The 144,179-nt window shown below is 42.7% G+C and overlaps 1 protein-coding gene across 1 annotated transcript; it reads left to right on the top strand.

The window, feature by feature from the left end:
* Positions 1–41,424: 41,424 nt before the first annotated feature.
* Positions 41,425–98,641, top strand: LOC126132938 (gamma-aminobutyric acid receptor subunit delta-like). The gene is made up of 4 exons (XM_049915183.1): positions 41,425–41,638; positions 61,177–61,459; positions 69,183–69,390; positions 98,351–98,641. Exons 1-4 carry the CDS (start codon positions 41,425–41,427, stop codon positions 98,639–98,641), a joined length of 996 nt encoding a protein of 331 aa, XP_049771140.1.
* Positions 98,642–144,179: the final 45,538 nt, after the last annotated feature.

The raw sequence follows: 144,179 nt of genomic DNA on the forward strand, positions 1-144,179 counted from the left end.
CCAAATCTTTAGCCGGGAGAAAAATTATTTAGTAATTACTCAATATAATAAAATAAGATTATCATTTTCATTTACAAATTAGTTAAATACCAAACCACTGAATAAAACAGCGAACGCTACACTTCCCGATTATATCCCATCAGTGTTCGATAACATTCACGTCAAGTGATCTGCGTGGCCAAATCGTTCGTCGAATTGTCCAAAATGTTTTTCAAACCAATCGCGAACAATTGTGATCCTGTGACATGACATCGTCGTTTGCGAAGATGAAGTCCATGAATGGCTACGAATAGTCTCCAAGTAGCCGAACATAACCATATGCAGTCAATGCTCGGCTCATCTCGACCAGAGGCTTTTGCTCCATGTAAAGACAGCCCACACCATTATGGAACCACCATCAGCTCGCACATTGCCCTGTTGACTACTTCGGTCCATAGCCTCAGGGGGCCTGCGCCACACTCGAACCTTACCATCAGTTCTTACAACTGAAATCGGGACTCATCTGACCAGGCCACGGTTTTCCAGTCGTCTAAGGCCCAACCGATATGGTCACAGGCCCAGGAGAGGCGCTGCAGGCGATGTAGTGCTGTTAGCAAAGGAACACACGTTCGTCGTCTGCTGCCATAGCCCAAATTTCGCCACGCTCTTCTAATGGACACGTTCGTGGTACGCCTCACATTGAGTTCTGCGATCATTTCACGCAGTGTTGCTTTTCTTGTAGCACTGACAACTCTACGCAAACGTCGGTATTGTCGGTGGCTAAGTGAAGGTCGTCGGCATCGCGTTGTCCATCGTCAGAGGTAATGTCTGAAATGTGATATTCTCTACACGCTCTTGACACTGTGGATCTCGGAATATTGAATTCCCAAACGAGAATGGAATGTCCCATGAGTCTGTTTCCAACTGCAGTCCCAATTTCAAAGTCTGTAAAATCCCGTCGTGCGGTCGTAATCACATGAATGGCTTGAGTATAAATGACAGCGCCGCCAATTTAGTGGCCTTTTACACCTTTTGTACACGATACTATCGCCACATATACATGTGCACATCGCTATGCCATGACTATCGTCAGCAGTGTACGAGCGTAATCTGTCTCCGCGAGCTCGACTCCTTCCACCACCAGCAGTGGAAGGTGGCGTTTTGACAATGCCAGCCACTCGTGCTGACGAAGTGTCAGAAAATTAGCAAACAAACGTCGGCCAAAGAACCCGAGACAGAGGCCAACAGGCAATTTGTCAACTTTTGCTATTCCGGTCAAAAAATAAAAGTCCTGAAAGTAATGATATAAATACATAACGTAATCAGCTGCAATGTTCTGTAAGCAACAAACGGCACCATAATTGCATAAACCTTTTGTAAATTTTATTGCCTCTTCCTCCACATTGATGAGTATCAATGTCACATCTTTATTGTTTATTTTTATTGGCATCCAGCAGAATTTTCTCAGACGTGCTGACATTTCTCTATTTCAGATTTTTAATTTCCAGTTTTAACATTATATATATATATATATATATATATTATAGCTTAATTTCAAAACTCGTTGTATATCTTTGATTCAGTCGTATGAGGATGAAATTTCGTTGAGTCAAAAAGATGACATCCATATTCATATTAAATAACACAAAAATCTTTACTTTCCATAAACTATTAAAATTTGTTTACGACTTTAGTAGAAATGTAATTTACCTTAAAAATATAAATAAATGACTGTAAGGAACAGTCAAACGAAAACTAGACACACGGGCAAAAAGTTAGTAAATTATTTATTATTTCAGAGGAATCACCATAAGTATGTCACTGTGAGACAAGACTGTGCCTTTCTGGAAAAATGTTTACCGTTGCCTGCAGAACCATGATTGTACTACCCAGGCCTGCACCTCTTTGTCCGAAGCAAATCGGTAGCCACAAATGTCTTTCCTCAGGACTGCAAAAATATGAAAATAGCATGGAGAGAACTCGGGTCTGTATAAAGTCTTTGCAAGGAAATTTCTGCGCCGTAGTCGAAACAATCTTGGCAACATGTCTGGTCTCCTGACCGTATCGCGTTAGACATCTACGTTCGATGCGTATACCTGTCTGCTCTGCAGTGGGCATCGAGGTCCAAAACTAATACCTTTCTACCCACTGGGCCTTATTCTGTTGGACATAGAGGTCCAATGTTTATTCTTAAGCGCTCATTGGCTGCCAGTGTATAGTGAATCCACCTACCTGCTTTCCTGACGCTATTCCATTGTCCATCATAGTCCATTGCCAATGCCTTATCTCAAGACATTCCACTGAGCGTCGAGATCCACTGCACACATTACTTGCTCTCCTCAGCTTATCCCATTGATCACTGAGATGCATTACTTACGCCTACTTGCTCTTGTGATCTTCTTCTATTAGATTCATCGTTATGGGGCACTTAGACACTGTGGTGCATGCTACTATGATTAATGAGATAAAAAGACTGGCTGGTATTCTGCATCGTTTTCAACAGTTTGGCAGGGCTCAGACATAAAACTATTGCAAACTGTTAAGATCAGCAAGAGTTGTCGTATGATTAATTTGTTGAGTTTACACCACAGACTCCTAACTTTATTATTCAATGAGACACACTGCCCAACTGCAAGCATTTTACAAACAGCGCATTCAGCTACACTGACAAAGATAATAGAGTATGAGCGTGGGGACCACAGTAATCTGTCCAGTGGCAGCTGACAGATAGGACACAGACATGTGTTATTCACATACGGTCCCCTCTAGCACGATTCCATCGGGTGAGTGCTAAGTTGGGATCAGTTCAGTACTCGAGAGCATGTAGTTGTTTTGTAAGGTGCAACTGCAAACTTGGGAAGTAGTGTTCAAATGATGTCTTCAGCCACAGTATCTTCCAACAGTGTTTGCTTTCCCGTGCTTCTGGCTGGTGCCCCCCTGGCAGCATTGCTGGAGGATGAGTATTACCTATTGTGTTCCAGGACCTCAGCGTGGACATGGTGCTGTACCGGCGCTGGCTGGAGCCCCGCTTGAGCCTCCAGCAGCCTCTGGAGCCGGGCCGCTACTATGCCCTGGAGCCGCGCGACTCTGCCCTCCTGTGGACGCCGGACCTTTACGTGATGGGCGTGCGGCACTTCTCCAGCAGGGACGACGAGATGGCGGTCCGTCACCTGCGCCTGCTGTACGGCGGGTACCTGGAACACATCATTAGGTACTCGTCTATATCTTAGTTTCGTCAGAAAGTCCACAGCGTGAAACTGCTCCCTGTTTCTTACTTCTTAGCACATCGCCTATCTTAACACAGGGGCCACATGCTTGACTGCATTTGCTAAATTTCCAGTTCCAAACCCAGTGCCCCATCTTGCACGTAACGGAGGCGGGGGTGGAAAGGGGGTGGGGAGACAGAAGTGTCACCCTCGTACAAAACCCTGTGCCCACAAGGCTCTAATGGTAGCAGTGAGGGACCTGTCTTGGGTTACAGATGAAGCCTGACAACAGTGGGGGACCTATATTGAGTTACAGATAAAGCCTGGCCAGTAGATCTCGAAGATGGAATAGGAACCGGCATTTCCAACAGCAGAGAGAGCAGAAGAGCCTAGTGATTCATCGAAATAAACAGGCCACATTTGTTGCTTTTGCTGTGGTCTTCAGTCCGCAGACTGGTTTGATGCAGTTACCCATGCTTCTCTATCCTATGGAAGCCTCTTAATCTCGAAATAACAACTGAAAAGTACATCCATTTGAACCTGCGTATCTGTTCATCTTTTGGTCTCCCCCTCTACAGTTTTGACCCCGCCCCCACACTTCCCTCCAGTACTAAATTCACGATTCCTTGATGTCCCAGAATGAGCCCTATCAACTACTCCCTTCTTTTAGTCATGTTGTGACAAACTTCCTTTCTCCCTAATTCCGTTCAGTGCCTCTTCATAAGTTACGCGATCAATATTAGAAACAAGTGTAACATTACACCAGCTGAGGCGGCTGCTTTACGTTTACTCAGAATGAATCCTGATATTGTTATTTTACCTGCGGACAAGGGAAATGCTACGGTTTTATTGAACAAGCACGATTACATTCAAAAGATACAGTGTCTACTTCGGCGTATCGCAAAATCGGTGCTGACCCTGCTAAGAGTGTTGAGAGAAAGATTAATCACCTCCTGAAGAAAAGTTCTTTGTCACGGGAGACTATCAAGAGTCTTAATTCTTAATGTGCTGTACCATCTAGATTATATGGCCTCCCTAAGGTCCATAAAGAGGCTATCCCGTTGAGGCCTATTGGTGCTCCGACATATCGTGTAGCTAAACATCTTGCTAGTTTGTCGAGCCCACTAGTAGGTAGGTGTGAACACCACATTAAGAACTCTGCAGATTACTTACGTCGATTGAAGGGATTGCGTTTGAATGACTCTGATATTTTAGTCAGTTTTGATGTGGTTTCTCTTTTCACTCGCGTTCCTCTCTCTGATTCGTTGCAGCTAATTGAGGCTAAGTTTGGAGTCGAGTTAACAAATTTGTTTCGACATGTGCTGACTTCCATTTACTTTTTATTCAGTGGTCAGTACTATGAACAGACTGATGGAGTTGCAGTGGGAAGCCCGTTGTCACCTATCGTGGCCAGTTTGTTTATGGAGGACTTTGAGGAATGTGCGTTGGAGTCAGCGATCTTGAAACCTGCGTGTTTTTTCAGATATATAGACGATAGGGGCCTACTTTTGTTGTTTGGCCTCATGGTAGTGAGAATTTAAACCGGTTTTGGAACACCTGAATTCAATCTACCCGAATATTCAGTTCACTATAGAGGTGGAAAAGAATGGATGCCTTCCCTTCCTTGATGTGTTGGTCAGAAGGAAGACTGATGGTACGTTGGGACATTCTGTTTATAGGAAGTCTACTCACAGTGTCTTGTATTTGGGAGCTGATAGTTGACACCATCCAGCTCAGCGTGAAGGAGTACTTCGTACCTTGGTTCACAGGGCCCACGTTATCTCAGACCCTGAAAGTTTTGGCAGTTGAGCTATCACATCTCAAAGTCACCTTTCGTCAGAATGGTTATAGTGAGAGGCAGATCAAACGCGCGTTGCGTTACAGCCTTCTGTGCAACGGGTGAGTGACGATAGCAGCGAAGTGGCACCTACGTCTACGGACTTTTTGCCTTACGCAGGAAACATTTCCAACAGGATTGGCCTTATGTTGCGGAAATATGATGTGAAATGTGTTTTTCGACCAGCTTCTAAGATTAAGGACCTGTTGGCGTCCGTAAAAGATTATCTTGGTTTGCGTAAGGCTGGTGTCTATCGTATTCCTTGCAGTTGTGGCATGTCATATATTGGTCAGACAATCAGGACTGTGGAAGACCGGTGTATTGAACATAAGCGTCACACACGCTTACAACAGCCGAGAAAATCCGCTATTGCAGAACATTGCCTTGACACCGGTCATCCTATGGAATACAACACGGAGATTCTGGCTTGCACGTCCAGCTATTGGGATAGTGTTATTAAGGAAGCTGTTGAAATCAAAATATCAGGCAACCTTATAAACAGAGATGGTGGTTTTTGTTTAAATGCTGCTTGGAATCCGGCTCTGTCTCTCATCAAAAAACAGAGGGACAGAATTAGTGCTACCTCACCCGTTGATTAATAGTCACTATCGATATTTCTGATGTTGGTTATCTTTGGTTGTGTGTTGACTCTGCGGTTACTTGTTCTGTGTGTGGTATCTTCCTCGTTTCTCCTCTGTGAACCGAGGTATTAAATTCCGCTGCACATTGCTTCCTCCTTGCAGCTGTGCCTTGAGAATGGCAGGGTGTGCTCCTGTCGAAATATCGGCGGTGGTCGATGAAGTCACCCGGCAGCAAACCCGTAAGTTATTTGGACTATCACACGTATTTTCCAGACGACAATTGCTTTTGTGTTCTTTAAGGCTGGTGGTATTGCTTCTTTTCGTTGTTTATATATACACTGCACAGTTTCCAATTTATTTAGCATTTATGTTAGCCAATGACGCCGTTGCGCTCCCAAATTCAAGCAGCCTGTAAAAGTGTCGCCAAACGTGTTCTTCGTTTGGTTTCTTAAGTTCCAAGAAAGGCACATATAACTGGTAATGAGCATTTGAACTAGTTGTAACTCAAGGACCCACTGATAATAAACGTTTGTACTAGTGGTAACTCGAGGACCCACAGACGTCTGTGCTTTACCGGATCTTAGTACGCGCAAATGCTTGATTATTCGCGCTTGACTAACGTAAATGCTAAATGACTAGGAAACGGTGCAGCGTATCAATTTCTTTTGTTAACAACATCCTTACAAGCATTTCAGACTGTTTCTCTCTTCCCTGTATGCTCTTACTGTCGCGAGTGGGGAGTGTCGGTCCTATACGGTGTCTAAATGTTCACGCACGTTTGTCAGTTTAAAAACTGTGTCGGCACTTGTCTTCGTAGTACTCTGCTGATGCTATCTGCGGCCATTTTTACGAGTGGCAGGAAAACTTTCCCTTTGGTTGGTTCTTTTTCACTAGGATATCCACATAGACCCTATTCGTCTCTTTTTGGAGAGAAGCCATTTCTTATGAGAGTACAAGGATGATTCTTAAGCGATGGAGCTCTTCCTCTAAGTACCGTGGTTCGCTGATTCCTTTAGTTCGATGCGCCAGTGGTCAACTTGCTGAGCTTGTATAAGATTGATAGTTGCTATCTGCTTCATTGTAGGCTCTGATGATGTCCCCAACATTAGGAGGTGAAGCGTTAGGCGCAGAAATAAGCCTTGGTTACAGCCTAATAACAATGTAACAAAACTCACTAAGGACGCAAGTACCGAGCGTGAAAGCCTGTATTGTGCATTAAATCCATGTTATTAATCATAAAACTCAGGACGCCATCTTATGTACTAGTTGTTATGCGAAAAGAGAAATGCGAATTGATTGTCTCCGTGCTCTTAGTTTTAATGCAGAGGATGTTGTGGCAGCCCGGGAATATCTTGATGTGCCGAGTCAGGTCGATGGTCTGTGCGCACGCAATGTTTTATGTGTTTCCATTTATCCCAGAGTCTGAAAATAACTCGGAAAAATATTTCCTGACGTTGTTTGTGTCAGAGCTCAAACCACGGTGACATTCTCTGGTCTTTTCTGCCCTATCTATTGATTTCTGTAAAGCTGAGATAAATACCGTGCGCCTACAGAAACGTGAATTTTGTCCCAGACTGCTGCACTACTACAGTTTCTCTAATGGATTTACGTGGTAGTAGTCCCACTGATTTCAACGTCGACCTTTCCAATTAGCACAGATCTGGCCACTTTAGTCCAAACAGAAAAGACCATTATGATCTGCACACAAACTACGCATGCAATAACTCTGCAACACGATTTATCTATTTTTCTTTCCCCATTTTCATATTAAATGTCTTGTAAATAATATGACTTCTCGCTAATACAAAATCCTAATAAGTCTCTGATTCATTATAACAGCAAGGTGCTAACAGTAAAACCTCCTATTTCACTTATATCTGGAAGCCACTGTACAGTGGATGACGGAGAGAACATCGTACCAGTATTAGAGATTTTGCGTAGGTTCTGCACCACAGTTCATAAATGTCCGGAAAACATCGTACTTCAGAACCGCCGAGAGCTGTTCATCAATTATTTATTAAGTACAGATCACAGGTGACTAAAAATTATGTACAACATTCTTATTGTACCGTCAAGTAAATAAATACCATCCTCCTTCACGACCGTAAACAGTAACATATGTTATACAGTCAACAATAGCGCGTACAAACGCCGGCAATCAATCTTAGCTTACTGTCATAATCAAGTTCCCTCTTTTCATTGGTGTGTAGTCTGCATATCACCTGTGATTGTAGCGTGCTGTTTCCTTATCACATTCAGGAATTACCGTATTTCAAATTTCAATTAAAGATCAGATCTGATATAGGCTTCCACGCAAGACTATCACGTGCGTGGCTCTTCATCTACGAATAACTACTGCAACCAGCATTCAGTTGAACCTGCTTACTCTATTCATCTTTTGGTCTCCACGCGTCCTTCCATTACCAAATTTACAATTAATTCCCTGATGCTATAAAACGTGTCATATCAAGCGATCCCCTCTTTTAGTCAAGTTGTGCCATAAAATTCTTTCTTCCTCACTTCTACTTCGTACCTTTTCATTAGATACGTGATCTACTCTCATAATCATCAGCATTTCTGTAGCACCACATTTCAAAAACTTCTGTTCTCTTCTTGGCTGAACGGGTTATTGTCCACGTTTCACTTCCGTACAAGGCGTTAATACAGAAAAATATCTTCAGAAAAGACTTCCCAGCATTTAATTTTACGTCAAATGTTAGCAAATTTATCAATTCCGGAAACGGTTTTTTTTATACGGCCAGTCTGCATTTTATATTCCTGATTTAACTGATTACATTCCATTACCAATGTTTTACTTTTGTTGATGCTTATCTCATAACAGCTTTTCAAGATACTGTCTATTGCGTCACACAAATATACAGGAAAGGAAATAGAAGCGCCGGCCGTGGTGGCCGAGCGGTTCTAGGCGCTACAGTCTGGAACCGCGCGACTGCTACGGTCGCAGGTCGGGCATGGATGTGTGTGATGTCCTTAGGTTAGTTAGGTTTAAGTAGTTCTAAGTTCTAGGGGACTGATGACCTCAGCAGTTAAGTCCCATAGTGCTCAGAGCCATTTGAACCATTTTCGAAATAGAAGCAATCTGCTGCATTAGAGACCCATATCACTAGCATCAATTTGCAGTAGTATTTTGATACATATGCTACGTTCTAACATTACGAAATACCTCAAAGAAAATGATATGCCACATAATCAACTTGGATTCAGAAAATGTCATTCTCGTGAAACACAAGCGGCTCTTTATTTACACGAAGTAAAGAGTGCTGTCAACTGGGAATATCTAATTGATTCCATATTTCTAGATTTTCAGAAACCTTTTGACACCATCCCTCACAAGCAGCATTTCATAGAATTGCGTGTCTGTGGAGTATCGTCTCAGTTGTGCTACTGGATTTGTGACGTCCTGTCAGAAAGATCACAGTTCGTAATAACTGATGGGAAATCACTGCGTGATGATGTGATCTTCTCCCCATGGAAGTGTTATATGCCCTCTACTGTTTATAATCTACACAAAGATTTACAAGACAATCTGAGCAACCCTCTAAGATTGTTTGCAGATATTGCTGTCATTTAAGGTCTATAAATTCATCAGAAAATCAAAACGGATTGTAAAATTATTTAGATGTCTGCAGGGTGCGAGAGAAACCCCCCCCCCACCCCCCGGATAGCCTCGCACGTTAGCACACCGATTGCAGGTTTCAGGGAGGCGCGCCGACACCGCAACAATACACTGCGTCCCAAGGCATGTGTGTGTGTGTGGGGGGGGGGGGGGCAACAAGAAGGGCTTCCGACCAGCCTCTACCCCTATCGTTGCTAAAGCCAATAAATAAAACGCCGAGCTCGTGAAGATACAAGATAAAGCATAAGAAAAAGTAGAAGAAAGAAGTTCTGCACGGTGCAAAAAGTGGCAATTGACTTCAAACAAAAAACGTATGAGTTGCTCCACACGAGCATTAAAAAAGATTGTTAAATTTATGTTACAAGATAATCTAGTGTACTGCCGCGCGGTGTGGGGTCCTTACCAGATAGAAGTGAAAGAGGATATCGAGAAAGTTCAAAGAAGCAAGGAAGGATAGTCACTGATACGACTCGCGCTTTGGAGTGACAATCATTAAAACAAAGACGTTTTCCGGTGCAACGAGTTGTTTTCGCGAATTTTTCCCTCCGTATGCTAAAATACTTTTCGACTCCTAGCCACATAAGGAGAAATAACCATCGTGAAAAAATAAGACAAATCAGAGCTTGCACGGAAATATCTGTGTGTTCATTTTACCCACATGTCATCTGGGAGTGGAACAGTCGAGAAATAGTTATATCAACCCTCTGACAGGCAATTAAATGTGAATTGCGAACTAGCGATGAAGATGCAGGTGTAGCTCCGACAGGGCAGAAGAAATGCAAAGAAGAGTAGGGAGATTCTTCAAGGGGTTATTTAGTCGTCATGATGGTGTCTTATAAATTTTGAACGAATTGTGTTGGTAGACGCTAAAACATTTCTGAGAGTATTTCCCCAAAAATTTAGTCAGATATTGGCTGGTATACCTCATGTCCCGCGCCTGTGTTTACATCATCAACGTTAGCAACTAACTATACTTTAGAAACAAAAGTAATTTTCTCTGAACATTTTTGCTTTAAAAAGGACGAATGATATATAATATTCAGTTATGCAGGTGTTTCATTAAACGGAACTCTAATGAGGAAACGCGAGAATTGTCACTGTTTATTTAAAACAACTTTCTTACAGAATGATGAAGTGATTCTCAGTGGATCGCAAGTGCTACCTACTCATCTCAGGAAAGGGAGCTGTCTATGCACGTGGTGGGTAGACACTTGTTACAGAACTTGCTTTCTCTGCACCTTTCCTGTCCGTAGTGGCGCTTGCTTCACCGTACCATGCACTCTCATTTAAAATCAACCAAGTTAAAATGCGTGCACTACATTAACTGTTTGTAAATCACTTGACTGCTGGGGTCCTTGTTTGTAAACTGACAAAAATTGGAAAATTTTAGGCTGCCAATGTTTTGTGTCTGACCAATGCCATTAACAATGTTGTTGTTGTGGTCTTCAGTCCTGAGACTGGTTTGATGCAGCTCTCCATGCTACTCTATCCTGTGCAAGCTTCATCTCCCAGTACCTACTGCATCCTACATCCTTCTGAATCTGCTTAGTGTATTCATCTCTTGGTCTCCCCCTACGATTTTTACCCTCCACGCTACCCTCCAATACTAAATTGGTGATCCCTTGATGCCTCAGAACATGTCCTACCAACCGATCCCTTCTTCTGGTCAAGTTGTGCCACAAACTTCTCTTCTCCCCAATCCTATTCAATACTTCCTCATTAGTTACGTGATCTACCCATCTAATCTTCAGCATTCTTCTGTAGCACCACATTTCGAAAGCTTCTATTCTCTTCTTGTCCAAACTATTTACCGTCCATGTTTCGCTTCCATACATGGCTACACTCCATACAAATACTTTCAGAAATGACTTCCTGACACTTAAATATATACTCGATGTTAACAAATTTCTCTTCTTCAGAAACGCTTTCCTTGCCATTGCCAGTCTACATTTTATATCCTCTCTACTTCGACCCTCATCAGTTATTTTGCTCCCCAAATAGCAAACCTCCTTTACTACTTTAAGTGTCTCATTTCCTAATCTAATACCCTCAACATCACCCGACTTAATTCGACTACATTCCGTTATCCTCGTTTTGCTTTTGTTGATGTTCATCTTATATCCTCCTTTCAAGACACTGTCCATTCCGTTCAACTGCTCTTCCAAGTCCTTTGCTGTCTCTGACAGAATTACAATGTCATCGGCGAACCTCAAAGATTTTATTTCTTCTCCATGGATTTTAATACCTACTCCGAATTTTTCTTTTGTTTCCTTTACTGCTTGCTCAATATACAGATTGAATAACATCGGGGAGAGGCTACAACCCTGTCTTACTCCCTTCCCAACCACTGCTTCCCTTTCATGTCCCTCGACTCTTATAACTGCCATCTGGTTTCTGTACAAATTGTAAATAACCTTTCGCTCCCTGTATTTTACCCCTGCCACCTTTAGAATTTGAAAGAGAGTATTCCAGTCAACATTATCAAAAGCTTTCTCTAAGTCTGCAAATGCTAGAAACGTAGGTTTGCCTTTTCTTAATCTTTCTTCTAAGATAAGTCGTAAGGTCAGTATTGCCTCACGTGTTCCAACATTTCTACGGAATCCAAACTGATCTTCCCCGAGGTCGGCTTCTACTAGTTTTTCCATTCGTCTCTAAAGAATTCGTGTTAGTATTTTGCAGCTGTGGCTTATTAAACTGATTGTTCGGTAATTTTCACATCTGTCAACACCTGCTTTCTTTGGGATTGGAATTATTATATTCTTCTTGAAGTCTGAGGGTATTGCGCCTGTCTCATACATCTTGCTCACCAGATGGTAGAGTTTTGTCAGGACTGGCTCTCCCAAGGCCGTCAGTAGTTTCAATGGAATGTTGTCTACTCCAGGGGCCTTGTTTCGACTCTGGTCTTTCAGTGCTCTGTCAAACTCTTCACGCAGTATCGTATCTCCCATTTCATCTTCATCTACATCCTCTTCCATTTCCATAATATTGTTCTCAAGTACATCGCCCTTGTATAGACCCTCTATATACTCCTTCCACCTTTCTACCTTCCCTTCTTTGCTTAGAACTGGGTTTACATCTGAGCTCTTGATGTTCATACAAGTGGTTCTCTTATCTCCAAAGGTCTCTTTAATTTTCCTGTAGGCAGTATCTATCTTACCCCTATTGAGATAAGCCTCTACATCCTTGCATTTGTCCTCTAGCCATCCCTGCTTAGCCATTTTGCACTTCCTGTCAATCTCATTTTTGAGATGTTTATATTCCTTTTTGCCTGCTTCATTTACTGCATTTTTATATTTTCTCCTTTCATCAATTAAATTCAATATTTCTTCTGTTACCCAAGGATTTCTACTAGCCCTCGTCTTTTTACCTACTTGATCCTCTGCTGCCTTCACTACTTCATCCCTCAAAGCTACCCATTCTTCTTCTACTGTATTTCTTTCCCCCATGCCTGTCAATTGTTCCCTTATGCTCTCCCTGAAACTCTGTACAACCTCTGGTTCTTTCAGTTTATCCAGGTCCCATCTCCTTAAATTCCCACCTTTTTGCAGTTTCTTCAGTTTTAATCTACAGGTCATAACCAATAGATTGTGGTAAGAGTCCACATCTGCCACTGGAAATGTCTTACAATTTAAAACCTGGTTCCTAAATCTCTGTCTTACCATTATATAATCTATCTGATACCTTTTAGTATCTCCAGGGTTCTTCCATGTATACAACCTTCTATCGTGATTCTTAAACCAAGTGTTAGCTATGATTAAGTTGTGCTCTGTGCAAAATTCTACCAGGCGGCTTCCTCTTTCATTTCTTAGCCCCAATCCATATTCACCTACTGCGTTTCCTTCTCTCCCTTTTCCTACACTCGAATTCCAGTCACCCATGACTATTAAATTTTCGTCTCCCTTCACTATCTGAATAATTCCTTTTATTTCATCATACATTTCTTCAATTTCTTCGTCATCTGCAGAGCTAGTTGGCATATAAACTTGTACTACTGTAGTAGGTGTGGGCTGCGTATCTATCTTGGCCACAATAATGCGTTCACTATGCTGTTTGTAGTAGCTTACCCGCATTCCTATTTTCCTATTCATTATTAAACCTACTCCTGCATTCCCCCTATTTGACTTTGTGTTTATAACCCTGTAGTCACCTGACCAGAAGTCTTGTTCCTCCTGCCACCGAACTTCACTAATTCCCACTATATCTAACTTTAACCTATCCATTTCCCTTTTTAAATTTTCTAACCTGCCTGCCCGATTAAGTGATCTGACATTCCACGCTCCGATCCGTAGAACGCCAGTTTTCTTTCTCCTGATAACGACGTCCTCTTGAGTAGTCCCCGCCCGGAGATCCGAATGGGGGACTATTTTACCTCCGGAATATTTTACCCAAGAGGACGCCATCATCATTTATCATACAGTAAAGCTGCATGCCCTCGGGAAAAATTACGGCCGTAGTTTCCCCTTGCTTTCAGCCGTTCGCAGTACCAGCACAGCAAGGCCGTTTTGGTTATTGTTACAAGGCCAGATCAGTCAATCATCCAGACTGTTGCCCTTGCAACTACTGAAAAGGCTGCTGCCCCTCTTCAGGAACCACATGTTTGTCTGGCCTCTCAACAGATACCCCTCCGTTGTGGTTGTACCTACGGTACGGCTATCTGTATCGCTGAGGCACGCAAGCCTCCCCACCAACGGCAAGGTCCATGGTTCAATAATAATAATAATAATAATAATAATAATAATACCGAATAGGTGGAAAAAGACTAACAAAACAAATACTACTGTATTTCTGGAAGAAGAAATCGACAGTAGACTGGATTACAGAAGTAAGAAAGGATCTTGAAAGAAACAACATCAAAGAATCAGAAATAGCAGAAAGAAACCGTTTTAAAAACAAAATACTAAATTTGGAAGGCTTTCAATGCAGAAGAAATAAAAAATAGGGAACAACATGGACAGAAGAAAGGAAGAGACTTCATGGGGAGAAAATAAAGGAATACTGGAAAAATAGGAAACAACAACAAAGGAAGAAGAGGAACTGAAGTTGTTAACGTGATCCTAGTTGGTCAATACGATTGTAAATAATAATAATAATAATAATAATAATAATAATAGCAATAATTGAGTGTGTAGGCCCTAGAAAGGTGTAGTAGTCATTACATAGTGACTGTTCTGCAAGTTAGTTAGTTTATCTGTTGCAAAGTGAATAATGGAGCAATTTTTGGTCCATTGCGAAAATTACCTACAACTTGGAGAAGGCATTTTTGTAAGATACTTAAGCAAATGCGATATTCATATACCATATTTTACTGTCGTAGATGCGTAGTACAAAGTATGTCTGTAGTTGATGGACCACGGGAGGAAGATGATGTTCATATGTTGGTTTCACGTGCTGTACCCTCCATCACATTGTGCCATGCGTTAATGTTAGTATATGGAAAAGCTATGCATTTATTGGTAACTCGTGTAATCAGTATTAAAGGTTCTGTAATACTGATAATAGTAACGATAATATATAAATTATTTTGTTTCGTAACTGAAACAAAATCTACCTCTTCTGTTTTTACCCCTCAGAAAATTTCATTTTACTCCTCAGGGGGAGATTACTTCTACGTTGGGAACAAATGCGCTAAATGTATGCGTCATGCATCACGGAGGGCCATACTCACGTAAATGCAACAGCCCACGATCCAAAACGCATCATGAGAGACCCTGCTTCCTACAACGTGCATTTCATGTAACGACTACGACGCAAAAGCTAAAGAAAATCGGGCCATGCAGAAGCGTGACTGAGTGTCTGTCTCCTCCCGTATTTTCTTGAATGGAGTAGGGAGGGGGGTGAAGTGAGACTGCCTTCCGCCTCACACCATATAGTGGCTTGTGAAGTGCAGATGCGGATGTGCACGCCATGGTTTAAAACCAATCTTGGATGTACGTGTTATTCCATTTCAAATATTAATACTACATTAATGAGTCACAACTGGAATCAGTTAACTCGTACGACTACTTGAAAGTAATAATTTGTAAGGGTCTGAAATGTAGTGGTCACATAGGCTCAACCGAAGGTAAAGCAGGTTTCATTCATTGGTAAAATACCTGGAAAATGCAGTCTACAAAAGAGTGTGCTTACAAAACTCCTGTGTGTCCAATCTTAGAATATTGCCCAAGTGTGTGGCAGTCATACCAAACTTGTTCAAAGAAGGGCAGCACGAACGGTCACAGTGTGATATCACACTCTAAGGGCGGCAAACTATTCTTGCCACATCTGGATTAGATTGATTACAGCCTCTGGGGCTATCAAAGATATTTCTGCGTAAAGTATTAAATACTGACTGTAACTTATTTTTGGTTTATATGTGTTGCGAAGGCGGACGAGAGATACCAAACAGGCAGTGATGATGCCACAGAAGAGGAGTTTTGTCCATAAACTTTGATGGTCGTGATTGCTATTAATTCAGAGGCTGGTTATTTTCATTAAGTTCGTCTTTTTCGTTGGAATGGAGCTTTTTATGGGTAGTCTGGACGGTGCTCCGCATAAAGATACGCCAGACGGGTAGTATAGAAACGGCCCTGACTGTTAGAGCACGGCAGCCTCACTTAACTTTGAAGCCAGTGCAAATGAGTTCTGTTAGGTTGGTTACGAAAAGTACAGCCTCCCGCTCAGTCAGCCGTTTTCTGGGAAACTCGAGGTGTTAAATAACCCCCACAGAAAGAGCTCGGCGTCATTCAGATCTAACTTTTCCAGCAGTCTAGACGCGTTTCCGTGGCTGGTACAAGTAGTCTACTGATCACATGACCCTACTGTTTTGGTGCGATGGGGAAGATATTTCAGATGGTTCAGTCACCCTGTGGTCGATCTAATATTACCGATTAGTCAGAAACACGGTCTTGCCTCCTGCTGGTTGCGAAAATCTAACCATCTGGAATTACTATGTCCATTTGTAATTACGATCGCTATCGGGCAACTAATGCCTCCATGGCGCCGCTAAGGTAATCTGCCTCAATCTGTTGCCATGTGGAGTGATTAGACAACTTCTCTCGCTTACTATCACTTTCAAAGTGTTGCATTTGTTCCCTTTGTAAGTGTTCTCTAATAATTCATGTGTTGTCTCCCAGTCCTATAATCATTATTTTATATCTAGGCAACTTTGTCACCGATTTCAATGGTCTAGTGTGAATTTCTGTATAGATGTAATTGCGTTTTTTTTTTCTTTAGTCTGAAGTCGACTATTATTTCAGTGGATTTGTGCTACTCCCTCCTGCCCCTTATCTGTCATCACGATGTGTCTACTCCCCTCTGGTCATGTAGAAGAGGTCGAGTGACACCTGTACTAAGAAATGAATGCAATAATTTAGGCCCAGTCAGGACAGAGAGGAGGTAGTAGGTGCTTGCTTCCAAGCTGCACAGCTGGAAATGAGGAACATGTTTTCACAACAAATTTGTTTGAAATGACGAAAAATCTGAATAGACACGCACTTGATGATGAATGGCAATTACCCTATGAAAGCGTACCTACATTGCAAGACTACATTGGTCTTGCAGTATGATTTGAAAGGCTACAGGTGACTATGAGTTTACGGCCTGACAGCGATCACTTTAACTAGTAAGCCATCCACTTGGCCCAAGCATCTGCTAAATTGATTATAACCTTTGACAGTGGTTGTTTTGTTAGTCGGCATTAGAGATTATAATTTTTTACAGAATTTAAATAAAATTGAATGATTTAATGAAATGGCGGCCCTGTCATTATTGTACTCAGTTACTGATGGGTCGTTAATACAACAACACAGAATTAATTTCTTTTAAAAAAGGCCAATGGCAAAAGTTAATTGATCACAAAATAGGACAAACAACACAAGTTACGGGAAATAACTAATAAATCATGAACTGTTGGTAGCACAGACAGGTGCAAACAGATAGTCGACACTCTACTGGGTGGTGACTGGTTGGCAAAGACTAATGTTTGTCTGATCAAACTATTTTCTCTCACTCAAAACATGGATAATACAATCTGAAATTACCTAACGCTGAGTAGAATTTGATGGATTTATTCTACACAGAAGCTGGTGCAGCTGAGAACAAGTGGCGAGACTGTGATTCTGTTTGCACTAACAAGTTGGAGCAGCAATACTGTGCCACTTTCTCGATGTTTAGCACTGTCTCAGGTGACGGCCGTGGGGCAAGCGTTGCAGATTACTGATGCGCGCCGCTTTTAATTCGTTATCGTGAGCACGAAATGTGCAAAGTCCGGCTGGCGATCTGTTAGACGGATTTCAGTTACTCTCTAATGGGGACCTGAAATCTCGTCAAATTCCGACGTGTGACACTCCCTCTAACCGATCATACCGTGGACGAATCTGTCTCACTTGTACGTCAATGCGCACATGGAGATAAAACGTCAAGACAATAGACCTGACACAAATAAGATTGCCCTCAGCAAAGCGAATTGTCTGAGGTGATTGAGGTCTAAACTGTCCGTACAGCTAAGTCCTCAGCACAGACTCCCCAGTCAAGACGAATGCCAATGCAAAGTCACGCTCAGGACGATTGTCCTAAGATCAACCCACGCATAACAAGAGTCAAGACCAGAATCTCTCCAGGTGGGTGTCTGAACTAGGAGACCCAGTTTCTCCACGCCTCCCTTTCCATCAAACCTTCGTTAACTCTCCAAAAGGATCCACGTAATTGCCCCCCTCCCCTCCTCTAACTTGTCTCCTCTACCCATCGGTAATCCCAATAAAAGTTAATAATACTCTTCTCTTTACTGGAGAAGCAGCAAATCCCTGACTCATTAATTCCCGTGCAGAGAGAGAAGGCATTGTGCTCCTGACTTGTTTTCTTCCCACAACCACCGACCGCTGTGGCCGAGCTGTTCTAGGCGCTTCAGTCCGGAACCACGCTGCTTCTACGGTCACAGGTTCGAGTCCTGCCTCGGAGATGAATGTGTGTGATGTCCTTAGGTTAGTTAGGTTTAAGTTGTTCTAAGTCTAGGAAACTGATGACCTCAGATGTTAAGTCCCATAGTGCTTAGAGCCATTTGAACCATTTTCTTCCCACAACCACTTTAGGCAGTGTGTTTTGAATTTAGTTTAGGCCTAAAGTGAACAACACATTTATCATAGAGATCATTATCTGTATGGGCCGAAAGTTACAGTGTGTCCGCAAAGGGGCCTCAGCTAAACTAAGTGAAGTGATTTTGTGTTCCAACATATACCATTCAGAGCTGCCATAAATGTTGCATTTTATTCTAAAATTCTCTCTAAGGCCTGAGGCTCTCCAAAAAACACAGCAAGCAGAGGGATGACACCAGCTGATGGCTTCCTCGATAGTATCCGGTCCACAGTGAACATGGAAACTCGCGAATATTTACGGTCACCATTCCTGTTCACAAAGTGCGTTCACGACTTTTTCGAAACACCTTGGCTAGGAGACTTTCATTTGTCTTACGTCCCTGCCCCTACCGTAGCTAGAGGCGCCTAACAGGTAGAGCCAGGTAGGCAGTTTTTACGTCTGTTTGACCGAAAGCATTGTCTGCACCAACTGCACGTGGTTTCGAAGCCCCAAACGTCAACTGCGAGATTTACTGTTAAATGACCAAACTGCCCGCTTGTTCTCAACTCCAGAAAATACTATTCGAAGGAGAGGCGCCATAAATATCCCACAAGCATTAACTATACACTGTGAAGAGGACTTGTCTCATCTCATTCACAGATCTCCCTCTTACTTCGTGAGTGTCGCCAGCCACGTTACTTTAGTGACAGTAGGCTATAAACATCAATTTTTTTCATTTCATCTTTCTCAGTCTCATGGGTTATAGGATGATCTGCCAGCAGTACATACTACAGACTCTCTTCTGTCCATTGGTTTCATATAAAACGTAACAGCAGTTGTCATAAATATTCAAAAATGGTTAAAATATAGGCGTTTTCAAAAACTTCGAATACTGATCACTTACACGAGGTGTGTGAGAAAAGTAATAATACTGATAACACTGCGAGCGATCTGCCAACGTTGTTCTACTTGTGCAGACCAGTGTGTTCCTCCCTGCCAGATCATCAGTCCAGGTTTCAGCTCCGTACAGCCATCACGTGATTTTTGAGAGCCCCATCAGTGAAGTTGCGTTTTTGTTGTGTATTGCGAAAATGGAACAGCAGAATTTAGAGCAACGTTAGGCCGTCAGGTTTTGTGTTAAACTTGGGGAATCCGCGAGGGTGACCTTTGCAAAGTTGAAGCAGGTTTATGGGGAACATTCCTTATAAAGAGCACTAGTTTTTCGCCGATAAAAATCGTATTTGGGACACCGAGGACAAGGTGAAGAAGAACCTCGTTCAGGAAGACCTTCAACATAAAAAACCGACGGAAACCTGGAACGTGTGCGTGCTCTTGTAAGATCAGACCGACGTTTAACAATAATGATGATGTGTGACCTGTTAAACTTAAACACTTTCTCCGTACAAAAAATTTTGACCGAAGTTTTGCACATATAAAAGATTAGTGCCAAAATGGTGTCGAAAAAACTCATAACTAAGCAGAAAGACTATTGAAGAAAGGTGTGCGTTGATGTTCTTCAGCGGAATGCCAGTGACCAAGAATGGTTCAGTGAGACAAAGCGGTAAAAGTGAGGAGTGGCACACTGGGACGTCTCCTCGGCCGAAAAAAGGTCGATTGAGGAAATCAAAGATCAAAACAATGCTAATTGGCTTTTTTGATAATAGGGTTACCGTGCAAAACGAATTTCTTCCTCCAGGACAAACGGTCAACCAAGTGTTTTACGAAGATGTCCTTGAAAGGCTCCTAATCGGAGTCCTTGTGACTTTTTTTCTTTTCCAGAAATTGAAAAATGTCTTAAAAGAACGTCATTCTGGGACTCTGGAGAACGTGATCGACATGTTAAAGGCCTTACCAGTTGAAGCTTTCGGCGCTGCTATCAAGACTGGAAACAACGACTACGCCGTTGTATAGCTGAAGAAGGGAGCTACTTTGAAGGGGACAACATTGTTGTTTGAAACAAAAAATAAAAAAATAAACACTTTGGCACTCTCGTTACTTTTATCACACACTTCTTATTTTTCCTTCAAAAGTTAATGAGCTGATTTGGCTGGTGTTACGAAATGGCGGTATTGAAGCATTTATATTGTTGTGGATAATGGAATTTAGGGTGTAAATGATAACTGTTTACAATGTCCCACAGTGGTGTTGGGGGAGTAGAGACGAAAAATTTGATACAGGGCACTTGCGATCTATCAAGCCGGTTAAGTCGCCTAAGCTTCAGCGCATGCGCGGCACGAGGTTTTCAGTACCCTCTCGTCCTCTTACGGCCCCAGTTTTATTGGGTATTTCGTTAATATTATTAATTTAAACTTTGCCGTGGCGGTAATGAAAGGAAGAAGACCTCTGTAAACGATATGCAACAACTAATTACGTTTACAGTACCATCTAAACGTAACGCATACAAGCATAATACACTCCTGGAAATGGAAAAAAGAACACATTGACACCGGTGTGTCAGACCCACCATACTTGCTCCGGACACTGCGAGAGGGCTGTACAAGCAATGATCACACGCACGGCACAGCGGACACACCAGGAACCGCGGTGTTGGCCGTCGAATGGCGCTAGCTGCGCAGCATTTGTGCACCGCCGCCGTCAGTGTCAGCCAGTTTACCGTGGCATACGGAGCTCCATCGCAGTCTTTAACACTGGTAGCATGTCGCGACAGCGTGGACGTGAACCGTATGTGCATTTGACGGACTTTGAGCGAGGGCGTATAGTGGGCATGCGGGAGGCCGGGTGGACGTACCGCCGAATTGCTCAACACGTGGGGCGTGAGGTCTCCACAGTACATCAATGTTGTCGCCAGTGGTCGGCAGAAGGTGCACGTGCCCGTCGACCTGGGACCGGACCGCAGCGACGCACGGATGCACGCCAAGACCGTAGGATTCTACGCAGTGCCGTAGGGGACCGCACCGCCACTTCCCAGCAAATTAGGGACACTGTTGCTCCTGGGGTATCGGCGAGGACCATTCGCAACCGTCTCCATGAAGCTGGGCTACGGTCCCGCACACCGTTAGGCCGTCTTCCGCTCACGCCCCAACATCGTGCAGCCCGCCTCCAGTGGTGTCGCGACAGGCGTGAATGGAGGGACGAATGGAGACGTGTCGTCTTCAGCGATGAGAGTCGCTTCTGCCTTGGTGCCAATGACGGTCGTATGCGTGTTTGGCGCCGTGCAGGTGAGCGCCTCAATCAGGACTGCATACGACCGAGGCACACAGGGCCAACACCCGGCATCATGGTGTGGGGAGCGATCTCCTACACTGGCCGTACACCACTGGTGATCGTCGAGGGGACACTGAATAGTGCACGGTACATCCAAACCGTCATCGAACCCATCGTTCTACCATTCCTAGACCGGCAAGGGAACTTGCTGTTCCAACAGGACAATGCACGTCCGCATGTATCCCGTGCCACCCAACGTGCTCTAGAAGGTGTAAGTCAACTACCCTGGCCAGCAAGATCTCCGGATCTGTCCCCCATTGAGCATGTTTGGGACTGGATGAAGCGTCGTCTCACGCGGTCTGCACGTCCAGCACGAACGCTGGTCCAACTGAGGCGCCAGGTGGAAATGGCATGGCAAGCCGTTCCACAGGACTACATCCAGCATCTCTACGATCGTCTCCATGGGAGAATAGCAGCCTGCATTGCTGCGAAAGTTGGATATACACTGTACTAGTGCCGACATTGTGCATGCTCTGTTGCCTGTGTCTATGTGCCTGTGGTTCTGTCAGTGTGATCATGTGATGTATCTGACCCCAGGAATGTGTCAATAAAGTTTCCCCTTCCTGGGACAATGAATTCACGGTGTTCTTATTTCAATTTCCAGGAATTCATTGTCCCAGGAAGGGGAAACTTTATTGACACATTCCTGGGGTCAGATACATCACATGATCACACTGACAGAACCACAGGCACATAGACACAGGCAACAGAGCATGCACAATGTCGGCACTAGTACAGTGTATATCCACCTTTCGCAGCAATGCAGTCTGCTATTCTCCCATGGAGACGATCGTAGAGATGCTTGATGTAGTCCTGTGGAACGGCTTGCCATGCCATTTCCACCTGGCGCCTCAGTTGGACCAGCGTTCGTGCTGGACGTGCAGACCGCGTGGGACGACGCTTCATCCAGTCCCAAACATGCTCAATGGGGGACAGATCCGGAGATCTTGCTGGCCAGGGTAGTTGACTTACACCTTCTAGAGCACGTTGGGTGGCACGGGATACATGCGGACGTGCATTGTCCTGTTGGAACAGCAAGTTCCCTTGCCGGTCTAGGAATGGTAGAACGATGGGTTCGATGACGGTTTGGATGTACCGTGCACTATTCAGTGTCCCCTCGACGATCACCAGTGGTGTACGGCCAGTGTAGGAGATCGCTCCCCACACCATGATGCCGGATGTTGGCCCTGTGTGCCTCGGTCGTATGCAGTCCTGATTGTGGCGCTCACCTGCACGGCGCCAAACACGCATACGACCATCATTGGCACCAAGGCAGAAGCGACTCTCATCGCTGAAGACGACACGTCTCCATTCGTCCCTCCATTCACGCCTGTCGCGACACCACTGGAGGCGGGCTGCACGATGTTGGGGCGTGAGCGGAAGACGGCCTAATGGTGTGCGGGACCGTAGCCCAGCTTCATGGAGACGGTTGCGAATGGTCCTCGCCGATACCCCAGGAGCAACAGTGTCCCTAATTTGCTGGGAAGCGGCGGTGCGGTCCCCTACGGCACTGCGTAGGATCCTACGGTCTTGGCGTGCATCCGTGCGTCGCTGCGGTCCGGTCCCAGGTCGACGGGCACGTGCACCTTCCGCCGACCACTGGCGACAACATCGATGTACTGTGGAGACCTCACGCCCCACGTGTTGAGCAATTCGGCGGTACGTCTACCCGGCCTCCCGCATGCCCACTATACGCCCTCGCTCAAAGTCCGTCAACTGCACATACGGTTCACGTCCACGCTGTCGCGGCATGCTACCAGTGTTAAAGACTGCGATGGAGCTCCGTATGCCACGGCAAACTGGCTGACACTGACGGCGGCGGTGCACAAATGCTGCGCAGCTAGCGCCATTCGACGGCCAACACCGCGGTTCCTGGTGTGTCCGCTGTGCCGTGCGTGTGATCATTGCTTGTACAGCTCTCTCGCAGTGTCCGGAGCAAGTATGGTGGGTCTGACACACCGGTGTCAATGTGTTCTTTTTTCCATTTCCAGGAGTGTATTATAGTAGAACTGACATGTGATTACATTTTCACGCAATTTGGGAGCATAGATCCTGAGAAATCAGTACGCAAAACAACCACCTCTGGCCGTAATAACGGCCTTGATACGCCTGGGCATTGAGTGAAACAGAGCTTGGATGACGTATACAGGTACAGATGCCCATGCAGCTTCAACACGATACCACAGTTCATCAAGAGTAGTGACTGGCGTATTGTGACGAGCAAGTTGCTCGGCCACTATTGACCAGACGTTTTCAATTAGTGAGAGTTCTGGAGAATGTGCTGGCCAGGGCAGAAGTCGAACATTTTCTGTATCCAGAAACGCCCGCAACATGCGATCGTGCATTATCCTGCTGAAATGTAGGGTTTCACAGGGATCGAATGAAGGGTAGAGCCACTGGTCGTAACACATCTGAAATGTGACGTCCACTGTTCAGAGTGCCATTACTGCGAACAAGAGGTGACCGAGACGTGTAACCAATGGCACCCCATACCATCACGCCGGGTGATGCACCAGTATGGCGATGACGAATATATCCTTCCAATGTGCGTTCACCGCGATGTCGTCAAACACAGATGCGACCATCACGATGCTGTAAACAGAACCTGGATTCATCCGAAAAACTGACGTTTTGCCATTCGTGCACCCAGGTTCGCGGGTGAGTACACCATCGCAGGCGCTCCTGTCTGTGATGCAGCGTCAAGGGTAACCGCAGTCATGGTCTTCGAGCTGATAGTGCGTGCTGCTGCAAATGTCCTCGAAAAGTTGGTGCAGATGGTCGTTTTCTTGCAAAACGACCCCATCTGTTGACTCAGGGATCGAGACGTGGCTGCACGATCCGTTACAGCCATGCGGATAAGATGCCTGTCATCTCTACTGCTAGTGATACGAGGCCGTTGGGATCCAGCACGGCGTTCAGTATTACCCTCCTGAACCCACTGATCCCATATTCTGCTAACAGTAATTGGATCTCGACCAACGCGAGCAGCAATGTCGCGACACGATAAACCACAATCGCGATATGCTACAATCCGATCTTTATCAAAGTCGGAAACGTGATGGTACGCATTTCTCCTCCGTACACGAGGCATCACAACAACGTTTCACCAGGTAACGCCGGTCCACTGCTGTTTGTGTATGGGAAATCGGTTGGAAAGTTTCCTCATGTCAGCACGTTGTAAGTATCGCCACCGGCGCCAACTTTGTGTGAATGCTCTGAAAAGCTAATCATTTGCATATCACAGGATCTTCTTCCTGTCGGTTAAATTTCGCGTCTGTAGCACGTCATCCTCGTGGTGTAGCAATTTTAATGGCCAGTAGTGTAGATTGAGTACAACAACAAGCCACAAGCACGATGTAAAAAGTTCACATTTAGTCATTGCGGGTTTTTGATATTTAAAAATCCATCGGTTGATGGCTCTTTCGAGGATTCATGCTGGTGCCACAGGAACATACATCACGTAACTTATCATCAAATTATTAGTTAATCAGGATTAAGACCATTTCCTGCATGATTTTTCAAATTAAAAATCTGCCCCATATGTTTATTGAATTTTAAACGAAAAGTTGAGGCACCAAATAATTAACGAGCACAAAGCGAGATTCGACATGAAAGCACGTGTAAGATCCGTCTCTCGATGTATTTAAAAAAATCATGACTATTAATGGGGAAATGTGAAAAAACCTTTTATGCTGTACGCGTGGCTATTTTCTGTATTCAGGCGACAGAGATAATAAGTACATTGTGAAAGTAATACCACATCATGTGCCTAACAACAGAAGACAGAAATGACATAAAGAACTACAGACCCACCAGCCTCCTCTCAGAAATATACAAAATATTCTAAAATCATCACTAACCGCTTGTAAGAAGCGCTAGATTTTAATCAGATAGAGAAAAAGTCAACTTTAGAAGTAGATACAGTACAATGGGCGATCTGCAAGTTGTGAACGATTCCGCAGAATAGGACACTGAATATGAAATATGTTACCCTCGCATTCTTAGGTTTTCCGGATGCATTTTGCGTGCTTTGCAAAAAGTGGCTTCTCTATTGGTTACTTCAAGATCTTGACAGAGGGCCAAAAATAATCGGTTTCAATATCAGGCAATATCGTCCCGCGTGGCATATTTGTCCCATATGACGCTAATGGAAAAGTATTTTTCGTGAAAGTGGAAACGATATCTTGGATCAGGAGGCTTGTTTGACATTTCCAGTTTTCTTACCTGTTAGCCTTTTTTGGAAAGTGTTGGTATGAGAGTAAGGTCCATGATTGATAAGACAAAGTCACATCGTTTAATAGTAAGAGTTTATTCAGGTGTTTTGGATATATTAGAGGACGGTGGGATTAAACATTCTTTTCATTCGTCTTTATTGAAAACTTAGTGCATCATTCACAGTGAGTTCATTACAGATACAGTACCGATTTCGTTTTGTTAGTTAGTTAGTTGTGGGTGTAAGAGTTTGCTTAGGTATTTTTGGATGTATTAGAAGATTATGTAATTAAACTTTCTTTTCCTTCGTCTTTCTTGAAGACTTAGAATATCATTTACAGTGAGTTCATTAGAGGTATTGCATCGACTTCGTTTTTTTAGCTAGTCAATTGTTTATTTATCCATAGATCATTTACAGACTGGTAATAGACATGTCACGTGAACTGAAAAAGGAAGCAGTCCTTTAAAAAATTAACTAGTTCATGCATACAGTAATCATATTTTGCCAAAAAACTTACAGTACTCATCTGCGTCACATCGTCGGTCACTGTCCACACTGCACACATTACATTTGCACTTTTGCAAAATGGAAGTTTCTTTATTATGGCTAAGACGGGCCAATGAAGAGTGACAATGACTTTTTTTCTAATTTAATTGAGTATCAAAGTGACTTCGTCTTCATCTCTGAGAATGGCGGAACACATAGTATACGAAAAGAGCATTAATGAAAAACTTTGGATTTATTGACATCCATTAAATGTGTTGGCAATGTAACAATCGCATACAACTGCTTGGAGTGAGTGTGAATTCCTGGGTGAGTTTACAGATGTCTGATGACGGGCCTTCCGGAATTGGCAGACAGGTTGATCAAACTGCAGACGAGAGGGACAACAGGGGTAAAGAAACTATCGTTTTGGAGAAATATCAAGCAACGAAAGTAACTGTAGCGCTAAAAAGAGTGATTTTTCTAATAGTAATGTGAAAGCCAGGTTTCCGGGAAAAGCTTTCTTCGTGTGAGTTCGGTTCGTCGTGTTTTTTAAATGGATGACAAACTTATCACCAGCACACTAATGCATACTAAGCTAATGATAAAACAGGCGTGACTAACGTTTGTAGAGCACGGCTTCGATCGATGCTTTTAATTTTATCTTTGAGCCGCGTAACAGCTGCCACATGTGTCAAGATCGCATGACACTACATTATAAAATTCTTTTGTTACAGTGTCTCCACGTGCCCACAACAGGATCACGCCATCGGATGTGAAGACAATGGCAGCGCAATAGGCCTAATCATCGCTAAGTCCCAAAAGGCAGAACTAATGACAAGGTTCTGTAAGAGCCCAAATAAAGACAAAACACATTTCAGATAACTACAATAAATAGTGAAATATGAATAGCATATGGGTGTTTGGATACAGTTTCAAGATCTCAAGGCCAGTGATAGAACCAGTTCTCCAACGGGGGGAGGGGGGGGGAGGGTTAATGAGCAACGTTATCAAAACAGTGCCCCATACTAGACGTTGACCTGTTTTCGCTAGTAATATCATGGGGAAATAGGTCTTAAACGGTCAAAACGAACTCTAGGATTGCATTATTAAGTTATAGTGTAGCTACAGATTAAATTACAAATGTAATTCTGTAAATGGCTGCCGCGTAGCCGTACTTTCAGTGAGAGTATGAATAGTGTTTGAAAGCTTACTAGCGCTTGCCACATCGAAGCGATTTTACGAAAGTGTGATCCACTGAGCCTGCAAATAGGCAAAGACCAAACCAAAATAGAAAAATGGTCTTCGAGCGTTGGATTGACAGGTACTCAAAAAGCAGCCGATGATTGCTTCATAGACTAAGAAATTGTTTCTTATGGTTTAAAAGCCCATCTGCATGCAATCCCAATTTTTTAGAGGATGTCCTACTTACCGCCACATGACTACGCAAAAGATTTGATTTTCGCGATTTTCCCATTATTGAACAGAACTTAACATACCTTGTGCCTTTGAAATCAAGAAAGAGAACATTTCCAGAGAACCACGTAAAACACTCGCTTTTAAGCAGTAGTTACCGTATTATCAAACTACTAAGCTTGATATTGTATAAAATGAGTAAAAAGTAAAAGCACAATGCCATCCAAGTTAAATCACCAATGTGGGAAAACTGTAATGTAATGAGATTTAAACCTACCAAAGAGACGGCCGCTGGGCAATAGTCACCCTCTTAAGTAACAAGTGTACAATCAAGAACAATGAATGATATCAGTTTGCAAGTATAATATTCAGTGATCTTCTGTATTAATATGTAATGATCATTACTCCCTCAGTATAAACTTAGAGTCTGATGTTGAGGAGTGCAATTGTGCAGCTGCGTCTAAAATCTGTACCGTCTGCCTATAGTGTAAATATCTGCTGTTTTGCAGGGCTACCATCGTCATGAAATGCAGTTTTGATTTCCGGCCCTACCCATTCGACGTGCAGGAGTGCAAAATGGATTTCATGTCCCGTAAGTAAATGTTTCATAAAATGTGTTTTTGGGTGACTTACGTCAGTGGTGAGTAGTTTACACGTTTGAACATAATAGTAACACTTCGCTCTTGTGTGGATGGAGAAATTGCATCCAGAGAAATACTCCGCAAGGCATATTTCGTTGTGTGGCACTTCCAATAGCGCTGTGATTTACCCCCTTTCCCGTTCCAATGCGGAATTGTGTTTCGGAAGAATGATGTGCCAAATTGCCTTTGAATGAGCTCGGATTTCTGTGACTTTCGTTGCATTCTCCTTTAACGTGTTGTAGTGAAGACGAAGCAATGTGTTTTCTAACTCTTCTTGGGGCTTAACCTTTTAACAGAAACCACACAGCGATGCACGACGCCTCTCTTGCAGCGTCTGCCACTGGGGCTGGATGTGCACCTCCGTAATGCTCTCGCGTTTGTATAACGAAACCGTGAACGCAAAGAGCCGCTATTATTTCGATCTCCTCCGAATCCTTTATTAATATACGTCTACTGATGGAACGAGGGTTCTCTAAACGTCCTCTTTGTTGGATGATTACAGTTCCTTAAGATTCTTCCAACTAATACGAGCCTGGAATTTGCTTTCTCCAGCACTTTTCGACTATTCGATATACATCATCAGATGCGAAAAGCGCCACGGAATTTTCTGCGTTGATCACCACATCTTTCGTATGTATCGTGGACAATAACGATCCTACAACACTGCTCTGACGTACCCTGAGTTGTCAAGAACGACTTGTTGAATTCCATATGACAAGAAGTCCTACATTCAGTCGCAAAGGTAGTATCTCTTCAAGTAATGATTTGTCAGAGTTGTGCGGCTCATATCGTGTGTTCATTTATTTGTTCTTCACAATTACAGCCGACTATCTGGGAAGCTAACATAGGATATAAAACTCACATTTATGTGGATAATAAAAAGTGAGACAAAAAAGTGAAGTATTCAGGCGGTTAGGAGGAAACGAAATGAAACTTCGGAAGTGTTCATCGGAGGTGAGGGTATCATCTGGAGTGCCCCAGGGAAGTGTGGTAGGTCCGCTGTTGTTTTCCATCTACATAAATGATCTTTTGGATAGGGTGGATAGCAATGTGCGGCTGTTTGCTGATGATGCTGTGGTGTACGGGAAGGTGTCGCCGTTGAGTGACTGTAGAACGATAAAAGATGACTTTGACAGGATTTGTGATTGGTGTAAGAATGGCAGCTAACTCTAAGTATAGATAAATGTAAATTAATGCAGATGAATAGGAAAAAGAATCCTGTAATATTTGAATACTCCATTAGTAGTGTAGCGCTTGACACAGTCACGTCGATTAAATATTTGGGCTAACATTGCAGAACGATATGAAGTGGAACAAGCATGTAGTGGGAGTTGTGGGGAAGGCGGATAGTCGTCTTCGGTTCATTGGTAGAATTTTGGGAAGATGTGGTTCATCTGTAAAGGAGACCGCTTATAAAACACTAATACGACCTATTCTTGAGTACTGCTCGAGCGTTTGGGATCCCTATCAGGTCGGATTGAGGGAGGATATAGAAGCAATTCAGAGGCGGGCTGCTAGATTTGTTACTGGTAGGTTTGATCATCACGCGAGTGTTACGGAAATGCTTCAGGAACTCGGGTGGGAGTCTCTAGAGGAAAGGAGGCGTTCTTTTCGTGAATCGCTACTGAGGAAATTTAGAGAACCAGCATTTGAGGCTGACTGCGGTACAATTTTACTGCCGCCAACTTATATTTCGCGGAAAGACCACAAAGATAAGATAAGAGAGATTAGGGCTCGTACAAAGGCATATAGGCAGTCATTTTTCCCTCGTTCTGTTTGGGAGTGGAACAGGAAGAGAAGATGCTAGTTGTGGTACGAGGTACCCTCCGCCAAGCACCGTATATGGATTGCAGAGTATGTATGTAGATGTAGATGTAGAAGTTAAAATGTTATGTATTGTTACTTCAGTGTTTACAAAATGAAGTCAAATTTACAAAGCACTTGGCAGTATGAGCACACTTTTCAGTATGACGTTGCACACACTCTGGTCTGGTTACACGCACTGGTTCGGTTGGGAAAGGGTTCATAAAACCATTGAATCCTCTCCTGAGCCAAGATGGCCCACAACTGTTGTAATTTGTCCTTGATGTCCGAGATACTGACACTGGGACACAGTTACTGCAAGTCCGAGGTCGTCCCGCACAGGCGTAGATATGAAGGTGTTACGCTGTGCTCGGTGCTCAATATGGTGGTCGTGCTTTGCGGCGTTCGGACTTGATCGATTGGAATCATGACGACAAATACACTCTAAGACAAAGAAAGAAGAACCCCAAAGGAATTATCCGAATGGGGCGGAAATAGCCATATGTGATGTACATGAACAGACGAAGAAATGATTACAATTTCACAAAAGTTGGTTGATTTATTCAAGAGAGAGAGCTTCACAAACTGAACAAGTGAGTAACGAGTCAGTCCACCTCTGGCCCTGATGGAAGCAATTATTCGGCTTGGCACTCACTGATTTGTTGTATGTTCTCCTGAGGAATATCGTGCCAAATTCTGTCCAACTGGCTCGTTAGATCCTGAAAATCTCTAGGTGGTTGGAGGACCTTGCCCACAATGCTCCAATTGCAGAGATCCAGTGACTCTGTTGGCTGACGTAGCGTTTGGCAAGCACGAAGACAAGCAGTACAAACTCTTCCTGTGCGTGGGTGGGCATTATGTTACTGAAATGTAAGCGCAGGATGGTTTGCCATGAAGGGCAACAAAACTGGGTGCAGAATGTTGTCGACGTACTTCTGTGTTATAACAGCGCTGCGGATGACAAACAAAGGGTGCCTGCAATGACAAAAAATGGCAGCCCAGACCAAGACTCCTGGTTGTCGGGCCGTATGACGGATGACAGGTTGGTACTGCACTGCTGTCCAGGGCGTCTCCAGACACGTCTTCGCCGGTCATCAGGCCTCAGTTCCAAGTGGGTCTCATCACTGAAGATAGTTCTACTCCAGTCAATTCCAGGCCGAATATACCCGACACCGCTGCAAACAGGCTTGTTGGTTTACAGAGGTCAGTGGTAGTCCCTTTCTGTGAGCTGCCTATTAAAGGCGCTTGTCGTCACTGAACTATCAGTTGGATGTCGAACCGATGATAATGATGAATCCGGGGTTCTGCGTGCCTTTGTGACAAATACTCTGTCCATACGTCCCGTCCTCTCTCTAGGTCGACTGCTTCCTTCTTGACGTTGTTTTCGGCTCTGCTGCACCCAGTCCTTGACGACGAGTACGCCGGCCCATCCCCAGGCTCTAATGCAGTCCAGTATCAGGCCACTGTTACATAAGGATATTATATACTGTTACATACTTGATATTGCACGATAAGACCAGGTTGCCAAATGGAGACCTACAATGGGCCCTCTTCCAAATTCTGTAGAGCACTGGTAGAGCACTTGCCCGCGAAAGGCAAAGGTCCCGAGTTCGAGTCTCGGTCGGGCACACAGTTTTAATCTGCCAGGAAGTTTCATATCAGCGCACACTCCGCTGCAGAGTGAAAATCTCATTCTGGAAACATCCCCCAGGCTGTGGCTAAGCCATGTCTCCGCAATATCCTTTCTTTCAGGAGTGCTAGTTCTGCAAGTTTCGCAGGAGAGCTTCTGTAAAGTTTGGAAGGTAGGAGACGAGATACTGGCAGAAGTAAAGCTGTGAGTACCGGGCGTGAGTCGTGCTTCGGTAGCTCAGATGGTAGAGCACTTGCCCGCGAAAGGCAAAGGTCCCGAGTTCGAGTCTCGGTCGGGCACACAGTTTTAATCTGCCAGGAAGTTTCATATCAGCGCACACTCCGCTGCAGAGTGAAAATCTCATTCTGGAAACATCCCCCAGGCTGTGGCTAAGCCATGTCTCCGCAATATCCTTTCTTTCAGGAGTGCTAGTTCTGCAAGTTTCGCAGGAGAGCTTCTGTAAAGTTTGGAAGGTAGGAGACGAGATACTGGCAGAAGTAAAGCTGTGAGTACCGGGCGTGAGTCGTGCTTCGGTAGCTCAGATGGTAGAGCACTTGCCCGCGAAAGGCAAAGGTCCCGAGTTCGAGTCTCGGTCGGGCACACAGTTTTAATCTGCCAGGAAGTTTCATATCAGCGCACACTCCGCTGCAGAGTGAAAATCTCATTCTGTCACTTGCTGATAAAGCTGCCTCACACGAACTCACGGCCAGATTCCTTCACAGTGATCACTCAATATCTGACGCTGTTTAAGCCTCGTATATACCTTACTAGTCTTGGGAACAACTGTATCACAAACATCACTAATGCACTCTGGCGGCCGTCCTGTCTAACACAGAGAATAGTATTAATTACACTGCCAGAAAACGAAATTAGTACACCTTGAAAGACGAGACAGATTTTGATCCGATGACAGCATATCCCACCTAGGTGTTGTGATAATGGTTTCAACATCGTCCGCCAGCAGATAGCTTAGTGGCACAGCTAGCAGAGTCTAGCCATATGAGTCTACTCTCTAATAGGCAACGCTCACAGAGAGAAGGCTCAGTCCGATGCAGACGTGTGTAGCAAGCTGGCAACGATGCCACGGAGATTTAATCGTGCTTCCTACAGCCAACTGAGCGAGCTCGAAAGAGGTGACATTGTGGTCTCTCGAGTGGCTGGACTGCCCTTTTGGAGAATTCTCACACAAGTTGGACGTGCTGCGTCAGTTGTGCAACGATGCTGATTTCAGTGACACGTGAAAATTCTCTTATCCATAGACGTGGTTCTGGACGTTCATGCAGCACAGACGCCCGTCAGAATCGTCGCATTGTAAGGGCATCAGTGGCAGATCGTACAGCTATGACAGCACAGATAAGAGGAGTGAGCACAGAGCCGGCCGGTGTGGCCGTGCGGTTCTAGGCGCTTCAGTCTGAAACCGCATGACCGCTACGGTCGCAGGTTCGAATCCTGCCTCCGGCATGGATGTGTGTGATGTCCTTAGGTTAGTTAGGTTTAATTAGTTCCAAGCTCTAGGCGACTGATGACCTCAGAAGTTAAGTCGCATAGTGTTCAGTGCCATTTGAGCCAAGTGAGCACAGACGTGTCAACACGAACCGCCGCAATCCGTTATTAGCACTTCGATTACGCTCACTCACACCTCTAGCCCGTCTCTGAGTCACACCACAGCATCAACGTGCTCGGCTCGACTGGTGCCGTCAGAGAGCCCCGTGGTCTTCAACGGTGAATGCAGATTCTGCCTGCACACAGATGATGGTCGTTTGCGCATACGACACAGACCTGATCTCGCATAGTGCTTTCGTCCAAGGCCTCAGGTCTGGGATGCGGTAAGCTACAATTCTCGTTCACCTTTGGTGTTTTTGGATGGCATGCTAACCAGCGCTCAGTACGTGCAGAATGTTGTTCGACTCGGTCATTTGCCATTCCTGCAACATGAAGGCGATGTGTTGTTCCAATGGGATAAGCTCTCCCTCACACTGTCCGTGAAACTCAGCTGCTCTGCTAGACGTCCAGCAAATTCTGTGGCCAGCACCAGGGAAGACGAATGGAATATTCCAGAATTTGAAACACGAACAGCTGCTAGCATGAGTTTCATAGAAGTAGATACCTTAGGTGTTGCGAAGCAACTCAAATCGCTTGATACGGGCAAGCCTTCAGGTCCAGATTGTATACCGATTAGGTTCCTTTCAGATTACGCTGATACAATAGCTCCCTACTTAGCAAACATGTACAACCGCTCGCTCACCGATAGATCTGTACCTACAGATTGGAAAATTACGCAGGTCGCACCATTGTTTAAGAAGGGTAGTAGGAGTAATCCATCGAACTACAGACCTATATCATTGACGTCGGTTTGCAGTAGGGTTTTGGAGCATATACTGTATTCAAACATTATGAATCACCTCGAAGGGAACGATCTATTGATACGCAATCTGCATGGTTTCAGAAAACATCGTTCTTGTTAAACGCAGCTAGCTCTTTATTCGCACGAAGTAATGGCCGCTATCGGCAGGGAATCTCAAGTTGATTCCGTATTTCTAGATTTCCGGAAAGCTTTTGACACCGTTCCTCACAAGCGACTTCTAATCAAGCTGCGGGACTATGGGGTATCGTCTCAATTGTGCGACTAGATTCGTGATTTCCTGTCAGGAAGGTCGTAGTTCGTAGTAATAGACGGCAAATCATCGAGTAAAACTGAAGTGATATCAAGTGTTCCTCAGGGAAGCGTACTGGGACCTCTGCTGTTCCTGATTTATATAAATGACCTGGGTGACAATCTGAGCAGTTCTCTTAGGTTGTTCGCAGATGATGCTGTAATTTACCGTCTAGTAAGGTCATCCGAAGACCAGTATCAGTTGCAAAGCGATTTAGAAAAGATTGCTGAATGGTGTGGCAGGTGGCAGTTGACGCTAAATAACGAAAAGTGTGAGGTGATCCACATGAGTTCCAAAAGAAATCCGTTGGAATTTGATTACTCGATAAATAGTACAATTCTCGAGGCTGTCAATTCAACTAAATACCTTGGGTGTTAAAATTACGAACAACTTCAGTTGGAAAGACAACATAGATAATATTGTGGGGAAGGCGAGCCAAAGGTTGAGTTTCATTGGTAGGACACTTAGAAGATGCAACAAGTCCACTAAAGAGACAGCTTACACTACACTCGTTCGTCCTGTCTTAGAATATTGCTGCGCGGTGTGGGATCCTTACCAGGTGGGATTGACGGAGGACATCGAAAGGGTGCAAGAAAAGGGCAACTCGATTTGTATTATCACGTAATAGCGGAGAGAGTGTGACATATGATACGCGAGTTGGGATGGAAGTCATTAAAGCAAAGACGTTTTTCTTCGCGGCGAGATCTATTTACGAAGTTTCAGTCACCAACTTTCTCTTCCGAATGTGAAAATATTTTGTTGAGCCCAACTTACATAGGTAGGAATGATCATCAAAATAAAATAAGAGAAGTCAGAGCTCGAACAGAAAGGTTTAGGTGTTCGTTTTTCCCACGCGCTGTTCGGGAGTGGAATGGTAGAGAGATAGTATGATTGTGGTTCTATGAACCCTCTGCCAAGCACTTAAATGTGAATTGCAGAGTAATCATGTTGATGTAGATGCAGATGTAGATCTCCGATCGCACACATGTGGCATATGACTCGTGTGACTCGTCAACATACTGCTCTTAACAGAACTGTGTGAACAGGTCGAGCAGGCGTGGAATAACATATCCCAGGACAATATTCGCCATATGTGCGATAGACTGGATGCCAGAATCAGTGGCCGCATTGCCGCCCATGGAGCCTACACCACATAATAAAATGGGTCGTTCAGCACGGGTCGATAAATGGTGCCTCATAACCGCTTGTGATATTCATCTGTGAATGTAATCATTTTATGTACACCATACGCATTGTTGCAGCATTAAATATTGAGTGAATTGGAAACCTCTAAATGGGTATACAATTTTTTCCGGCAGTTATTTACGTTAATGTTAAAACTTCAACAATACTACAAAAATACCGGATATTACAACAAAAAAACAATAGAGGTAAAAGTTATCTTCTACCATTACGAAACTATAAAACCTTTAAGCAGCTATCTAGCCACTACTACAAGGGTCATTCGATAAGTAATGCAACACATTCTAAATCTTAAACATTTCTTAAATCTTAAACATTTCTTTCTGAAAGCAGGTTGGTTTTATTCAGGATTAAAAAAAAATTGGTTGAAATGGCTCTGAGTTCTATGGGACTTAACATCTGAGGTCATCAGTCCCCTAGACTTAGAACTAGTTAAACCTAACTAACCGAAGGACAGCAGACACAAACATGCCCGAGGCAGGATTCGAACTTGTGACCGTAGCAGCAGCGCGGTTCCGGACTGAAGCACCTAGAACCGCTCGGCCACAAAGGCCGGCTCAGGATTCCAGTACACCGTATTATTCTTCGTTGTTTCGGCTCCAAAACCCTATTTTTCAACATAATATCCGTTGAAAGTGATAGTCTTACGGTACCACATTGGGAGGGCCAGTATGCTCAAATGCTACCCCTCTACTGGTCGATGTCGGAACCAATGTCTTGCTACATCAGTGACCTCCACATCATCCACGTACTGCTCCCCGCAGAATGCATGCTTCATGGAAGTCCGAGGTTGCGAGATCCGGGCTGTGGGTAGATGAGGAAGAACACTCCAATGAAGTTTTGTGAGCTCCTCTCGTGTGCTGGCTTGTGAGCCTTTGGGTTGTCTTGGAGAAGAAATTCGTTTGCATTTTTGTGTCGACGAACACTCTGAAGTCCGCCCGCTACAACATTGCAGGAATCACAGCTGTGCGCGGCCGGCCGCCATGCGGGAAATCGCACTGGTATGCACGAGCTTTAACAGACGCCTCGCACAACGACTCGCTGTGCTTTTGTTCACTGCCAGGTCTCCGTAAACATTCTGCAAACGCCTGTGAATATCTGCGATGTTCTGGTTTTTCGACAATACAAACTCTATGACAGCCCTCTGCTTGGAACGCCCCTTACAGACGCCACTTTGAGATCTAAGTGTAGCGCCGCCACATTTCGGAACTTAATGAAACTATGGGGACTGAAGCGGAAATATTCCACAATGTCGCATAACAAATACCACATTTTTGAGCCGAAATTATCCGAGAAAAAGATGTGTTGCATTACCTACTGAACACCCCTCGTACTACATTACTGGCCGTTAAAAATGCTACACCAAGAAGAAATGCAGATGATAAACGAGTATTCATTGGACAAATATATTATACTAGAACTGACATGTGATTACATTTTCACGCAAATTGGGTGCATAGATCCTGAGAAATCTGTACCCAGAACAACCACCTCTGGCCGTAATAACAGCCTTGATACGCCTGGGCATTGAGTCAAACAGAACTTGGATGGCGTGTACAGGTACAGCTGCCCATGCACCTTCAACACGATACTACAGTTCATCAATAATAGTGACTGGCGTATTGTGACGAGCCAGTTGCTCGGCCACCATTGACAAGACATTTTCAGTTGGTGAGAGATCTGGAGAATGTGCTGGTTAGGACAGCAGTCGAACATTTTCTGTATCCAGAAACGCCCGCAACATGCGATCGTGCATTATCCTGCTGAAATATAGGGTTTCGCAGGGATCGAATGAAGGGTAGAGCCACTAGTCGTAACACATCGGAAATGTAACGTCCACTGTTCAGAGTGCCATCACTGCGAACAAGAGGTGACCGAGACGTGTAACCAATGGCACCCCATACCATCACGCCGGGTGATACACCAGTATGGCGATGACGAATACATCCTTCCAATGTGCGTTCACTACGATGTCGCCAAACACGGATGCGACCATCATGATGCTGTAAACAGAACCTGGATTCATCCGAAAAAATGACGTTTTGCCATTCGTGCACTCGGGTTCGTCGTTGAGTACACCATCGCAGGCGCTCCTGTCTGTGATGCAGCGTCGAGGGTAACCGCAGCCGTGGTCTCCGATCTGATAGTCCATGCTGCTGCAAACGTCGTCGAACTCTTCGTGCAGATGGATGTTGTCTTGCAAAGGTCCCCATCTGTTGACTCAGGGATCGAGACGTGGCTGCACGATCCGTTACAGCCACGCGGATAAGGTGCCTGTCATCTCGACTGTTAGTGGTACGAGGCCGTTGGGATCCAGCACGGCGTTCCGTATTACCCTCCTGAACCCACCGATTCCATATTCTGCTAACAGTCATTGGATCTCGACCAGCGCGAGCAGCAATGTCGCGATACGGTAAACCGCAATCGCGATAGGCTACAATCCGATCTTTATCAAAGTCGGAAACGTGATGGTACGCATTTCTCTCTCCTTACACGAGGCATCACAACAACGTTTCACCAGGCAACGCCGGTCAACTGCTGTTTGTGTATGAGAAATCGGTTGGAAACTTTCCTCATGTCAGGACGTTGTAGGTGACGCCACCGGCGCCAACATTGTGTGAATGCTCTGAAAAGCTAATCATTTGCATATCACAGCATCTTCTTCCTGTCGGTTAAATTTCGCGTCTGTAGCACGTCATCTTCGTGGTGTAGCAATTTTAATGCCCAGTAGTGTATGTTTGGTACTACAGATTCTATGAATAAAATCGCCACAGTTCTGTTAATGTTCATTTATTAGACTACATATTAGGTTGGTGCATAAATTCGTAGCGTTCTTGTTTCGTATATTGTTATTTCGGTTACTGAGGGTTTATGTATGGATTGTCATTTTTTATTTATAGTTCACTGTTACTGTTCGAATTTACATTTTGCCTTTTATCATTAGGAGATAGCGCGTGGAACTGCGGACGCTAGAAAATGATGGTCTAAGTGGAGAAATCGGAACATTTCCGAGTTCAATATAAGGGCGGCAGCAGCGGAGACCGCTAGAAACATTTGTGTCGTGTATGGAGACAATGCAATTGGACAGAGCACGGCAAGAAAATGGTTTTTCTTGTTTTAAGGAGGATCGTTTTGACGTTAGTGGCTCTCCAAATTCAAGAAGATTTTCAGTATTTGATGAATTCGTTTAAACGCATTAATCCACGATGATCCGCGTGAGTGTACTCGAGAAATGGCAAATGTCGTGAAGTGTGATCATTCCAACAGCGTACGACATTTGCATACAATGGGGAAGGTTCAAACATCGGGTGTATGGGTACAGCACGATCTAAGCCAACACCGCAAAAATCAGCTGGTGACACTGTTTGGTCGTTGATAATTGACTCTTGAACAACACCTGTATCGTTACTGGTGACGAGAAATGGTGTCTTTATGCTAATGTAAGGAAAAGAAAGGAATGGTTGAGACCAAACAAAGCAGCATCTGCCAGTACAAAACCCTGCGCGCATCCACAAAAGGATATGTTATACTCCTGTTGGAACAGCGACGGTGTGGTGAACTACGAATCGCTTCCCCGAGGTGTAACCATCACTGCTGAATATTATCGTCAACAACTGAGAGGTCTTGCAGCCACAATCCAAGAACAACCACCAGGGAGACTGCGTCGAGTGATGCTAGTCACTATAACTCCCGCCCGTATTCTGCTAGATTGACAAGGAACACTATACAGGAGTTGGGAGGGAAGACATCACCCACCCAACTTATTCAACTGATTTGCGCCCTCACCTTTTCACCTTCTCCGCTCTCTATCGAACAACCTTAAGGAACTTCCTTTCCGGGTGGACGTGAGCTCCGAACATGTCTCGAAGGGTACTTCGCCTGAGGGCCACGTTATTTGTACAGTCGCGGAATCGAAAAGTTTCCCCAGCGTTGGCAGACTGCTGTAAATAGTGAAAGAGAATATATTATTGACGACTGAAGTCTCTGTTATGATTATCTGTTGCGTTTACTCTACTTTTGAACGTATGCACCAACCCAGTATAAGCTCTAGATCGTTGTATCCGCTACTGGACCCGTCCTCGCACTACTTACACCTCTGTCAACTATCATTGCTGTATTCTTAGGGCATACTGCAGGTCGTCAGCTGCATTTCCGCTGTGACAGTCGATTCCGCGATTCACTGTAACGTCTTAGAATCCACGCTTCCGTAATCACTTGCGCTTACGCGATTGAAAGTCTTGGAAACCCTTTTATTCAGTAGTCACCAACCTCAGGCGCGTTCTCTCCATACCGAGCGCGGTAGCGCAGTAGTTAGCACACTGGAATCGCATTCGCTTCAAATCCGCGTCCGGCCATCCTGGTTTAGGTTTTCCGTGATTCCCATAAATCGCTTGAGCCAAATGCCGGGATGGTTCCTTTCAAAGGGTTCGGCCGATTGCCTTCTCCGTCTTTTCCTAATCTAAGTATGTGCTCCGTCTCCAATGACCTCGTTGTCACCGGGACGTTAAACACTAATATCCTCCTCTTTCTCTCCATCTGTACAGTACAGTACTGTCGTATGGTCTAATGCTTTCGTGAAGTCGCCCTTGGCTTTACTGGAGGCTGCAAGTGCAGTATAGCCCAAGACACACTTGGTCTAATTGTTGCACAGTGCTGCTTCTACACTGAAGTGCCAAAGAAACTGGTATAGGCATGCGTATTCAATACAGAGATGTGTAAACAGACAGAATACTACACTGCGGTTGGCAACGCCTACATAACACAACAAGTGTCTGACGTAGTTGTTAGATCGATTACTGCTGCTACAATAGCAGGTTATCAAGATTGAAGTGAGTTTGAACGTGGTGTTACAGTCGGCGCATGAGCGATGGGACACATGTCCAAGGTAGAAGTGGGGATTTCCAGTATGACCGTTTCACGAGTGTACTGTGAATATCAGGAACCCGGTAAAACATCAAATTTTCGACGTCGCTGCAGCCGAAGAAAGGTCCTGCAAGAACGGGACCAACGACGACTGAAGAGACTCGTTCAACGTGACATAAGTGAACCCTTCCGCAGATCGCTGCAGATTTCAATTCCGGGCCATCAACAAGTGCCAGCGTGCGAACCATTCAACGAAACATCATCGATATGGGCTTTCGGAGCCGAAGGGCACTTGCGTATCCTTGATGACTGCACGACACCAAGCTTTACGCCTCGCGTGGGCCCGTCAACACCGACATTGGACTGTTGATGACTGGAAAACTGTTGTCTGGTCGGACGTGTCTCATTTCAAATTGTATCGAGCAGATGGACGTGTACGGGTATGAAGACAACCTAATGAATCTATGGACCTTGCAGGTCAGCAAGGGCTGTTCAAGCTGGTGGAGGCTCTGTAATGGTGTGCGGCGTGTGTAGGTGGAGTGATATGGGACCCCTGATACGTCTAGATACGACTCTGACAGGTGACACGTACGTAAGCATCCTGTTTGACCACCTGCATCCATTCATGTCCACTGTGCATTCCGATGGACTTGGGCAATTCCAGCAGGACAATGCGAAACCTCAAACATCCAGAATTCAGGAACACTCTTCTGAGTTTAAATACTTCTGCTGGCCACCAAACGTACCAGACATGAACATTATCGATCATATCTGGGATGCCTTGCAACGTGCTGTTTGGAAGAGATGTCCACCCCTTCGCATTCTTACTGATCTATGGACAGCCCTGTAGGATTCATGGCGTCAGTTCCCTCCAGCACTACTCGAGACATTAGTCAAGTCCGTGCCACGCCGTGGTGCGGCACTTCTGCGTGCTTGCGGGGACCCTACACGTTATCAGGCAGGTGTACCAGTTTCGTTGGCTCTTCAGTCTATTATGTGTATGTAATGTGCCTGTACAGTCCACAGAGTGCTGCAGCTGGCTTCGCTGCTGCTGTGTCCGCAGCGCTGCAGACGACGGAGGAGCAGCGGTTCTCGTGGTACGACGAGGCGCGGCCGGTGGGCTTCTACGGCAGGCCGCAGGCCGCGTCGCAGCTGCTGCCGCAGTACGAGGTCGTGCTGACGCACTGCCCCGCCGCCTTCACCACCCCACACGTCTCCGGTACGTGCCCACTGTCACAGCCGCTCTACTAACTGTACCAAGTGACTGGTTATACAGGGTGTTCAAAAGGATTCACCCGATTTCGCAGGGCTACAATATCTTCCTTCATGAAGATAAAGACTTGAGGTAAATTTTATGTGACCCATAGGACTACAAAATTTCAAAAGCACTATCTGATTTTACACAGATATATCTATACACTCAAGCACATACAACCGAGGGGCGATTTTAAAATTTCCTTTGAGAATCAAAGATTCCATTCATCTTCCACAAATCTTTAATGTTCTGCACTGGACGTTTATTATGCATTAAGATGATTCTCAGACTCGTCTCATTCTTTTGCAGCATGTCCGGTATTACTGCAATCTTTCACAAAACCTCCAAAAAAAAAAAAAATACAAAAAAGCTGCATACCGACAGAACAGGTGACCTTGGAAGATTATTTTTTGCATGTCTATTCTTGTGATCGATGGCCATTGGTACTTCGGCTGTTCAATTACATAACAAAATAAATCACCTGCTGCTGTGGTGTTGATGTCATGTTATTATATGGCAACCAGTTTCAGTGACTCAGTACACCATTTTCAGGCCTAAACTCAAGCTGAGGGTGTAACCTCCCCCTCACTTATCGACCTTAATGACAGTGAAAAATTAAACCGCGTGCACCTAATGGAAATTTGGGAAAAGCAATCGTCACCGAAGTTAATCTGTCGGTAAAGAGGGAGGAAAGGGTTACATCTAAATGAAAGGAAAAATGCTAATGAAACAGGTGGAAATTAATTTTGAAAAGGGGTAAAGTTAATAAAGAAAGTAAATGTGCGGCCGTTACGTTAACAATTAACTAGCGGTAATTAGATATTTGAGATTTGGGGGAAATTACGGTCGCCAGTCCTAAAGACAATTACTATAGTAACTGAAAAAGAAAGGTTATTACACATATAATTAGCACTAGAAGCGTGGCAACTGAAGGTTGACACGTGCAGTGTGAAAACTGAAAGTTTGTCAGAAGTAATAAATTTCGCTACACCCTGACTTAATTTAGCAGAAGAATTAATAAAACCGGAAAATCGAAAGTTAATTTAGTGACTGAAGTTAATAGTGAGCTTTCTTTCTGAAGCACATCGAAATTCAGTAAAATACGGTTAGTCTTGGACTACCTCAACAATCATTTCAAAAGCTACTTGAATCTACGCAATTTAGAAATAAGGGATTTAACTTTGAACTTGAATTAAATGATTCTGAACAATTAACAGTAGTAAAATTTAGTACGTACCAAGCTTAGCTGCAGTCACAGGTAAGCTAAAATACGGTAACAAAACTCGCACTCTTAATTTGTGCTTGTGTAATCTGAATATTGTAGCCAGCTATGAATACCTTAACTGAACTTTGAAATTAAAGCAGTGAAATCGAATGATGCTGGCGTTTGAATTTCAACGACACTCGGGTTCATTTCGGAAAAGGAAGGGACCCTGCTTGGTAATGCAATTGGGACAATGAGCAACAAACGTTCATGCTAAGTTGCTGTAATTTTGTGATGCAACAATTTTAAAAGTTTGAAAAGCTGAGGTCTGCCATACAGTTCTAAAACTTTACGTGCTTCCAGTCTTCCTTGTTGGCTGATTGAAGGTTTGAAGCCGTCAATCGAGGAGGTGGCGACAGTCACTCATTGTCGGCCGTCGCTGTTGCTGAAGGTGGATGTTGGCGCGCCTTCTTCTCGACACGGTCACCAGACGAAACGGGCTCTTGATGTGCGCCAGCTATTGCTTCCCGTCCGCGACACCATGTCCGAAACTATCATCGCAAGTCGAGCGCAATTACATTCTGCCAAACCCCGAAAGCGCGGCAACTCGCGGGAGCTTCACACAACACACCTGCTCCACTGCACCACCCTAGCCAGATTCCACCTGCTCAGCCCGCGCTCCACGCGGCAGAGTTACCACTACCAAAGATCCTAAACACTTTCGTTCTCCACACGACCTATCGATGTATTCGTTCGCATAGTATAGTTTTCCCTAGGCCAAACCCAGTGTATAAATACAAATAATATTCACAAAACAAACCAATTATACAGCGACATAAATGCATATATATATATATATATATATATATATATATATACAAATAGTAAAACAATTACAATATACAAAGACACAGAAATGTTATATCTTCAGGTAACAAAATAAGGAAAAAATTTGCAGTGCAATAGATGGAAATAGGAGGATACGCATTTCCAGCGTTACAAGGGGATGAGCTACGATCATATATACGATCACATCAGTGGCCAACATTTATAAACTGTCCTCCTTAGAAGACTGTGACAGTGATGTTGGTCTGCTACCATCAACTACTCCGGTGGTAAGCAAGTGAGCGGGTAGCTGAGGCAGGGACGTACAAGCAGTCCAGATTTCCTTGCGTATTTGCAGGGGAGGCCCGTTTCCTGTACTTTTTATGTTAGTGGATTTCCTATTTATCGCGACAGGCAAGGGACAAGTTACCTCCAACCTTCTGTAGTTATTCAATCCAAAAATGTATTTATAAGAGGACGAGCAATCCGACCCGGCTTCGCAGCGGTAGCATTGTCTACGGCCAGACGACTTGACCGGCGTAGTGCGCCACGAAAAACGTTAAGCAGGTGAAAATCTTCTCTTTCGTGTAACTTAAGCGGTGTAAGTAGCGCACGCCAGGAAAGTTATTTGGAGGCATGAATGGTATGTGTTCCACAAAGAATTGGCGTTTGGAGTGACAACTCAGAGAAGTGATTGCAGCATATCGTGAGGTATGTAGTAAGTTTACAACCAATGCAAATATTATATGCGAATCATCGGTGGATGTGTGTGAGTGATTCAATATGTACCGAAATCTGACTGGCGTGGCACATATAAAAGAAAAAATAAGAAAAACCAGTCACGATCTACATGTTTGACTCATGTTACAGAAATCCTCTTGTGAAGCTTAGAGCGTATATGATAACTTGTTGAGTCTCATTGCCACACTTCGTTGTCGTGAACTCTTTGTGGCGGATTTCTTCGCCATGCCACTCTAAGAATAATCACGTCCACATGTGTGACTGAGAAAGCTGAAATCTGAGTCATCTGCTGCGCTGTTGAAAGAACGTATTGTGCGTAAACAAAACAAAGTTGCTGAAGTTATTCAGGTGCTGTTACACTAGTACTTTTCTTGAAGCACAAAAAATAAAACACGACATGTCTAGGATTAGCATGTTTTTTCGCTATGCAATTTTTCTCAAACGATTGCAGGGAAACTATTGGTTAAAAATATTTGATTATTTCAAATGTAAGTCTCACATCACAGCCTGATGATGTCGTTATTTTTCCGTTATTGGTCATATTGCAACGTGCGCGCGTAGCACACGATACTCATTAAAGCCTGTACTATGGTAAGTTGACGGGCTTCACCTTATGAGAAAGGATTTTCGTATAGATATTGACCGCGTCTACCTGAATGGAGGCAAATCAGACTTACACCCACTCTGTAATAACAATGATACGTCAAGTAAGTCCGAAATGCAACTACACGTTAGGATGGACAAAAAGCAGCACAGCAGATGCTACCAATTTGTTAATAATACGGTCGCCAGCCTAATTAGGCATTAACTGAGTTTCTTCCCTGTACAAGTTGATGTACGTTCATGCAAAACAACACGTAGTAACACTGCATAATATGGTAAATTTTAGAACCAGAAAATCTATTGAACTGATAATTTCACTTTCTGTACTGATATGGATGAACCATAAATACATAACACTACACTATAATGTTTACTACAAAACTTCGTACTGTCTATTAATCTGATTAAAATAGGGCATAGGTTACCCTAGAAATAGCACTTTCGAATCACACACACAATGTCAATTTTAATAAAGATAAAACACTGATAAATTTTGGTTTTTATATTGACTTTAACTTTGCTGGTCAAATTAATTTAGAACACTTCAGAATTCAAATGAATAAAAAAAAGGGGGGGACCCTGAAACTGTTATGATCACTGTATTAAAAAATTTGATTACTGAAATCATTATGTGCTCAAGATTTCCAATATATGAGTTACTACTCTTTTCATCTTATTTCCTGCTCATTTAAATATCTGTCACGAAATAATTAACTTCATTACTAAATCAATATCAAAATTATCTTCCAACTTTGTCAGACCTCCGTTATTCATTAACTAGTTCATTAACAAGACAGTTCTTTAAACATCATTCTAACATCTGCAGGTAATTATTATTAACACAAACTTTAATTATTCATCTCGGGACACTCGGATTGCACAACACGTGGAAGGGACCCTATTTAGGTTAGTTATGAGGATAATTAAATGATAGGACAGTTCTGGTAAAATTTAAGTTGTTATTAAACAGTATGGAACAAAAGTAACACTGGTCCACACGAATACAGTACGAAAAGTTTCAACCTGTTCGTATCGATGCGGCGGTTGGCGGGCGGTGAGATGGCGAGGCACAGATCACACATACAATCACAGCTATGGCTCTTGATGTATCGGCACTTTAATTCTTCTTAGCGTCGCAATGCTTTCCATTTAGTGCCTATGGAATTTTGCCATGCTGTATGGGCGTAGGAACGGCATATCCGAGGCTCAATGAAACTGCGTCTTCCAGGAGAAAAAATGGCTCTGAGCACTATGGGACTCAACATCTTAGATCATAAGTCCCCTAGAACTTAGAACTACTTAAACCTAACTAACCTGAGGACATCACACACACCCATGCCCGAGGCAAGAATCGAACCTGCGACCGTAGCAGTCCCGCGGTTCCGGACTGCAGCGCCAGAACCGCTAGACCACCGCGGCCGGCTTTCCAGGAGAGCCTCCTCGCTCCAGAACGTGTTGCTCAGACCAATGCCCAACTCCGACTACGACTGCTGAGCCCGTTGTGCCGTACAGCGCCCGTGTGCATTTTCCCGCGCTCGCATGCCATCCACCTTTTACCGCTCCCTTACAGACAGGGTATTCACCCGAGGTTTTGCATTCTACATATCCTAATACATTGCCTACGTACGGACCAGACGCACAGTTACAATTTTAAACATGTTACAACAGTTTCAACATTTGTTACACTTCAATTCTATTACAATATTGCTTGAAATTTGACATAAACATTAATATCCACATCGAAATTTTTTTACACTTTTCTTAACACAATGACATGAAACAAAAAAGAAATGAAATCAGAACATCGATTACACTAGTTTATCGAAAAATCAGAAAAAAATATTATATGTACAATAGTACAGCGTTGTTGTTGTTACAATATTTGTTACGATACTTCAAAGATGCAGATCGCACTGCCAGTTGTTCGAAGAATTTGCAGTGAATTAAGAATGCGAAATGGTGCAAAATACGACTAGTCAACTGGGTGAAGCAGAAAACTGATATTTCAAAATGCGTCCCTGAACCATCTGGAGAAGTATTTCGAAATCTTGTGTATTCATCCACTAGTAATTTCTAAATTGCAATGAAGAAGATCGTATTCATGTCTTTATGAAGTTTAAAAGGCCCAAATCTCGGCCGCGCGGGGTAGCCGTGCGGTTTTGGGCGCCTTGCCACGGCTCGCGCGGCTGCCTCCGTCGGAGGTTCGAGTCCTCCCTTGGGCATGGTTGTGTGTGTGTTGTCCTTAGTTTAAGTTAGATTAAGTAGTGTGTAAGCCTAGGGACCGATGACCTCAGCAGTTTGGTCCCATAATACTTACCACAAATTTCCAGTTTCCCAAATCTCTTTCTCGCCAGCGGAGATCCGTTTGCCAATCTTCTGTATAATCTGAAACTGTCCAAATACATAGTACGTAGCTTTTGCCCAACCACGTAGAGAATCGTGTTCGCATCTATGTTTGACTCAAGGAATGCAGGAAGCTTAAAGTTGAGTCATTTGCTACGCAGCTGGAAAAGTTTTTTGTATAATCGATATAAAGTTGTATCCCATCCCTGCGTTTTACTCTATGTATAACTAATTGAAAAGTACAGTTTTTAGACTCTCATGTTTTTTCGCTATGCCACTGTTTTAAAACGAGTGCAATCAACTGGATGTCACTAACACGGGACTTTCAGGCCCCTCTGCAATTATCAGGTAGGGAAAGACGAGCTACAGTGTAACTTGGAATCCGTTAAGTTTCCTTTCTGGCGAGTATACGCATCACTGAGAGATGAGTGTTAGTTTTAAAGTCAGAATGAAAAAAACTGACCCAGGCGGATATCAGAATGAAAAAAACTGACCCAGGCGGGATATTATCGTGCAACCATACGTTTTCTAGCCGTCACATAACGTCCCTTCAAGTTCATCGTTGAATACTTCACTCAGTTTACAGAGGAGAGCCAGCACTGTGACCGAACACGCTCAGCTACCCTGCCGGCTACCGCTAAACTCCTGATATGAATTATTTCACGCTTTCTGCAAACTCAAACCACTGCTGCCCTCTCGAATTAACGGCGGCTGTTCGGTATATATATATCGTCAATTGAAGAGGGTCGTAATGTGTGTTAGGCAGACATCTATCCAGCGCCATCACACAAGAATTCCAAAATGCATCAGGATCCAATGCAAGTATTATGACAGTTAGGCGGGAGGTGAGAAACCTTGGATGACATGGTCGAGCGGCTGCTCATAAGCCACACATCACACCGGTAAATGGCAAACGACACCTCGCTTGGACGATTTAACAGTGGAAAAACATTGTGTAGAGTGACGAATCACGGTACACAATATGGCAATCCAATGACAGGGTGTGCTTATGGCGAATGCCCGGTTAACGTCTTCCAGCGTGTGTAGTGCCAGCAGTCAAATTCGGAGGCGGTGGTGCTATGATGGGGTCGTGTTTTTCATGGAAGGGGCTTGCACCACCCTTTGTTGTTTTGCGTGGCACTATCACAACACAGGTCTACATTGATGTTTTAAGCACCTTCTTGCTTCCCACTGTTGAAGAGCAATTCGGGTATGGCGATTGCATCTTTCAACACGATCGAGCTCTTGTTCATAATGCACAGCCTGTGGCGGAGTAGTTACACGACAATGACTTCCCTGTAATGGACCGGCCTGCACAGAGTCCTGACCCCAATCCTACAGAACACCTTTGGGATGTTTTGGAACGCCGACTTCGTGCCAGGCCTCACCGATCGGCATCGATACCTCTCCCCAGTGAAGAATGGGCTGCCATTCGCCAAGAAACCTTCCAGCACCTGATTGAACGTATGCGTGCGAGAGTGGAAGCCGTCATCAAGGCAAAGGGTAGGCCGACACCAAATTGAATTCCAGCATTACCGATGGAGAGCGCCACGAACTTGTAAGTAATTTTTAGCCAGGTGTCCTTATACTTTTGATCGCATAGTATATATATATATATATATATATATATATATATATATATATATATATATGTGTGTGGGGGGGGGAGAGAGAGAGAGAGAGAGAGAGAGAGAGAGAGAGAGAGAGAGAGAGAGAGAGATGTATAATACTTAAGTGGAACATTACTCGTACATTGTAGCGCGCACACACACACACACACACACACACACACTCACACACACACACACATCTACACGAGACAGGTTCACGTCATAGAAAATCTGCTCACATGTTGGGGCGGTAGCGTCGGTCGAGAGCGACTTCTTAACGTATCTTTTAGCATCTTTTAACAACGAGACTCCGGCGACGTTACAGCTTCGCCGTTCAAATTTGTGCGTTGAGTGGTTCTCTCGTCATCTCGCTCAGGATACCAACTCAAGTGGTGGTGACCTGAAAGAACTACGCACGACTGTTGCCTTGCACAGGATTAGGGCAAGGATCTCAAATAGTTGGCGTTAGACACTGGACTCGCATTCGGGAGGACGACGGTTCAATCCCGCGTCCGGCCATCCTGATTTCGGCTTTCCGTGATTTTCCTAACTCGCTCCAGGCAAATGCTGGGATGGTTCCTTTCAAAGGGCACGGCCGACTTCCTTCCCCGTCCTTCCCTAATCCGATGAGACCGATGACCTCGCTGACTGGTCTCCTTCCCCGAACCAACCAACAATCAAATAGTTGGCAAGGTTTGGTGACATAATGCTGTTCTGTATTTTGTTCAAAGGCAAATTAATGACTGAACACGGTGCATGTTTGGTCATTTCGTTTCCCAACAATTCGTTGCTGACTTCGCTGTTCCAGCCGTTGAAAATTCTGAAAAGTGGTGAACAAATACGTATACATGTCAAAGTTCGAGATAAGGAAAATTATTCTTTCAATGATAATAATAAAGTAAATTACATACTGAACTTTAACCTTAATAAAAGGCCAGTGGAAAATTACATACACAACAGACACTTAACAGAGTATATCTAATCTGTAGCGCAGAAGATCGAAGTTTAGACAGAAGTGAGCTATTACTCAAAAAACAGTCGAAGTATGATCTCCTTTTTTGTTGTTGCCAACAAATACTTATGATACAGATAGTTGGTATCTTTGTCAGAATATCTGCGTTTTTGCAGTATCGATTTGAATGAACTTTATGTGAAAGAAAGGACGTCCACATAGACACCACAGCTACGCTCTGCTCTTGACAACAATAAGACAAAAAGTGTGTTGTCCACAGAAACATCTCAACATCCTTCCGCATTTCGTATTTTCCTAAGCGCAGTAAGGGGCCACAACCTAACCACGAGAAACACCCCCGTACCACTACAGTCTACACCAGGGGCGGGCAGGAATCCTGCACGTGTGCGGTCCACTTGCACGCGTGCAGTTAACGGGTGTTCTGCGTGCACACAGGGGCAAGCTGGCCACCCGCTTATCTCCCCTCCCCACCATACCCTCTGTCCGCTCCTTCCTCTGCAATGCGTTTTGTTTCCTAGCTTGCTTTATTGAATGTAGGAATAAGATTAGTAGTAGTAGTGCTTGAAAGATATCGTGGTTTGAAAGAGTACCTATTACCTACGATACGTTTCATTTAATTATCACAGGTGGAGTGGAACAAAATTTCTTCATACAGACAAACGCAAGCAGTTACTTAAATTTTCATCACTGATGTTTGCTCTTAACCGACACTTACTAATTCAGGAAATGGTTTTCCAGCTCTCGCTATATTAAGCTCGTACAGCTGGGCTATTATTGTTGTTGTCCTGAAAAATTGAAAACGGTGCTCCATAAAATGTTAAATCAGTTACATGAGAGACATGACGAAAGGAAGTCGCAGATCTCTCGTGACCACGGCAACTACGACAGATTCATCTAGTATCGTCAGATCGCTCTTCTTAAGCTCAGTCAATTTCTCCATCCGCTCAGAATCCGACAATAAATTGTACTCGTCCTTGTGAAATTTGTTATAATGGCCTTCAATACTAAACTTCCGCTGACCAGCGAGAATACTGCCACATATTAAACATTTCGAATTTTCACGTTTTTGCACAAAGAAAAAATGATTCTCCCATTACTTTTTAAAAGATAGCAAATCTCCACTTCTCCGTTTCCTTGTTTCACTCTGCATTTTCCGGTTCTTGAAATACAACGTTGACTACGTAGTGGTCGCTACGTATCAACGTCCGCAGCTTATCCTGTTACTACACTGCCTCAACCTGCCGGCTGTCGCCACTGCCCCAGTCGACGCCTGCACGCGAGCAGCACACGTGCAGCGCTGTGCGCTCACGAGCCGCGTGCAACGTTTGCCCGCCCCTGGTCTACACCAACTCCTCCGTACTTCACTCTTGGCACTACACATGATGGCAGGTAACGCTCTCCAGGCATTCGGCAAACCCTTCCATCGGATTGCCACAGGGTACAGCGTGATTCATCGCTCCAAATGACTCGTTCTCAGTCATTCTGTGTCCAGTGACGTTGCTTAGCACTGACTACAGAAATATGTGGCTTATAAGGGCCTGCTAGATTATTGTAATTCATTCCTTTTAACTCGCTATGCATAGTCATTGTGCTAGCTCGACTGATGATGACACTTTGGAACTCACGCGTTATTCCTTCCATTGATTTAAAGCGATTTTTCACAGTCACACTTCGCAATGCTCGATCGCCCCTGTCCGTATGTAAATGAGGTCTTACCGCTGTGGTTGTTCCTTCACTTTTCCAGTTGATAATCACACCACCAACAATAATGACCGAAGCAAACGAAATGAATTAAAATTCGTGCTGCGGCCGGGACTCTAACCCGGGTCTTCTTGCTTAGCAGAAATGCTACCAGTACACCTCAACATCACGATGGTCAACATTGCTGCACGAACTACCTAAGGTGAGTGCTCTCCCCAAGACAAACTTCAATTCATTTTTCCCTTACATATTGTCACTACTGCCGGGGCTCTCCGATATTGGCAAGCACCCCAGAATTGGACGTAGATAATAAAAAGAGACTTACATGTCTCAGGCAAACATTTAATTATAAGATCTGTAAGATCACCAATGGTACAAGGACGTCCCATTACGTCCAATTCTGGGGTGCTTGCCAATATCGGAGAGCCCTTGCAGTAGTGACAATGTGTAAGGGAAAAATGAATTGAAGTTTGAGTTGGGGAGGGCACTCAGCTTAGGTAGTTCGTGCAGCAATGTTGAGCATCCTGCTGTGGTCGTGTAATGGAGTATTTATGCCTAGCAAGCAAGAAGACGCGGGTTCGAGTCCCGGCCGCAGTACAAGTTTCTAATAAATTTCGTCTGCTTCGATCATTATCGAAGATAATAAAAAGAGACTTAAATGTCTCAGGGAAACATTTAATTATAACGTCACCAACAGCTGACTTGTGCAGCTGTAGGAGGGCTGAAATGTCCCTGATGGATTTGTGCCTCAGGTGACGTCCAACGACGAATCCACGTTCGAAATCACTGAGTTCTCCCGACCGAACCATTAGGCTGTTGCCGCTTCTCTACTGACAACACAGCACTCCCCGTCCCCATTTTTCTTGCGTGACATCCATTAATCACCTCTGCATTAAATAGGGACGTCCGGATACTTTTGATCAGATAGTGTATAAAGACGCTTTTTTATTTTTTGTTTTAAGTTGTGGGAATATCCTATGGGACCAAACTGTTGATGTCATCGGTCCCTAGGCTTACACACTGCTTAATCTAACTTAAAGCAACTTACGCCGAGGACAGCACCCACACCATACCCGAGGGAGGACTCGAACCTCTGACTAGGAGAGCCGCGCTAACCGTCGCAGGCCGCCTAAGACCAAGCGGCTACCTCGAGCGGCAGGCTTTTATAACGCCGTCTTTTCGCCTTGACAGACATATTCCCATGAGTAACTGGTTTAGAGACAGTATGCTGTCCTGTCTTCACAGTAAACGGAACAATTCAGCATGTCACATGACTGGGCTGTCGTCAGACCTCGTGCTGGTCACCGACGAGGCAGATCAGCGTGAGGAGGACAATATGTGCGAATTAGGCAGATGAAATTGCGGCCAAACAGTGTATGCATGATCTTCTGACACTTCACCTCCCAGGTCGTGAAGGCACTGAGCTTCTCAGGTACCACTGTGTGAACAGTCTATGAAGAGCACCAGGAATGCGGTGGAAATCATCACCGGCAGAGATGTCATTACTGTCGTACGAAATGTTACCATTATACGCAGACCGTTCTTCCCATAGGAGATGTAATACATATTGTCTTAAGACAAATGTCTCAGCCGGCCGCGGTGGCCGTGCGGTTCTAGGCGCTGCAGTCCGGAACCGCGGGACTGCTACGGTCGCAGGTTCGAATCCTGCCTCGGGCATGGATGTGTGTGATGTCCTTACGTTAGTTAGGTTTAAGTAGTTCTAAGTTCTATGGGACTGATGACCTAAGATGTTAAGTCCCATAGTGCTCAGAGCCATTTGAACCATTTTGAACAAATTTCTCAACAACGTAACACCTTCCAGGATCTGTACTTAATTCTACAGTAAGGTGCATTTTCTGTTGTATAGTTATTGGCAACACATAGATAAGACAAAGTAAGCTTCACTCCTTTATTGGCCTCTGGTTTTGGGCCATTGAAACGGAAGAGGAAACGGAATATCGGTGGGGCGTTGTTTGGGCCAGTTAGGAGCCTAGTCCCATGCGCACTCCTTGGCAGAGAGACCTAGTGGTAGAGCTCCAGGTATGGATTTGCAGAGTATGGATGTATATGTAGGTCCCTAAGATTGACTGAGTCACGTATGGTAGATTAAGTGGTCTCATTTTGTTCTGCACGCACTGTATACCAATAATAAAGTCTCAGCCCATCCCAGAATATGTCGTTACTGACAAATTACAAGTAGTAATTGAATGCAACAAATTCCATGCAATAGCTGCCAAAGGGCTCCTGAACCATACGATGAAAACACACAACAAACAGTCATCGTCATATTACACAGTACCATGGTGAGCACTGGGCTTAATGGTTTCATGTATGTTACAGAGCACTCCAACGATACCATAATCTTACAACAGCTGGGTATATTTTAAATTCTCCATAAAAACCCTCCATATACAACTAATACGGAGAGTAATGAATTATTTCTAATGATATTCAGTTCAAGCGGCTGTACCTAATGTTGTATAATAATCGCTATCCTTAACGATCCATACTTATGAAATAGTGTACTTCGCTTTGCACAGTACACTGAGGTGAGAAAATCATGGGACAGTGATATTCACATATACAGATGGGCGTGGTATCGCGGCACAAGGTATAAAAGAGCAGAGCATTGATGGAGCTGCGATTTGCACTCGGTGATTCACGTGAAAAGGTTTCTGATGTGAATATGGCCGCACAACGGGAATTAACAGACTTTGAAAGCAGAATGGTAGTTGGAGATAGACTCGGGGTACATTTCGTTTCATAAATCGTTCAGGAATTACAAATTCCGAGATCCACAAATGTCAAAATGTGGCAAAAATATCAGATCTAGACTACTTGGAGACCTATTGTAGCCATTCATGAATTTCTTGTTCCCAAACAACGATGGAATTTTTAAGGATAACAATGCAACATGTCACAGGGCCACAACTGTTCGCAATTGGTTTGAAGAACATTTTGGACAGTTCTGGACGATTCGAGCGAATGATTTGTCCACCCAGATCATCCGACATGAATCCCAGCGAACATTTTAGGGACATAATCGAGAGGTCAGTTCGTGCACAAAAGCTTGCACCAGCAACACCATCGACTTTATGGAAGCCTATAGAGGCAGTATGGCTTCAGTAGTTCTGCAGGTGACTTCCAGCGACTTGTTGAGTCGATCCCATCACGTCGAGTTGCTACACTACGACGGCCAAAAGTAGGTCCGACGCGATATTAGGAGGTATCCCATAACTTTTTTCAAGCCAGTGTATGCCGAAGATCACGACGCGTGAATGTTAATGATGCTTCGAGCTCTTCAAAAGTAATAGCGATCGAGATAAAACGTTAAATTAAACCTTGTGAAACTGGCGTCGTAATAAAGAAATATCATCATTCAACGTAATACGTGCCTATCAGCTGGCATCCCAAGTTACTTCCGGCATGATGGAAGGTGTAATATTCGAATTATAAAGCCGATTCAGGTGTGGAGATATCTCTTCCGGAGAGCTGAGTCGCTGGTGTAATTCGTGCTACATCGAATTGCTCAACTTAGTTGAGCTGGTAGAAGACCTATACAGGGTGTTACAAAAAGGTACGGCCAAACTTTCAGGAAACATTCCTCACACACAAATAAAGAAAAGATGTTATGTGGACATGTGTCCGGAAACGCTTAATTTCCATGTTAGAGCTCATTTTAGTTTCGTCAGTATATAAATTCCAGCCTATGACTCGCGACTGGGGAAGACCTAGAACGACGAGGACACCTGCAATGGACGAGGCGATTCTTCGTGCAGTTGACGATAACCCTAATGTCAGCGTCAGAGAAGTTGCTGCTGTACAAGGTAACGTTGACCACGTCACTGTATGCAGAGTGCTACGGGAGCACCAGTTGTTTCCGTACCATGTACAGCGTGTGCAGGCACTCTCAGCAGCTGATTGGCCTACACGGGTACGCTTCTGTGAATGGTTCATCCAACAATGTGTCAATCCTCATTTCAGTGCGAATGTTCTCTTTACGGATGAGGCTTCATTCCAACGTGATCAAATTGTAAATTTTCACAATCAACATGTGTGGGCTGACGAGAATCCGCACGCGCTTGTGCAATCACGTCATCAACACAGATTTTCTGTGAACGTTTGGGCAGGCATTGTTGATGATGTCTTGATTGGGCCCCATGTTCTTCCACCTACGCTCAATGGAGCACGTTATCATGATTTCATACGGTATACTCTACCTGTGCCGCTAGAACATGTGCCTTTACAAGTACGACACAACATGTGGTTCATGCACGATGGAGCTCCCGCACATTTCAGTCGAAGTGTTCGTACGCTTCTCAACAACAGATTCGGTGACCGATGGATTGGTAGAGGCGGACCAATTCCATGGCCTCCACGCTCTCCTGACCTCAACCCTCTTGACTTTCATTTATGGGGGCATTTGAAAGCTCTTGTCTTCGCAACCTCGGTACCAAATGTAGAGACTCTTCGTGCTCGTATTGTGGACGGCTGTGATACAATACGCCATTGTCCAGGGCTGCATCAGCGCATCAGGGATTCCATGCGACGGAGGACATTTTGAATATTTCCTGTAACAAAGTGTTTGAAGTCACGCTGGTACGTTCTGTTCCTGTGTGTTTCCATTCCATGATTAATGCGATTTGAAGAGAAGTAATAAAATGAGCTCTAACATGGAAAGTAAGCGTTTCCGGACACATGTCCACATAACATATTTTCTTTCTTTGTGTGTGAGGAATGTTTCCTGAAAGTTTGGCCGTACCTTTTTGTAACACCCTGTATAATAGTAAGCATGTACTGGATACGCCTTCGACATATATGTAGATGACGTTCGGCGATCATCGTCCATTGCAAGTTGCCCAGTTATCACGAAGATAGATGGCTGAAGAGATAGTTTTGCTGAAACCAGAGCGCTTTTGGACAATGTCAGTGGCTGTGAAATAAAGAAATCTGGTAATTGCAAAAAGAAACGTTGGTGCTGTGGCCGATGACACGACCCCATTGGACATGAGGATGTGAAGGAATAGCTAGAGGGATGGTGGTTTCTGTAACGGGAGATTTATTAACATTGTTCCCGTGTATGCTGGTATGTAGGGATTTGAAAGCTACATCAACATCTACATACACTGATGTCCAAAATTAAAGCAACAAACGGAAACTTTGCAAGGTTGTGTTTATCTTGCCACAAAACAGTATAAATAGGTAATAGCAAAGTAGAAACAACGTAACAAATACAGAACTTGAACTGCAACGTACATATCAGTACACGCAAATGTTCTTCCCTTTTTCCAACTTAACAGATCTGCATACACAGTGTAACAACTACTTTATGTGGTCACTATGGGGTACGACCACCTCTGGGAGCAATACAGGCCTGACAGCGACGGAGCTTGCTGTGAATAATACCATCAATGTGGTGTTGAGGCAATAACGCCCATTTTTCCCGCGGACCTTCTCACAAGTCTTGGGGAGTGGTTGGTGGATGTTGACGAGACCTGTCTCCCTAGTGCAGGGGCGGGCAAACGTTGCACGCGGCTCATGAGCACACAGCGCTGCACGTGTGCTGCTCGCGTGCAATCATCGACAGGGGCAGTGGCGACAGCCAGCAAGTTGCGGCAGTGTAGTACCAGGCTAAGATGCGGACGTTGAAGCGAAGCGACCACTACGTAGTGAACGTTGTATTTCAATAACCGGAAAATGCAGAGTGAATCAAGGAAACGGAGAATTGGAGATTTGCTATCTTTTAAAAAGGAATGGGAGAATCATTTTTTTCTCTGTGCAAAAACGTGAAAATTGGAAATGTATAATATGTGACAGTATTCTGGCTGGTCAGCGGAAGTTTAATATTGAACGCCATTATAATAAATTTCAGTATGTTGCCGTTCTTGGTGCAATAAAAGAGTTTGTTCTCAAGCGATTTGGGGATATATCTTACTTATCCCAAGGTTTTGAATAGTTCTCGAGACAATCTGCTGTTTCTGTAGATGATATTCATCCCAGTAGGCAAATGGAATTAATAGATCTACAGCATAATTCTCGTCTGAGAGACAAGTTCCTTTTGGCAATACGTGTAATAGATTTTTATCACGACTTTCCACAGCAAGAGCTTCCTTGTCTCCATCGTGAAGCCATGAAGATAATGTCAATGTTTCGCTCGACATACGTTTGTGAGAGATTTTTTTCTGTTATGAAAGTCTCGGTTAAGAGCAAACATCAGTAATGAAAATTTACGTAACTGTTTGCGTTTGTCTGTATGTAGAAATTTTGTTGCAGACATTAAACGTATTGTAAACTCCACCTGTGATAATTAAATAAAACGTATCGTAGGTAATAGGTACTCTTTCAAACCACGATTACTTTCAAGCACTCCTACTAACCTTATTCCTTCATTCAATAAAGCAGGCCAGGAAACAAGACGCATTACAAAGGAAGAAGCGGTGAGACGGTATGGCGGGGAGGGGAGAGAAGCGGGTGGCCAGCTTGCCCCTGTGTGCGCGCAGAACACCTGTTAACTGCACACGTGCATGTGCACCGCACACGTGCAGAATTCCTGCCCGCCCCTGCCCTAGTGCATCCCAGATGTGCTCTATGGTATTCAAATCGGGAGAGCGCGCAGGCCACGCCATGCATGCAGTATCTTCCGATTCCAAGAAAATATCAACCACTCATTCTCTATGAGATGGAGCACTACCGTCCATCAGTGCGACGTCTGGCCGCATAGCATCTCGCAACAACAGTATACGAGGTCCCAAGAGCTTGTCACGATACCTGAACACAGTTGAACCTTTCCGATTCATCCGTATAATTTCATGAACAAGTGTTCGAATGCTCAACATAACCCCTGCCCAAACCATTAGCGATTTTCCTCGATATCGGTCTCTTTCCACAATGTTCGGGTCTCGAAATCGTGTTCCACTTTCCCTTCAGATGCGAATTCGTCGAGAAATACTCTCCAGACCAAATCGGGCTCATCTGCGAAGACAACAATGGTCCACTCTTCGCCTATCCTGGTGGCATGTTGACGACTCCACACTAGATTTTCCCTTCTGTGAAGACGCTTCAGAGGCACACATACAGCAGGTCTCCGACAATAGGCACCGTCCTGTCGAAGCGTTCTCTACATCGTTTGCTTCAATACAAGTGCAGTGGATGCTGGGAAATCCGATGCCAGTTGCTGCGCAGTACTAAGACGGTACCATTGTGCCCTTACAGCTAAATAACGGTCCTCTCTTTCTGATATCACACTGGTCGGCCCTGGTCTGACAACCTAGCGAGGTGGCGCAGTGGTTAGCACACTGGACTCGCATTCGGGAGGACGACGGTTCAATCTCGCGTCCGGCCATCCTGATTTAGGTTTTCCAGGATTTCCCTAAATCTCTCCAGGCAAATGCCGGGATGGTTCCCTTGAAAGGGCACGGCCGACTTCCTTTCCCGTCCTTCCCTAATCCGATGAGACCGATGACCACGCTGTTTGGTCTTTTCCCCCAAACAACCACCCCAACCCTGACCTGGTCTTCGGGATACAGTTTCAGTCTCTATAAACTATCGCCACATCCAAGAAACGACAGAACTATTCACGTTAAGCTAACGGGCCACATGAGTTTGCGACTGTCCTGCTTCTGTTCTTCCTAAGGTCCTCCACCGCAGTGAGTGCGGTAGGCGTCTTCCCTGTGGCATAATGCACCTTCTGTGACTATGTACATAGCCATTGTGGATGTGGGAGTACCCATAAACACTACTTCGTTTGATAGAGGCCCTGAAGTCATCATTGGCGGGATTTTCCGTTGACCGAAATTCCCTCTTCCGTGCAGAGCACGATCGTATGAACATCTGTTGACAGTTTTTATGATTAGACACAGGTCAAGGAAATAGCGGTTTGTTTCTTTAATTTTGGGCACCATTGTACATATTCCGAAAGGAAGATTTCGAGCATGTCTGGTGACTTGAAGGGGCATGAAGATATACACTCCTGGAAATTGAAATAAGAACACCGTGAATTCATTGTCCCAGGAAGGGGAAACTTTATTGACACATTCCTGGGGTCAGATACATCACATGATCATACTGACAGAACCACAGGCACATAGACACAGGCAACAGAGCATGCACAATGTCGGCACTAGTACAGTGTATATCCACTTTTCGCAGCAATGCAGGCTGCTATTCTCCCATGGAGACGATCGTCGAGATGCTGAATGTAGTCCTGTGGAACGGCTTGCCATGCCATTTCCACCTGGCGCCTCAGTTGGACCAGCGTTCGTGCTGGACGTGCAGACCGCGTGAGACGACGCTTCATCCAGTCCCAAACATGCTCAATGGGGGACAGATCCGGAGATCTTGCTGGCCAGGGTAGTTGACTTACATCTTCTAGAGCACGTTGGGTGGCACGGGATACATGCGGACGTGCATTGTCCTGTTGGAACAGCAAGTTCCCTTGCCGGTCTAGGAATGGTAGAACGATGGGTTCGATGACGGTTTGGATGTACCGTGCACTATTCAGTGTCCCCTCGACGATCACCAGTGGTGTACGGCCAGTGTAGGAGATCGCTCCCCACACCATGATGCAGGGTGTTGACCCTGTGTGCCTCGGTCGTATGCAGTCCTGATTGTGGCGCTCACCTGCACGGCGCCAAACACGCATACGACCATCACTGGCACCAAGGCAGAAGCGACTCTCATCGCTGAAGACGACACGTCTCCATTCGTCCCTCCATTCACGCCTGTCGCGACACCACTGGAGGCGGGCTGCACGATGTTGGGGCGTGAGCGGAAGACGGCCTAACGGTGTGCGGGACCGTAGCCCAGCTTCATGGAGACGGTTGCGAATGGTCCTCGCCGATACCCCAGGAGCAACAGTGTCCCTAATTTGCTGGGAAGTGGCGGTGCGGTCCTCTACGGCACTGCGTAGGATCCTACGGTCTTGGCGTGCATCCGTGCGTCGCTGCGGTCGGGTCCCAGGTCGACGGGCACGTGCACCTTCCGCCGACCACTGGCGACAACATCGATGTACTGTGGAGATCTCACGCCCCATGTGTTGAGCAATTCGGCGGTACGTCCACCCGGCCTCCCGCATGCCCACTATACGCCCTCGCTCAAAGTCCGTCAACGGCACATACGGTTCACGTCCACGCTGTCGCGGCATGCTACCAGTGTTAAAGACTGCGATGGAGCTCCGTATGCCACGGCAAACTGGCTGACACTGACGGCGGCGGTGCACAAATGCTGCGCAGCTAGCGCCATTCGACGGCCAACACCGCGGTTCCTGGTGTGTCCGCTGTGCCGTGCGTGTGATCATTGCTTGTACAGCCCTCTCGCAGTGTCCGGAGCAAGTATGCTGGGTCTGACACACCGGTGTCAATGTGCTCTTTTTTCCATTTCCAGGAGTGTATTAAAGAGATGAGATGGCACGGAATGTGTTGGAACTGTGACCAAAGTTGTAGTGGATATGGATGTCAGCTACAGAGATTGTGATGTTTTAACTGTGAATTTTTCGGATGTTGAGGTGGAGGGGTGTTAGGACTGGCTAAGGAGACGGTGCTGCTGCGGCAGAGATTGTGGTGGCTGAGCAGAGTGCGTGGTGTGCCAGGCAACGTGTCGTCGCTGCGGCTGTGGCTGGTGCTGCGTCGCGACGTGCGCGCGCCGCTGCTGGAGCTGTACCTGCCCACCGGGCTGTTCGTGTGCATGTCGTGGGGCAGCTTCCTGGTGCGGCCCGCCATGGTGCCCGGCCGCATGGTGCTGCTCGTCACCACCCTGCTCTCGCTCGTCACGCTCTTCGAGTCCTCCAGGTGAGCCACAGTCCCACACAGGTCTCCTTTCCTCTGCAGCTCACATCGCCAGTACAGTCAACAAGTCAACAAGTGACGTCAAATGTTTTCCAGCGCCACATATCCATTTAACAAGTTAGTTAACAACACCAAAGCAAATGTAACACTGAAACTTCCTGCCAGATTAAAACTGTGTGGTGGACCGAGAATCTAACTCAGGACCTTTGCCTTTGGCGGCCAAGTGCTCTACCATCTGAGCTACCCGAGCACGACTCACGCCTCGTCCTCACAGCTTTTTCACTTCTGACAGTACCTCGCCTCCTACCTTCCAAACTTTGCAGAAGCTCTCCTGCGAACCTTGCAGAACTAGCAGTCCTGAAAGAAAGGATATTGCGGAGACATGGCTTAGCCACAGCCTGGGGGATGTTTGCAGAATGAGATTGTCACTCTGCAGCGGGCAAGTGCTGTACCATCCGAGATTCGCAGGAGAGCTTCTATAAATTTTGGAAGGTAGGAGGCGAGGTACTGGCAGAAGTGAAGCTGTGACGACGGGGCGTGAATCGTGCTTGGGTAGCTCAGATGGTAGAACACTTGCCCGCTAAAGGCAAAGGTCCCGAGTTCGAGTCTCGGTCCGGTACACATTTTTAATCTGCCAGGAAGTTTCATATCAGCGCACACTCCGTTGCAGAGTGAAAATCTCATTCAAATGTAATACTGTTCGTTCTCACCTCATCACTAGTCACAGCTTACACATCCTTGCAGCTCATAAAATTCCCATGACTGTAACCCTGCCTTTGAATTACATTCTTCATCCTTTGTAACTTGTCTCTGTTGTTAACTTGTTTACCTTCACCCTGTAATGGAGACGTTGAGCTCAGGAAAATGAAAAGAGCTGGCCAGAGTGGCCGAACGGTTCTAGGGTACAGTCTGGAACCGCGAGACCGCTACGGTCGCAGGTTCGAATCCTGCCCCGGGCGTGGATGTGTGTGATGTCCTTAGGTTAGTTAGGTTTAAGTAGTTCTGAATTCTAGGGGACTGACGACCTCAGAAGTTCAGTCCCATAGTGCTCAGAGCCATTTTTTTTAATGAAAAGATGTTAGTACTTACTACCCATCAACTGTCTCGGGCATACAGTTATCCATTATCACGCATCACACTCATTCATTCGTTCATTTGGTCAATGTGGATCTAATCAAGGTACAGATTAACAAAAGACAAGCGAATAACTTTTTAAAACGTTACTGGTAAACGTCAGCGATCTATACATAGTTAAAATACTAACCAGTCTTGATTACAAGCATTTATTAAAATTAATAATCACATGGCCAAATGGTAATCGGTTTCAGTTTTATCAAAAATCGTCTTCAGATCATGTCTCGTCAGATGGTCGACAGAGACGCCGATTTAGGCATTGGTAAGTGTCGGAGGACGTCACTGGTAACTGCTATTTAAAAAAGGAAAAAAAGTGACTTTTGCATACTTAATATACATTCTGTATTAAGAGTACACTGTAACTACTCTTCCTAACGCTACTCGTGCTTACACAAGCTAAATTGACCCAGTAATTTCGAAAGAAAGCCATTACTTTGAATGAAAGTATATTTTAGGTGATAGAGGTGTCTTAATACTCATTTCTGTTATGCTTTCACTAATACGTGCTTTCTATCATCTAAATAATCGATTACTGTATTATTTATGAGAATACTTTAAATGACTTTTTACTATGTTCGTTCTGTTACCTATTTAATCTCGGTCTACGAGCGTGGATCAAAAAGTAATGCCTCCTGTGTCACAAAAAGTTTGTTATTGTTGTTGTGGTCTCCAGTTCAGAGACTGGTTTGATGAGCTCTCCATGCTGCTCTATCCTGTGCAAGCCCTTTCATCTCCAAATAACTACTGCAACCTATATCCTTCCGAATCTGCTTAGTGTATTCATCTCTTGGTCTCACTCTACGATTTTTACCCTCCATGTCTCCCTCCAACACTAAATTAGTGATCCCCTGATGCCTCAGAACTTGTCCTACCAACTGATCCCTTCTTCTGGTCAAGTTGTGCCACAAATTCCTCTTCTCCCCTATTCTATTCAATACCTCCTCATTAGTTATGTGATATACCCATCTAATCTTCAGCTTTCTTCTATACCACCACATTTCGGAAGCGTCTATTCTCTTCTTATCAGCCGGCTATTGTGGCCGAGCGGTTCTTAGGCGCGTCAGTCCGGAACCGCGTTGCTGCTACGGTCGCAGGTTGGAATCCTGCCTCGGGCATGGATGTGTGTGATGTCCTTAGGTTAGTTAAGTTTAAGTAGTTCTAAGGTCTAGGGGACTAATGACCTCAGATGTTAAGTCCCATAGTGCTCACAGCCATTTTAACCATTTGAGCCATCTCTTCTTGTCTAAACCATTCATCGTCCGTGTTTCATTTCCATACATAGCTACACTCCATACAAATACTTCCTGACACTTAAGTCTAAACTTGATGTTAACAAATTTTTCTTTTTCAGAAACGCTTTCCTTACCATAGCCAGTCTACGTTTTATATCCACCATACTTCGACAGTCATCAGTTATTTTGCTTCCCAAATAACAAAACTCATTTACTACTTTAGGTGTCTCATTTCCTAATCTAATTCCTTCATCATCACCTGATTTAATTCGACTACATTCCATTATTCTCGCTTTCCTTTTGTGATGTTCATCTTATATTCTTCTTTCAAGACACTGTCCATGCCGTTCAGCTGCTCTTCCAGGTCCTTTCCTGTCTCTGAGAGTTTTTATTTCTTCTCCATGGATTTTAATTCCTATTCCAAATTTTTCTTTTGTTTCCTTTACTGCTTACTCAATATACATATTGAATAACATCGGGGATAGGCTACAACCTTGTCTCACTCCTTTCTCAACCACTCTTTCCCTTTCGTGCTTCTTGACTCTTTTAACTGCCATCTGGTTCCTGTACAAATTGTAAATAGCCTTTCGCTCCCTATATTTTACCATTGCCACTTTCAGAATTTGAAAGAGTATTCCAGTCACATTGTCAAAAGCTTTGTCTAAGTCTACAAATACTAGAAAAGTAGGTTTCCCTTTACTTAATCCATCTTCTAAGGTAAGTCGTAAGGTCAGTATAGCCTCACGTGTGCCAACATTTAGTTTAGTAATGGACATATGACAGCGGAATTACTACAGACCATAGCCAGAACTGTAGATTTCACAGTACTACATTTCAACAGAGTCACCATGCTTTTGAACACATTTACGTCATCCTTTAACACAGGCATCAAAACCATTTTGGAAAAATTCAGGATTGAGTCATGATTTTAAAGCCGTTTTAATCTCATCCATAAAGAGAATATATGGTGACGCTATAGTGGACATCAGCAATGTACGGCATTGGGTGAAGAAGTTTAGTAATACAGAAAAGATCAATGCAAACAAACCGCGCAGAGGCCAGCCGACATCTGCCACAGACACCAATTGTTGACGTGCTGTTGAGAGAAACACACATTAGAGTTCACAATCAACAGCGTAACTTACGCAATCACACTCAAAAACTTAAGTATGCAATAATGCACACCCCCACAGGCCATTTTTCACAACCCATGCGACTGGAAAAATAGGTTGGTCAGTGGTGCCTCACGCACCATATTCAACCCTGACTGTTTGGACCTATGAAAGACAAACTATATGGTTACAGATTCAATGACTTGGATGAGGCAAAAACAGCTTAAACGTATGGGCCGACAAACAAAACAAATTAGTTTTGATGCCTGAATTTAACAATGGCACAAATGCATGGTGACTTTGTTAAAGGTAGTGTTGTGTAGAGGACATTTCAAGCTGTGAAATGCAATAATTCCGATGTTATATGTTCACTATAAAAATTTTCATGACACAGGAGTCTTTAATTTTTGATCTATCCTCGTATATTTTGATTTAAAGACGGAAAATCCTATTTTCATATTACTGTTTTTCATTCGTAAATGTAAGTTAAGTTTAGCACTTGTTCCGTTATCATATATAGAGCTCTTACTGTAATAATTAATAACATTTTTCAGAACGTACATGTTGGATTTCTAAATGAACTAAGGAGACAGCAGCTAGAATCCTCAACTATTTAAATGACTTCTATAATTAGTTCATATCCAATTCTTTTATTCTTATAAAGCTTTTTTCTGGAACTTAAAAACTATGTACATGATTTGTGCATTTGATCCAGAAGTATTAGTTCGATACTAAAGGACGAAGTACACATGAGAAATGTGTAACTGTGGGCCACTTCGCAGTTCACAATGATACCAGAAAGTAAAGTCGAGCTGATATTCTCTTTTTATCTTGGTGTACACTTTTCATTTCAACTGACATTAAATATTCATGAGACGCGGGATACTTCAACTCAATAAAGACAAGGCAATAATTACCAATCAGACACAAACTCTGGCTTGTAAATTCCAACAGATTTTATTTAACAATTGCATAACAACAGCAAACTGCTGTTACCCCAGAATAATATACATAATTGCCCTAGAATCTGAAACATTACTAAACAGACAAAATGCCTACGGGCGTCAAAGCCCACCCCAAACAATAAATAGTTTTAAAACCCCTTACACAAATCTTAAGAATCATATCCTACCTTGCAAAGGTTGTTGTGTTTCTGTCTTCAATTGAATTTATAGTTTCTGCATTGTTCACCAGTTGCAAAAATCCAAATCTATCGACTGAGCTACTCAAGGACGACTCACGACCGCTCCTCACAGCTCTACTTCCGCCAGTACCTCGTCTTCTATCTTCCAAACTTCACAGAAGCTTTTTGGCGAAACTTATAGAACTACCACTCCTGGAAGAAAAAATATTGCGGAGACATGACTTAGCCACAGCCTGAGGGACATTCCTAGAATGAAATTTTACTCTACAGCGGAGTGTGTGCTGATATACAACTTCCTGACATTGAAACTGTGTGCCGGACCGAGGCTCGAACTCGGGACCTTTGCTTTTCCCATATAAGTTCTCTATCGACTAAGCTGCCCAAGCACGACACACGAACTGTCCTCACAGCTTTACTTCCGCCGATATCTCATCTCCTGCCTTGAAAAGGCTGTTTTGTTTTCTGTTTGCAATTGAATTTACAGTTGCTGAATTGTTCACCAGCTGCAAAAAGCCAAATCTGAAGGATATTTATGATGGTGCCATTGACTGAATGTATCATGGTTGTATTTACATTTATTTCTCCACACAACATTGGCTCACTTTTTTATCGAGACATCGTCCAGAGCTTAAAGTAATTTATTAAAAATATGTGTCTACCACAACTGGGTGGCCTATTGCATTTTTGTTTGTCTCACGTTCTCCGGCCGACGTTTGTCCGACGATGTTCCTGACGTTTGGCCGATACGACTTGCTAACATCGCCGGAGTTTCACTGTCCATCGCTGGTGGCCGTCACCAGGAACGAAGGTTGACTATATGGAAATGTTAGCCACTTGCGTTGCCGAAACGCCAGGAAAATCGTCAAAAAGACTCGGCCAGCAACCTGAGACGCCAAAAAAATGTAATGCGCTAATAAGTGGCCCCAAAAGCATCAATAATTTTGCACTACCGTGTGATCAGATCACGCAAAGAACGTCAAATTTTCTATAAATTCCGGTCTCTACAAAGTCAGGGGCTGATAACTGAAATTGTTTGTTTTTACATACTGTCATTATGTCATGCTTTATTCTAGACTGTTTATTTTCGTATAAAAATGCATGGTCCTCCACAAAAAATTTTTACGCTTACCTTAATCAGTGAGTTTACACTTTGAAGCTATAGCCCGCAGTAGTCGCATAAATCTGTGCATTTAATTGTGTTATGTTGGATGGTTACAATTAATCTTTCGAATCAAAGAGTTATTTTGTTTAGTACCTGCTGTGATCTCTTGGTGTTTTGCTCGATGTGTGTCTGGTATAGTTCCACTACTGATGAACTTGGACACAATACTGAAGAAGCATGTTTCAGCACCATGTATTGTCTGTGCGAACGCCTCTGCCACCGGAACTCTTTGTCCATATTCAACGCCATTACAATCATCACATGCCTTGAAGAAGCTGCCCAGCAACATGCAATCTCGATTTGGGATGAGCACTATCATGTAGCAGAAACCAGACGTATTTCCCACTTTTTTTCTTTCTTGAAGAAGCTGCCCAGCAACATGCAATCTCGATTTGGGATGAGCACTATCATGTAGCAGAAACCAGACGTATTTCCCACTTTTTTTCTTTCTTGATGGATTATTACAGGTCTGTCACAGACAGATATCCCTAACAATATGAAAGCTCTTCAAAAACTAGCTTTTGTTTCTGTACAGAACATCAGCAGCACAATCAACCCATAAGAGCACGATCATCTACTAGTATTGTACCCTGTCTTCGTAGTTTTCTCAATACATCTACATCTACGTGATTACTCTGCTATTCACAATTAAGTGCCTGGCAGACGGTTCGCTGAACCACCTTCAAGCTGTCTCTCTACCGTTCCACTCTCGAACGGGGCGCGCGCGAAAAACGAGCACTTAAATTTTTCTATGCGAGCCCTGAATTCTCCTATTTTATCGTGATGATCATTTCTCCCTACGTAGGTGTGTGCCAACAGAATGTTTTCGTAATTGGAGGAGAGAACTGGTGATTGAAATTTCATGAGAAGATCCCGTCGCAACGGAAAACGCCATTGTTTTAATGATTACCACATCAATACACGTATCATGTCTGTGACAGTATCTCCCCTATTTCACGATAATACAAAACGAGCCGCCCTTCTTTGAACTTTTTTCAATATCATCCGTCAGTCCCATCTGATACGGATCTCACACCGCACAGCAATACTTCAGAATAGGGCGGACAAGTGTAGTGTAAGCAGTCTCTTTAGTAGACCTGTTGCACCTTCTAAGTGTTCTGCCAATGAATCGCAGTCTTTGCTTTGCTCTACCCACAACATTGTCTATGTGATCGCTCCAACTTAGGTTATTTGTAATTGTAATCCCTAAGTATTTAGTTGAATTTACAGCCTTCAGATTTGCCTAACTTATCGAGTAATAGAAATTTAGGGGATTTCTTTTAGTACTCATGTGAATAGCTTCATACTTTTATTTATTCAGGGTCAATTGCCACTTTTCGCACCACAGAGATATTTTATCTAAATCATTTTGCAGTTCATTTTGGTCATATGATAACTTTACAAGACGATAAATGACAACATCATCTGCAAATAATCTAAGAGGGCTACCCAGATTGTCTCCTATGTCGTTATTGTAGATCAGGAACAATATCGGGCCTATAACACTTCCTTGGGGAACGCCGGATATTACTTCTGTTTTACTCGATGACTTTCCGTCTATTACTACAAACTGTGACCTTTCTGACAGGAAATCATGAATCGAGTCGCGCAACTGAAGCGATATTCCATAGGCGCCGGCCGAGGTGGCCGATCGGTTCTAGGCGCTACAGTCTGGAACTGCGCGACCGCTAGTGTCACAGGTTCGAGTCCTGCCTCGGGCATGGATGTGTGTGATGTCCTTAGGTTAGTTAGGTTTAAGTACTAAGTTCTAGGGGGCTGATAACCTTAGAAGTTAAGTCCCATAGTTCTCAGAGCCATATTCCATAGGCACACAGTTTGGTTAGAGCACGCTTGTGAGCAACGGTGTCGAAATGGATACGCCACCAAGCTCTACAAACTGAGTACTCCTATTAGCATCTAGCCATATTTTGCTCTGGTGCAGGTCGACTGCACCCCCGTCGCAAGGAGTGAAGAGCCTGGACGTGTGGCAGCTGTCGTGCATCGTGTTCGTGTTCCTGGCGCTGGTGGAGTACGCCACCATCTTGTACTGCCTTCGCGGCCCCTTCCGGCAGCGTCGCCACGCCTGGGCCTCCACCATCCGCGTAGTTCCAAGCTCGGCCACCACCCATCGTACAAGCGCTACCCCCAAGGTAAAGGTACGGAATCCCAAAAATAAAGTATAATTTGCATATATGGTTAGTTTAAAGGCGAGACTACGTAGAAAGCACATGCACTGAATTGGAAATTAACTATGCCTCGCAGACAGGCGCTTGAATAATATGCACATATGACAGTCATTTGAGACAGAATGTGTAGTTGCGCTAAAAGAAACAAGTTGCAGTAAACGGCGAATCGTTCGACATTTGAACACCATTCGACGATGTTGGCAGGACTGGGTGAACCATGGCCGAACACAGTGTCAAGAAGGAAGCGGCCAACGTACAGAGATGACAGAATGAGATGACCGAGCATTTGTTAGAGAGGCACTCAGAGCCCCAGATTCAGCATTATCATCGATCCGAAGTGCAGGTGGTGCTTCAGCTATCATAAGTGCCATTAATAAGAGGGTTGCAGAAATGCAGCTGAGCTCAGGGCGCCCCTTGCAACTGCCAATGACCTCCTTACACCAACAAACCCGTTTGCAGTGGTGTCGGGCGTATTCGAAATGGAATTCCATTGACAGGAGTATGCCTTCAGTGATGAGTCCCACATCGAACTGAGACCTCCCGTACAGCAAACATGTGTCTGGAGATGACCCAGGCAGTGGTGGGACACAAAACCTAATTGTCGTCCACTATACTGTACTGTACTGTACTGTAAATCATGGAATACTTCTAGGTAAGCTTAAGTACTGTGGTATGAATGGGACAGTGTTCAAATGGTTTAAATCATACCTAACTGGAAGAGTGCAGGAAGTTGAAATAAGCAGTTCACATAATATTCAAAAAACTGGTGATTTCTAAAACTGGGTAAAAATAAAGAGTGGGCTGCCGCAAGGTTCGGTCTTGGGTCCTCTGCTGTTCTTAATATATATTATTTACTTGCCATTCTATATTCACGAAGATGCAGAGCTGGTACTTTTTGTCGATGATACAAGTATAGCTATCACACCCAGCAGACAAGAATTAACTGGTGAAATTGTAAATGATGTTTTTCAGAAAATCATTAAGTGGTTCTCTGCAAATGGGCTCTCATTAAACTTTAACAAAACACAGTATATGCAATTCCACACAGTAAATGGAATGACGCCATTAATAAATATAGACTTCGATCGGAAATCGGTAGTTAAGGTAGAATATTCAAAATTTCTAGTTGTATGCATTGTTGAGGGGTTGAACTGGAAAAAACACACTGAAGATCTGCTGAAACGTTTGAATTCAGCTACTTATGCTATTAGGGTCGTTGCAAATTTTGGCGATATACATGTCAGTAAATTGGCTTACCACACCTATTTTCATTCTCTGCTTTCGTATGGCATCATATTCATCATTGAGTGAAAGAGTGTTCATTGCACAAAAGCATGTAATCAGAATAATTGCTGGAGATCATCCACGATCATCCTGCAGAGACTTATTTAAAGAGCTAGGGATCTTCACTGTAGCCTCACAATATATATATTCACTTACGAAATTTGTTGTTAGCAATCCGAACGAATTGAAAAGTAATAGTAGTGTACATGGCTGCTACACTAGGAGAAAGGATGATCTCCACTACTCAAGGTTAAATCTAACTTTGGCTCAGAAGGGGGTAAATTATGCTGCCACAAAAGTCTTTGGTCACTTACCTAATAGCATGAAAAGTCTGACAGATAGTCATATAGCATTTAAAAGGAAATTTTAAAAAAATTCTTAATGGCAAATCCTTCTACTCATTAGATGAATTTTTGGATCTAGTAAGTGGGTAATTTCCCCAACCCTCACAAAAAAATATTAAGTGTCATGTAATATTTTGTGCAATGCAATACCTTGTATAGACATCTTTTATTAACCTGACACGTTCCACATCATTACGAAGTGTCGTACTCATGATCTATGGAACAAGTACTAATCTTATCTAATCTCTACACATGGCCCGACACCCAGCAATGGTGGTCTGGAGTGCCATTTCATTTCATATCAGGATCCCCTTGGTTGTCATCTGTGGCACCCATAGGGCGCAGTGGAATGTCGACGGTATTCTACCTTCCCTTCTGTTATCTTTCATGGCAAGCCATCCTGGGCTTACGTTTCAGCTAGATAATGCCCACTCTTCACACAGCGAGATTTACTACTGCTTATCTTCATGCTTGCCAAATCCTGCCATGGCCTGCAGGGTCGCCAGATCTCTTCCTAGTTGAGGCTGGGTCCTCCAACCAGCTCGCGATTTTGATGATATAAAGCACCAGTTGGACATAATTTGGCACGATGTCCCTCAGGGCAACATCCAACAAGAGTATCAATCAGTACTAAGTCAAATAACTGCTTGCATAAAGGCCAAAGGTACACCAACGCATTATTGACATGCCCAATTTTTGAAGTTCTTTATCTTAAATAAATCATCCAATTTTTCTGTAATTTTAATCATTTGATTGTCTGTGCATGTACATCACATCTACCGATTTCCGTCTCAGTCGAATAATTCCTTCCTGATGCGTCGGTTTCTTTCTTTTTTTGTATTTGAGTGTATGTTAGTGAGTAGTATGTTTAATTAAGAACTGATGTACTAAATCTTGTAAAATCTCACATCCTCAAGATAGGATTCTCAAAAATTCTTTCATGCCTCTTTTCATTCCCGTTCAGCATCTTTGCAGTTTATTACTACTGTTTTGTAACTACTAGTCGGTGCATTGTTTTAATGTAAGAGACATGTTTTGCACTTTTTGATGATTAAAAGTAGGGGCAATATATTTAAAAAAAAGCTTTGCTAGTATGTATAATTTGCACTGGATTGTTTAAGTAGACGAGTCACATCACAGTGAGCCTTCTGTCTTTTCTTATATTGTAGAGTAATATGCTTTTAATTTTCATCATATACTACAAAAGGTATGTGTTATGTTTATCAGCTGGTCAATATTAATTAATTACTACATTTAATTCTTCCCTGTAGTTCATAGCTCTGCGCCCTGAATGACAAAATCAGACTGATGTATTCATCAGTATAACTAATATTTTCTTAATCGATTTTTCTAGCTACATAATCCATGGGCGGAAAATCATACATTTTCTTCCTTTTTCTTTTTTTGCATTAAAATTACCTCGAATACTTAGTATTACTAGACTCTCACATAAATTTCGTTTTGAGCAAGTAACGGTATGACTCAAAATCGAAATCTTGAACCTGAGTTCCAATACAAATTTTAAAATCGCAAAATGTGTTTTGTTAACTTTCAAGTCACTAAGGTAAAGTAACCCAAAGGTTGGTTTCAATACCACTCTACTTTACAATGCATGGTGCTACTGGAGGTAGTAAGTCTTTGCCTTCCTTCACTGTTTCAGTTGACCTACCTAGTCAGGCCATTTATATGGGGCCCATAATTTAATGTGGATTCTTCTGCCTTTTTTGGATATAAAAATCATTGCTAAAGATAAAAATGGCAATAGCTGACATACAACATCTTGTGACTGACCGAGGACTGAAACAGTAAAGTACATATCTTTTAGTGACTCATTAGTACTTCCTGTATGTTTGCATCTGTTGTTGGAAGCTAAGGGAAGGATCTATCTTAAATTTCGAACTCTTCTTCTAGACGTTTCAGATACACTTACATCAAAGTGGAAGATACGCTTCAACTTAAATTCCTCAGGTATATTCACATTAAGATAATGCTGTTACTTGGCTGATAACATAAGAATACTTGTTACTTCTATTCTACAGTCTTGTGTTAATAAACGTGTAATTAGGTCATTACTCAAAGAAATTAAATCGTATATTTTGCGATTGAACATCTTGGTGAGAAAACAGCTTAACATAACTTAATTCTATTTACTTGTGTTTTCAGAAACATGTTCAATGACTGGACAAAATTCTTATGAATTTGTATTCGTGTACACGAAATTCAGAAGCATTTCTGAAAGTTTTGGAAAAGGTTCAATTCAATACATTTTCTCACTGCCCAGTGTGCATACAGTTTCATGTTTCTATGTAAAATAGGTAATTTTACAGCCTTTGAAAGCATATGAATGTAGACTACGACAGTCCAAAAGTGTATAAAAATAAATATTGCATGTGACCACGCCCACACACCTGTAGAACTCAACTAAAAAAGTTTTCTTGATTTGTACAACCTACTGAATTTGTTTCAGTGCTGTGAAGTTTAAATGAACTCACTCAAAGATAATGTTAACAGCTGTATGTTATATTTTAAATGAGTCAGAAAATTTAGTAAAAGGCTACAATAATTTATTTTGTAAAGTTATGCTTGTCAAATAAGTCCAATCAAGTGTCGAAATATTATTTGAATTCTAGTATAAATTTAGTTGCGTTGTACAACAATGTATGTGGAACTAGACTGTTGATTTCAAAGAGGACCAGAGGCCTCCTGTTCTGGTATTGCTGTTTGAGGCTTTTAAATACAAATGTTCACTCTATTTTAGGTGGCTTCCACACTTTCGGAAAATCAAGGGTGACTTAATGATGAGGGAAATTGTTGACAGCACATTCTACTTGCACTGAAGGGTAATATCTTATTTTCCAAATTCAGAAGTTTAGTACCTCTAAAATGACCATGGCATCTAATATCTTGAAGAACATTTGAATAAATTATAGTCTGCATTGAGAAAGAGGACACAGGTGTGCGACAGTGCATATTCAAATAAAACCAAACTAAAAATAATAAATTCCACTGAGCCACGCAGCACTTTTGATTATGTCTATTGTAGGGTACTATGTCACACAATTCCAAAAGCTGAAAATGCACAGTGTTTCACTGGTAAGTAGTGTGAGTGTGTGGGTTTTATTTTGACAAGTTGTGCAATGGATTGATCCAACAAATACCCTTTGGCTCCTGCAAGAAACAGTTTGCACCTCACACTACTACAGAAGTCAGACAGACACTCCTAATGTACAGTCGTGGACAAAACGAGCGAGACCTTTCGCCTTTTCGTTATGCTGATCCGCACAGCTTTAAAGTCTGCTACACAGCATAACAGGCAAGGCGACGAAGTGCTACCAACATACTATGCACAGGCGTGAAATTGACAAACTATCTGAACTTCTTTAGACTGTTTTCCATAATTTGTAAGACTATATTAAAGCTGATTAATGTGTTAACACAACACGTAAATATAAGACAGAAATGAAAGAAGAAACGCTAATTGGTATGAACTATACCAATAAAAATGAATTTCAACTTATCGAGAAAACATAACTGTTTTAGTAAGACAAAGAACCCCAGATCGTTACGAATTAGTAAAATATTATCCGCATTCGGCCGCGAAACGGTCTGTGTCAACGTTCAGACCAGTCATACTGGATTACTGTTGCTGACCTACCACGAAAGTGTGCAAATTTAGCAATGCTTGAAGATTCATAACGAAATTCAGTTAAAAATCATTCAGTGCCACACTTAAGTCAATTCCATTATTGACAGAAGCGGAAAAAGTAGGCAGTAACATGTATTAAATTCTAAAAAAGTGTCATATAGAATGGGGTAGCGATAACACGTATTGGGGGCGCGAGAATTTCTTAAAACTGCTTTACTGATATTCTACCTGCCTCCAACGAGATTAGAATGGAAAACAAACTAGACCTTCCTTTCACTACACTAGCAGACAACCCAGGCACACAGCCCTCTATTATTACCCCTGAAATTAATAAGCCGGCAATTTCGCAATGAAAATGGCAAAATGAACTGTAGTTTCTGTTGCATAGAGCTTTCTAGACTCAAAAACATGAATTTTCTACCTTTATGTCACCGCTTATGTAACAGTCGTTCGGCATGTTTATTGAAATAACAAAATACTGTTATTAGCGAGTAAATTTAGTAGGATAATTCTGCACCACCCCAGGAAATAAACGGCTACATAGCTGCCAAACGTATTCTACACTGTTTAGAATTCTCCACTAGGCTCGCCACATCCAGAAAATGTTCATTAGCCGAAGTGTATCTTAAACTAGCTAGCAATGGGAATGTTCGCACTTCTAAAACGCGGTGGCATTAATACTGGGATGTGAATTACCACGTGTATAGGCAAATGGATTCTATTTGCATTCTTGTAAACGTGATTTGGATCGAAAGCGTAGCTACGATTAATATACTGATGTATCGACTGTAACTAGAACATTTCGAATAAAGAGCAGGGGGTGTTATTTATGCGACCCTCATCTACAGTAACTATCGTAGCTGTTTTCGTTGTTAGGATTTCGTCACCTAAACCGGTAAAAACGGAACCCTACTAGTCTCACTTTCTTGACCGCCTATCGGTCTACCCAACCTTTAAAACCCGCTTACCTCGATAACGGGTAGACATAATAAGCGGAGATGTATCGCAGTTCTTGCGGTAACCGGTCACTTGGTGGTGTAAAAAAAGTGAGCTTCTATGTCAACGCAATCTAAAGATACGGCCGTTTATGTAAAGAAAGTTTATGCGAAAGGTCAAAAAATGGCTCCAAGAAATGTGCGACCAAACTGCTTAGGTCATCAGTCCCCTAGACCTAGAACTACTTACACCAACCTAACCTAACACACATCCATGCCCGGGGGAGGATTCGAAATGACGGCGCAATCAGCCGCGCGTTCTGCGATATGACGTCGTTGAAAGCACGGCTAACCCGCGCCGGCAATCTGTTAATATCTTCTGATGTTGCTAAGAAGTAATTTACTTCTGGTGAATGATTTTATGCGCAGTTCATTTAAGATAGAATAACTAAAATATATTTGATGTTGCGGAAGACGAAGGACGCCTAATTCATTTCCCTCACTTTATTTATGATGTTAGATTCGCAATCTGAGCATACGTATTATCCATAACCACACTTTAGCGCCACATAGATATGTGATTGCAACACATTGGCGTACACTTGAGATATTTCGTTTCCCATGAAGTGGTGGCAGACGATGCTGTGGCGTCTTAGAAACGCGAGCTTCGTCAGTGCAAGATATCTCAGCACAGCTGAGCGAACGTTTTCTTCCTGCTGTTGCTAGTCTAATGGACAATGGAAATACTGTAGAATACTTTTGACAACTATGTGACCATCAATTTACGTTCGTGAGTCGTTCATAATTATGTTAGTAAATTCACTCGTTATTTTTATGTTCTTTAAATTACATTTGCTACATGATTCGCATTGAAGACGTAGGAAATGTATGTCATTTGGTCCAGGAAGCACGTTCCAATAGAAATTGATGCTTACATTGACATTTATGTTGCGAATTGGTCGTCTTATCCATCACATGGATAACGAGGACGCTCCATTTTGCTACAGTTGTTTCGTAGCTTACAAGGGAACCCCCCCCCCCATTGCACCCCCCCCCCACCCCTCAGATTTAGTTATAAGTTGGCACAGTGGATAGGCCTTGAAAAACTGAACACAGATCAATCGAGAAAACAGGAAGAAGTTGTGTGGAACTATGAAAAAAAAGGAAATTAAAAAATCTGAGTAGTCCATGCACAAGATAAGCAACATCAAGGACGGTGTATACTCACGAGCGCCGTGTTCGCGTGGTTAGCGTGAGCAACTGCGGAACGAGAGGTCCTTGGTGTAAGTCTTCCCTCGAGTGAAAAGTTTAATTTTTTATTTTCATACAATTATTATCTGTCCGTCCCTCCGACGGTGCGAGGTAACTGCGCCGTAGTATGGCGACGCTACACCTAAACAAACGTCGGAACACAGGACGTCAGTCGACTACAGCGCACGGAAGAGAGAGTATTTCTGCTAAGGAGGCTCCCTGGCTGGCAGTTGACTGTTCGCTACTTTGGACGAGAGTGCTTTAAATACGTGAGATGTATTCCGTGGGCAATATGAATCCAGAAAATATAGCTCGCGACTTCAATAACAAGGTCAATGAATATTTTCCGAACTGTAAGGAGTCGGACTGTGTACTGATGATTGTCCGAAAATAAAAAATTAAACTATTCACTCGAGGGAAGACTTAAACCAATGACCTCTCGTTCCGCAGCTGCTCACGCTAACCACGCGACCACGGCACTCCTGAGCTCACGTTGTCCTTGATGTTGCCTATCTTCGACATAGACTACTCAGTTTGTATATTTCGCTTATTTTTTTCATAGTTCCACACAGCTTCTTCCTGTTTTCTCGATTGATCTGTGTTCAGTTTTTCAAGGCCTATCCACTGTGCCAACTTATAACTAAATCTGAGGGGGGTACGATAGGGAGGTTCCCTTGTTAGTGGTATTGTGTGTTGGTGGCGTTGCCAGTTTACATACTGTGCAGTAACACACTATAAATGCGTTGGATGCCTCCTGTGATCAGTTCACTTCAAAAACGTTTTTTGTCATCGTAATTTATGTAACTGGCTCTTCGACTTCCAATTTGACACTTTGTGGAAAAATTGTGACTCTTCAGGCTTTGTTTATCTTGCTAGTCCTAGTTTCAAACATTGTCTGACAGAAAACGTAGGCATGAAGGAGTCAGTAAAAGCAATTATTCGCTATTACAGCAAACTTTTGAATCCACTGGACACTTGAATTCCCTATATTGATTGTGAGAGTTTTGTTATTTCTCTTGTTATTTACTGTCTCAATGTCATCCGTGAGAATAAAATTAAAGGCAGTAGGATTAGGTTCCTGATCTATAAACTATGATTTAATATTCTGCGCTGCTAAATAAATTTGGAAGGTTATATTCTTTACGTAAAACAGAGTATCGGTTTCAGTCCTAGGATTGACGATAAACTTCAGAAATACAATTACAGAATAGTGGCATATCGATTATGGCTCCTCACCATCAACAATAGTTGTTACCAATAGTTTCGCATTTGCTATTTGACCGTCGTTACCCTTTAGAGACCAACCTGATCTTTCCACAATGCCATTTTTAACTTGATTCTTAATAGGTCCTATAACTACAGATTTGTTGAAAATATTAACTGTTAAATACGTTATTCCACAAATTAAAAACTTCGAGTTATTCTTCATATCTTAAAACTTACTACCATTCACTTTCACTAAAGAAAAGATACATAATAATAAAATGAAACCAAAGATTAGAATGTCAAAGTATAGTGTGAATGGTTGAAATGAAATGAACTAAAAATCATCTTCTCGTCTAAAACACGTTACTGTTCCAGAGCACTTCGGCACCTCTCAAAATTTTTTACACCTCTGATGTTTAGCCACATGTCAACTAATAGTGGGTCTCATGATGCAGCACTGTTTCGCTGCCACAAAATAAAGCCTCAAAAATCAGTAAATAAAACTATTGTTCTACTGTTGCTCCAAATCGCATATACCAACCGCCCTCTGCTGCGACAACAACTCAAAGTCTACTGGGTATTCGATTTTTCTCTGCTTCTTCGGGCCTCCTTACCTCTCCTTCTAGCCCAACCTTTGTTCTCCAATTACGCCTTCATCGGCGAGCTTCTCCTCAATATTTTTCATTTGTGCTGAATTGTTTTGTACCCTTCTTGCATATACATGTGTGTCATATATTTTTACAGACTGCATGAATATATAAGGTGAGTATTCTTCTCTTAGCAAATTAAATATTACATATCTTGCTGTGAATTAATTTGTTTGTCCACATTCCACTTACTGCGTTTCCCTAAAATTATATAAAATATACGTCTGTAAAAAAACAAAAAAACAAAAAAAACCTCGAAACATCTGTTGCAGCTGAGTGGTGAAGGGTTGAAAAAAAAAATATATGCAACCCACAACAGCTCGAAGTCTGTTGGGCATTGAGCCCACAACTCGAGCCACATAACTAGGAGATTCAAGTAACTCATTCGAAGCGTCATGAATCACATCAGAAAGCTGTCGGCGAGTCGACGGTGCCTGCCCCTTTTCTCGTATTACTCTGACCATTTTTGCCCAAATATTCTCAATGGGATTCATGTCAGCTGCTTTAGGTGGCCATTCCATTACAGTAATATTACTATGGTCGTCGAACCACCTCTTAACCACACGTGCCATATGAATAGGCGAGCGATCTTGTTGGAACATGATCTGATCATCGCCAAATCTTGCTGTCACAGAAGGCAACATCACATTCTCCAGAATTGAGATGTAATTGCGAGCATCGAATCTTCCTTCCACTTCCCACAGGAGCCCACACCCTTCGGCCGATATCCATGCCCATACCGTTACCGACTCCCTGCCACTCCTACGGCAACTGTAAATATATTTTCGATTATACCTAGCACCTTTAGGTCGGTAAACAAGTACTTTTCCGGTTGATGCCGTAGAGAAAATTTTTTCGTCCGTGAAAATCACTTGCCTCCAAAACTGGAGAGGTCTGTCGGCATATTCAGCAGCAAAAGCAAGGCGAGTTTCTCTGTGGGAAACTGTCAATGTCTCTTTCACAGCAGCGCTTCTTCCTCTCAGTCAATCTTCCCTTAGACGACGAGTGACGGTCTTACTGCTAACATTGACACCCAAAGTCTGCTGAATCTGTCGTGCGTTGACAAATGGGTGGTTCTCACTGAAACGGCATATCTGCTGATCCTGAGCTGCTGTTTTGCGGAGACGGCCACGAGGTCTCCTATTCAGGTTACCACTCTCTTCCTTTCGTCTAATCCACCTGGCTACCGTCGACTTGTGAAGACCCATAGTTCTTGCTATATAGCCATTTGAAAATCCCTCTGCATGGAGTGCTATTATAGCGCCCTTGTCTGCCTCATCCAGATGGGCCACTTAGCGTTGACTGAATGAATCGTCGTGGTTAATATCTGCTGTGGAAACAGCGCTAGCAGGAAACAGACTGCCTCCTCCACGACGGCAGCCACAACACAGTGGCCAAGTATGTGTAACACGGAAATCGATGGCATAAACGATAGAACGCAAGCCCGTACCCGTGTCATTACATAGTGGAGCAACTTAGAATCTGTAATTTTTCTCAGAAGGGACTGGTCCACTCTTGTCATGTCTTATCCTGATAAATATTACATGAAATGAAATGTTTAGGTTTTGTATATGCGGCAGGCCAAACGCAAGAAACACTTCTGAAATATCTGAGGCTACCTGAAGAACACTTCGTGAATTTTAGCTGTAGAAGGTTGCCTTATAGGAAGGAAAATGTGTTTATCATCGCTCGCCGTGTTTCCAAGCGGCGCAGTTTACTCTGAGGCATACATAGTTCTCGCCGGGCGTAAGAAGCGACTCGACTAACGAGGGGAACTCGCCAGGTGTCATAGGCTGATTGTCCGAAAACTTTGCTCAGTGAAGGAGAGGACAAAATAAGCGAACCTGCAGTTCGGCTTATATGCAAACACTCGACCGTTTCCGAGAAAGCGACGGTCAAAGTTATCAACGCGCTGTTGCTATAGTGTAGATACCTTCTGCAGGCGAGAACGCAACTGAAGCGGTGGCTCATGGCTATGTTCGGTCAGAGGGTTAGCGGCCCTCTGTAATAAAAAAACTGAGTTAATCGATCAGCAACGAACTTAAACGGGTGTCTTACGACGTCCGCCTCGAGCAGATTCAACGAACGAAAGCGAACAAAATGAGATTAAAAAAAAAGGCTACCGTCGTTCCTTCATAACTTTGATTCCCGTGTTCGAGACCATCTTGGTTTTTTTTATTATCATTTTTTCCTGCCTCTCTATCAGAATTATCTACGAATGCTTTTTTTATAATTTATGCTGAAATAATGTTGTCGTTATTCGCCAGTTAACTTGATGTGTAATTAATGAATTAAAAAAAATAATAAAAGAATGAGACAAACTGATCTAAAATCATCTGGTCTGCTTCATGTATCGTTAAATCCAAATGGTTTATAAATGTTAATCTACATTCAGATCCGATGATGGCACCTTTAATGTGTTGAAACCGGTTATCCAGTAAACAGTATTTACGCGATCTTGGCTTCTGAATTATTTCTACAACAGAGTGATCGCTCCACTAGGCACTGTGTGTTCCCCTTTTAACTTCCTCCTTTACACAGTAAATTAACTCACGAATAACGACAACATTGTTTCAACATAAATTGGAATAAACATTCGTAGATATTCAGTGAGTGAGTAAGGAAAAAAAGAAAAACCAGGTTTCGAACTCGTAGCGCAAAGTTCCGAAGTCGCGATGGTAGCCACAGAGCCTCCGCTTCAGTTGAATCCTTACCAGCTAAGAGTTATCTACACTATAGCAACAGCGCATTGAAAACATTGACAGTCATTTTCTCAGAAGTGGTAGACGGTAGAGTGTAAGCAGATAAGCCGAGACACGTGTTCGCTTATTTTGTCCCCTCTTTTTCTGAGCGAAGTTTCAGCAAGATCGGGGTAGGCAGTTTGTTGTTGTTATTATGGTCTTCAGTCCTGAGACTGGTTTGATGCAGCTCTCCATGCTACTCTATCCTGTGCAAGCTTCTTCATCTCCCAGTACCTACTGCAACCTACATCCTTCTGAATCTGCTTAGTGTATTCATCTCTTGGTCTCCCCCTACGATTTTTACCCTCCACGCTGCACTCCAATACTAAATTGGTGATCCCTTGATGCCTCAGAACATGTCCTACCAACCGATCCCTTCTTCTGGTCAAGTTGTGCCACAAACTTCTCTTCTCCCCAATCCTATTCAATACTTCCTCATTAGTTATGCGATCTACCCATCTAATCTTCAGCATTCTTCTGTAGCACCACATTTCGAAAGCTTCTATTCTCTTCTTGTCCAAACTATTTACCGTCCATGTTTCACTTCCATACATGGCTACACTCCATACAAATACTTTCAGAAATGACTTCCTGACACTTAAATCTATACTCGATGTTAACAAATTTCTCTTCTTCAGAAACGCTTTCCTTGCCATTGCCAGTCTACATTTTATATCCTCTCTACTTCGACCATCATCAGTTATTTTGCTCCCCAAATAGCAAAACTCCTTTACTACTTTAAGTGTCTCATTTTCTAATCTAATAATCTCAACATCACCCGACTTAATTCGACTACATTCCGTTATCCTCGATTTGCTTTTGTTGATATTCATCTTATATCCTCCCTTCAAGACACCATCCATTCCATTCAACTGCTCTTCCAAGTGCTTTGCTGTCTCTGACAGAATTACAATGTCATCGGCGAACCTCAACGTTTTTATTTCTTCTCCATGGATTTTAATACCTACTCCAAATTTTTCTTTTGTTTCCTTTACTGCTTGCTCAATATACAGATTGAGTAACATCGGGGAGAGGCTACAACCCTGTCTCACTCCCTTCTTAACCACTGCTTCCCTTTCATGTCCCTCGACTCTTATAACTGCCATCTGGTTTCTGTACAAATTGTAAATAGCCTTTCGCTCCCTGTATTTTACCCCTGCCACCTTTAGAATTTGAAAGAGAGTATTCCAGTCAACATTGTCAAAAGCTTTCTCTAAGTCTACAAATGCTAGAAACGTAGGTTTGCCTTTCCTTAATCTTTCTTCTAAGATAAGTCGTAGGGTCAGTATTGCCTCACGTGTTCCAACATTTCTACGGAATCCAAACTGATCTTCCCCGAGGTCGGCTTCTACCAGTTTTTCCATTCGTCTGTAAAGAATTCGTGTTAGTATTTTGCAGCTGTGGCTTATTAAACTGATTGTTCGGTAATTTTCACATCTGTCAACACCTGCTTTCTTTGGGATTGGAATTATTATATTCTTCTTGAAGTCTGAGGGTATTTCGCCTGTTTCATACATCTTGCTCACTAGATGGTAGAGTTTTGTCAGGACTGGCTCTCCCAAGGCCGTCAGTAGTTCCAATGGAATGTTGTCTACTCCGGGGGCCTTGTTTCGACTCAGGTCTTTCAGTGCTCTGTCAAACTCTTCACGCAGTATCGTATCTCCCATTTCGTCTTCATCTACATCCTCTTCCATTTCCATAATATTGTCGTCAATTTCATCGCCCTTGTATAGACCCTCTATATACTCCTTCCACCTTTCTGCTTTCCCTTCTTTGTTTAGAACTGGGTTTCCATCTGAGCTCTTGATGTTCATACAAGTGGTCCTCTTATCTCCAAAGGTCTCTTTAATTTTCCTGTAGGCAGTATTTATCTTACCCCTAGTGAGATAAGCCTCTACATCCTTACATTTGTCCTCTAGCCATCACTGCTTAGCCATTTTGCGCTTCCTGTCGATCTCATTTTTGAGACGTTTGTATTCCTTTTTGCCTGCTTCATTTACTGCATTTTTATATTTTCCCCTTTCATCAATTAAATTCAGTATTTCTTCTGTTACCCAAGGATTTCTACTAGCCCTCGTCTTTTTACCTACTTGATCCTCTTCTGCCTTCACTACTTCATCCCTCAAAGCTACCCATTCTTCTTCTACTGTATTCCTTTCCCCCATTCATGTCAATTGTTCCCTTATGCTCTCCCTGAAACTCTGTACAACCTCTGGTTCTTTCAGTTTATCCAGGTCCCATCTCCTTAAATTCCCACCTTTTTGCAGTTTCTTCAGTTTTAATCTACAGGTCATAGCCAATAGATTGTGGTCAGAGTCCACATCTGCTCCTGGAAATGTCTTACAATTTAAAACCTGGTTCCTAAATCTCTGTCTTACCATTATATAATCTATCTGGTACCTTTTAGTATCTCCAGGGTTCTTCCATGTATACAACCTTCTATCATGATTCTTAAACCAAGTGTTACCTATGATTAAGTTGTGCTCTGTGCAAAATTCTACCAGGCGGCTCCCTCTTTCATTTCTTAGCCCCAATCCATATTCACCTACTACGTTTCCTTCTCTCCCTTTTCCTACACTCGAATTCCAGTCACCCATGACTATTAAATTTTCGTCTCCCTTCACTATCTGAATAATTTCTTTTATTTCATCATACATTTCTTCAATTTCTTCGTCATCTGCAGAGCTAGTTGGCATATAAACTTGTACTACTGTAGTAGGTGTGGGCTTCGTATCTATCTTGGCCACAATAATGCGTTCACTATGCTGTTTGTAGTAGCTTACCCGCATTCCTATTTTCCTATTCATTATTAAACCTACTCCTGCATTACCCCTATTTGACTTTGTGTTTATAACCCTGTAGTCACCTGACCAGAAGTCTTGTTCCTCCTGCCACCGAACTTCACTAATTCCCACTATATCTAACTTTAACCTATCCATTTCCCTTTTTAAATTTTCTAACCTACCTGCCCGATTAAGGGATCCGACATTCCACGCTCCGATCCGTAGAACGCCAGTTTTCTTTCTCCTGATAACGACATCCTCTTGAGTAGTCCTCGTTCGGAGATCCGAATGGGGGACTATTTTACCTCCGGAATATTTTACCCAAGAGGACGTCATCATCATTTAATCATACAGTAAAGCTGCATGCCCTCGGGAAAAATTACGGCCGTAGTTTCCCCTTGCTTTCAGCCGTTCGCAGTACCAGCACAGCAAGGCCGTTTTGGTTATTGTTACAAGGCCAGATCAGTCAATCATCCAGACTGTTGCCCTTGCACTACTGAAAAGGCTGCTGCCCCTCTTCAGGAACCACACGTTTGTCTGGCTTCTCAACAGATACCCCTCCGTTGTGGTTGTACCTATGGTACGGCTATCTGTATTGCTGAGGCACGCAAGCCTCCCCACCAACGGCAAGGTCCATGGTTCATGGGGGGGGGGGGGGGGGGGTAGGCAGTAACATGTATTAAATTCTACAAAAGTGTCATATTGACATCCACAGTATCACAGTATAGAATGGGGTAGCGATAAAACGTATTGGGGGCGCGAGAATTTCTTAAAATTGCTTTACTGATATTCTACCTGCCTCCATCGAGATTAGAACCGAAAACAGACCAGACCTTCCTTTCACTACACTAGCAGACAACCCAGGCAAACAGCCCTCTATTATTACCCCTGACATTAATAAGCCGGCAATTTCGCAATGAAAATGGCAAAATGAACTGTAGTTTCTGTTGCATAGAGCTTTCTGGACTCAAAAACATGAATTTTCTACCTTTATGTCACCGCTTATGTGACAGTCATTCGGGATGTTTATCGATATAACAAAATACTGTTATTAGCGAGTAAATTTAGTAGGATAATTCTGCACCACCCCAGGAAATAAACGGCTACATAGCTGCCAAACGTATTCTACATTTTTTCGAATTCTCCACTAGACTCGCCACAGCCAGAAAACGTTCATTAACCGAAGTGTTTCTTAAGCTAGCTAGCAATGGGAATGTTCGCACTTCTAAAACGCGGTGGCATTAATACTGGGATGTGAATTACCACGTGTATAGGCAAATGGATTCTATTTGCTTTCCTGTAAACGTGATTTGGATCGAAAGCGTAGCTACGATTAATATGCTGATGTATCGACTGCAACTAGAACATTTCGAATAAAGAGTAGGGGGTGTTATTTATGCGGCCCTGATCTTCAGTAACTGTCGTAGCTGTTTTCGTTGTTAGGATTTCGTCACCTAAACCGGTAAAAACGGAACCCTACTAGTCTCACTTTCTTGACCGCCTATCGGTCTACCCAACCTTTAAAACCCGTTTACCTCGATAACGGGTAGACATAATAAGCGGAAATGTATCGCACTTCTTGCGGTAACCGGTCCCTTGGTGATGTAAAAAAGTGAGCTTCTATGTCAACGCAATCTAAAGATACGGCCGTTTATGTAAAGAAAATTTATGCGAAAGGTTAAAAAATGGCTTCAAGAACTATGCGACCAAACTGCTTAGGTCATCAGTCCCCTAGACCTAGAACTACTTAAATCTAGGTAGCCTAAGGACATCACAGACATCTATGACCGAGGTAGGATTGCAACCTGCGACTGAAGCAGCCGTGCGGTTCGTGACTGAAGCGCCTGGAACCGCTCGTCCACCGCACCCGGCGAAACCCTATTCACCTCATGTATAATGATAATATATACTGTCTAGTGAGGATAAACTATATACGCCAGCAACTCAGATCCTTTGATCACGGAACTTTTACGAAGCTACATTCAAACTTTGTTCGAAGTCGTCAGCAATATCCATTTATAAACACCCTAGGAACGTCGTATGCGATATCCACTTCTGAAGACGCTGGCAGATACTGCAGTACCATAACAAGTAGGTAAGAATTTATTGTTATTGGTCCATGCATGACACTTTATTTCAGTAACAATTTAACGCGCCGAGGTGTTTGTATATGGCTGAAAATAAGGAACAAAAAGTAAACAAACAGCATACAACTTCGATGTTCAAATCAAATGTAACTCACATGTCGCATTTACAACATAATTTCGTTGTTACATCTACATGACTACATCTACAGGATTTCTTTGCATTCCAGACTTACGTGCCTGGCAGAAGGTTCGGATTATTTCTCTACCGCCCCACTCATTAACAGTGTGCGGGAAAAAGGACCACTTAAACCATTTCTTACGAGCCTTGAATTACATTATTACTAAAATTTCTTCCTGTGTAAGTTCCCGAGGAAATAATGTTTTCGCATTCAGAACAGATGTTGGTGATTGAAATTTCGTGAAAAGATCTCGCAGCAACGAAAAACGCTTTTGTTTTCATGAATGTTATCCCAACTCGATTATCAAATCTGGGACTCTCTCTACCCTATTTCGTGACATTACAAATCGTGCTACCGTTCCTTGGACGTTTTTGCGTGCACAGTCAATCACGTCTGTCAAGGATATTATAGCAGTGGACGGACAAACGTAGTGTAGGCAGTGTTTTCAGTTGGCCTGTTGCGTATTCTCAGTTTTCGGCCAATAAAACGCAGTGTTTCGTCTGCCTTCCCCACAATTGTATGTTTTCGATCGTTCCAGTTTAGGTTTAACTGGGTACTGAGATGAAGTGACAGTGCTTCGACTTGTGCTTTGTCATGTAACCGAAAGTTAATTATTGTTATAGGACGCAGCTTTCATGTTTAATGCATTCTTCATTCAACAGAGTACACTCCTCGTGCACCACACATAACTGTTTCAAAGTATTAAATTGTTACTGACGTTACCAAGGTTCAGTGGTCATCTAAACTTGCCGTTTTGAAACAAAGGAAAATATTATAGCGAAATATAGCAACTAAGAAGCGGAGTATCCAAATAAACAAACATTTCCGGTTCAAGTAGTTGCAGTAGGTCTACTACACAGTAACTTAAATTGGGAGCAAAGCCCATTAGTAGATCGTTATCAGGAAAACCAGCACTCATAATGCAAAGTGCCACTACAAGAAAGAAAGTTTCCAAACATGTGCACGAGTAATCGAGGAAAGTGGACGCATTCTGTCTACTGAATCGCAACGCACGCTACTTACGAGGGAACACGCCAAGTGTCATACCCCAATCTTGCTGAAACTTCACTCAGTGAAAGAGGGGACAAAATAAGCGAACACGTGTCTCGGCTTATCTGCTTACACTCTACCGCTTCTGAGAAAACGACGGTCAAAGTTTTCAATGCGCTGTTGCTATAGTGTCGATACCTCTTAGAGGGTAAGGATTCAACTGAAGCGGTGGCTCTGTGGGTACCATCGCGACTTCGGAACTTTGCGCTACGAGTTCGAAACCTGGTTTTTCCTTTTCTTTCCCCCCTGACTCTCTGAATTATCTACGAATGTTTATTCCAATTTATGTTGAAACAATGTTGTCGTTATTCGTCAGTCAATTTACTGTGTAAAGAAAGAAGTTAAAAAGGGAACACAGAGTGCCTAGTGAGGCGATCACTCTGTTGTAGAAATAATTCAGAAGCCAAGATCGCGTAAATACTGTTTACTGGATAACCGGTTTCAACACATTAAAGGTGCCATTATCCGATCTGAATGTAGAATAACATTTATAAACCATTTGGATATAACGATACATGAAGCAGACCAGATGGTTTCAGATCAGCTTGTCTCATTCTTTTATTATTTTTTTAATTCACTAATTACACACAAAATTAATTAGCGAATAGCGACAACATTATGTCAACATAAATTAGAAAAAAACCATTCGTAGTTAATTCTGATAGAGAGGCAGGAAAAAATAATAATAAAAAAAACCAAGATGGTCTTGAGCACGGGAATCAAAGTTATGAAAGAACGACGGTAGCCCTGAGCCACCGCTTCAATTGCGTTCTCGCCTGCAGAAGGTATCTACACTATAGCAACAGCGCGTTGATAACTTTGACCGTCGCTTTCTCGGAAACGGTCTAGTGTTTGCATATAGGCCGAACCACAGGTTCGCTTATTTTGTCCTCTCCTTCACTGAGCAAAGTTTCCGGACAATCAGCCTATGACACCTGGCGAGTTCCCCTCGTTAGTCGAGTCGCTTCTTACGCCCGGCGAGAACTATGTATGCCTCAGAGTAAACTGCGCCGCTTGGAAACACGGCGAGCGAGGATAAACACATTTTCCTTCCTATAAGGCAACCTTCTACAGCTAAAATTCACGAAGTGTGCTTCAGGTAGCCTCAGATATTTCAGAAGTGTTTCTTGCGTTTGGCCTGCCGCATATACAAAACCTAAACATTTCATTTCATGTAATATTTATCAGGATAAGACATGACAAGAGTGGACCAGTCCCTTCTGAGAAAAATTACAGATTCTAAGTTGCTCCACTATGTAATGACACGGGTACGGGCTTGCGTTCTATCGTTTATGCCATCGATTTCCGTGTTACACATACTTGGCCACTGTGTTGTGGCTGCCGTCGTGGAGGAGGCAGTCTGTTTCCTGCTAGCGCTGTTTCCACAGCAGATATTAACCACGACGAATCATTCAGTCAACGCTAGGTGGCCCATCTGGATGAGGCAGACAAGGGCGCTATAATAGCACTCCATGCAGAGGGATTTTCAAATGGCTATATAGCAAGAACTATGGGTCTTCACAAGTCGACGGTAGCCAGGTGGATTAGACGAAAGGAAGAGAGTGGTAACCTGAATAGGAGACCTCGTGGCCGTCTCCGCAAAACAGCAGCTCAGGATCAGCAGATATGCCGTTTCAGTGAGAACCACCCATTTGTCAACGCACGACAGATTCAGCAGACTTTGGGTGTCAATGTTAGCAGTAAGACCGTCACTCGTCGTCTAAGGGAAGGTGGACTGAGAGGAAGAAGCGCTGCTGTGAAAGAGACATTGACAGTTTCCCACAGAGAAACTCGCCTTGCTTTTGCTGCTGAATATGCCGACAGACCTCTCCAGTTTTGGAGGCAAGTGATTTTCACGGACGAAAAGGTTTTCTCTACGGCATCAACCGGACAAGTACTTGTTTACCGACCTAAAGGTGCTAGGTATAATCGAAAATATATTTACAGTTGCCGTAGGAGTGGCAGGGAGTCGGTAACGGTATGGGCATGGATATCAGCCGAAGGGTGTGGGCTCCTGTGGGAAGTGGAAGGAAGATTCGATGCGCGCAATTACATCTCAATTCTGGAGAATGTGATGTTGCCTTCTGTGATAGCAAGATTTGGCGATGATCAGATCATGTTCCAACAAGATCGCTCGCCTATTCATATGACACGTGTGGTTAAGAGGTGGTTCGACGACCATAGTAATATTACTGTAATGGAATGGCCACCTAAAGCAGCTGACATGAATCCCATTGAGAATATTTGGGCAAAAATGGTCAGAGTAATACGAGAAAAGGGGCAGGCACCGTCGACTCGCCGACAGCTTTCTGATGTGATTCATGACGCTTCGAATGAGTTACTTGAATCTCCTAGTTATGTGGCTCGAGTTGTGGGCTCAATGCCCAACAGACTTCGAGCTGTTGTGGAAGCCGAAGGAGGCTATACGCGATACTAAGCAGCATCAGCAGAGGTGTTTTTTTTTTAAGCCCTTCACCAACCAGCTGTAACAGATGTTTCAAGGTTTTTTGTTTTTTTGTTTTTTTTACAGACGTATATTTTATATAATTTTAGGGAAACGCAGTTAGTGGAATGTGGACAAACAAATTAATTCACAGCAAGATATGTAATATTTAATTTGCTAAGAGAAGAATACTCACCTTATATATTCATGCAGTCTGTAAAAATATATGACACACATGTATATGCAAGAAGGGTACAAAACAATTCAGCACAAATGAAAAATATTGAGGAGAAGCTTGCCGATGAAGGCGTAATTGGAGAACAAAGGTTGGGCTAGAAGGAGAGGTAAGGAGGCCCGAAAAAGCAGAGAAAAATCGAATACCCAGTAGACTTTGAGTTGTTGTCGCAGCAGAGGGCGGTTGGTATATGCGATTTGGAGCAACAGTAGAACAATAGTTTTATTTACTGATTTTTGAGGCTTTATTTTGTGGCAGCGAAACAGTGCTGCATCATGAGACCCACTATTAGTTGACATGTGGCTAAACATCAGAGGTGTAAAAAATTTTGAGAGGTGCCGAAGTGCTCTGGAACAGTAACGTGTTTTAGACGAGAAGATGATTTTTAGTTCATTTCATTTCAACCATTCACACTATGCTTTGACATTCTAATCTTTGGTTTCATTTTATTATTATGTATCTTTTCTTTAGTGAAAGTGAATGGTAGTAAGTTTTAAGATATGAAGAATAACTCGAAGTTTTTAATTTGTGGAATAACGTATTTAACAGTTAATATTTTCAACAAATCTGTAGTTATAGGACCTATTAAGAATCAAGTTAAAAATGGCATTGTGGAAAGATCAGGTTGGTCTCTAAAGGGTAACGACGGTCAAATAGCAAATGCGAAACTATTGGTAACAACTATTGTTGATGGTGAGGAGCCATAATCGATATGCCACTATTCTGTAATTGTATTTCTGAAGTTTATCGTCAATCCTAGGACTGAAACCGATACTCTGTTTTACGTAAAGAATATAACCTTCCAAATTTATTTAGCAGCGCAGAATATTAAATCATAGTTTATAGATCAGGAACCTAATCCTACTGCCTTTAATTTTATTCTCACGGATGACATTGAGACAGTAAATAACAAGAGAAATAACAAAACTCTCACAATCAATATAGGGAATTCAAGTGTCCAGTGGATTCAAAAGTTTGCTGTAATAGCGAATAATTGCTTTTACTGACTCCTTCATGCCTACGTTTTCTGTCAGACAATGTTTGAAACTAGGACTAGCAAGATAAACAAAGCCTGAAGAGTCACAATTTTTCCACAAAGTGTCAAATTGGAAGTCGAAGAGCCAGTTACATAAATTACGATGACAAAAAACGTTTTTGAAGTGAACAGATCACAGGAGGCACCCAACGCATTTATAGTGTGTTACTGCACAGTATGTAAACTGGCAACGCCACCAACACACAATACCACTAACAAGGGAACCTCCCTATCGTACCCCCCTCAGATTTAGTTATAAGTTGGCACAGTGGATAGGCCTTGAAAAACTGAACACAGGTCAATCGAGAAAACAGGAAGAAGCTGTGTGGAACTATGAAAAAAATAAGCGAAATATACAAACTGAGTAGTCTATGTCGAAGATAGGCAACATCAAGGACAACGTGAGCTCAGGAGTGCCGTGGTCGCGTGGTTAGCGTGAGCAGCTGCGGAACGAGAGGTCATTGGTTTAAGTCTTCCCTCGAGTGAATAGTTTAATTTTTTATTTTCGGACAATCATCAGTACACAGTCCGACTCCTTACAGTTCGGAAAATATTCATTGACCTTGTTATTGAAGTCGCGAGCTATATTTTCTGGATTCATATTGCCCACGGAATACATCTCACGTATTTAAAGCACTCTCGTCCAAAGTAGCGAACAGTCAACTTCCAGCCAGGGAGCCTCCTTAGCAGAAATACTCTCTCTTCCGTGCGCTGTAGTCGACTGACGTCCTGTGTTCCGACGTTTGTTTAGGTGTAACGTCCCCATACTACGGCGCAGTTACCTCGCATCGGACGGAGGGACGGACAGATAATAATTGTATGAAAATAAAAAAAATTAAACTTTTCACTCGAGGGAAGACTTACACCAAGGACCTCTCGTTCCGCAGTTGCTCACGCTAACCACGCGAACACGGCGCTCGCGAGTATACACCGTCCTTGATGTTGCTTATCTTGTGCATGGACCAATCAGATTTTTTAATTTCCTTTTTTTTCATAGTTCCACACAACTTCTTCCTGTTTTCTCGATTGATCTGTGTTCAGTTTTTCAAGGCCTATCCACTGTGCCAACTTATAACTAAATCTGAGGGGGGGGGGGGTGCAATGGGGGGGTTCCCTTGTAAGCTACGAAACAACTGTAGACAACGGAGCATCCTCGTTATCCATGTGATGGATAAGACGACTAATTCGCAACATAAATGTCAATGTAAGCATCAATTTCTATTGGAACGTGCTTCCTGGACCAAATGACATACATTTCCTACGTCTTCAATGCGATCATGTAGCAAATGTAATTTAAAGAACATAAAAATAACGAGTGAATTTACTAACATAATTATGAACGACTCACGAACGTAAATTGATGGTCACATGGTTGTCAAAAGTATTCTACAGTATTTCCATTGTTCATTAGACTAGCAACAGCAGGAAGAAAACGTTGCTCAGCTGTGCTGAGATATCTTGCACTGACGAAGCTCGCGTATCTCAGACGCCACAGCATCGTCTGCCACCACTTCATGGGAAACGAAATATCTCAAGTGTACGCCAATGTGTTGCAATCACATATCTATGTGGCGCTAAAGTGTGGTTATGGATAATACGTATGCTCAGATTGCAAATCTAACATCATAAATAAAGTGAGGGAAATGAATTAGGCGTCCTTCGTCTTCCGTAACAACAAATACATTTTAGTTATTCTATCTTAAATGAACTGCGCATAAAATCATTCACCAGAAGTAAATTACTTCTTAGCAACATCAGAAGATATTAACAGCTTGCCGGTGCGTGTTAGCCGTGCTTTCAACGACGTCATATCGCAGAACGTGCGGCTGCTTGCGCCGTCAATTCGAATCCTCCCCCGGGCATGGATGTGTGTTAGGTTAGGTTGGTTTAAGTAGGTATAGGTCTAGGGGACTGATGACCTAAGCAGTTTGGTCGCACATTTGTTGGAGCCATTTTTTGACCTTTCACGTATACTTTCTTTACATAAACGGCCGTATCTTTAGATTGCGTTGACATAGAAGCTCACTTTTTTTACACCACCAAGTGACCGGTTACCGCAAGAAGCGCGATACATCTCCGCTTATTATGTCTACCCGTTATCGAGGTAAACGGGTTTTAAGGGTTGGGTAGACCGATAGGCGGTCTAGAAATTGAGACTAGTAGGGTTCGGTTTTTACCGGTTTAGGTGACGAAATCCTAACAACGAAAACAGCTACGATAGTTACTGTAGATGAGGGTCGCATAAATAACACCCCCTGCTCTTTATTCGAAATGTTCTAGTTGCAGTCGATACATCAGTATATTAATCGTAGCTACGCTTTCGATCCAAATCACGTTTACAAGAATGCAAATAGAATCCATTTGCCTATACACGTGGTAATTCACATCCCAGTATTAATGCCACCGCGTTTTAGAAGTGCGAACATTCCCATTGCTAGCGAGCTTAAGAAACACTTCGGCTAATGAACATTTTCTGGATGTGGCGAGCCTAGTGGAGAATTCTAAACAGTGTAGAATACGTTTGGCAGCTATGTAGCCGTTTATTTCCTGGGGTGGTGCAGAATTATCCTACTAAATTTACTCGCTAATAACAGTATTTTGTTATTTCGATAAACATCCCGAATGACTGCCATATAAGCGGTGACATAAAGGTAGAAAATTCATGTTTTTGAGTCTAGAAAGCTCTATTCAACAGAAACTACAGTTCATTTTGCCATTTTCATTGCGAAATTGCCGGTTTATTAATGTCAGGGGTAATAATAGAGAGCTGTTTGCCTGCGTTGTCTGCTAGTGTAGTGAAAGGAAGGTCTAGTTTGTTTTCCATTCTAATCTCGTTGGAGGCAGGTAGAATATCAGTAAAGCAATTTTAAGAAATTCTCGCGCCCCCAATACGTGTTATCGCTACCCCATTCTATACTGTGGATGTCAATATGACACTTTTATAGAATTTAATACATGTTACTGCCTACTTTTTCCGCTTCTGTCAATAATGGAATTGACTTAAGTGTGGCACTGAATGATTTTTAACTGAATTTCGTTATGAATCTTCAAGCATTGCTAAATTTGCACACTTTCGTGGTAGGTCAGCAACAGTAATCCAGTATGACTGGTCTGAACGTTGACACAGACCGTTTCGCGGCCGAATGCGGATAATATTTTGCTAATTCGTAACGATCTGGGGTTCTTTGTCTTACTAAAACAGTTATGTTTTCTCGATAAGTTGAAATTCATTTTTATTGGTATAGTTCATACCAATTAGCGTTTCTTCTTTCATTTCTGTCTTATATTTACGTGTTGTGTTTAACACATTAATCAGCTTTAATATAGTCTTACAAATTATGGAAAACAGTCTAAAGAAGTTCAGATAGTTTGTCAATTTCACGCCTGTGCATAGTATGTTGGTAGCACTTCGTCGCCTTGCCTGTTATGCTGTGTAGCAGACTTTAAAGCTGTGCGGATCAGCATAACGAAAAGCGAGGGGTCTCGCTCGTTTTGTCCACGACTGTACCTACAAGAACTCCTTGAAAAACATTCAGCGACAAATATCTTGTGGAGCCGTCCGCTCTAAGGAAAAGACACAAAAATATTCTATATTCTTATGTAACTAGTGGAATACTTGATTACTGGAGTATTGCTAGTTAGTGTAAAAAAACATTAAACGAACGAAAAATATTATGTATTGCAAAAAATTCTGAGAAATAAACTGAAATTTTTCTTATACAAGAGGTAATAAATTTCTAGGTTCTTTTTCGAACAATAGATTGCCTCTTATGCATAGGAATGCTATTATTTTACAAAGTATGGAAAGGTTCTTTTCTCCATTTTCTTTAAGAATGTTATTTACTCGGCAGAATGGCTGAGAGCCGCGCCTACACAACTTGAATAACTTTTCTAGGTACGGTCAAGGCTGTCGCGTGAGAAATGTAATGGAGTGTACTGTTGTGGAGGACAGATGGAGCTCGCATATGCTGTAGCGCACAATACCATGAGCTGTGACGACTGCTGCCTGCGTCGCTCGCTACTTACAAATAACACAACTATCTCTTTCTAACTGGATTGATCTTCACCAATGAAACTCTCCCTACGCCTTGATGAAGTCAAGGACTCCTATCCGCCCCTAGTCTAACTATTGGCATGGTACGGTGGTCAGATAACCAGTCCACCGCAATGCCACTCAATATTCGCTCGCAGGCATTTAACTAGTACTCTATCCATGTTTTCACCGCACAATAAATGTGGCGGCCAACATAGTGAACAATGCTTAATCACGAGCGACTCAATATAGAGTATCACTCTGATTCGCTAATGACAAAGGTGCTCTTCCAGTGATGTACTGAAGAGAGACTTTGTTTCTCGCTCTTTGCGTACACGTACAAGCGCACTCGCTCTCGTTACGTGTTCCCGAACAAAGCGCAACAATGGAACAGCTCCTTTTTCTGGAAAAGTAGCAAGGGTATATCATTTGCTCTCTTCCCTCACTCCCCTGGCTCTTTGCATCAGAAATATTCTGCCAATCAGCGTTGCTCTTTTAAACAGGAGAACGACGTTTCGTTTAAGTCGACCAATGTGGAAAGATGCAGCATCTCGATTAGGCATATACTGTCCTCCTGTGAGAACTCCGCAACTGCGCAGTTGGTCCATCAAAAAATGTGTCTTCTGGGTGCTCCCACACAATGTAGCGGAATTTGCTTTTAACACGGGGTCATTATCCCTTCGCTCTGGCAAATACTGTCCTCTTTCTGGCCGAAGTAGGTGTGTGCCGACCCACCCCTCTGAAGGGACAGGCCTCCCAGCGGGCCGGCCGCCTCCCTAGAACGAAAGTTCATGTGGCCATCATGTGGTGTACGCCAGCCTCGACTTTTTCAACCTGGGTGCGCACTTGCGATTTACTTATTAGATTTGCATATCGCTTACATGAAATCATACAAAATTGACTCTACCTTATCGAGTTTGGGTTGAAATGAAGCGTCTTGATATGAAGAATATGATTCTGAGGACGGAAATGTAAGAAATGAAGGTCAGGAGGTCACACCACCTTACAGTAGTACCTAGAAATATCTTTAGCCGTTTGGTGCCAATGCACTGCTCTGCAGCACACATATAGTAGGTCATCAACTACAGTTCTGGATGTTTCTGGCCATCACCAGCTCATGAAGGCATTTTCTTGTCCGGGATGGGGTCGTACAGCTGTCGATGCATCTCGCATCTTGGTCGCCAAACACCTCGATCTATTCAATCTACCTCATTCTCGTCTGTACCTCCTCTCTCATCGCTTCTTGGAGACCCTGTGGCGAACCTTTTCGTGATTTTCCTCTTCTTCTCCTTCCAGGAGGTTGCCATGAAAGTGCTCTCTTTGGGCATCCGTCTTCTATTCTTTTGACATGCTGTAACACACCTAGCTGCCTTTCTTCCATTCTGTCTGTAATACTACAATGGACGTCCAACCTTTCTGTTATTTCCTCATGTGGTATGGGGTTAGGTCGGGAAGTTCTACGTGCTCTTCTCATGTGGTCGTTTTTCTTCTGTGAGTTCCCAACATTCATTGCCATAACTTGTTATCAGCTGCACGATGGATTTGTATAATCATATTTCAACCTTTAACCTGTTTTTTGAGGATCAAAGTATCATATGAAGCAATTGTATGACAAATGCTTTTTCATGTCTTTTACTAGTGCAAATTATGTTGACCAGATTTCAAAGAGAAAATACTAGGATACTTGTGTTTATAGTTCCTCATTAACTTCATTGCAACACTTATGCATAACTTTCTTGACAATTATTGTAGTATTTTGAGAACAATAATAGGCCTAAGACAATGCTGAGAAACCCATAGCAAGACTGCATGCTTATTTTGTGAACTGGAAAGGAAAATTTAGGTATATTACACACAACCAAAATTCTTTCCTTCAGGAATAAAAAGGACAGATATACACTTTTTATTATTATAAACTGGACATATTTTATGCTATGTTTATTTACTAACTATTTTAAATATTAACAATTTGTTAATCATAAAAACTATGTAATATTACTAATCAATTATCAGATACACATTATATATTTCATACTAAGATTTATCTTTGCTATATTTATGAGAAGAATGAATTCATTCTAGCAGTTTCTTGTTACAAAGAAGATCTACATCTACATCTACATAGATACTCTGCAATTCACATTTAAGTGCCTGGCAGAGGGTTCATCGAACCACCTTCAAGATAAATTGGAATAAGTTTTTCACAGTAATAATAGCTGCTTTTTTCCTTTAATATTACATTAAACGAACATATCTGCTGGGTATTTTCATGAGACTCCACTCTTTTTGAGTTTAATGTCCACATTCACTGACTAACGATAGTAGGTAGTAACTTTGTCTGCACAGTTGATCATCTGGTGATTTTCACATCTAAGTCAGAATTGTTGTCAGTTGATCCAGCTATCGGTAGACTTGAAGCATTGTCATTGTGTGAGTGAAACCACCCAACAAGGAGCTGCCCTTTTGTTTGGCTGCAGACTGTTAGGGAAAGCATGCATGCATGTCAAACAATATTCAATAAGCACTGCTAACACACACAGCATAACTCACATTCTTCACCAAACTGATATCCATAAGGCTACTGTCCCATCAGAACAGATGGTTTAAGTGATTCTCCTTTACATCTGTTTTGGCTTTGGTTTCACTTGTCTCGAAGTCCATGAAGTGGAAGGTCGGCAAGTTAGGGGATTGGGTAGGGAATGCCTGCTTTTCTTTTCAACATATCTCTTATTGTTTCTTCAGGCACAAGTAGAGTTAAACCAAATGCGCTATATGTTGTTCAAATACATATTTCTATAATGTGCTACTTCTAGGAAATTTGTTTTCCACAATATTTAATTAAATAAGGAATGTTGTCTGCATTTTGATTTTCACCGGACACAGGGATACTTGTGTGAAAACCAGGATTGTCCCGGCAAAACCGGGACATGTGGTCAGCCGAGTGTAAATAGACACTGTTGGTGTGGACACTAGAGAACAAAATTTCATCTTTTCAGACGGCCCGGCGTCCGTGTTTTGTTTTAGAGCGGCAGCGCCAACGGCAGAGCGCGGAAGCTGTCGTGGCGCGTGCGCAGTGCGGCCCGCCGGTTGCACTGGTGTTTGCGCTTGCGTAGTACGTCGCCCGCCCCTGGAGTGGCTGGGGCTGGCGCCGGCAGCAGTGCAGGTGGCGGTGGGGACAGTGGCGGCTGGTGCCTGCAGGACCGCGTGGCGCTCGTCGCCTTCCCCGTCTGCTTCCTCGTCTTCAACGTCGCCTACTGGAGCGCCCACCTCTCCATCCACCAGAAGGAGCACATCGCCTGCAAGCCCGCCGCCTGAACACAGGGGGCAGCACCAACGAGACCCTGTTCCTGGGGCAGTGTTCCACACGATATAAAAATGAAAAGACTGAAATTAACGCCACTATTCGCCCAGAATAAGATGTTTCGTGGATCCCAGAACTTCTCAACAAAACATAGTAGTGTGAAGTGCGTGCTTGTTGATGGTGGAACTGCAAATTGTAGTTTTCTTTGAAGGGAAAACCCCACAATGAATGGAGAATAGACCACTGACACTAGCAACCCTTTTCATAGAAGGAAAAAATAAAAGCAATAAAGATATCCGAGAAATTCCACAGCTGAAGTAGTTCAAAATATATCACACCCCCTTCGAGAACAACACATATTTAAGGCATCCTCTCACAGGTCAATTAAACCTATGTGGACGAGGATGTGGTGACATCGACCATGGAATTCCTCGTTCCACTACGCTGCAAAGCTTGAAATGAAGAATCTTACCATCTCATATTTTTGCCTCATGGAGAGGAACGTGGTCAATGAGATGTGGCATCGGTTTGTATCATAAGCAGAACGTAGAGCCGCTATATTGTATGGAGATAAATGCCTTATATGGTGTTTTTTTCCTATAGAGTACGTGGTATGAGTATAAGCTGTTTCAGCACATTGAAGATCTCTCGAAATCGTGTCGTTTTAGGTAAGTTTTGTTATAATGAAAGTGACAGAAAACTGCATATTAGTAGCTAAAGGCTTCCCGTATTCGATGGATTTTGATGTAATGACTACTGTGCTATGAAAGTATACCGTTACAGTGCTACAGTACAATGACGATGTGTCAAAAGCGCGTCGTTTTGAGTACAATTTGTCATAGTTAAAAATCAAATAATGATATTTGTACATACATCCGATATACAGCGTGGGTTGCAACCATGTCGTAGTCGTAGCACGAAAGATAACATCTTGAACTCTCAAGAGAAAAGTATCAGGTTCGCGTCTAGCTATTTCCAATTTCGTTTTCCACATCTTGTTTTCTAAAAGATTTTAGGTCATTCTTATTAATTTAATACACACATTACCTGCAGTAGGTCGATGTTACGTATTGTCAATAATTTATTTGCTGAAACTCTTGTTCCATAGACTAACAACTGAAACATTGCCCTACTGGCAAGACATCGTGTCACTCTTGGTTTTTCGCAAAGTAAGCTCAGCTTACATCCTGGAACTTTATGGCATTATGAGATTTTGTAATGGTCGGAAAAAAATCTTCTCTTCCATTGGACTGAAATTATGAAACGAATCCCGATCTTGAAACCAGCGTGGACTACGTTATTTCAGAGCGATTTCAGCCAATACAACATCGATCATATGAGTATAATGCATGCGAGAACCGACATCAGACTCTATACTTTAAGTATATACAATTTAAAATCGAAAATGAGGTGGCGAATAACTTCTACTAGAGCGAATCTCCGGTTGCTGTGTAGCATTATGTAACGTTTCTTTATATCAGCAATTCGCTGTTGAAGCCATCGACTACCACAGAGCCGATCGGTGTGGCCGTGCGGTTCTAAGCGCTTCAGTTTGGAACCGCGTGACCGCTACGGTCGCAGGTTCGAATCCTGCCTCGGGCATGGGTGTGTGTGATGTCCTTAGGTTAGTTAGGTTTAAGTAGTTCTACGTTCTAGGGGACTGATGACCTGAGTAGTTAAGTCCCACAGTGCTCAGAGCCATTTGAACCATTTGACTACCACAGAATCTTCATCGCGATTTTATACTCTATTCTTCGACGATTTATAACAAATAACGCAGCTGGGTCACCCGCGTTCTTTTTTGTATAGGAACTGTGTCATACGTGCTGCGCATGCAGGCAAGAACTGCCATTGGAGAGCGCTGCAGTCACAAATCACTATGAGGAGTACTTTATGTTCCGCGAGGTGCACCAGGTCGTATCCGAGCAGGCAACAACCAAAACGGACATCGCGTCTGGCGTGCTTCAGTATGAGAAACACTTCCTGCGTGAGGACAGCTTTACTGTTATGAAACAATTCTATAGTTTAATGATATCCCATGTACTCTTATGTAATCACGGATATTCACATATTTTTTGGCGATCTTTTTCTGGTTGTTTACGGAGAGTCTGGGACGCAAGCCCTACCCAGCATATACAGGGTGTTTATAATGAATATCGGGCTTTTAACGCTTTATAATATTTATTGTATTAAACTTACAGTTATAAATGATACGTCAAATGAAAGAGCAACTCAAACAGTTTTACCAAGAATCTTATAAATGTTCAATGTGAGCACCATTTGTCACACGGCACACATCAAGTCTATAGCCGAGTTCTTCCCAAACGTTGATAAGTATGTCTTCAGTGATTGTAGCAACAGCTGCTTCAATCCGGTTTCTTAGTTTAGTGTGGTCTGCTGGTAGCGGAGGCACGTACACACGATCCTTGATGAAGCCCCAAAGGAAAAAATCGCATGGCGTTAGGTCGGGTGAAAATGGAGGCGATGCAAAGCAAGCCCTGTCGTTGGGCCCCTTGCGGCCTATCCAGCGCTTAGGTACAGTGAAGTTCAACCGATCGCGTACTTCGCTATGCCAGTGAGGTGGCGAATCATCTTGTTGGAAAATGAAGTTCTCTGGCTCATCTTGTTCCTCTTCTTCCAACTGAGGGAAGAGCCATTGCTCTAGTGCATCAAGGTAAGAAGTGCCAGTTACAGTAGGTTCGCCAAAGACCAATAAACTTTCCGCCGGGATACGGCACAATAAACAGTCACTTTAGGGGAATCTCGTTGCATTTCTACCACCTAGTGAGGATTTTCCGAGTCCCAGATGCGCACATCGTGAGTGTTAACATGTCGACTAAGGTGAAAGGTCGATTCATCACTGAAGACAACATGATACAGAAAATCTTCATCGTCATTAAACAACATTTCGTTTGCGAAGTTGGCACGTAATCCATGGTCTGCCGGCTTTAGAGCCTGCTATAACTGTAAATTGTAAGGACATAGTTGTGCGCGTTTTCTTAAAATTTTCCAAACAGTCGACAGGGAAACTTGTAACTGACGACTAGCCTTCCGGACTGATTTCTTTGGGCTACAGGTGAACGACTCTCTCACTCGCCCAACAGTCTCTTCACTGACTCTTGGTCGTCTTGTGTTCCTCCCTTTACAAAGGCAGCTGATGTCTTCAAATTGATGATACCATCTACGAATGTTATTATCACTTGGAGGATCAAACCGTACTTCAGCCGGAGCGCACATTGCACAGTAACTACAGATTCGGTCTTTGAAAACTGCAAAACACAAAACGATTTCCGTTCACTAGTCGCCATCTTCGCTACTACCGCTGTCTAGCGGATTGCGGCGGAAACATTGCGCGCTGTGCATGCGCACTGGTGCCAAACAAAACTGTTTGAGTTGCTCTTTCATTTGACATATCATTTATAACTGTAAGTTTAATGTAATAAAAATTACAAATCGTTAAAAGCCCGATATTCATTCATAAACACTCTGTAGAATTCTGAGGAGAGAGGAGTGTTGCGATCAGCAAGCTCCACCTACCCTGCGCTGTGCTGGTATCACACAAATGCTGTGTGTTTCCTACAAACGCAGAAGTAACACGTGGAAGTAATGGGCATTACAATGTTTTTTTTAAAAAAAGTGTGATTGACACACTTGTTTACAACAATGGCACTAATTGCAACAATAGCCTACAGCACACAATGACATTCACTATGTGTATGTTTGTGTGTGTACTGTAGTAATGGCTAGTATAGGATCAAAACGTGACTGTTTGTTGGATACATAAGATTGGTAGTGGTCATACACAAGGAGCCCAAAGCCTTCTTCATACTATCAGTTTGCATATACTCAGAACTAGGAAGACTAGTATCGGCAGCTATTCAATAAACAGTAGTTTCCACAGTTAATATACTTACATTATTATTCAGAGCAGTTGCCTTACACAGAAGTATAGATCCTTGCATTCGCTGATATTTTCTGTACATGTGAGAATAGCAGTGCAGCTTCAGAAGATTGGTAAGCATGACAGACGCTATAAACTCACTCAAAGTCCTAGGAGAGAGGTGGGCAGACTCATTAATATTAAAGGCCCTATCTCCTAGTTCAGCTGAATCAGAAACCTCAAGCCAGTGTTGCGTATTTTTAGCACTTGTTGCTTTGGTCAAATCGGTTCAAATGAAAGAAATGACAACTGGGAAATAAAAATAATAAATTTTTGGTGGGTTATTGTTAATCTGAAAACATTATTTAAGGATCATATGTTATGAAATACTGTAGAGAAAAGAAAATGAAAGAATGGCTTGCACCTTAAGCAAGAAGCCAGTGTCAAAGGGTGGAAACATGATGGAGGGAACAGGAATCGACACAGGAGTCAGACAAGGATGTTTAGTTTCACCTACTTTGTTTAAAATCTACCTGGAAGAGATCATAGGAGAGAGCACAGTTGGAACAAGAGGAATATTTGTAGGAAGCAAAACGATCCAGTGTGTACACTTTGTTGGTGACATTGTGGAGTTGATAAAATCGAAGAATAAATAGAAAATGCGAAGAACTGGTAACGAAAATAGAAAAGAAACAAACCAAAACCATGATACTGGAAGTCAAAGGAGAGAAAGCCAAAATCATGATAGTGCCACAAAACTATAGCAGATTGTAAAGTTCAAGAACTTGGCAACTACTGTAATGGAAGACCTAAACTTTGAAAGACAAATAAGATCAAGTATAGCGACATCCAAGAGAGATTCAACAAAAAGAGGAAACACTGAATAAATAACCTGAGGTAAATATTGCCCAAATACTATACATGGAGCATAGACCTGCATTCCAAATGTGGGTTTTGCAAGAGATTAAGTGACAAGGGTTCATGCTAAGCGAAATTCAGCCCATTAACTAAAGTCAGAGGGGAACTTGGTTGTCTTGAATCCCTGACTAGGATGTATAGGACTGGAGGATGATGAGGTGAATATGCAACTCAGAGCATACAATTAACTTCTAAGGATACTCTGAACCTCAGTTACGAAAACGTCTTCCACTGCAGGCATGCCTCTGCATTAGTAGCCAATCCTTCCACAGGGACAGCAACTATTTATCATCCTTCTGTCTGCTTATGGGGATGCACACGTAAATAAGTGTCAAAAATCGAATTTTAAATTTTTATTTGCAGTTTCCTGAACAAGGAAAAGTCTACTTTGAGGAACATTTCACGAAAGCAAGTTCCAAAACTAAAGAAATTTAAAAGTGGCTACACACATAATGACACATCCATTCATGGAAACACCTCTGTTTAAAACATCACTTGGGTCTCACTTGCTTGGTTTCTTATGAATCTTTTGTCTCTAATGTTGGCTAACCTGTTAAAGCATCATGACTGCTTCACTTTTGTTTACACGGAGATTTCAGTAATTGTTTTGACATTAACACATGTATAATTGCGTAGCCTTCCGCGGCCAGAGTCAGTGGACATAAAAGTTTTCTGAGTATGGTACCGCGTAGCTAGAGCGCACCAGTAGACCCAGAAGAAGGCCGCTGCAAACGTGACCGAAACGTTGGTTTTTTCCAGCTGTAGTTTTATACAATATGACGCGTTACCACACCCAGAAAACTTTTATGTCGATTAACACATGTGTTTGCAGTGATATAATGGAATTAGTTGCAATACTTATGTATAGGCTCTTACCAAAAACTTCAGAAAATTTTGTATATACACTCCTGGAAATTGAAATAAGAACACCGTGAATTCATTGTCCCAGGAAGGGGAAACTTTATTGACACATTCCTGGGGTCAGATACATCACATGATCACACTGACAGAACCACAGGCACATAGACACAGGCAACAGAGCATGCACAATGTCGGCACTAGTACAGTGTATATCCACCTTTCGCAGCAATGCAGGCTGCTATTCTCCCATGGAGACGATCGTAGAGATGCTGGATGTAGTCCTGTGGAACGGCTTGCCATGCCATTTCCACCTGGCGCCTCAGTTGGACCAGCGTTCGTGCTGGACGTGCAGACCGCGTGAGACGACGCTTCATCCAGTCCCAAACATGCTCAATGGGGGACAGATCCGGAGATCTTGCTGGCCAGGGTAGTTGACTTACACCTTCTAGAGCACGTTGGGTGGCACGGGATACATGCGGACGTGCATTGTCCTGTTGGAACAGCAAGTTCCCTTGCCGGTCTAGGAATGGTAGAACGATGGGTTCGATGACGGTTTGGATGTACCGTGCACTATTCAGTGTCCCCTCGACGATCACCAGTGGTGTACGGCCAGTGTAGGAGATCGCTCCCCACACCATGATGCCGGGTGTTGGCCCTGTGTGCCTCGGTCGTATGCAGTCCTGATTGTGGCGCTCACCTGCACGGCGCCAAACACGCATACGACCATCATTGGCACCAAGGCAGAAGCGACTCTCATCGCTGAAGACGACACGTCTCCATTTGTCCCTCCATTCACGCCTGTCGCGACACCACTGGAGGCGGGCTGCACGATGTTGGGGCGTGAGCGGAAGACGGCCTAACGGTGTGCGGGACCGTAGCCCAGCTTCATGGAGACGGTTGCGAATGGTCCTCGCCGATACCCCAGGAGCAACAGTGTCCCTAATTTGCTGGGAAGTGGCGGTGCAGTCCCCTACGGCACTGCGTAGGATCCTACGGTCTTGGCGTGCATCCGTGCGTCGCTGCGGTCCGGTCCCAGGTCGACGGGCACGTGCACCTTCCGCCGACCACTGGCGACAACATCGATGTACTGTGGAGACCTCACGCCCCACGTGTTGAGCAATTCGGCGGTACGTCCACCCGGCCTCCCGCATGCCCACTATACGCCCTCGCTCAAAGTCCGTCAACTGCACATACGGTTCACGTCCACGCTGTCGCGGCATGCTACCAGTGTTAAAGACTGCGATGGAGCTCCGTATGCCACGGCAAACTGGCTGACACTGACGGCGGCGGTGCACAAATGCTGCGCAGCTAGCGCCATTCGACGGCCAACACCGCGGTTCCTGGTGTGTCCGCTGTGCCGTGCGTGTGATCATTGCTTGTACAGCCCTCTCGCAGTGTCCGGAGCAAGTATGGTGGGTCTGACACACCGGTGTCAATGTGTTCTTTTTTCCATTTCCAGGAGTGTATTTTAATAGTAGTCAAAATCTTTTAAAATATATCAAATTATATTCTATGAGAAAGTCAGTAAAGGAAACCTTCTTTCATAAAACATCCATAGGTGAAAACCCATGCCATGCAGTCTGCCTACTTGGCAGTGATCATGGAGCGATTATGAAAAGGAACTTCAACCACCTGTATTTTTTGCCATTTGCTATAATAGAAGTTGTAAAACCCATTTTTTGGGATCTTAGTTACACAGTCATTAGAGAAGTGTTTACATGGTAGACTTAAAACCCCAATATAGGTATGCTGGATGCTCTGCTCTGTTCCAGTTACTGTTCGTTGTCAAGGTATAAGGTTATGGAACTGATGAAGGTGTGTGGTAGGTTGCATACTGCCACTCACGTTAGGTGACTCTTTGAAGCAGAGAAATCAGCGTTGAAAGCGGCCAAAGATGTAAAGATGAGAAGATTAATTCTAAAAAACGAAAAGGAGGAACAACCGCATCAGAAACAAGATGAGTACGAATTTAGGGTTTATTAGTGTTATGGAGTATAGATAGAGAAACAGGTTTTAAGTTTGACTTGAATATCTTGAAGTTTCATATTTACAAGCTTTGACACACATTCGCTAAAAACTATTAAAAATAGAGAGCTGAAGTATTCTATACTATTTTAAAACATATGTAAATAAAATTTAGGCCATTCTTATGACTTTAATTTGTAAATTAAAGACGTTTTTAAAGAATAACTATGAGTTAGTCTTTTTAATTTTTTGTGTATGAATGCTTAGTGTCTGTTCTTTTGGACATGTCCGAAAGAACAGACACCAAGCATTCATATATATAATTGATTCACCTTGATGGGCAACGAAGCCCCAGCCTTCAGTGCGAATCCACAGTTTCGTTTGACCTCCTGTGGGAAACTCTAAGTAGCGAGCATGGGCGACATGGGAAGCGTCTACGGATATGTGCCCCTAGGTGGGAGTGTTGGTCGGCCGACAGGAGTGTCAACGTGGTACGCGCAGTTGCGATAAACACTGTATCTGGGTGGCGCAATAGTTGACACAAGCAGAGGATCTCGGGTTCGAATCCCAGTCCAGCACACATTTTTCACTCATCGCTGGCGATTCCGCATCAAGCCCGATGCAGCTGACATCAGTAGTTCCTTCCGTTTCTTTTCCTTTCCCTTCTCTCCCCTCGACTTTCAAGCCGCTGAAATGTACGATAAACATAATAAAAATTTGTTTGATACATAATTTACGATAGCAATCCTTTGAAATGGTTTACTTTAAAGTTAATAGGGTGAAGAACTAGAAGAAAAATATGAAGCTTCCTCTTTTTTTTATTTCGAGATATCTGTACTTTTGCTGTACATAAATAATTTACAAGATTTATTTCACTTACAACACAAAATAAAATTCAGAAAAAGGTGTGTGACCGAAAGCTAACATCAAAATGTTCCCAAAAGATATGTTAAAAGACAGTAAGTGGTATATGGACTTACAAATCTTATTCTTTGAGCTACAATATTCAGAAAACTAACAGTTTTTTCAAGATTTCCCCTTGTATTCACGTACCAGTCACCCTAATGATAACCTCACATGAAATCTAAGATCAGCAGAGCACTGTAGCTAACTAATTTGTTCTCAGTGAGTCCAGCCTGTAGCTCCATTTGTTCCGAACTGCTTCTCACTGGCTCCGACATCTAATTCCCTTACTGACTATCTACTGACTGCTGGTAAATAACTGCCTTTGAATGATCGGAACATGGGTTTTGTCTCGTTTTCCCCTTCGACCTCACTTGTCCCAGACATGACATAATCTTGAAGGGCTTCACATCGCCCCATTAGCTACCCTGCTGTGTTGTTCTTCAGAAGTTATTCAGAGACTGATTGGAAGGACTAGGGAGGCTTTGCACATATGGTCTCGCACTATACCCTAGGCCATTCATTGGCTTCTCGTGATGTAGTGTATTCTCCAACATAAGACCTCTCTCTGTCTCTCTCGCAGCTTCCGCTCTGTCTCATTTCTTACCCCTTTATTATTTTAAGCTATTCCTTGATTAATTCTTCACATCCCTCACGTCTTTACTTCCTAACGGTCTTGCCTCATTGATTATGTCACCTATGCATTCCTTTATCATCTAAGGACCTTATCTCATAAATTCTGTCACATTTCTTATTTCTTTACTGCCAAGGACCTTCCATCATTAATTACTTATTTGACATACCCCTTGTCGCGCTTCTGGCCCGACTGTGTAACTTGCTGCCATGCCTAACTCTGTTTTTACTTTAGTTGGTTTCAGTATTGTTTTCAGGGCCTGGCTTTTCGCTAAGGACACGACAATAGCTTTACATGGCGCATAGAGTTGGACATTACGAAAAGATGAAGAATTGAGGCTAGATGCACTGGAAAACTAGGAAGTGTGATCAGGGAATACAGGGTGCGGAACGACGAGATGTTGAGAAGAGCTGGCGAGAACTAAAACCTCTCAGACACCATAGTGAAAAAAGGCAAGTTGGGTAGGCCACAGACTGAGAAGAAAGTGCTAAGAGATGGTAAAGAGAAAGAGAGGGATAGGAAGAAGAAGACACCAACCAAAGGACGATGTCTGGAAGGAAAATGAAAATTATGTTAAAGTAAAGAGAATAGCATAAGATGAGGTGGCCTGGACTTACCACAAGACAGAATAACTGATAATGAGCAGCGAAATAATATGGGACAGTATATTGACATGTATACTTATTTATTCATAATATCAACGGACATGTTACTTACAGATCTGTTTCAGTATTCAGAAACAGTTAATCTGGCGCTGGAAGGAGCACTATTTGGTAGAAATATTAAGGGCGGACCAAGACTAGAATATGCAAAACAGATTATAGAATAAGGAAGTAATATTTACAGCAGGCTGTTCCAACCGAGCTCCAGGGAGCCGGAGCGCTCACTGCGGCAGCTCGGAGCCCGCCTGGAGGGGGAAAGCGAACTCACTGCCCCCTGGCCGCATGCAGCCGCAACGGACGCAATAATCCGTGTTCAATGACAGCTATGACTAGCCGCGAGAGCCCTGTACCTCTGTTGGAGGATACCTTTCTATTCATTGAGGGGGATGGTCGTCCGCAGTGTCTTGTATGTCATAAAGTATTTAATTCTGCGAAGAGGTACAATATACAACGACATTATACACGTCTTCACGCAGCGCACTATGATCAGGTAGAAGGCGCCGCACGTAGAGAACTGCTAGCCAGGCTTAAGAACGACATACCAGGAGACGTAAATTCAAAAACGGTTTCGTAATACGGAGGGTATCAAAACATGCACCATAGTTCGTGTTCTGTAACACTACTGAATCTGCAATTCGAGCAAGCTACAGGGTCGCTCACATCATTGCGACGAGTGGCAAGTCGTTTTCGGTGGGACTACTCGTAAAATCGTGCATGGTAGCAGTTGCAGAATGTTTGTTTCCAAGGGAGGAGAAGGCAATTGAAGGGGTTTGCCTGTCGAAGCAAACAATGTCTCGTCGAATCCTGGACAGGGCAGCGGATTTAGAGACACAGCTCAGGAAAAAGGCGGAGAGTTTTGTTGCATTTTCGCTAGCGCTTGACGAAAGCACCGACATATCGGACTGTGCTCAGCTAGCAGTCTTTGTGCGTGGTGTCGACATGGAGCTGAAAGTAACTGAAGAACTCTTGGATGTGGTACCACTCGATTACGCCGCAACAGGACGTCACATTTTTGAAGCTGTTTGTGAATCAGTGGACAATATAAATTTGCCCTGGGATAAGCTCCATTCTGTAGCGACAGACGGTGCACCACAAATGATCGGGCGTCACCAAGGTTTTGCTTCTCGTTTGAAAAATAAACTCAAGGACGAATTCGGGAAAGACATTTTGACTCTTCATTGTTTTATTCACCAGGAGGCACTGTGTGCTGAAACAGTAGGTGGCGTAATGAAAGATGTCGTGAACTGTGTGAATTTTGTGCGGCGTCACGGTATGAATCACCGCCAATTCAAAGGATTCCTGAAAGATATGGAAGCGGAGTGTGGGGATATACCTTACCACAGTACAGTTCGTTGGCTGAGTCGGGGAAAAGTTCTTGATGTTTTCTTTGCCATTCGTGAGGAAATATCCCTTTTTCTCGAAATGAAAGGGGAAGAAATGCGTTGTCTGAAAGACATAAAATGGATATCAGACCTGGCGTTCCTAGCTGACGTAACTATGCATCTGAATAATTTAAATCTGTCATTGCAGGGCGAAGGGCAGCTAATCGTAGACATGCACGACCAGATCAAAGCGTTCATGTAAAAGCTACTTTTATTTGAGAGGCAGATGAGTAAAGGACATTTAACGTTCTTCAATCGTCTTGCTTCTTTAAAACTACGTGATTTTTTGGCGATTACCACGCAAAGTTAAAGCAGCTCATCACGTCGTTTGAAACACGATTCCGAGACCTCACTAGTTTGGAAATGGAACTTAAGGTGTTCAGCACTCCTTTTTCAGTTTCCCCCGATGACTTGTCACCGTCGCTTCAATTGGAGATTATTGATTTGCAAAATTCAACTTTGTTGAAACAGAGGTACTACAACACGTTGGATTTGTCACGATGGTATCGTTCATTACAGCAAAATACATTTCCCAAGCTTCACAACAATGCCGCTCAGATCATGTGCATGTTTGGATCTACGTATTGTTGTAAGCAGCTTTTATCAGCAATGAAAAGAGTAAAAAGTAAGGAACGATCGTTTCTTCAGGATGCAACGATGAAGGCCATCCTCCGCATTAACGCTGCGAACACTTTGACGCCTGATATTTCCGATCTTGTAATGAAAAGAAAATGTCAAGCTACAGAGGCCCAATTAATTTAGTATGCAATTTCTTGTAAAACAGTTGTTTCTTATTTATTTCCTGAACATCGTATTTCCTGGTGTAGCATGTCACCACGTCTTAGCAGCTAAGAGTATGAGGTTGTCGATCTTGTAAGACGCAGCTGGCACATCAGAACGCTTGCCTTGCCGCCTGCCTCAGCCTGCCGTGCCACGTGCCGGCCCACTTGAATGGTCACGGCGAGCGACACGGTTCCCTGGAGCAGAGAGCGCTCCGCGGCTCACAACGGAGCCGACGAGCTGGAACAGCCTGATTTACATAGAGGCGAAAAGATAGCAGAAGAGAGAAAAAAGTGGAGGTCAGCAGAAATAAGAGTCGAAAGACTGACGACTTGAAAAAATATCGGAATAAACTGACACTTCGTTTCTAACATTTTATGCAGACCAAAATGACTGTAGTTTGTGTTACCAGTACCAACTCCAAAATACAGTTCTTTATATCCAAAATATTGATTAAATACTGAAAAACTGCTGTGCGTCTATAAAATAAATTGCTTATCAAAACATTTATATGACCTGGTTTGTGGAAATTATATTATGTCAGACTGGAAAGAGGCATTATGAGACATATACAAAGAAGGGTCGTTGAAATGGGCATAGATCCTTCACCCCACAGGGCGTATAATTAAATTGCTGAAAAATATAATCTTCTAGACAAGTGACAGAGGATAGTTAGTATGTAACGAAAAATCATTTACAGAATTCTGAAAACTAGTTTTCGATTCAGGCCTCTTCAGATCACTCCACAGAGACCTTGAAAATAAACTTTCGTTTATAATAGCTCACATTGAGATGTACAATTAACTGTTCTCTGCCGCGCGGGATTAGCCGAGCGGTCTCAGGCGCTGCAGTCATGGACTTTGCGGCTGGCCCCGGCGGAGGTTCGAGTCCTCCCTCGGGCATGGGTGTGTGTGTTTGTCCTTAGGATAATTTAGGTTAAGTTCAAATGGTTCAAATGGCTCTGAGCACTATGGGATTTAACATCTTAGGTCATCAGTCCCCTAGAACTTAGAACTACTTAAACCTAACTATCCTAAGGACATCACACACATCCATGCCCGAGGCAGGATTCGAACCTGCGACCGTAGCAGTCCCGCGGTTCCGGACTGCAGCGCCTAGAACCGCACGGCCACCACGACCGGCTAGGTTATGTAGTGTGTAAGCTTAGGGACTGATGACAACAGCTGTTAAGTCACATAAGATTTCACACACATTTGAAAATTTTTGGACAGTTCTCTTCCCATTAGACCTGTAAATGCAGCCACAAGACCTTGCCTTATATGGCATTAAAAATAATTTGGCGGTAATACACAGAACATGCAGTGTTTTCACATCTGTGATTCATTGGTAACGCGCCATCCCACGAAGTATTCGAGTAAAGAAACAGTAAGTCATCTGCTGAGGCGCCACCTCCACGCTGTGGCGACAGCACCGGCGGCGTTGGTAGCGACACGTGGAAGCTGCCGGCTGCCGATCGTCAATTCGTAATGCATGGCGCGGCCGCCACGTGGCACGGTCTGCGGTGGATTATTTACAGAGGTCGTGAAGCCGAGCCCCACACCCTCTGGATGCACGTGTGCTGGCATCAGCTAGAGTGTTGCAGTAACGACCTGGTCTCCCAACAAGTTTAGGCAGTTCCTCAAACGTTTGCGTGTTAAATAACAGCATCTTAATAAGGAATTGTGGTTCTCCCTTGAGCAAACACAGTTTTTCTTGTATTGCTACTCATAAATACACTATTGGCCACTAAAACTGCTGCACCACGAAGATGACGTGCTACAGACGCGAAATTTAACCGACGGGAAGAAGATGCTGTGATATGCAAATGATTAGCTTTTCAGAGCATTCACACAATGTTGGCGCCGGTGGCGACACCTACAACGTGCTGACATGAGGAAAGTTTCCAATCGATTTCTCATACACAAACAGCAGTTGACCGGCGTTGCCTGGTGAAACGTTGTTGTGATCTCTCGTGTAAGGAGGAGAAATGCGTACCATCACGTTTCCGACTTTGATAAAGGTCGGATTGTAGCCTATCGCGATTGCGGTTTATCGCATCGCGACATTGCTGCTCGCGTTGGTCGAAATCCAATGACTGTTAGCAGAATATGGAATTGGTGGTTTCAGGAGGGTAATACGGAACGCCGTGCTGGATCCCAATGGCCTCGTATCACTAGCAGTCGAGATGACAGGCATCTTATCCGCATGGCTGTAACGGATCGTGCCGCCGCGTCTCGAACCCTGAGTCAACACATGGCGACGTTTGCAAGACAACAACCATCTGTTTTCAGTAGCATGGACCATCAGCTCGGAGACCATGGCTGCGGTTACCCTTGACGCTGCATCACAGACAGGAGCGCCTGCGATGGTGTACTCAACGACGAACCTGGGTACACGAATGACAAAACATTTTTTCGGCTGAATCCAGGTTCTGTTTACAGCATAGTGATAGTCGCATCCGTGTTTGGCGACATCGCGGTGACCGCACATTGGAAGCGTGTATTCGTCATCGCCGTACTGGCGTATCAGTCGGCATGATGGTATGGGGTGCCATTGGTTAGACGTTTCGGTAACCTCTTGTTCGCATTGACGGCACTTTGAACAGTGGACGTTACATTTCAGATGTGTTACGACCCGTGGCTCTACACTTCATTCGATCCCTGCGAAATCCTACATTTCAGCAGGATAATGTACGACCGCATGTTGCAGGTCCTGTACTGCCCTTTTTGGATACAGAAAATGTTCGACTGCTGACCTGGCCAGGACATTCTCCAGATCTCTCACCAACTGGAAACGTCTGGTCAATGGTGGACGAGCAACTGGCTCGTCATAATACGCCAGTCACTACTCTTGATGAACTGTGGTATCGTGTTGAAGGTGCATGGGCAGCTGTACGCCATCCAAGCTCTGTTTGACTCAATGCCCAGGCGCATCAAGGCCTTTATTACGGCCAGAGGTGGTTGTTCCGGGTACTGATTTCTCAGGATCAGGATCAGTGAAAATGTAATCACATGTCAGTTCTAGTATAATATATTTTTCCAATGAATACCCGTTTATTATCTGCATTTCTTCTTGGTGTAGCAATTTTAATGTCCAGTAGTGTATTTCGGAGAAGTTTCTCCATCTTCAGTGTGTTTTATTTATTATATTATTATTTCATATTCGTGAAAAGTCTGTTTGAAATTTCTACAAAGGTACAGTTATTTCCTTCGAATTTGTCATTCTTCTAGACCTCGCGTTTTCGTGTTTCTATAGAGTTTTTGAGTGAAGCTTCCTAACACGCACTGTTTCACTGCTTGTGTGAAAAAGCGACCATCACACAAACAGTGAAACAGGGTGTTTTAGGAAGCTTCACTGAAACACCCAGCGGAAGCACGAAAACGCGAGCTCCACACAAAAATGACATACTGGAAGGCAATAATTGTAACTGTGCTACAAATACCAGACAGACCTGTCACCATAGTGTAATAATAATATAATTTACACAATTACAGTTGGTGGTGACTTCAAAATATCTTTGATATGTTGGCGAAAATACATGTTTAAAGTCATTAATAGGTACAAAACGACGTCAGAAATCTTTCTGAATGCGTTCTCATAAAATTATTTTGAACAACTAGTTCAGGAGCCCACTCGAAGTGTAAACGGTTGCGAAAATATACTTGACCTATTAGCAACAGCCGGCCGCTGTGGCCGTGCGGTTCTAGGCGCTTCAGTCTGGAACCGCGTGACCGCTACGGTCGCAAGTTCGAATCCTGCCTCGGGCATGGATGTGTGTGATGTCCTTAGGTTAGTTAGGTTTAAGTAGTTCTAAGTTCTAGATGACTGATGACCACAGATGTTAAGTCCCATAGTGCTCAGAGCCATTTGAACCATTATTAGCAACAAATAATCGTGAGCAGATGGGGAGCATCATGACAGATACAGGGATTGCTGACCGCAAGGCTGTTGTAGGTAGAATGAATGCCGTAACATCTAATCCGACCAAAATAAAGGCAAAATACTTCAATTGAAAAATGCAGATAAGCATTCGCTTAACGCATTCCTAAGACAGTCACCACTCCTTCCAATCTATGTAAGCGCAGACCAGATGTGGTTTAAACCCAGAGAAATAGTTTCGACAGCAATTGAGAGACATTCAGTGCACCAAACAAATTAAAAAGAGTTGGTACTGATAGCACTTGGTACACAAAACAGTCAGAACGCTGTTGCACAAGCAACCAATAAAGCAAGCCAAATTTAAAAGAACAAACCCTCCTCCCCCCCCCCCCCCGCCCACTCCTAAGAAGACAAATTTTTACAGAAAGTTCGAAACTTAGTGCAAACTTCAATGCCAGAAGCTTTTAATAGTTTCCACAATAGAACTCTGTCTCGAAGTCTGGCAGAAAATCCAAAGAGACACAATCAATACCTTCACTGCGCGATAGCAATGGTGATGTCACTGATGACAGTGCCACTAAAGCAGAGTTACTGAACATGGTTTCCCGAAACTCCTTCACCAAATAAGACGAAGTAAATACTCCAAAATTCGATTCAAGAACAACTGACAACGCGAGTAACTTCGAAGCAGATGTCCTCATTGTAGCAAAGTGGCTTAGACCACTTAAGGAAGGCAAGGCCTCCGTTCCAGGTTGTATACCAGTAAGGTTACTTTCACAACATGCTGGTACAATAACTTCATATTTAGCAATCACATATAACCGCTCGGTCGTCGAAACATCCGCGCCTAAAGACAGGATAGTTGCACGAGTCACACCAATATCCAAAAACAAAATAAGGGTAATCCGGTGAATTACAGACCCGTCCCGTTAACGTCTATTTGCAGTAGGATTTCGGAACATGTAATATGTTCGAACATTATGAACTACCTCGAAGAAATCGATTTATTGACAAACAGTAACACGGATTCAGAAAATATCGTTCTTGTGAAACACAACTAGCTCTTTATGAGTGCTATTGGCAGGGAATGTCAAACTGATTCCATATTTTTAGACTTCCAGAAAATTTTTGACACCGCTCCTCACAAGCGATTTCTAATCAAATTGCGTGCCTGTTGAGTATCGTCTCAGATGTGCGACTGGTCTCGAGATTTCCTGTGATAAAGATCACAGTTTATAGTAGTTAACGGAACGTCATTGAGTAAAATAGAAGTAATAACTGGCGTTCCCCAAGGAAATCTTAAGGTGCTCTGCTGTTCCTTATCCACATAAAGGAATTATGTAACAATGTTAGTAGCCCTCTTAGATTTTTTCGTCATTTGCATTATATAAGTTATATTCTCCTCAACTAAACAAAACAAATTATATAGAACCATTTTAACAGTTGTTAAGAATTCAGTTTTCTGAGAGATTTGGAAAAATTTTATGTATTATGTTCTTTACATCATTTAAAATAGCGTTAACAACTGCATACCAATAAGAATGCAATAATAAGTAGTCTTTGCTGTTAGATTTAGAAGCATCTGACCCACATTAAATTTCAAGGCGGTGGTTATTTTGTACTGTTAATGAAATAAATAAATGAAATAAATGTTTCCAAATGATGCTCTCATTTACCGTCTTATAAAGTAAAAAGATGATCAAAATAAATAGCAAAACGATTCAGAGAAGATACTGCGTAGTGCGAAAAGTGCCATTTGACTCTAAATCATGAAAAGTGTGAAGTCATACACGTCAGTACGAAAATGAATCCGTTAAATTTCGGTTACACAGTCAGTCACACAAATCTAAAGGCTGCAAATTCAAGTAAATAGTTAGGGATTCCCATTACGAATAACTTAAACTGGAATGATCATAAATATAACGATGTGGGTAAAGCAAACTAAAGAATGTTGGTTATTGGCAGAAGACTTAGAAAATGCAACAGGGCTACTAAAGAGTCTGCTTACACTACTCTTGTCCGCCCTCTTCGTTGCGGCAGAATATTCTCATGAAATTTTAATCACGAACTTTCTCCTTAGAGTATAAAAATATTTTGTTGGCGCCCACTTACTTAAGGGGGGGGGGGGAAGATCACAGTAATAAAATAAGAGAAATCAGAGCTCGGATGGAAAGATCTAAGTGTTGGTTTTTCTCGCACGCTGTTCGAGACTGGAACGGTAGATAAATAGCTTGAAGGTGGTTCGACGAGCCCTCTTCCGGCCACTTAATTGTCTATTGCAGAGCAATCATTTAGATGTAGAAATAACTTAAAATGGAGAAACTTCTCTGAAACAAGTATGGGTGGTAAAGCTGGAAATATTATATTTAATCAATGCAGAGATACATTTCTTTATTACATGGTACGAAGGAAAGAGCTTTGACCACAAAATGATTGTAACAAGATCGCTTTGAAAGAACATGCGACCTACCTAACGTTTTTTATTTACTAGTTTTTAGAGCCTTCATGAAAGTAAATATGTAGATCGGTAAATCCACACTGTAACTCTTCACGATATCAAGAGGGGATGGGGTTCTTTGTGCCCACCTTTTGAAAATATTGTAATATACTTAGTTACTTACTATTCAAAAATTTTGAAAAAAATATTTACTGTCGTTAATTGAATCATCTACTAGATTCGACAAATATTTAAAAATTTTCAGTAAAACTTGATCCAAAAATTTAAGTGTCAGTAGCGTATGCCATTTTCTCCAGTGAATGTCACATTCAATATTTTCAGGTTCAGGATCTTATTTACACACCACTATCCCTTTAGAAAGTACATTGTGAGTAAAAGTGAACAACAACTGCCGAAATTTAGATTTGTAAAGTTTTTTTAGAGTGTGCATAAAGTGACTGCGACTGTGGTTGTACATGGTACTGGGTTGATGTTGGTTTAGAGTGTGCTCAAACGTATTTTTACGTTCAGGACACTACTAACACATCTATATTTCTTTAAAAAAATATAGTATTAATGTAAGTCAACAACAATTAACGAATTTTGTAGTTTTTTTTTAGTTTTCTTTTGGGATGAGAGTAAAGTACCTCTCCCCCCTTTGTAACTCGCAATATGGAAAATGTGTTGGTATCGCTAGGAGTAAAGAACAACTACATGACCGATTGTTGGGAAGCTATCTGATATTAATTATATTTATTAATCACAAAAATTTTCACTTTAGTGAATCATTCGCAAATAATAAGAATTAATGCATCAGCTGCATGAACGTAAATAGAGCACATAACACCTGTTTCATTTCCATCGAATATATCTGTTTTAGACCTTCACTAGATTGATTGTAATTGCCAGCAACAAATCTTTCTTTGATAGAATCAATATTTTTTTGTCACACGTTAAAATTAGGAAAGAAGGACAATAATTGGACTATTGGGCTCATAATTTATTCAGAGTCACTTCTCTGCATGTCAGTTATTACTTCGAGGCAAACGTAACATTGGAAGATGGGGTTTTAGCTGGACCGTTTTTAGTAAAGGGCATTACGAGGCAGCGATTGGTGTGTTGCAGTATCAGGCGACTGCAAGTAGGAACTGGCAAGCTCCATGTGGTCGACAGCTGGTGCACAAGGAGGGGGAGGTTATACAGGGCCAGGCGGCAGCAGTCATGGCAACTCACTGGACGACATTGCCTTCAGAACGGAATTCCCGAGCGACAGACCAGCAGACGTCAAAGTGTTTCAGCTAAAGTCTCCCAGTAGACTGTACCAGGCTAGGAGCAGACTCTCATGTAGTGTTCTGCAAAATTTCGTATAGTCTGTGGGTAAACCAAAGAACGAACAGGTGAGCCCCCACTCTCTCTATCCCTTTAGGCTGTAGGGAGGACCAACAGACTGTTTCGCAAGTTTAGACCAACCTTTCCCAGTTGTTGTTGTTGTGGTCTTCAGTCCTGAGACTGGTTTGATGCAGCTCTCTATGCTACTCTATCCTGTGCAAGCTTCTTCATCTCCCAGTACCTACCGCAACCTACATCCTTCTGAATCTGCTAAGTGTATTCATCTCTTGGTCTCCCTCTACGATTTTTACCCTCCACGCTGCCCTCCAATACTAAATTGGTGATCCCTTGATGCCTCAGAACATGCCCTAACAACCGATCCCTTCTTCTAGTCAAGTTGTGCCACAAACGTCTCTTCTCCCCAATCCTATTCAATACTTCCTCATTAGTTATGTAATATACCCATCTAATCTTCAGCATTCTTCTGTAGCACCACATTTCAAAAACTTCTATTCTCTTCTTGTCCAAACTATTTATCGTCCATGTTTCACTTCCATACAAGGCTACACTCCATACAAATAATTTCAAAAATGACTTCCTGACACTTAAATCTATACTCGATGTTAACAAATTTCTCTTCTTCAGAAACGCTTTCCTTGCCATTGCCAGTCTACATTTGATATCCTCTCTACTTCGACCATCATCAGTTATTTTGCTCCCCAAATAGCAAAACTCCTTTACTACTTTAAGTGTCTCATTTCCTAATCTAATTCCCTCAGCATCACCCGACTTAATTCAACTACATTCCATTATCCTCGTTTTGCTTTTGTTGATGTCCATCTTATATCCTCCTTTCAAGACACTATCCATTCCGTTCAACTGCTCTTCCAAGTCCTTTGCTGTCTCTGACAGAATTACAATGTCATCGGTGAACCTCAAAGTCTTTATTTCTTCTCCATGGTTTTTAATACCAACTCCGAATTTTTCTTTTGTTTCCTTCACTGCTTGCTCAATATACTGATTGAATAACATCGGGGAGAGACTACAACGCTGTCTCACTCCCTTCCCAACCACTGCTTCCTTTTCATACCCCTCGACCCTTATAACTGCCATCTGGTTTCTGTACAAATTGTAAATAGCCTTTCGCTTCTTGTATTTTACCCCTGCCACCTTCAGAATTTGAAAGTGAGTATTCCAGTCAACATTGTCAAAAGCTTTCTCTAAGTCTACAAATGCTAGAAACGTAGGTTTGCCGTTAATTAATCTAGCTTCTAAGATAAGTCGTAGGGTCAGTATTGCCTCACGTGTTCCAACATTTCTACGAAATCCAAACTGATCTTCCCGAGGTCGGCTTCTACTAGTTTTTCCATTCGTCTGTAAAGAATTCGCGTTAGTATTTTGCAGCTGTGACTTATTCAACTGATAGTTCGGTAATTTTCACATCTGTCAACACCTGCTTTCTTTGGAATTGGAATTATTATATTCTTCTTGAAGTCTGAGGGTATTTCACCTGTCTCATACATTTTGCTCGCCAGATGGTAGAGTTTTGTCAGGACTGGCTCCCCCAAGGCCATCAGTAGTATTTCTAATGGAATGTTGTCTACTCCGGGGGCCTTGTTTTGACTCAGGTCTTTCAGTGCTCTGTCAAACTCTTCGTGCAGTATCGTATCTCCCATTTCATCTTCATCTACATCCTCTTCCATTTCCATAATATTGTCCTCAAGTACATCGTCCTTGTATAGACCCTCTATATACTCCTTCCACCTTCCTCCTTTCCCTTCTTTGCTTAGAACTGGGTTTCCATCTGAGCTCTTGATATTCATGCAAGTGGTTCTCTTACCTCCAAAGGTCTGTTTAATTTTCCTGTAGGCAGTATCTATCTTACCCCTAGTGATACTCGCTTCTACATCCTTACATTTGTCCTCTAGCCATCCCTGCTTAGCAATTTTGCACTTCCTGTCGATCTCATTTTTGAGACGTTTGTATTCCTTTTTGCCTGCTTCATTTACTGCATTTTTATATTTTCTCCTTTCATCAATTAAATTCAATATATCTTCTGTTACCCAAGGATTTCTATTAACTCTCGTCTTTTTACCTACTTGATCCTCTGCTGCCTTCACTACTTCATCCCTCAGACCTACCCATTCTTCTTCTACTGTATTTCTTTCCCTCATTCCTGTCAATTGTTCCCTTATGCTCTCCCTGAAACTCTGTACAACCTCTGGTTTAGTCAGTTTATCCAGGTCCCATCTCCTTAAATTCCCACCTTTTTGCAGTTTCTTCAGTTTTAATCTACAGATCATAACCAATAGATTGTGGTCAGAGTCCACATCTGCTCCTGGAAATGTCTTACAATTTAAAACCTGGTTCCTAAATCTCTGTCTTACTATTATATAATCAATCTGATACCTTTTAGTATCTCCAGGATTCTTCCATGTATACAACCTTCTTTTATGGTTCTTGAACCAAGTGTTAGCTATGATTAACTTATGCTCTGTGCAAAATTCTACCAGGCGGCTTCCTCTTTCATTTCTTTGCCCCAGTCTATATTCACCTAGTACATTTCCTTCTCTCCCTTTTCCTACTACCGAATTCCAGTCACCCATGACTATTAAATTTTCGTCACTCTTCATTATCTGAATAATTTCTTTTATTTCATCATACATTTCTTCAATTTCTTCGTCATCTGCAGAGCTAGTTGGCATATAAACTTGTACTACTGTAGTAGGCGTGGGCTTCGTATCTACCTACCTTTCACAGTACACCTTTTGAATAAGTAGCAACGCAGTGCTCATACATGGCCAATGAGTATTTATTTCCGACTAAATGCGTTAACACTATATGGAATACAGAAATTAGTAATTCATACAATAATGGGAAGAACGAACTTTTGTGGAATCTACGTGAATCACAACACGCTGCGATGGGCTATCTGACAGGAAACAAAATCTCAGTCAACCTGTATAGCAGGTGATGCGTTCTTCTGGGAGAGGCCACCTCCCTCGTGCTCAAGATCCACTCCGCCCATGGTCAGCAAAGTCGGACACTTCGGGTCCTCCCACACTGGGATGCGACGGCAGCTCTTCCAGACTCTGCGCATGGGACACAGTGGGGCCTGTAGCACGTGTGTGACGTCTGCCTCCGCGAGTCACTGATCTGCAAAGTCTTCAGAATGACAGCCAGCCTGCTGATGTAGAGAAACGGCAAAGAATGTTTTCGAGACTACCCTCAAATAAGTGCAACAACAGGCAACAACTACAGCTACGGGCATATTGTGGACAAGGAAGTGGCGTGATGCAGCCGCAAAGTCAAGGTTTAAGAAACTATTTTCTCTACGAGATTCAGATGATATCAGCAATTTGGAAACTTCATCTCAGGACTATTGAAACTGTAAACTGATAGAAAATGTGTTGGGTATCATGAGCGCCATAAATGAGGCTCTCCATAAATAAGGCCCTCCATCTTACAATCACATTCAAACAACTTACAACAAAGCACTTTCCAGACACCGGTTCGTTGGTGAACGTGGACATTATGGACCCACTTCCAGAGAATGAGATCTGCCCACATATGTACGCAACCTGCCAACTATAACTGTCCGCATATCCCACTCCACATCCCTCTTCCTATCCACCTCTCCACATCCCGTTCCGACTTGATATGATGGCCCTGCCCACCCACTAGACTCCTTCTCTCCTTCTGTTTTCCCAATACCCACTTCAACTTCTACCTTCATCTCCATTGTTTCCTACCTAACAGACCTCTACATCTTTCTGCCCAAAACCCTCAACGCTAAGGAACACACTTTCTCCTCCCCAAATACTTTTTCCCAGTGCAGAACTTTCAGCTGTTAAGTGAAAGTGCAGTACCATTTCTTAAACGAATGTCATCTGTCTGTGATGTGTTTTTAAATGTACAAATTTTTTAAACTTGTAGTCATTTGATTTTAATTTCTTAAAAAAGACAGCAGTGTTATTGATTTTATGTTAACTCCAACAAAATCCAATCCTTTTATAGTCTTTAAAAACTGTAAATTTTTTTGCCTTTTATTGATAGTTTTTACTTTTTACAAGCTCTTTCCTCAAGAGTGGGATGTTGTACCGCTAATAGTCAATCCTCCACCCGCTTGCGAAAAGCGGTGGAAACATCAACATTTATAGGTGTTCATATTGATGAGAATGTAACCTGAAAAAATCACATTTTGGAGCTCCTAAAACAACTTAATAGAAGCACATTTTCATTTAGAGTCATTGCAAATCTTATGGATAGACAAATCAGCAAGTTGATATATTTTGCATACTTTCATTCGATAATGTCATACGGAATACTGTTCTGAGGCAACTCATCTTTAAGAAGGAAACTCATTATTCCTCAAAAATTTAATGTAAGTATAACATGTGGTGCTCACTCACCGTCATCTTGTATAGATCTGTTTAAGAATTTGGGCATTCTGACTACTGCTTACACTATATTTATTCTCTCATGAAGTTTATTGTAAATAATCTATTGCAGTTCAAAAGTAACAAAGATGTACGTACATAATTACAATGCTAGAAGAAACGTTGCCTTTACCACAAAAAGGAATACACAATGCTGTGACCAAAATTTTTGGGCACTTATGCGGTGATATAAAATGACTGACAGACAGAAAAGTAAAACTTTCTCCTTGACTTTCCTTTGTATTCTGTAGAAGAATTTGTATTATTGTCGGTCGACAAGACTCAGCGGAGCAGCGCCTCTGAGGAAGTCCAGTCCTGGACGAAACGTTACGAGCAGAAAAGTTCTTGGACCACGACCTCACATCCCGGAAAGTATATCAACATCCATGTCACCCGGTCGTGAAAGCCTTCATTCTACAATTCTCTCATTGTTTTCCTCCCAACTGGTCATCAGAGCACAGAATAGAATTTATGTGTGGCTACTTAGAGAATGAACCAGCTGTAAGAATTCGATCGGTCATTCACGATTGTCACAGTGAAGGAGAATTTTATCATGCCTTCCTCTCAGCATATTGGTCTCAAGCTACACAAGACCAAGTAAAACATAGCATCATAATGATGAAATATTTCGAACAATCTGAATTTTCCAGTCGTGTGAAATATTTTGAAGACATGTTGCACAAGAATGAGTACCTGTCAAACCCATACAGCCCCTGAGAACTCATCCGCATTTGCTTAATCAAATTGCCTGAACATTTACGACATATTATTTTGGCAGGACGTTGCAAAGACGACATTGTAGCTTTTCAGGGACTCTTACAAGAACTGGAAATTTACACTGACAATCGCGGGACGCGAAAACAGGAACACAACAATTACAGGTCATACCCGTCACAATTCCGCGATGAAAGAAATAATAAGTGGACACGACAAGGCTATCCTTACAACGCAAATCGTGACCAAAACAGACACCACCCATATGACAACCGTTGGGAGAGTAGTAATAATTACAGAGAAAGATCACCTCTCCGTGGTAATGACTATTACAGAGACGACTATAGAAACAAACAATATGTGAACCAAAACAATTATTATCAAGGGAGAAAGAATAACTTCAGACGCAACAGTTCAGCATGCAGTTACGACTCATGGAGAAATTTTCCACCACGTGACCCACAAGAAAAAAATCACAGAAACTATCGACATGATGACAGACGATATAATCTTAACAACAGACCAGAATTTAATCAGAACTGGCGGGTTTCAAACAGTGCAGGGCCCTCTCGACCAGGTGAATTTGTAGAAGTTAGGTCTCCTAATCCTAATAATGACGTGCGCCAACAAAGAGATAGACAATGGCTCGCACCGCAGGCAGCCACGTGCGCCGGCTGGCTCAGAGAAAAATAACATAGACGCTAACCTTGACAAAAATTTTAGCATTCTTTACCGACGTATACCGCATGATAATTGCGTTCAAGTTGAAACTCTGAGTACTATGAAGAGTAGAGGATTGCACCACATTTCACATGTAAAACCGTTTATTGAGAGATAATCTGCTTTTTAACTTAGTCTTTGCTATAAAATTTTTCACTTCACGTTACTAGTACTCTTTGTCACACTTAGAAACTGTTAACATGCAACTATGTTTTAAAGTTAACTATCCAGTCTAGAACCTAGGGAACATATTTAGACAGTTATTACGAATGCATTGTTATAGTGAACAGACAACACAGTGTTATTGTGTGTGTACATTCTTGCCTGTTAGTTGCACGATTACGTAACGACTATAAGGATAACATACTTAGAACATATACTGCTAATGAGATTTTAATGCAACATTTTGGTTTACTTGAAAAGACACTCTTTATTTGAAATACTTTTTGTGAGATTAAAGATGACTTAGTATTTGCTTCTTTGACGATTATATCACGACGCTACTAGTGTGTGACACAATTTACATTGTTGCTTTTGCGGTGTATCTGTTTCATATCTGCACAGTTTTCTGTATTATTCTGGAAAGAAAAACATGTTTTAGTAGTAACTTTTGTGGTATAGCTACAATTAGACAACCTTTTCCGTAGCACAACAAAAGGTTACAGTACAGTACTTTCTTCATCACGGCAATAAGAGTAATAACTACGATATCTATACGCAAAGCATTTCACTTTTGTTTATGATGAGGTGAGTACATTGACTTCAACAGAGCTTTGCTTACAGAGGACGATAACTACGACAGTTCCACAGAATTATCTTACAGCAAGACGCACATTTAGCGCTACAGGACACGCCTTTGAGTGATTAATTTTGTACTTAAAACATTTATTTTTAAAGATTTTTGAATTACAAAGATACAAAGGTTTTCCATGATACATTTCATTCGATTGCTATAATCTATAACACCTGAGGGTATAATTACATTAATCCTCAGGGGGTGCACGCCTACTTTGTGTACTAAGTGTGTAGCGAGCGCAAGGAGTCCTAGCTAATATGGTATTTGCTTATACAACTTTACACATCGGTACCATATTTCTCTAACACAGAATTACACAGCTATCTGATCATTTAACTGAGAGAGACAAACATTTTTTTTAAATACGTCAGTGACAGATGTTTACATAATTACACAGCTGGATTACTTCACAATTATGAAACTGTATTTTATCTGTACTTTGTAAACTGTTCATATTTTTTTCGGAATCATTGTGATACTATGAGAGCTTTGAATGATGTATCTGGTATGGGATCATGATTTTTGAAGTACATTTGAGGTAGATGACACTACTGAAATGAGCAGAGAATTTTTTTTAGGTTTTGAAATTATTGCAGAAAGCTACGACGTTTTTGAGATTTGACTGAGGTGTTATGATGTTATTATTATGACGACGATGGGTATTATGCTGTTGAGGTATGTTTATGATCAATAAGCTAATGCTATATGAGGAATTTGATTATGGTACATATTTATTATGATGAAATATTGAAGAAGTGTTGACAAATGTGTATATGTGTAATAAGGTAAGGAATAATGAGTAGTGGTTAGGGACTCTGATTTGTGAAAAAGAGTGTTGGAAACCAAGAATCATACTTTAAGAGTTATGAAATGTGTGTAAATGCGTGAATATATCACAATGGCAGGGAAAATTTTTTGGACACTGTCATATTTATAGAATTTAGTTTCTACAAATTTCTACTGTAATTTTTCGACTTGTGAAATTTTATTTGTATCAAACTGTCACTGTAGTGGAAACTTCTGTTGTAAATTTCGGTAAGAAAGGTAAGTGACCTTGACATAATGCGTTGTGAGCGCCCAGCTGAATGATAGTCGCCTGAAAAAAGAAAGCCATTAGGTGGAGAAAAAAAGAGGCCATTATCCTCACTATTGACATTTCTTTGTAGAAAGCATCGCAAATACGACACGCTCAAACTTGAAAACATATGATTACACTGTGGAGCTCTTAATTTATGAAATTTAGTAAAATGACTAATGAAATGATGAGAAACATTTTTACATCTATTGTCTTTCTAGCTGAGAGATTTTTTTTTACTGCCTTATGAAATGCCATTTGCCTAGTGAATGACGTTTCATGCCTTGCTATATATATGCTCATTTTGTTTCATATCTAGTTTCTAGCTGCGCTGCAGCATTGGTTAAAATAAAATTTAACAGATGTACTAATACAGATACTTTATGCCTACAGATCCAGTAAATAATAATTTTATGATCTACTTCCAAACAAAAGAGGGAGCACAAAAAGACATTTCCCTTCACAGGAAATGCATACATAATTTTTGTCAATGACTGGGTAACTTGTTTCATAGAGTAAATCAAGGTGATGCATCACTCTAATGTTAAGATGTGACATAGGTATTAGACATGGCGATCTTTACTGTAATGTTTCTTCTGCTTGAGCTTTGTCATGTTTAGATATTAGTTATTGCATTTGCTGCTGCTGTTTGCCAGGCATAGTGCTACTAAATTTCACTTTGTATTACTCTGTTAAGCCAGTTTTACCACTGATTTATTTTTCTTGTTGCTGCACATTGGCTCATATTAGTTGTAATGTTGCATTTGCTTTGCTACTTTAGATATACTGCTGCTTGCGTTGCCAATTTGCATTTTTTGTCATTGCTGTTTGTGTTAATTGTTTTGTGCTGTTGCATTGCCTCGTCCCTTAGTTTATGTATCTGAGCTCAGTAGATTTAAGTTAGCTTAAGAGGGGAGATACTATATAAGAAACTAACTGTGGAGAATAGGGAAAGAATGTATTGAGAAGTTATATGAAAAAGATTTGGGCCAAAATGAGTATTGCACAATGAGGAATAATTATTTTTAAAGAGGATATGAATAGAATACAGGAAGCATGCTTGGATAGGATTTTTTTGTGGGAACATATGTTGAAATAAGAAGAAAGATCTATGGAATGAAGTTTTGGGTTGGACTGCAGTACCAAATGGTACACTGAAACCAAACCCTGTCCTTTCCTTTTGTCTTGTTCCGCTATGTGTTTGTGTACTCTTGTGTATTTGTGTTTTTCCTGTCTTTATGTGTTTATATGAAAAGTGTTATGTTGTAGAATTTTTCTAATAATATGTTATTTACTTTGTAAAGATGTTTAGACATTATTTATTCTGTTTTGTTTTAATGCTCATGTGTGAAGTTGATGTTTCGATAGTTATTCTGATCTTTTATGTATGTACTTATGTCGTAATTCCTGTAACACTGATGTATATATTATTTCGATTCTTTTGTAAAGCCTGTATTACTACAAATGTTATCTGTATTATTATGTTCTTGAATGATGTGTTTTGTACCTTTGTTATTTTATTTTCATGTTATAAAATTGTAATTGACACCAGTTCATCAAATTAAGTAACTTGTAAGCATTCATTTCAGTGCACACATTTCTGTTGGTCATAGTATCTGCACAACATGTGAGAAGTTGGGACTGTTAGTGTTTGCACATGTGTTAATAATTCAGCAAGGGACTGGTTAACAGCATTGCTGGTTCTAAGGACAATTCCAAAAACTTTGTGAGTGCACGAGTGGTGGTTATGGAGTAGCTATATTGTCCACAAGACTCTTAAATGGTGATTGTGCACCTGCACAGTCGCAACAGATGGCTGCTGGCCTTCTCTACAAGGACTACAGTGGGTCTGCATCTTTGATGGCCCACCAATACTATTATCTCTACAAGGACTACAGTGGGTCTGCAGCTTTGATGGCCACCAATACCATTATCTTTACAAGGACAGCAGTGGGTAGGGCACCTTTGATGGCCCACCAATACTGTAATCTCTAACAGGACTACAGTGGTCTGCTCTGTGATTACCTACCTACCAATATTCTTCAAAACTTCGACTGACTCTGCTGTGGGCTTGCTCTGTTGTGACCCATTACCTGTCTGCATGTCAAGAGTCAGCACTGTCTTTCTGTTGGAAGGACAACACTCCTACTTCAAGACTGCATGGAAATCCACTACTTCTGTGTGCATTTTCTTTTACTAATGAGACTTTGTGAAAAAAAACTGTAATTACTATTGTGATAAATGATCAGGACTATCTTTTTGAGAACAATTTTTGCTTATGTCCAACAGTGTATCAATAAGTGTGTACATTTGATATCTTTTTTATTGTAATTATGAAAAATTTTAACAAATTTGTATTGGCCAGTGCCCAAAACAATTTGTAAAGTTTTTTGTGAGGAGCATGGGGGCTATGTAAGTAGGCTGTTTAGGTTTTTATATTGGTAACGCCTCGTAGCGCTCTCTATGAAAATTATTGACTTATGTAAGTAGGCTGTTTAGGTTTTTATGTTGGTGACGCCATGTAGCGCTCTATATAAAATCACTGAGTGTGCTGTGTGCAGTCTGTAGCTGGTTAGCATTGTTGGAATATTCTCTATTGTAGTGTTGAGCAGTTGGATGTGAACATCGTAGCGTTGTGCAGTTGGAGGTGAGCCACCAGCAGTGGTGGATGTGGGGAGAGAGATGGCGGAGTTTTGAGAGCGGATGATCTGGACGTGTGTCCATCAGATCAAGTAAATTTGTAAGACTGGATGTCATTAACTGATATATATATATATATTATGACTTTTGAACACTATTAAGGTAAATACAATTTTTGTTCTTTATGAAAATCTTTCATTTGCTGTGTCTATCAGTAGTTAGTGACTTCAGTAGTTAGAATCTTTTATTTAGCTGGCAGTATTGGCGCTCGCTGTATTGCAGTAGTTCGAGTAATGAAGATTTTTGTGAGGTAAGTGATTCATAAAAGGTATAGGTTATTGTTAGTCGGGGCCATTCTTTTGAAGGGATTATTAAAAGTCAGATTGCGTTGCGCTAAAAATATTGTGTGTCAGTTTAGTGACGATCAGAATAAGTAAAGAGAGAAATGTCTGAGTACGTTCAGTTTTGCTCAGCTGTTTGAAAATCAAATAACGTAAGGGGTTTACCAGCACAATCATTCATAAATTTTTCTAAGGGGACGTTTCACCCTATAACCTGGTGCACGCTATCTGATGCAGTGCGTACTGCGCTGGCTGGACCACGTGATGTATACGTCAGGATTTAAGTTTTGTAGTTTCCCCGCCATTTTAACTTAGGCCACACAGGCAGTGACTGCAGCGCAATCTTAAATAACATGCTAGCAGTGAGAATCGGAACCACTATTCTGAAATTTGTGTTAGGCAGCCGAGTCGGATCCTCCGAAACGAAATTATATGACCCTCAAATTCTTAAACGTCGTACACTTCTTCTCGTTTGCCGCAACTATTTAACTTCCCCCACGTGGACAGTCTACCATATCATCAAATACGTACCCCTCTTTGCCTGTATTGAAGATCTCCACATATCTTACACTATCCGCAATTTAGATTCCAGTAACCCTATTGCTTGCTCCTCTGATAATCAATCCTGGTATACTGCTGTGACTTTGAAGGCACATCTCACCGTCCCTACATCTACACAAACTTCACATCCTACCCTGGTGCCATTTCAGTCGACTGACTCACTCTCCCAGACAATGAGGTCTGCCGCAATATCTATCCGACCATCCCACGCCATATCACAGTCCCCCTTCTTTCTTCCCTATTCACATTCCGTCCCCTCTTGAAATTATGGGCCTGCCCACCCCCCAGAATCTTCCTGTTATAGGCAGCAGCACTCGTCATCATAGGGGACGAGTGGGCTGGGGAGGGGCAGGTGGGAAATATGGCAACCGTGCAGAGTGGGTCAGAAGCTCCTTAGCCACACTAATCACACGTTTGTTATTTCTGATTAAATTTTTATTAAATCATGTGACATTCTGAGAATTCAAAAATAGCTGGAGGATACATTGAGGTGGTATGATAAAACTGCATAATTTATTGTTTTTTATACATATTTTCCGAATAAAGCATGGTTTCAAGCAAGAAAATACACTCCTGAGTGAAACAGTTGATGAGTTAGGTATTTTCTATAACCTTCATATTTATAAAATGAAAAAATGTAAGATCCATGCTTTCAATAGGGTTATCGCTTCAATTGGTCTGAGAATTGTTTGGAATACTGATTCTGAACAGATTAGCTGGGAAACTACCGTAACAGAATCTAATTCCTGTCAGACTTGTTTCAGTACGTTTGCTGTTCTTTGTCCAATTTTTCGCTTAATAATTCAGATTCTAAATACCTTACCTCCCAATTTCAAGTTGCAATAAATTGCTTCTATCTTTCTCAAATGGGAGTTGTTTGACATTTCAAAAGGAATTCCGATTTCTAATTTCTGACCACGTGTGCATTTATGAATTATTCTGCCGTTAAAAGTTGTGAAGATGCAAGTTTTCGATACATACTGAGGCAGTCGTTTGGGTGTAAGGAATCGAATTTTTGCAACATTTCAAACATTTTTGTTCCAACTCTTGGAAATTTCTTAGAAGAAAGTCATCGGGTGAAAACTTCATTGGAATTAATAATGGCAATCCATTAGTTCTGTAGTAAAGAGTTTTGTAGTAGTGGTATGCACCACTACAAGAAATATTTTTAGTTATCCGAATTGGGACCTACCTCGTATGAACAGTATATTTCTCGAAACAATCAGACGGAAATTTTACTACCGATCGAAGTATGAAGTTCAGGGAGTACTAGACTGAGCTTTCCACCAATTACCAGCTTTTTTTACCTTAACGATTTGTTTACAGTACTTTGCTCTATGTGGTTTACAAATCAGAAATCTCGTCCAAGAATTTTACTTTCTCTCTGACTGGGAATCACTTGTCTCCTAGACGTATATAATGGTCTGAATGTGGTATGAAATGGACTTTTAAATGAAATTTTCATCATCGCTAAGAATATCCTTTGGTGTTGTTGTTGTCGCCTTCGATCCAGAGACAGGTTTGATGCGGATCTCCACGGTACTGTATACTGTGCAAGCCTCCACATCTTCGAATAGCTGCTGCAACCCGTGTTCACTAGAACCTGTTTACATCCTTTGGTAAATCTGATAAATTTCTACAAAATAGTGAGATCTTTCGTTAAGTTGCACGGCCGTGGCTCTTCCTCAAATGTTTCAACAGAGGAAATGTGCACTTAGTTTGGAGCTGGAATCTTGAATTTAATTTAAATTCATTGTATACCCACTTCAGGTTTCGTGAGACAACATGAGCCTACTCTCCTTACTCATGGATCGAATCACTACACAAATGGCACAAAGTTGATAAAACAACTTTAAAAGATAAAAGGAGAATATAAAAAAAATTGTACCTGAAATGTAAACTGAAAGGTGCTGCATACGAAAGGACTACCAGTACTTTTTGCTGCTGACGTATGACAACACTAAAGCGCCAATATCGATAGAGTGAGCGAGGCCTATACCTTGGCGTACATGATTATCTGATCTCAGTCCTCTGGATCTTTCTGTTAGGCATCACCTGAAAAAAACTATACAGCACTCTCTTCCATGCAACTGGAGAACTGGAGCTACGAATTGTACAATCTTGGCAAGCTGTAAGAAATGATCTAGAGGTGTCTGAAAGATGTTTTAACCCCTTGCAGAGACGAGTGCAGTATGTGGAACACCTATAACAGGTACAAATATACAGTAAATTGTAACATATGAGTGGCTAAAGTAATACTATATGCCATCTAATGAAAGTTATTCGAAAAGTTAAACACCAATTAGATAGAATTAGATAGAGATTTAACGGAAAAATTTACATTTAAAACACATTTGTACTGTCTAGGACAATATTTGACACTGAAGTCAGTGGCAACTCGTAAACATACATTCGCAATTATCTGGCAAATCTTTCGTTTGTGGACCAATACTTAGTAGAACATTTTTGGTTTGTTGATTGATTCGGGGGGAGGGAGCCAAATATCTAGGTCATTGGCCCCACTAGAACATTTTGTTTGTTTTATTATACGGGATGTAATGGGCGTAAGTGCAAAGTGGCTCTGAGCACTATGGCACGTAACATCTGAGGTCATCACTCCTCTATAACTTAGAACTACTTAAACCTAACTAACCTAAGGCCATCACACACATCCGTGCCCAAGGCAGGATTCGAACCTGCGACCGTAGCGGTCGCGCGGTTCTAGACTGTAGCGCCTAGAACCGCCTGGCCACTCCGGCCGGTGGTGTAAGTGCAGATATTTCTATAATTGGTACCTCAATATGCACATGCACCAGTGTGTCGGTTGTTTTTCCCCAGCGTCGAACAGTCTTGCTACAGGTAAGTCACAAATTTTACGCCCTGATGTTTTCTGCAGGGTCATAGCTGCACCACTAAGTGGACTGCGCCTCCCGTATAGACTACCATTTTTGCGTCTACTTGTCCACGCTCAACACCAAACCTGCTGGCCAGGGGAAAATGAGCATTAATGGCTTTCCCATGCCACATGTACTTGGAGGCATTACCCATCCTCAAAATATACGACTTGTAACAGCCAAAAGTATGTCTGTAAATGACGTAAATACTGACGTAATGATGTTCAGGACACTGTCCTCAGTCACCAATAGAGATATCTGCAGTTACACCCATTACACCCAGTATACTTTCACCTGCGCTATTTTTCACTATTAATTATGATACACCCTGCGAAACCTGAGTTAATCCTGGTGTATAGAATGTTCAAACAACTTACGGGAATGCAGTCAGGTTACGTTTTCGGCAACCGCTGGTATTTCGACAAGCGCAAACAGTCTGATTTTCAAGGCAAAAATGCGGGAAGGAAGCGCAATAAAAGGGAATTTAAACCCTCTGTTTGCAGGCTATATCGAGAATGATAAAACACACACACACACACACACACACACACAGTATATATTTTAGCGCCATCATAGAATCAAAGATGACCGACGTCAGAAGTTATCAAATGGTTCAAATGACTCTGAGCACTATGCGACTTAACTTCTGAGGTCATCAGTCGCCTAGAACTTAGAACTAATTAAACCTAACTAACCTAAGGACATCACACACATCCGTGCCCGAGGCAGGATTCGAACCTGCGACCGTAGCGGTCGCTCGGCTCCAGACTGTAGCGCCTAGAACCGCACGGACACTCCGGCCGGCCAGGAGTTATCGATAGTGAATATTAATACCCAATGTGTGAGACAGCAATAACTCTGCCCTTCTGGTTTTTGACAAGGGAGAGAGCAGGATTCCACGCAGTATGTAAGTGAAAACCGGCATCTATATTTATAAGATCTTGCTAATTTCATTTCAACCGCTTTCTTAATAACACTATCCTAATAGCTTGTAGGCCATGCCAAAATCTCCTTTCATTGTACGCTATAGGATGACCGGCGCCAAGGCAATTTTCTGCAACAACAGATTTGCTTGACTGATGTAAGCGTGTGTGACGCTTATGCAGTACAGTAGTCCTCCACGGTCGATTCTGATGATCTGCCACAGCTGCAAGGAATACGATAGACACCCGCATTACGGAATCCAAGATCATTCTTTATGAATCCTAAAAGGGCCCTAAATTTAGATGATCGTCATAAAACGCATTTCACATCACATTTTCGTATAGTATGACCAGTCCTATTGGAAATGTGAAATGCTTCCTGTGTAAGGTGAAAAGGCCCCAGACTGGTGCCATCTCGGCATTATATAATAAATATTGAATCGTTGTTACTAACAACGTATTCTAGGAAGGGCAAATGTAATACTGTTCCTTTACAAGAGCTGTAGCGCTTAAACTAACTTCTTGTACCTATCATAAGGCGTTGTGACTAATCTATGTTTTATGCCACTATCCAAAGCAAAAATAGATTATTGGATAAAGATGTTGACGCAATAAAAAAATCATTTTAATGCAGTACTTTTACTCAAAAACGGAGATTTTCTGCTTTAAGATATAAGCAGAACAGCAGAAATTACGTAATAGCTGTGTTTCTAGAAGTAGTAGCTCATTCGCGTGTTTCAGGCAATTTCAGTGGGGTGAAAGCCTCAGTCCACTTACATCCGCTCGCATTTGACCTGCTTCGTTAGTCCGCTTTCAATACAAATAACAGAAAATTACTGGCAGAGAATAGAATCGACGTGTGGTGTTAGCGTAGCACGGCTCGCTGTGTGGAGACTGCCTCGCCCCTAATACCGCCCGGCCGTGCTGTATTGACTTTGTAATCGAAACTGCTGCGCGAAGCTGTGAAGCGGCCGCCGCCACCGCCACTTCCCTGATTGCCAAACCAAACAAGCGCTGGGGGAAGGGGGGGAGGGGGGGAGGGGGAGGAGGCGCTGAGCTGCCCCGTGTAATGTCTCCTGGGCATTGGCTCTGTCCTCTCCTACTAGCCGTACGCTCGATTCCCGCTTATTTACGGAGGAGTACGAGTAGTTGAAAAATATTCCTTATCACACTAAAACAGGGGTATTTTCCCAAGTGTGGTAAGGTTGCTCAAGTCTTGCCCCTTAAGGCAGACTTGCTGTATTTGGCAAGGTAATTTAAATTACACAATCTGTTTTGTTCGCTGAATTCTGCTTTTTAAGCTATTAAAATACTTTTGTTAAAATGAGTTTTCAAACATTTTTAAATCGTAGCGTGCCTGATTTTCTTATCCGTACCCCCTGAGCCTAAGCTGTCAGCGTCGACATAAGATATCCACGGAATAATGTAACAAAACGCCACAATAACAAACTGCAAACTAGAAACGTAAGGTTACTTCAATAGTTACACGTAATGAAATTACACACAGGAAACAAATATAAATTCTTAACAAATTAAAATCCTTAAATTGGCATATCGAAAATCGGTTGGTATGAAGGGGGACACCACAGAAATATTTCTTAACTTTACCTTTCACGGCAGCGCATAGGTCATGTACCAAACATTTAGTTTCTATACGCTGAATCCCTCTCGATCTTCCTTACATAGTTGACGTAACCATTTCAAATTTAGGCGGCCTTCCATCTTTTCACATTGATGCTTTAGGTCCATCAGCCAGTTCTCCGTCTGACTGATCAACAAGACGTCCAGTCGTAGCTAAAAAGTCCTGTTCTTTGACGACTTTTCTATCACACAGCCACGAGCCTGTTGCCTGAGAGTCTTTTACTGCTATGTCTTTAAAAACTGATCTGGGGCGTGCATTACCCAGGAGTTCTGCAGTGTTACCCTGTTTCATGACACTGCTAGGACTAGGACGCAGCATCTTCGTGGCTCTTCGGTTTAGCTGGTTTTTCAAGTTCTAAAGGAAGATCTGTCCAATGGCTGTGTACGATGAGTCGTATGAGCAGGAAATGATAGGATTATAGCATAATCACAAGCCAGCTGAACTGCCTTTAAATTTTAGGTGTGTGTGATGTGTCTACCCAGTAAAAGCAAAATTTGTTCCTGGTACCTTTTTTCTACTTTTGAACGTTTTATGAAATGTCCTAGCGGTTGGACAAACAGTTCTGTTGTTATCCAACAAGTTGTCAAGCATCCAGATGCTGTGTTTAGTGGAGTTCCACTTTTTAAGACATCGTACAGTCTGCTGTGCTTGAATGTTAACATTGGAATGTATGACTTCGACTACTGCATTCATTGCACATACACATGTCGTCGTAAGACCCCTTTCTCCGCTTGTGATTGCTCCCACTTGGTGTTTGCCTTTTCGGGAAATTACTTTAGACGTTTTGTGAACTGTGGATAACATGGTTTCATCCACGTTACATATCTGCTTAGCAGAAAACTCATGTTCGTCTAGAATTTCCCCGTATTTATCAAAAAAACTCATTAATACGCTTTTTAATAAACCCTTTCTATCGTGCCATCGATATTGCTTCGGGAACTCCCAAGGACAAAGTAGAATAACCTTCCATAAACCTCTAATACCATTTATTACCGAATATCTGTTTTTTCTTTACTGAAACGAGGCGGTAGATGATATTTCTCAGCAACTTGGTAGTCAGATTTTTTTAATTCGTTAATAGTTACTCTGTAAATTATTCATGTGCTATGTTAATTCATCTTCCATCTCTACTGCCATATCATTGCGTCTTCCAAATTTTGATATTTTATTTAATTGCTTCAAATGACGACGCAGTGTAGACTTTTCATATATCGTTGCGTCTTCTGCTTGCTTCATTAAATCCAATTTCACCATTCCGCGTCGCTCGTATCCTCTTGGTTCCACTTATTGTACGCTATCTTCGTATTATTGGTGATATTGAAACACACAGTTTTTAATTGGTACGTAATTTCCATCAACGCGGAAGTCGTACCGGTACAATTAACGAATTCTCCACAGGTACGACGTAGGCAGTGCGCACTCTATGGATTCAAACCAGAACAACAGACATAACCTCAAAGTTTTGTGCAATTTGATTATGCTCAAATAAATGGCAAAGTACCACGAAAATATACATGACAGAAAACAAGTACCTTATTATGTTTTTCTCTGAAATTGCTTACAAATGAGCGATTAAATGTAATAGAAACAGTCAAACAAACTTACCCGTTAATTCTTTTTCTGCCACGACAGCCAGCGTATCGCTGAGTTGTTTTTCCTTACTCGCACGACTGTTCGTTTCAGTTTATCATTTTATGTCGCAGTTTGTAAATATGGAATCGAATATTACTGGAGTGCGACTTGGGCTGTAGTACGATTGACGCAACTTTACCCTATGCGATATGCTCTAAGAGTTTCTTTGCTCATGCAGGGATACTTGATGGCGAGTGTCCATCCTAAAATGGGATCAGAAGGACTCTGAAACCGTGTGAAACTGTTCGCTGACTAAGGGATAGGAAACTATCGTTGCTAGGTAAATACATAGGAAGATGTATATTTCCGCCCCGGACTTGACAACCGCCTGGATTCCGTTAGGATGTCAGTCCGCAAGGTTGTTTAGGTACGTCGCATCGAGGTTAAGCCAAACGCTGAGGAGCTGATCGCTCAATTTCACCAAACTGCGGGGTACTAATGTCGGCGTTTTACCCGCTGCTCCATGTCCCACATATTTTCCATTAGGTTAATTCAGGTGATTTTCCAGCCCATTCTAGATATAGAGGTCTAATAGGTAACCAGTCACATATTCTTCCAGCTCGATGAACTTTGGTTGTTGTCGTCATTATGTGCATGTGTGAGCAACGGCCTCTTGCAAGGTGACCGACTACTAATGGTCATTGTATGTACTTCGGGTCGCAAAGTTCTCTCGCTAACGGAAGAGGAAGGGCCTTCGTTCACTGCCTGCAACAATTCCTGTCGAGTTTGGAAGCGACTTTGACTCGCTAGCAGTAAAGTGCGTCTCCGGTCCTTCTCTGTCAGGACTTTTTCCAACCACAATTCTGTCGTCTTGTTTCGAGGCCAGTTGTGTTACATCAGTAATTGCAGACACGTTGAAGAGCCCGCCGCGAAACTCCAGCAAATGCAGTAACTACACACACCGTACGGCAGTGGTTACGGCCAAACACCATTGCTCCTTTTTGCCACTAATATTTACCCACGTTTCGTACAATGTCCGCTTGAAACATAAATGTCTAACTGGTCACTATTACCTCATGCCCACGTAGAGGCAGGACGGAAGTGGCTGAGCACGTGACTCAACCGCTGTTCCATCTGTGAAGGTTTAATGATTCATCTGTGCGTACATACTGGACTAACTAACTTTTGTGCGGTAAGCTTACTTCTTTACATAGATCTACAGGGAGGAGGTCCTCGAGGACGTAGAACATGCCATAGTGACAAAAATACGTAGCACTTACAAAACATTTTATATGCTAATAGTGCTTCCACACATCCAGAGTGAAATGGATGTAAACATACAATTAGTCCAAATCCTGAACGTATTCTTATCATAAAGGTAGTATCATAAGCGTCACAAACGTATAAATGTCGCTACAGTAAAGCGCACAAGATAATTATTAGGCTGTTTTCTCCACAGATAGTCAAACAGAACACAATTTGCAACACTTAACTTACGCACATTGTATTACCGCAACGAAGATGTGCTAAATGTCTGATTTTACATAACATTCAAGTTATTTGACATTAATAAAACTATAACCATCAGTTGGTTCCAGTAAGAAGTTCGTCACTGGAGTCTGTAGTATATCGACACCTCAACTCATAGCCGGCCATTGTGGCCGAGCGGTTCTAGGCGCTTCAGGCTGGAACCGCGCGACCGCTCCGGTCGCAGGTTCGAATCCTGCCTCGGGCATGGATGTGTGTTATGTCCTTAGGTTGGTTAGGTTTAAGTAGTTCTACGTTCTACGGGACTGATGACCTGAGATGTTAAGTCCCATAGTGCTCCGAGCCATTTGAACCTCAACTCATAAATGAAGTGTGTAACAGCCGCAAGAACAGGTCAGAGCCATGGGTGTAACTGAATCATTGCTTATGTGGAGTGCGTATGATGAGGCCAGACTGCAATGTAAAACCTCTATATCCATTACTATTTATAGTATTTACTTGGAACGGCACTACTTTCAAATGTCTCGCTCCCTGTATCTATGAATAAATAATTAGTGCATCGATTTAGAATGGATAGGAGGAACACACCAAAAAGAAGTCGCCAGCACAGGTTAGCTGTCTGCACCCATAAGAGGAGGAATAACAGGGGTACATGAAGACTACCTCCTGGGTTTGTACACTCGAAGTCTATCCGCACGTTCTCTACCTGTCAAAACCGACCTGCCATATTCAGGGCTGCACTCATTCTTAAGTTGCACTCCAAGTTGTGTGGCAAAGATATTGTCTGCACTAACCCAACACAACTCGCGAAGAGCATTGTACACCATCTAATAAATAACACGCAACGCTGTCAAAAACACACTAAATTGCTGAGACCCTACGTCGTCCGATTCGTTTGGGGTACAGTAGTAACAAGACGCGTGTAAAGATATGGTTGCCATGCACCACGATTCTCAGGGCCTACACGGCAGCCGTTAATTCCTATTGGTAAGAAACACTTTTAAATTAACTGTGATTCCCATCTGAGATCAAAAGGATACTGCTGCCACGCTGGACTTTGAAAACGAAACGTCAGACGTCAGGCTAGTTCTGTATCTGCTTGGCAACTACTCGCTCCACAGTCCAAGACAATAAAAACGGACACCCACACTCGCGACCAAAACGGCTTACAACGGGATTATAAAAGTCATCCTACATTCCATCACCAAAATGAAAGATGACTTAACGACGCCATATAAGCTCTTTTCATCTAAGCTACCAACATCTAATGCTGTATGTATCGTCACAGTCAAAAATATCACTCGAAACATTAGTTACAATCACTTACTACGCTTTGCAAACGTAAGATGAACGATCAAAAGGCTTATTGCGTCAGTGAACTGGAACTGACATCATCTACAAGTACGTTGTCAACATCCTGATCATTCTGCCTCCACCGGCCGGAGTGGCCGAACGGTTCTAGGCGCTTCAGTCCGGAACCGCGCGACAGCTACGGTCGCAGGTTCGAATCCTGCCTCGGGCACGGACATGTGTGGTGTCCTTAGGTTAGTTAGGTTTAAGTAGTTCTAAGTTCTAGGTGACTGATGACCTCAGAAGTTATGACTCCTAGTGCTCAGAGCTATTCTGCCTCCAATAAACGCCTGGGACCCTTATATGTCACTTTTTAGCCGTTTGTGACGTGACTCGTTACTTTCCCTAAGATACAGAATTTTGATACGACAATGCTACACACCAATTCCCATAGTACCAACACTCTAGTAACACTGCTTGAAATAAATTTACAACTGTGCAATGTTCATGGACCACTTTTGCTCCAGCACCCTTGAGAGTGTGAGTTGACTCCAGTCACCTGTTGTTGCTAAGGGGTGTCTGCTCCAGTACGTTCGTTTTTTTCCGGTAGTATCCCAGCACTACGACTCCAGAACCGTCCTAAGCTTCGCTCCGTCGCCGCTATGAGTGGCTTCCATGTTTACCGTATGTTGTAATGGTCGCCTGGTCGTAGATATTGCTAATTGCTATAATCGCACTATTTCACTCCCATTTACTGAGCTTGTTAGCACTTGATGTTAGGTTGGCGCCATTAAAATGCATTGTGTTGTGGTAATCGCTGCTACTTGCTGGATCGCTGCCGTGTCTCGATGCTGATGCTGGCTCTAAATCTGGTTGTCTAGGGTTAAAAACATGAGGTCCCGTGTTTTTTATGTGCTTTTGATGATAAAGAACGAGCGAAACCAACAAATATGTAAACTTCAAATATTTCTTACTCTGGTGGCCATCTTAATTCCACTGTCCACCGAGCGAGGTGGCGCAGTGGTTAGACACTGGACTCCCATTCGGGAGGACGACGGTTCAATCCCGCGTCCGGCCATCCTGATTTAGGTTTTCCGTGATTTCCCTAAATCGCTCCAGGAAAATGCCGGGATGGTTCCTTTCAAAGGGCACGGCCGACTTCCTTCCCCGTCCTTCCCTAATCCGATGAGACCGATGACCTCGCTGTCTGGTCTCCTTCCCCGAAACAACCAACCATCCACTGTCCACATGACACAACACAAAGTAGTACTTCCTTTACATGTTATTTGCATTGTTTATCCACCTCAAACAATAACTCACAAACACACTTTACCAAAGTGACATCCCGACTGCCCCTCGACCCTTCTTGCTGCTTGTATTTATAACATTGTCAAAGAACTACTAAAAAGAGATATAGTTTATAAGTCACATGTACATCTGTTATCATAATTTGTGCAGAAAAGTTATTAATTTGCATCGAGTGACATAATTTAACATGTTATTAAAATGACAGACAGATTTGTTGACTTGACAGAATAATTCTTTGTTACAAAAAGGCCGTTTTTTAGAAGTTTGTCAATTGACTTCTCTAATTTGCATAAATAAGTAAATAACATGAATTATTAAGAATTACATTGGTTTTCGTCTAAAATAGGATTGATTTCGTGAATACTGAGTGAAACCGCTCCTATGAACAAATAGGTTTCACTGGGTGATTTTTATTTAAGGAGATCCAAAATACCTAAGTTGGCCACTATTTTTCGTACTTCATATTAATTATTTAAGATGAACTTAGTGTTTTTACATGATGACATTTGCTGTATCAGTGATCAAGTGATATATACTTTTGTGTGGGTCAGTTATTCAGTATAATTTAACGGGTTGACTGTTTATGGAGACATGTTATGCAATCATTGTTAACATACACAATAACTTTTCTATAATCATAAATACTCGTTAAACTGGTTGAATTTGGAGGGTATCGCATACTTCGGTACAGTAAAGCCTTTAATATGTTCCGTTACAATGTCCAGTATTCCTCAGCACTACAATGGTTGGATCCGGCCGTCACGCATTACAGCTAATTCTGTTGCGCACTCTCCGTTAAAAATCAAGTATCTACCGATCTAAAGGTCGGATTAAGATGCGATTTGCACCGATCAACGTTATGTTAAATACTGCAAGTACTGAGGCTGCATGTATGTTCCACTATCATTTCTTCTCTTACTCTATTGACTATGTTTCGTCACTTTAGCGTCAGTGAGATAGCAGATCACTGCCACGTCTCAAGGTACACAAGTGAATGTGTCAGAGCCACCTGTGTGCCAATTACAGGAACTCTGCAGATGACAGAAGCTAGGCAGAAACACTTGTATTCAGTTGTACAGGGCAACAGTCAGTCGTAGAAATCCGTAATAAATTGCAGATCTAGATGTGGACTGTAACAGCCATCATCGATGCAAAGGCCTGGGAAGTTGAAACCTAGATCTGCAATGAATTAGGATTTCTTTGATTGCTGTCCTCCCTTACATCTGAATATTCAACGGTCGCTGTGCACCATCGGTATCCAATGGATTCCTATTTAGTTGTATTCATTATTAACGTATTAAGTTAAACAGCTTCCAGAAATGACATATATATGTATATGCACAAATAATTATTCCACTTTTGTACCAGTAAAATATTAGGTCAGTACTTATATTTTGCATACTGTTGCTCATCATAAGGGACAGTTTTCATCCTTTACTATTTTGCGCTTTTTGTAACTCACGAGCACACTTAACGTATTCGGTGCCCAGTAATCGATGTTCTGAAGTGAGGACAGTCTTTGGCTTGTTGTGAAAGGAAGTCTAGGTCTCGTTCTTTTGAGAGCAAAACGTCCATCAATGAGGACTTCCTGCAGATCCTTACCAGAATCGATGGACAGTTTTTAAATAGGGTAAAGGTAAACAGGAGAGACCTGCTTGTGGTTCTTCTTCGGGGCTGGATGCATAGCCCTGTGCTGATACGTTCTTAGAGGCTGAGATCGATGTGCATGCTTAGTAGCGATTCGCGTGGGCCCAAAATTGATTTCTCAGTAGCACATGCAAATCGAAAGCAATCTGAATGCTCTGCCGGAAAGGAAAAATGTAACACCCGCAAGCACGAGGTCATTTTATTGACAAGTGACGTCACGGGTAGTTCATCATTGTACGGGTATATCATAACAAATTCGTACCAAATGAAACGCACGTCACAGTAAAGAGTGCCAAAACATTTGCATCAATGTATAATTTAACCTCATCTTGCAGAAAAGTAGGCGTGTATTCTCCCATGCAACGACCATAAAGCTGCCGAATGGCATCCTGCGATAGACTGTCCCAATCATTTTTGCCTTCTGTTGTAGTGCAGCAATGGTTCTTGGAGGCACGGGAAAACGAGCAAGTTCCTGCTTCACCATGTCCCATACGTGTTCAATTCGCGAGAGATCTGGTGATCTTGCCGGTCAGAGCAGTTGTTGTACACCACGAAGAAAACATTCCTTCCCAGCAGCCGGATGTGAAATTGCATTGTCCTGCTGAAAAAGCACATTAACTTCCTATCGAAAAAATGGTAGCAGCATGGAGAAAAATGGTTCAAATGGGTCTGAGCACTATGGGACTTAACATCTGTGGTCATCAGTCCCCTAGAACTTAGAACTACTTAAACCTAACTAACCTAAGGACATCACACACATCCGTGCCCGAGGCAGGATTCGAACCTGCGACCGTAGCAGTGGCGCGGTTCCGGACTGAGCGCCTAGAACCACTAGACCACCGCGGCCGGCGCAGCACGGAGAAAACAACTTGCGCAATTTAACGGTCATTGGTTACATTAACCTGTAGAAATGCCTAATGTGACCGTGAATTGTAAGAGATGGTCCTTCACACCACGAAGCGTGGGATGGGAGCTGTGTGTCGTGAAAATTGCACTTCGGAATAGGCCGCCGTGTACGTGTACGTCCATCACTCGATCCAGACCGAACCTACTCTCATCACTGAACACAACAGAGAGCCATGCCGCTCTCCAGTCGACTCTTTCAAGACACCAGAGCAGTCGCGCTTGGCGGTGACATAGTGTGGATGGTAGTTCGGCAAGAGGCACACGCGACCTTTGTCCTGCCGCAAGCAGACGGTTCCCAATGGACCCTGATGACATGGCAGGTGCGACTTGTACCCGGGTTTCGTCCCCGGATGTCGTTTGGCCACCGCTGCTCGCACAATGCTTCGATCCCGACGTGCGTCTGCACTACACAGAACCTGGTCCAAAGGTGTGAGGGTGTTCCACAGACCACTGCTGAAAGCAACGACACACTACCGATACACTGTGCCCAACATGGGCAGCAGTCCGTTGATACATCTATCCAGCTTCATGGAGGTCCACAATGTGACCCCTTTCAAATGGCTGAAGCTGTTAAACAGGAGTGAGGGGCATGGTTGTACCCTAGTATGGATGTTTAAAACATTATTCATCTCTGAACTCACACAGTTACTGGCTGCAGAGTGAAACCAGAGGGAGCCATCTGATTGCCTATGACCATCACAAATGGATCACTAACATTACAAGCCCTCAGTACGCATACATCATACCTTGGCATCACTGAACACAGCCCTTAAGGGTGTTGCATTTTTCTGGCAGCGTGACTCACACTTTTATTTATTTAGCTATTGTCGATATTTTGGTAGCTTTCTTGCACAATTTGTGGGTAAATTCTTTGTAATGTGATGATAAAGACTGCCACGTAGCTCATGTATGCATAATTATTGTTTTCCTTCCACAATGAGCTGTTTAAAGAGTTGAAAAAAATCA

The sequence above is a fragment of the Schistocerca cancellata genome, chromosome 1 (assembly GCF_023864275.1).
Source record: "Schistocerca cancellata isolate TAMUIC-IGC-003103 chromosome 1, iqSchCanc2.1, whole genome shotgun sequence".
Classification (NCBI taxonomy): domain Eukaryota; kingdom Metazoa; phylum Arthropoda; class Insecta; order Orthoptera; family Acrididae; genus Schistocerca; species Schistocerca cancellata.

What these genes read in the sequence shown, in the direction of transcription:
- LOC126132938 (XM_049915183.1), top strand. Translation starts at nt 41,425, where the DNA reads ATGTGCCTGTACAGTCCACAGAGTGCTGCAGCTGGCTTCGCTGCTGCT. An exon ending in CACCACCCCACACGTCTCCG is followed by an intron (nt 41,639 to 61,176) that starts GTACGTGCCCAC and finishes TCGGATGTTGAG; the next exon opens with GTGGAGGGGTGTTAGGACTG. An exon ending in ACGCTCTTCGAGTCCTCCAG is followed by an intron (nt 61,460 to 69,182) that starts GTGAGCCACAGT and finishes GCTCTGGTGCAG; the next exon opens with GTCGACTGCACCCCCGTCGC.